Source organism: Brienomyrus brachyistius, chromosome 3, assembly GCF_023856365.1.
Source record: "Brienomyrus brachyistius isolate T26 chromosome 3, BBRACH_0.4, whole genome shotgun sequence".
NCBI classification, from domain to species: domain Eukaryota; kingdom Metazoa; phylum Chordata; class Actinopteri; order Osteoglossiformes; family Mormyridae; genus Brienomyrus; species Brienomyrus brachyistius.
Window position 1 is genome coordinate 4753939 of NC_064535.1, and position 103338 is coordinate 4857276.

The 103338-nt window shown below is 47.7% G+C and overlaps 1 protein-coding gene and 1 long non-coding RNA gene across 4 annotated transcripts; one reads left to right on the forward strand and one right to left on the reverse strand.

The window, feature by feature from the left end:
• Positions 1-306: 306 nt before the first annotated feature.
• LOC125738829 (uncharacterized) lies at positions 307-3445 on the reverse strand. The gene is made up of 2 exons (XR_007396921.1): positions 3309-3445; positions 307-1181 (listed from the first exon to the last, which is right to left on the reverse strand). It is a non-coding gene; the product is annotated as an uncharacterized LOC125738829 (long non-coding RNA).
• A 114-nt stretch (positions 3446-3559) lies between these two features.
• slc8a1b (solute carrier family 8 member 1b) lies at positions 3560-97109 on the forward strand. Of its 3 annotated transcripts, none has more exons than XM_049008234.1 (7): positions 3560-3694; positions 5084-6945; positions 72556-72662; positions 79486-79628; positions 80382-80481; positions 91364-91639; positions 95949-97109. In XM_049008234.1, the coding sequence occupies exons 2-7, from the start codon at positions 5123-5125 to the stop codon at positions 96323-96325; spliced, it is 2826 nt and encodes a 941-aa protein (XP_048864191.1). In that variant the 5' UTR covers positions 3560-3694; positions 5084-5122; the 3' UTR covers positions 96326-97109. The 3 variants fall into 3 exon arrangements, with proteins under 3 accessions (XP_048864191.1, XP_048864193.1, XP_048864192.1); XM_049008236.1 differs by lacking the exon at positions 72556-72662 and adding an exon at positions 73162-73265; XM_049008235.1 differs by lacking the exon at positions 3560-3694 and adding an exon at positions 3842-4477.
• Positions 97110-103338: the final 6229 nt, after the last annotated feature.

A 103338-nucleotide genomic window follows, 5' to 3' on the forward strand; every position in this document is an offset into this window, starting at 1 on the left:
TACGAACAAATGTCTATTCCATTTTATGCATGATTTGTTATAGGTTGCTCAATTTGCTCTTCACTTGCTCCTCCCCCCGACATCCAAATCCTCCCATCTATCACTTTCCTGTGCAAAAATAAGAAAGGTATTGGAAAATTTTCAGGCTATTTGTAATCGTACCACATATCTACGTAGGGTCAGCAGATGGAATGTAGGTTATAGGTAATTCTGGGATAGGTGGCAATGTGTTTATTGTTTCTGATAAATGAAAATATGTCATTTGTCTTGCGCTCATGGTCTGCATTTTATAAATTGCAGCGAGGAGGAAGTAAATTTGACTTTATTTTTGAGTTTTGGGTTATGAATGCTGAACATTAATGAGATAAACACCAGCACTTCCTCATTGTCCTGCACAGGGTTGCAGAAGGTCACTTTCCTCAGAGCAAGTTGCGTGACAACGGTTTCTCACCATGGCTGCTGAGAAAAATCCAGAGTCATCGTTTCCATTGGAAACTCATTCCATGGCCAGTTCCACGCTGAATGGGCACATTCTGGCACAGCTAGGAGAGACTGCAGACAGCCTTTCCCAGACACAGCGTAGGTGCACAGCGGCAGGGTGAACATCCAAAGCAATTTATTTAGCTCCCTGATGTTCTTTTTTTTCTCAAGGCAACTTACATTTATCTTGTGAAATATTCAGACATGTATTTTCCTGGGGAAAGTCAGCTTCAGTGCATTTCTTAAGATGACGGCAGGGGGATCTAAGGGTCTTGATCCTCCTGTTTCCAGGTTACAAACTGGTGTCCTCCTGCTTTCTGGACCAAAACAATACTGGACCAGGCCGACTAATCCAAACAAATTACTTGTAGCACAGTGACGCGATTCCAGTTTGCAGAAGTCACAGCGTCAGTCCTGAATACTGTAATTTAACCAGCTACCATGAGAATTTTGCACTGGAGCAAAAGCCGAACGCAAAAGAACCGGCCGAAACCTGGTCTAAGTGTCCGTCGAAGTTCCAGCTGGGATCTTCAGTCTCATGGAGTTTCGTCATTAATGTATTGCAGGAAAGATGGAGTAAGAAAATGATTTTGTATCTTGGGCAAAAGACTTCACAGAGCTCCTTCTTATCATTTTTATAAAGTCATTCCTGCCGTTGCTTTGCCTGTAGTAGGGCTATTGATCAAATTCCCATTTCATAGCTGTAAAACAGAACAAATGTACTTGCTGTGAGACAAATATCAGTACTTCATCTGTACAGCTCAATCTGCTAGCAGTTCATACGATGTACGGTGGATATTATACCATTATGCCACCTGGGAATATTGCACTTCAGTGGTGGGGCAGGTTTTCCCAAAAGACATGTTAATGAAGGTCAATCACAGTGCCCCTACTGGTGATGTCTCATTACTGCATGCAAAACAGTCACGTTTCCTACACCGTTTGGCCAACGCAAGGTTGATCAGGTCAAGGCAGGGAAAGGTCTTTGAGAGTCTAATGTTTATAAATGTGAGTAATTTTTTTATCACTTCATCTGTTTTTGCCAAGTATGCTTACATTTTTTCCCCACAATGTAGCTGAACGCTCAATGCCCACATGATGCACAGCACACTGTAACTTAAGTATTTCTGAAGTTTTCCATTTAAGAGACTTCTCATGATGCAGTGTAATACAAAGCCACGATAACCTCCACCTCCTCACTCCGCTTGCTGCGCTGTTGATCTTCCTGATATATAACCTGATTTAGTTGGCCAGGTTCTCGCTTTGTTTTGTTTTGTTGTCAGGGCTGATTTAGTCACCGAAGATTGTAGGCTGCGGTCACGCTGAATGCAAATATGTTAGTTAAGTTTGAATTTGAGAGTGATCTGTGTTTTCAGCAGTACCTGTCGCATAGCATTTATATGAATTATTGTGACGATTCCTTATTGCTTCGCAGAGACTTCGCATTATTTTATGAGTCGTCGTAATTTAAGTGACAGGAATATAGTACATCTTACAGCATACTGCATGCCTAAGATTTAATTTTGCTAATACGAAAGTTAGATTATGCAACTAAACACGGGTGCTTAGATTAGGTACTTTAGTCAGACGCAGTTAAATCATACAACCACGACAAACAGTTTATAAATTGCCATCAAAAAGTAGTTTCTAGGCGGCATAGGAAACTACTCTGTAGTATTGTGTAGCCAATATTAAGAGAGTCAATTAAGTGGACGTAGTAATGCTGTAAAGTTTACAAGCATATTTTCAAAATCTGTCAACTGATGTTCTTTAAATCGACAAATTGTGTATTTCGCCGTCGATGTTAATCATACTGTGCATGTTAAAGCAGTTTCATTGTCCTTAGCATCGCAATATCTGTACGCACTGCGTCCTCCTGTGTGTACGTTATCAACGTGTATTTGTGCAACTTACGTTGAAACCATGTGAATTATGTAAATATTTGGAAGAAGTCTAATGAGTTCAGTGCTTCTGTGCAGTTTAATGCAGTTTCTACGTGCAGTAGGACTGCAGCCTTCTGTGCTGGATCGTGCTCTTTTAGAAATATTACAAAAACGAAACCGATTCTGTACTGATACGAAAGACTATATGCCGAGTATTTATCCTAAACCATCCGCATTACGAGATACATCAAATCACATGGTTAAAGCAAAAAAAAATAAAAAATCGATTGCCGAAGCTTGTCTAAACTACAAGTATTGTGCGTTACCATGTCAATGCATGTTTTTCCACATTCAGAATAATCAGTGCGTCACCATTCATAAAAACACTACGTATCAGGTGAAGACTGCAAATATTAAAACTGGCTTGGCGCAATCGGAAGCCTGCATTTGTGTCATTTAGGAAAACATTTACCTAACACAGGAACGTGTTCACTTTTTAAACTGAGACAAACCCCGCACGATCTTGGTGTCACCCCTGTTCCATCTAAACATCAATGGTAAATGGGCGCGCGCACACACACCTGCATGTAAAGAAGTTGCTTCAAGGGACATTTTTTTAAACTTTCCCAGCAATTGCTGCATCTTATCCCAGCAAATCCACACACGTGGGGCTACACATGCGAGTGTGTAAATGCTTTACATGCAACATCTTAGCACGATGAAGCGCTGGAAACCATTGTCAAAGAGAAGAACGCGGAACGGCAATGTGGGAGGGTCTGGAAACCAATAAGAAGGCCAGCAAATGGCCGTGATACTCAGCAAGCGTGGTCTTTCTCCCCGTTCTCAGTGAGGCTACGAAACCGGCGGAAATCGGAAAATATTCGAGCAGTCGACAGCTGGGTGGGGGGTGGGGGGAGAGAGGGAAGGAGAGAGCGAGTTGCTCACAACTCCGCTTGACGGGCAGCGCCGCGCAGCCCGGCGCCTCAGTCTCTCCTCTGCCTCCGACCAGCTCAGCAGCCTGCTCCCTCTGGCCGCTCGGAAAATAAAGAATGAGGAAGAGTTGCCAGTGCACCCTTTTGTACTCGGAACTGCAGATCCGCTGATAACATCACTTATCTGATTATTCCGACCATACCGGTAAAAAAAAGCGCGTGTGCATGGGAATCTCAGAGGCTTCCACAGCTCTTCCTGCTTTCGTATAAAAACCAAAACGAATGCAAGCGGTGGTGCCACTTACGCCTGCCACCACCTTACTACTGCCACCGCTACCAGTGCGACGGCTGCATCCACCGCTGACACTGTCCTCTGCTGTTTGTAATTTCGGAGGGAAGGTACGGTGCTGCATTGATTTTTTTTCCCATGGAGTGATTAGTAATTCATAAACATCAAACCGAGCTGAATGGCACGCAGAATAAGTTGTATTAACGTACTATAAAAGGTATTGTTTGTACACAGTTTGTAGCAGAATTGTGATTACATAGCTTAATTGTATTTGTATTATGTGCATTTGGAAATTTCTGTGGAGATCTATAAGTGTTGTAGCTCCGGACAGTTGTTTTGAGGGTAACTGGAAAGCCAGTGTTATATTCCGTAATTATTTGCTGTTTTCTATTGAATGATAGGCAGTCGAGCCACATCTCCTTGCTAACGGAGATGTTATAACGGTATCTGTGCGTGCCTATATTAACATTTTCATTTATTCACGCGTAGCAAAACGTCAGTTATTTCCGTTATTCCCTAACGCAGTTTTGGGCCAGGATAAGTTGCGATTTATTTTTTCCATCTAAACACTTCATATTTTTACACCCAAAGTCGTTTAAGAAGAAATTAAGTTAATGTGTAGGAGGTTACGCACTGTTATTTCGGACGATCTGTTTCTGCGCGCCTTTGAAAACTGGCTTCACTTTACCGTTGATGCGCAATTGTTACTTTGCAAAGTATGCTATTAGATTTAACAGTACTTTGTTAAAACAAAACCCCTAGATGACAGCGGGTGTTTGACTTAAAGGAGTATGTGCATTTAGATGGAAGGCGGTTATCCGAACAGCCAGAATTCCAGGCTATGCCGATATATCAATTCGTAATATTTTTAGTGCCGTGAGAGAATATGAAAGGTAGGCTATTAGCAAGAGCTGTGCTTAAAAACGCATAACACTGCACACAGATGATTGCTGTATACATAAAACACGATTTAGCGTTAATGTGGGAAAACAGTGTATCTCTGCAAGCACTTCGATCGCCAGGGCTGAATGCGCATGGTTTGCGCTGTAGTACCAGATGCCTGTATTCGTGCATTGTGTCTGTCTGGTGCCCCTGGAACCTCGAGGAGTTTTGGCCCATCATAGCAATTTGTCGTCTTGTAATCGCCCTTTCTGTTTGCTCCAATACCAGAATTAATGTATTTTATTATTCATCATCAGCTCTAGCGGGAATACTTTCAGGTCGCCGTCGGATCACCGCAGGTCGTTTGAAATTAACAGCAATGCTTCTAAATTTAATGCACATGCATTACAGAGCTGCGTTTGTTTTGGTTGTTTTATGCAGTGTCCCAGAAATACGTGTTTTTATTCACTTTGCTTCTTATCTCCATGCTTTAAGCTGGCTAGAGGTAACTTACTACTGGCTCTTAATGCTCAGACATTTACGGGTAAAATTAAGCTTTTAAATATCGTATTGTAGATAACCATCTCACAGTGACCCATTCCTTTCTTTTTTCACAGGCGTGGGAATAACTGGCCAGTAGAATTCTTGTTGGCATCATGGAACGGTCACAGATGTCATTTTTTCTGTCCTTTGGTTTTAAGCTTGCCATTGTACTGGCAGTCTTGTTCTTAAAACTTCCACATGCCGCTTCAGAGAACCCAGAACAGATCCCGGATCCGGAAATGCATCCAACTATGAACAGCTCCTCCAGCTGCACTGGAACCTATGAGTGCGCACCTGGCGTGCTGCTGCCGGTGTGGGAGCCCCAGAATCCATCTTTTGGGGACAAAGTGGCGAGGGCTACGGTCTATTTTGTGGCCTTGGTTTACATGTTCCTGGGAGTTTCAATCATCGCTGACCGCTTCATGGCATCCATTGAGGTCATCACATCACAGGAGAAGGAGATAACCATCAAGAAGCCCAATGGCGAGACGACAACAACCACCGTGCGGATATGGAATGAGACTGTGTCCAATCTCACTCTCATGGCCCTCGGTTCCTCAGCCCCCGAAATCCTCTTGTCTGTCATTGAAGTGTGTGGACACAACTTCAACGCCGGAGACCTTGGCCCCAGCACTATCGTAGGCAGTGCTGCTTTCAACATGTTTGTCATCATTGGCCTCTGCGTCTATGTCGTCCCCGAAGGAGAACACCGGAAGGTCAAGCATCTCAGGGTCTTCTTCATGACAGCCTCCTGGAGCATCTTTGCCTACATCTGGCTGTACTTGATTTTGGCCGTCATCTCTCCAGGCGTGGTTCAGGTCTGGGAGGGGTTGTTAACTCTGTTTTTCTTCCCCCTGTGTGTCATGTTTGCGTGGATTGCAGACCGCCGCCTTCTCTTCTACAAGTACGTGTACAAACGCTACAGGGCTGGGAAGCAACGTGGGATGATCATAGAGACCGAAGGTGACCGGCCGCTTCCATCAAAGGTCGATATCGAGATGGACGGCAAGATGCTGAACTCTCACGCCGTGGACTTTTTGGATGGAACTCTGGGCCTGGACTTGGATGACAAAGACCTGGATGAGGAGGAAACCAGGAGAGATATGGCTAAAATTCTCAAGGAGCTGAAGCAGAAGCACCCTGATAAGGAAGTAGAGCAACTCATTGAGCTGGCTAACTACCAGGTCCTGAGCCAACAGCAGAAAAGCAGAGCCTTCTATCGCTGTCAGGCTACCAGGCTCATGACCGGAGCGGGAAACATTCTGAAGAAGCATGCTGCTGACCAGGCTAGGAAGGCTGTCAGCATGCACGAGGTGCGCACCGAAGTGGCGGACAATGACCCAGTCTCCAAAATCTTCTTCGATCCAGGCTCGTACCAGTGCTTGGAGAACTGTGGTACCGTGGCTGTGAATGTCCTGAGGCGTGGAGGTGACTTAGGCAAGACGATTTCGGTGGACTTCAGGACTGAGGACGGCACCGCAAATGCTGGATCCGATTACGAGTTCACAGAGGGCGTCGTGGTCTTCAAGCCTGGAGAGACACAGAAGGAGATCCGGGTGGGCATCATTGATGACGACATTTTTGAGGAGGACGAAAACTTCTTGATCCACCTGAGCAATGTGAAGGTGGTGTTGGAGGGCAACGAGGAAGAGAACCAGGAAGCCAATCACGTGGAGACCGTGGCCTGCTTGGGGATGCCGTCCACTGCCACTGTGACCATCTTTGATGACGACCACGCCGGCATCTTCACCTTTGAAGATCCAGTGACACATGTGAGCGAAAGCGTTGGCATTATGGAAGTGAAGGTCCTTCGCACCTCAGGGGCGAGGGGCGTGGTTGTTGTCCCATACAAGACCGTCGAAGGTACAGCAAAAGGGGGAGGGGAGGACTTTGAAGATTGCCATGGAGTTCTGGAGTTCCAGAACGATGAAATATTGTAAGTTCTCCGTTTTCGATTCTGCCCTTGACCATTGTTTGTCTGTATTGTTTTTCAGTCATTTCGTGTTTAATCCACACTGACTGCACACTGGCTTATGGCAACTTCTGTTTTTGTCCTGTAAGTTGGAGTAATGCAGACATTAGAAATGCGACAAACATGCAAAAAACAGTCTTGCTCCCTAGCCATTCAGTGTGCCATCATTTATCATCTTGGATGTCCCCTGTTTGCATTTGTTTATTTTATGAATGCTTCTGACACAATATAACGACAGCGGACATGTGAGCCACGACGAGCTGTCATCAGCTTCATCTTCCTCTCCTCGACTTTCCTCTCTCCTTCCTCTCCTGATTCATTGCCGCTATCCTCTGGGCTTTGCTTTTACCATAGAGGTGTCCATCGCATCTTTGTGGAAGTGTGACTTGCCTCGTTGCACACTGTAGCCTCCTCAGTTGGGCAGCAATGCTCGTGTGTGTTAAGAAAAAGCCCAAAAGGCTGATGGAGATGGGATGTAAAGTGGAGGAGTCCGATAAGGGAAGTTAATCTCTGCGTAAGGCCGTGATTCTGATCGTAGGGTGAGAAACGTGAAAGTTCTGTCTGAGGTATCACAACGTCTGTGTATATGCATCTGAATCTTTTCAGCCTACCGCAGGGTGTCTTGCCTATGGTTATTCGATTTAGTCTCTCAGTCCACAATGTCGTAATTTTTGATCTTAGCTAGAACGTGACCCGCCCCCCCCACCTCAGTCCGGGTCAATTATGGCATGAGCAGCATTTCCATCCACCTGACGACTTTTTTGAGGTAATTATTCCACCAAATGAGCCCATATAGTATTGCGAGCAATCAGGTGTTTGGGGGCTGCCGCAAAGCCAGCCCAGGACGTGGTGTTGAGAAGGCCGCCGTGTGAGGTTCTGCAGTCTGAATGGATTTGTGGTTAAGTCACGGTGAGTGTCCTGCCTCAGCACACTCCTCTGGCAGCATCCTGCTTCTGCGGCAATGGGGGCTGCGGCTGCCAGGTTCGACCCCCGTCTCAGGTGCGGACTAACTGGCACGGTCCTACGGATGTGCTGTCAGAAATGAAGAAAGGAGGCAGCAGGTTTTAATAGCCATTAAGCGCCGGGGGGTGGGGTGAGTTGCAGTGATGCATTGAGCTGGGGAGCATCGGGTCTATGCAGTGGGAGGCTTTTCTCCCACCCAGAGAGTGGTGGAGATGTTCCAGCACTGCCAAAGCACCACCGCGCCTTTCTATGATTTAGCCAGGCCTCGACTGCTCGGGGGGGTCGGCTTGCTCAGTACCTTGGCTCTTTCTCTCTCAATACGATCAGGAAGAATTACATCCTGTCACCTCAAGACAGCTTTCCAGCCACCTAACCTCTCCATCCACAAGCCCTCCTCAAACAGACGTTACCCGTCATGCAGTTCTGTGGACCAAAAGTAGCTTTCCGGGATATTTGTCCTACTTAATGATTCCCAAGCAAAAGCTTATTGTTTATCGTAGCCTAGAAAGTGACTGCCGATGCTTAATGATGTCTCTAGAAGCAGAGAGATTAGAAAAACTTTCTTTCCTCACTATCCAGTGGAAAGTGCGTTTTAAAACCCTTGACTGGAAAGCACTGGCAGAAAATGAGAGCAGGAGCTTAGAAGGAAGGGAAAAAAGTGCGGAGATTTTATGAGAATGGAGTAGAATTAGAATATGGATGTCAGATATCACAACGCCGACGGCTACTTACACCCTAATTTTTCATCAAGTTAACTTTGTGAAAGTGAGATGGGATGTTACATTTTCCTCCAATAGGGGATGGAGGAGTCTTTTTTCTTTTTTTACACTGTAAAGGCGGATTCCGCCCCTTGATCGGCATTAATTTGAGGGCGGCTGTCTTGCTAGGGATTCCCCCAGGAGGCATTTGCGAGGGACTTGGTCCAAATTGAAGAGGGCTTGGGAAATGGAGGCTTCCAACAGCATTATCGGACGACCATTTATTTTACCGAGGGCGGATTGTATGCAGGTGTGTGCCTGTTTAAATAAGGAAAGGACTCGTGTGATGGACTGGCCCGGCTGTATTCATAAGGAGTGTTATTGTGGCTGGACATCGTTTTCAGCAACTTGAGTGCTGGACCCACAGCAGGTGTAAAGTCAGGGCAGTGAAGTGTAAAGGGTGTGCGCTTAGGGCATTGACAAGCTGGGTGCTTAATTCACGATGCAGTTCTGTTTCAGTGCTATTGTCCAGCATTCAGCTCCAACCAAAACTGAGTATTTCCACTGTTCCATTGTATGTGTGGGGAGTGGGGGGGGGGGGTGATTGGGAGATTAAAATATGATATCTGCATATGTTCCCCTCACTCCATGGCATGTGTTTAAATGACCTGACGTACAACATAACCTGCATAAACAATTCGTTGAGGTTTCAAACTTTGTGTGAGACTCCCAGAGAATTCTCCCCAACCCCATCTATCAGTACATGTCAGATACTAATAATGCCAGTGTCGGTTTGTAGGGTTTCCCATCCAGGGTGTCCCGTTCAGGATGTCCCATCCAGGATGTCCTTCTGGTTGTCCCATTCAGGGTGTCCTCCTGACTGTCCCATTCATGGTGTCCCATCCAGGCTGCCCCATCCAGGCTGCCCCATCCAGGGTGTCTTCCTTGTTGGGCTCCATACTCAGCTCGGTACTATATAAGCACGGAAATTGGAAAGAATAAACAAAACAAAACGTACCCAGAACTGCAAGAACCGTTTTGCTGCGGGGTTTTTTTTATCCTTCTTCCATTATTATTATGATCATATTTAGATTTAAAAGCAGGTCAGGATGTGCACTTGTGAGCTGTGGTAAATGCTGACTGTTGCATATTATCAGGAACACACTTCAGAAGGCTTCAGATGAAAAAAAACTTCTGAAGACTTCCAAAAAAAACACCCTTTAGTCGCTTCAGATGAAAGGGCTGCCTTGTTCACCTATAAGCAGAAACCGAGTGGATCTTCTTGGAACCCTGGTCCTCAGTGTGAGCTATCTGAAGGCACCAGCTGAGTCCCCTTTGTGTCCAGTTTTGACTTTGACGAGGTCCATGCATGGCCTTGGTAACGACCATGATGGGGGGCGGGGGGTCTCGACAGCACGGTCTCCACGGTGACCAATTGTCCTTCCATAAATGCAGCGCCGACTGCTGGTGATCCATTCGGATTCTGGAGCACGAGCCTGGTGACATGTCTCAGCTCTCCGTTGGTGAACGTAAACTAAAACGCGGAGGCCGCGTGGCACGACAGACGATCCATAGTGGCCGAAGGGCTGTTCATTAGAGGGCGATATTTCAATTTGCAAAGCGCCAACTTCGATTAAGTTAACAAAGTGGCATTTGCTGCCTCCCAGGTCAGGATCACACCCAGTATGAGGCTTCAACACCATATCCGAGATGATGAGTAGCAGACAGCCTCTGCTCCTTAGCACCGGTGCTCGGTACGAGGTGGATTGGCTGGTCCGCGGGATGTGAGAATGACCATCGAGGGTGCTGTCAGCATTACAGGTCTGATGCCCATCACTTCCTACATGGCCAGTCAGGGACTTGGGCAGGGACATCATTTGACACAAGCTTCAGAATGTTAAGCTAAGTGGCGTCATTCCAGGAGACTTTTCTTGACATTTAGGGGGACATATTTAGCCGCGTTAAGGCTGGATATGCAGTTCAGTGTGCTGCTTCCTCGCTGATATCTTGGTGCGGAGAAATATTAAAAACCGCCCGTTTTAATCCACGTTAAAAGCACACCAACATGTTTGGCCTTGAATGAGGGGTCTGCCTTCCCTCGGCGTTTTATTAAAACAAATTTGACGATTTGCTGCAGATGGAGTGTTAGGTAAGAACAAAGACAATGTTTCCCTTCTTTTTATTTCAGTTTTTAGCCGTCTGACATCGTCCTTTCTTCCGAATATTTTTGGTTATAAATGCAGCAGCAGGTGTGAGTAGGTGTCCCAAAAAGGCCTGAGCAAACAGAAGATATTTGCCCTTTCCTCCCGTGACAACTAGCGCACCACGGCGTCCAGCATCGGTGGGACACCCTGAGCTTTTCTGTCTCCCAGTGGGACTGTGCCGACCTGCCATCGGTGCTCCGCTTTAAGGAAACGGGACGGCTTAGCCGAAGAAGCCGAGGACGCCCGGGATTTGGGATGTCTGCGTTGGGCCGGAAGCCTGTGTGAGTCAAAGCTGGTCCAAGTTTCCGGGCTCCGCTCAAAACAGCGAACCGAGCCTCCGCCGGGCTGAAGCTCCCAGGAAACCTTCCCTGAAAGGCTCTGATTCACGGCGAAGGTCTTAGGTTGCGTTACTTAGGGGAGCCACAAAAGCAGTCCCGTTTATTTTTGAACATTTCGCTTCTCTTTGCTCGGCTGTTCAAAAATAAAGAGCGTTTACATAACAAGCCACATTACCTTCTTAGCATAGGGAGAATGATTTATTGATGAGTTATGTAAGACTTCGAAAGACAGGAAACCAGAGAAGTTTAGGGGAGCCGCTCATTGACAAGTTGTGGTCCTGGGAAGGGATGGACAGAGTTGGCGAGGGATCCCGGGAGTTTAAACGTGGAGTCGGTATGGATGGACCCAGCTTTTCAGTCCTACCTAGGAAGTCCTTGGTGATGGGATCCAGGGCGGAGTGGGTAAATCCCTTTCACCTTGGGGATTGGGCAGGGGAAGAGCTGCGAACGCCCCTCCCATTCCACCGATGGATTCGCATCCTTAGAGGGGCATAACAGAATACAGGACCGATGCTACCGGCAGAACCCAGTGATGGAGTTTCAGGCACTGGAAACTATATTCAGTGGCATTCTGAAGGAGCCTGTTCATGTTCTCCAGGGAGAACTTTCCTCTTCCTCTCTCTCGGTCACTCTCCACGGTGACTCTGACTCTCCTCGAGGCGTCCGGTCGACATGGTCTCCCCTCCCCTGTGTGCCTGGCTGTGAGAGCAAGCCTCCGCCCTTGGTGGCCTGTGGGGGTTCCTCTTCCCGTTCCCCGAATGCCTGGCCTTATAAAGTCCAGTGTATGTCCTTCACACACAGCGTAGTGTGAGGGGAGCTTAATGGGCTCCCTGTTCAATTTCAGAACTTGCCTCTGTATTAAGAAGCGTTTCAGCCTTATTTATGTGATGGCACAAATCACACAGAAACATTAGCATAAATAGAGATACAAGCCACTTTAGCACCGTCAATAAGGCCATAATCAGTAGACTTGCACACACTCACTGTAAATGTGTTATATTGGAAATCTCTAGTAGGTCACAATTTTAAATAATCTTAGTAGCTTTTTATGTAAATCTATTTTAATGGCTATTTTAAAATTAGGACATTTTTTGTAAGGTTATTTGACTTATTTTGGATGTTAATTTGCAGATATGCCTGTAGGCTAAACGGAAGCATTAAGGAGTGCTGGGGTAGCGGCTGGGATTGAGGGTGTAAATGTACAGCGATGGTGCGGCTCACAGACTAAAGTAAGTGCAGTAAGATTAAGCTAATTGTTGGTTTTCCTTGCACTTCTGCAGACTCCTGTGTCCCGGTGCGAAGCAGAACTCATCATACTTACAGTATGCTAATCTGCCCTGTTTCAGAGCCTTGCATGGGCAGTTAAATTCAATTTAATATGTAAGTATATATAGTTTTATAAAGTACAGTTTTTACAGGTCCACACACCGCTAGCCGTTCGCTATCTCTGCTGGGAGTCAACAGTGGTGTTTATATTCAGTAGCACAGTTTGATTGACGTATCCGTTTGAGGACCAGAACTCTAAGGACGTTACCTGTCTTGCTCTGGGCTGCCTTGGTGAGGCTTCAGAAGGGCCTCGTTTCCTGGGGTCCAGCGAGGGCATTCTCAGGCTGTAGGCCACTGCTGCTTTGCATCCATCCTCGCTGGGCCGTGGGGAAGGGTGACTTCAGACTGAGCCCCCGGAGGTCTCTATGTGCGCTCTGATTCCTGACAGAGATGTTAGAGGGTGGGTTAAGGTTGTGTTTCATCATTCGAGGTGGGGGGGGGTGGTCTCTTTATTTATTTATTCTGGTGTCCTGGGGATAAACCGATGTAGATCAAGTGCAGCCATGACTGCCCCATAAGCATATCAACGAAAGGCATGCTGTGAGAACGACATGATGCGGCAGGCGGGGCACCGGCCCGCAGCTCGGAATTTGAGGCTCATGCCTCGCAACAGCGCGGGCTGCGGCGAGACGGTCCAGAAAGACAGAGGCTTCACTCCGCCAACTGGAGCCCTGGCAGATGTTCCAGACAGCGTTGGCCATTGGGTGCGTGCATCTGTGTGTGTGTCTTTGGGGGTGGGTGGCGGGGGGTGGGGGGGATTTGTCAGAAAAAAGGGAAAGCCTTATCCGTTCTCTTGTTGGCCATTTTTATTGCTAAGTTTTATTCCCTTTGGTTAATCAAAAGAATTTTAATCAGCTTGTTCAGGTTGACGTTGCATTGTGTGTGTGTGTGTGTGTGTGTGTGTGTGTGTGTGTGAGAGAGAGAAAGAGAGAGACATTGTACCAGGCTGTTTTCAAAGATTTTTGTCCACTGTTTTCATCCTCGCCTGTTTTTGCTTCTAATGCATATTCATATTTATGCATAACTAGTGTGTAATATGTGTTAAGGTTTATATGTTTTAATGTCAGGACTCTGAAATGCAAAATATTACAGGGGAACATTTTGGTCTTTAATCAGGGGTTTTGTCATGAAGCTATCGGCTTAAAACGGGCCTTTAGACCAAGCACTTCGCCACAATCCCCTCCGTCATGCATCCAGAGGGACTGCGCTTTTGCCATCCCTAACTGTTGTGTTCTGGAAGCGCAGTTTCCTCACAGTATTCCCGGGAGCTGACAGTGCTGTGCTGTGCCCCACGACGCTACAGCCGCGGGTTCGAACGCTCACATCCACCATCTGTTACGCTGAGGCAGAAACTGAAACGTGAGACCAGCTGAAATGAGTGACTCGGGTCTCTGTGAGCATCCGGTTGGGTCTTTTTAATGAAATGCGAGTTTTGGCGCGCAGCCCTGTTCCACCATCGCTCGTCAGGGTAGCCAGGGGAAAGATATTCATTTGTTTATTTGCTTGTTTGTTTATTCAGCTACGATTCAGCATGATCTGTATCCTGGAAGCCGGGGGCAGGGGCCAGTAGTGGACGTGAGTCTGGTCTCCCATATGCACGACCAATCGAGCGTTTTTCCGTTATCCATGGATCGAGGGACGCTTATTGTCCAAAGTAATAGGAACCCATTACATATGGGGGGAAAAACATTTTATTGCGCACTGACTACTGAAATAATCTTTATGCTTTGGCTTGATTGTCCTCATGCTTTGTCCTCATATTCAGTGCTCTTGCATTTGTACTTTTAAATGTGGCCACACGTCAACTAAGGACATCATCTGATGTGCTGATTCTCCTCCCCTAAAAGGGGCTTTTCTCGCCTGCTTTCCAGGACCTTGAATGTCAGATGATGTGAAATAAATCAAACACAGCTCCGCCTTCATGTCAAGAGGGTTTCCCTTAGGAGTAGCCAATCAATACCTGTCCTGTGTTCTTACAGGGCGACCGGCACCGTTCGCTTTGATAAACCCCATAGCTGGGATTTTCTCCACGCTTTGCTGTTCCCTCAAATCGGATCAGAGAGTGTGGCTTTTGCGGCCGCATCGCCCAGACCCTGTAGGGTGAGGAATTCCATCGGGGGCTTGCCATGGTTACCGCGCGAGACTCGAAAGCGCATGCTGCCCTCTCTGTTTTAAGGGCCACCCTGTGGCTTCTCGGTAGCGTTTAAACGAGGGGTCCTGTGAAATGAATGTTTAAAGCCCAGGACAGAACAATGATTCTGTTTGTGGTTTGTGTTTTTATTTCTTTGGCATGCCATCCGTTCCACCCTATAACTTGGACCTTACCAACAGTGGTGTTTTTCTGTTCGCTAATCACTTTCTCCCTCCCAGCTCCCAGCCAATCCAGAACACAGAATATCTGGTACTGGTGTATTGGGAGCTGGGAGGTAAAAAAAAATGTGGACTGTCTGGGGGTCCCCGGGGACTGGATTGACAAACGCAGGTATAGATAATGAACTGCGGCAAACAAAGTTGAATGTCCATACAAGGACATACACAAATGCAATTCTCATAGTGTTATCATAGTGGACCATCAGTTATGGTTGATTTTAGCGATGGCTTCAGGACAAAATGGACAGGGGTTGCTGTCACCATCTTCTTCCACAGAAGAAAATGTTGCTTCAGATATTGTGTAGTGGGGAAAGACCCACCTAAGAGGCTGTCAGCGTCCAGCAGCACCAGTTACAGTCTGCAGGACCTCCCCACGTACGGTAAAACACCACTGAGCTGTGTTACACGGCTGCCACGAACCTCCGGGAAGCTCCAGATCTTCTCGCTAAGCGGCCTGTTTTAAATGTGGGCCGCACCGCTGGTGATTTTGGTGTCCCTCACCCAGCAAGGATTAACAAACGACCCGCTTCAATCCGCACCTCAGAGCCTCGTAATGGAAACATTTTCCATCCTTCCTTATATATCCCAGCGGCTCCTTGGGGACGTGTAGCTTTAATAGCCTTGTGGCAGTACTGTGGCAGCGCAGAAGGGCCGCTGTAAGTGGTGCGTTATAGAGACCAGGAACCTAATGGCAATATAGTAGCGGTAGATGTGGGGGAGGGACGTTTGAGACTAGGCTCTTAATAAGGCCTGTGTGAATTGACATGAACAGGCGCCCAAGCGTAGTGTAGGTCCGCTGAGTTAATTTGGCAGGCACGACGCCACCCTAAAACAAAGACCACGTTGCGATTCCCGCTAACATCTCCCTCAACAACACTGTCACCCAGCATCCAGACAGCACTGTCAGTCCACACGTCTGCGGATCCAGAGCTCAGTTCTGTGTTTACAGTGCAGCTACTTGCATGCCGTTTGACATAACAGGACTACATGAGGTCAAATACGAGTCTGTTAAAATCGGAATGTCAGTCCTAGACAAACAGAAAGTGTGGAAGGTGTGTGATTTGGCAGTGGTAGGTGGTCAAAAAACACCCAGGAAATGCTTTGGGGTGAGTTTCCCGAAGCCTTCTTAACGATATGTCACTCGGAAATTCCATCTTTTAACACAGAACTTACGAATGACGTAGCATTAAGAAGACTTCTGGGAACTTGGCTACATCTCTTGTAAGTGGAGAAAGATGACGGCATGTCACAGTCCATCGGGACTTATTAAGGATGTTAAGATGCTTGTTTTTAATGTCATTTCCTCTTATGTGCTGCACTTAACAAGGGCCCTCCGATCATTTCTGAGAAACGCTGCAGTCTCTATACTGTCTGTGGTCCACTCTGTGGAGCGAGACCACAGAACTTTCCATGTTGTCACTGGCTACAGTGGTTGTCTAGTAAAGTACAGGGCCTGTTGTTCGGTGTGTGTTCAGGATCTAAAAAAGACCTCCCCGTGAGCCCGGGACCCTGGCGTCGAATTTGGAGCCAGTGCTGCCGGGGAACTCCAAGCGTCTCAGAGGACCGATGACGATTTCGCTGCAGGAGAGGTGACATTTGCGGAGCTGAGTTACCGAATGCAATTTGCAGTGGCACTGCACCTAGGAACACTCCTTTCAGGGAGCTCGGCCTTTTCACCATTAGCTGTAGTAGTTGGAAAGGAAGAGCGCCACCACTTGGCAAAGCTCTTGTTTATTTAATTAACTGTGAGCCGGCCAGGAACACAGCAGGGTCATGAAACTGGGCTTCGGTGGACGTTGGTCACCAGCCTGTAACCACAGAGTTAATGGAATCCAGCTGGCTTCGATAGACCTAATTGCCTGTTAGGGTTTTGAGTACGGTCACCTGGGTGGTGGGAGTAAAGTGTTAGAGGAAAATGGCAGGCTGGGATGGAGGACAACTCTACCAGACATGGCCAACATTTGGTTTTAAAGTTTTTGTCATTTGTTTTGTTTTATTTTTGCTGTGTAAACAGGTCTTTGTGTTCCTGTGCATTTTCTTGATTTTTCCTACTGTCCAGTGTCAGCTTATCATAGCCATGATGGACCTCCAGCCCACAGGCAGCTGGGTTACTTTCTGCTCGCTCTCTGCTGTTGTGGAGAAACCACGGATATTTTTTCATGCTGCGATGAAGCAAGCAAGGCTTGTGTTTAGCTGAAGATGCACTATAGTGTTGTAAGCACGCAAACTCTCGCCAGGCTTATGACAGCTTCTTCTCCTGACTAAGTGGATTAAACAGTAAGCATGGGGCCTGTCCAGATGCCAGAAGGCAGACCTCCTTTGTAGATACTTTCTCTGTAAGATCACAGGGATGCGTGTCCACCTCCCTAATGAAATGTCTGCAAAATGTTAATGGATGGTGCCGTAATTTCATTATTCATTCATTCCACCACTTAAGATCCTTCCTCTAGTGTCAGCGGAAGGTTCTTAGGGGGCTGTGAAATATGATGGTCTGAAGCGAAGAGGACAGTTTCATTCCAGACAACCATTAAAATCGTCATATTGACCCGGCTGAACCGTAACGGACTCCGGACTCCGTGCCATGTGCAGGGGGACCTGCAAGTTATCTTGGAATGAAGGAAAGGCGTTTGTTTTGTTTCTTTTCCCCACCAGATAATCTTTGGAGTGGGTCTAAGGTGGAGGAAGGAAACTCAAAGCTAAGCTGACCATAACAGATGGTGGTTTTCCTTGATCTGCTGACGGAATTGGTCATTAGAAAAGGCCATAACTTTTGTGAGCGGACAGTATTTGTGTGCTGTCTTTTGGGGATAATGAGGTTCAGTCTTCTTCGGTGTTCTTTTGAAAGGTCAGTCTGTTGACACAGTCTCAATGTGGTGCCCCCTTGGTTCATGGCTTTAAGAAGCCCTCAAAGAAGACACGCTCTCATACAATGTCAGAAAAAATGTTGGCAACTAAGTTGTTTCTTTGACAGTACAATTACTGGGTTTGTACCATCAAGGCTCAGCTAATTGCACCCTTAGCTGAAAGTAAAAGCACTTGTTAAAGTACAGAAATGGACTCTGAGGAACATTTTTGCACCATTGAGTTGAGCGTGCATTGTTGTTGTTGAGTACCTTGGGAAACAAAACTGTTGCAGATTTGGTTATAAAATTGTATTTCATATAGTATTTTGTACCACAGTGCATCAGTTACGGGTCAGGTTACGTTTTGCGTGCCAGTATCAGTCAGGCCTGCCTCTCAAGACTTGCTCTAGGGTTTGATTTTTCATGTGTTGTGACAGAATGCTTACATGAAGTTAAGTTATCCGGCTCTGTGGCCCAATCCACAGCTCTTTCCTGCGAGATGGTTACAAAGCCTGACTGTCCGCTGTTACAGCTCACTGCATTCTTAGTTCTTTCCGAACTTATCCGTCTCCCTGTTTGTCTTTCACTCCTGTTGGCCGTTTCTGGTGCAGCCTTCGCTCTATATGCCTCTTTTCGGTGTTTAGGCTCATTAGCTGAGAGGTGTCAATGACCCAGACCAGGCAGGGGATACTAGTCTGTGCTCATGCCCTCGTTCAGGCTTTGTTGACTGTTACTCAGTTGTCCTTAATAACACAGTCCTGAGAAGGAAGTTTCCGGTGCTCCAGGAAAGCCCTGGGTGCAGGAGAGCCAGCCCAATGTTGGACCCTTGGAGTCGTCCTGCTATGTTGCAAGAAAAAAAAATCTTGAACGAGTGCTTTCGGCCATGACGGCGATAAAACCTTATTGGTGGTTCTTTCCCCAGCTCAAACCCACAGCTGTGCCGCTTACTCCGGAAGGACTTTCCACAGTCCTCCAACACGAGTCGCCTATGTTTCATTTATCTTGGTGCCAAGTAGCCCAGCTGATCCTGTGCCAATGCAGGTGAATCGACATGCCAGAGATCCCCACTGGTGTTGGTCGAGGGCCGGAGGGCACAAGACAGCATAAGTACTGTGCGAACCCAGAGTTCTCGTACGGCTCTTGAACCAAAGGGACTTCCTGAAAGATGGGTGTGTCACTTTAAAGCTCTGAGCGTAAAAAAATTAGAGAAAGCTGGGAAATGGAGCGGCTCACCTTACATCACAGATACTCCACGGCTCTGAAGAACAGGAGGTGTGTAAATGAGGGCAACGGTCCCACATTAACAGGGGCGATACCGCGAATCCCTCCGGGGGACGTCCCGCTTTATCCGGCTGCGCAACAAAAACCCATTTTCCGCGTCCTGGTTTATTTCCTTATTTTTAGCGGGGTACCACCAGGAGTGCTGGGTTCGGTAGTCTGCAGGAGCTACAGCGATAACGTATCGCAGACTGGGAGACATTGCCTGGATCCACAGGAGCAGAAGCACTTCTTTGACCCAAGCAACAGGAAGCTGTCCTGGGTAAACTTTCCTGGGAAATAACAGGCAAGGAGCTAAAACAAGATAAGGGACAAATTACTACCTGGTTGACAGGCTTGCCCAGGAAAACAGTGACAATTACTGGGAGAGCCTTTTGAGCACTGATTTCTTAAGCGTACAGTTACGTTAATTAGAACGGGTTGGTCGTAATTGGAGGGATTTGAGCAGAAACGATTCAAGTGATCATGAGGTGTTGATAAGTCGTTCTACTGTCTTGCCCTCTTCAGACAGATGCACAGTAGCCGTAAGCTTCTTCTGCTCCAACCTTTTAGTCGTCTAGGTTCTCCAGGAAGCCAGGCGACTTGAGGTATGTGAAAATGCAGCACTGGTACCGATCCAGAGTGACGCTGCTCGGTGGCCCATGTCTGAAGGCACACGGAGCTGGGAGTGTGACGGAGGGGAACGAGGGCCGTGTTCTGCTCGGCTTCACTCAAGCCAGTTTCAGTGGATCTGCACCCCAAGGCTTTTCCTTGACTAAACACCACCAACAGCTACTAATCTTATGGGAACCTTCCCCTCCCTGGCAACGCCAGGCTTATTGGAGGAAACATGTCCCATCTCTCTCAGTCTCTCATTTCACATGCTGAGTATCACCAAGCATCACTGTCACTCATTTTTGACCCTCTATATCTCTATTTCTACCTGGTTTCACATGGTCTGCATTCCTACTCAGACTGCCTTACATGGCCGTCGTAAAAGATGTGATTTGTACGGCATGCAGTCTGGGGAGGTGAGTTTCTGTCAGTCTGCACTGTTCTTGCTAGTCCTGGCTGAGCTCATGGGAGTTTTACTTACACAAAAATCTTCTGAGGGCAGGAGAAATGATTGGTTCAGAGAGACAACCAATCAGATTGTAGTAGAGGTGGGTCCAAGCAACTACAGGACGCGGGACCAATCAATTGGATGTCTTGGTTCCATCTCTTCTAGCTGCTTGGATGCACCTCCTCTACAATCTGATTGGTTATCTCTCTGAACCAATCATTTTCCGTTCTAGCCTCAGAACATTTTTCTGTAAGTAAACCTCCCACAAGCCCTGGGTGACCATCCTGTCTTTGCCATGTTTCAGTCTCCTGCCAGTTCAGATATGGCCAGATGTGAGCTTGCAGAGAATCTCAGCTACGGTGCAGGTTTGTTAGCGTGTGCAGATGGCAGGGGAAGCAATGCTCTCCAGCCTGTCTTAAAGCATGGCGAGATCCAAACTAGCAACTTAGCATGTCGCACAGACTGATTAGGACACTGTAGTAGTTGGAATCGCTCAGTACTGTTCTTTGTTTGAACAGTGGTCGGGTTTGCTGTTTAAGTGAGTCCAGACTTGTATGTCGGTCTCAGTGGGATTGGGTTTAATCTTAATGGGAGTTATGGGCGTGGCTTACAAAATGGGAGATTCCCACAGCACCCAACCCTTACGCTCTATGGCAGACCCAGAGAGCCACTGGGTGTTAATGAGGACATGCCCTACCGAGCCTGAGCTTGTGATGTAGCTCCCACTGGCCGATTTTAGTGAACCAAGAAGGAGGGCGCATCACACAGTTCGCATAGTCACATGACGTTACCTGGGCAGATCTGATTGGTTGTCGGTGAGCGGTTACATCAGTGTATAAGGAGTATGCTGCCCTGTGGGGTGGGTCATTTCTGGCTGTTCCCAGCCGAGCTGCAGCTGTGGCATTATACAGCTAGGCGGTCCTGAGATGATTGCTGTCATTATAAGGCTCCTTTTGTTCCTGTACCACACTGACATTTACATGGAGCCTCATCACTCCTCTGAGCTGCTCTAAAATGAAAGTGCAGCCACTAAAGCCAGCAGGCCTGAGCAGAATGCGGGGCAGGGAACGCGGGAAAGCTTTCACCGGCTCTCAGCCTTATTTTCGCTGAGAACTCCTGCAGATTTGTCTTCGCCGGTATTTCTGTTGCACTCAAATCGCTGAATTTTCTTACCCTGAATGTGATTGCAGTTACATATATGTAGTGCCTGAAAATTAAATTAGAAAATAATTGCAGGTGAATAACAACAACAGCAACAATAATAATAATAATAATAATAATAATAATGATTCCCTGGAGTACTGGGGTGCCCTGGTGATCCTCCACCAGCGTTACCATGGCATCTCCAAAGTTTGCATCACTTATTCACCAGGACTGACTCGACAGCCCACCAATAGTCTGTCTGCTTCTCTGTCCCTCCCCATCTCCATATGCAGGTCTCAGACCCCCCGCCCAGCCATCCCAGGTATGCAGACCTATAACGATCTGGCTAACGCGTACATCTCCAAAGTAGTCAGCATCCCCTTCCTGCTGTGCTGTAACTGACCTGTTGCTTCTGGCTAAATCTAGACCGGCAGAGATGGCCAGAACGTGTCTGCCGCTGTCTGGACACTGCCTCGTCACAGCCATTGCCGTTCCTGTAGTAACCCTTCGGTTGCCTCGCTGCTGCCGCAGTGTCCTGTTTACAAAGTGCTCGTTTACCCGTTGGGCAGACTGTCGTGATTACTCTAGGGGAGCAGCACTTCATGAGACATTGTCCAGATGTTTGCCAGCCATCTGAACAATATCCTCCCACGGAAGAGAGTTATACAGATGTGAGGCTGCAGTGCCAAACATGGATCTGGTGCTTCTGCTCATTTGGCAGACCCGGTGTTGGCAAATGAGGCATGACTCTGCCATGAGGCTGGTATGAAATGAGAACGGAGGTCTTTACAAACCAAACAAGTATCTGCGTGGAGGATGGCAGCAGCTCGGATGTGCTGGGCAGGAGGCCAGGTACCAAAGCACAGGCTTGCTCTGTAGACTGTGCTAATAAAACATTATTTAAGATGTCTTCCCTTCGAGCCAGAATCCATTAATTAAGATGAGAAGATTTGGCACTATAAGTCAGTAATGACCTTCCATAATTGTAGATCTATACAAGCTATTACTCATGACTGAAGAACCATGGTGGTTTTAAATGTTCCTTCGGACATCTCAAGGGCCTTCTCACCCTCAAGATCCAGTCTTGTAGTCGCAAAATGATCGCTCGGTCCGATGGTTGGCTTTTGTGTCTCAAGGTGGGCCATGTCGCACCCACAGCTTCAGTGCTTCGAAGGTGTTGAGGCCAGATCGGTACAAATCTGTTGGCGAGTGCTACATCAGCGGGGCACCAGACATGATTAGACTGCATATGAAATGTCACGAAGGTGGTCCATTATTGAAGGGACTGAACTGATGCTTAACAAGGGACCAAGGGGATAGCCAAATGCAATTCCGCTTCTTATTCTTCAGACCTATGGCCTCCTGCCTTCCAAAGTTTGTAGGGAATAGAATGCTCTGCTCGCCTAGAACTAATCCTTGATTTAATCCAACTTAAATGCATAAGTTTAGCTGCAGAGTTTGCAGTTCCACAGTCCGCTCCCTGTTTTACCTGTGGATGATGTGCAGCTTAGTTCAAAGTCACAGCGAGCCTCAGCCATATTTATTTCTCTCTCTTTTTTTTTTTATCTGAAAATTTTCACAGAGCAGCATTATCCGGAGGGAGTAGATCCTCTAGGAAACAAATCACCAGCTGACAGTTCATTATTAGATGTTCTTCGGCGCGTTTCCCCATCTTAACCTTCATCCAGACCTTCTCTGATTGCTCTAGGAGGCAAATGCCCAAGGCCCTCAGTAGGTGCGGGGGCAGTCAATGCACTGTGTGGAAAGCCTGGCAGAATAACAGCATTTTATATGGGTGACAGATGAAGTTGAAAGGCTAACAGGGTAGATAGGTGTTGGACCGGTGACCACTGCAGCACTGAGTGGCAATGCTCTACATTCAGGTCACATGGTCAGGTTCACACAAAAAAAAAAATGATTGCTGTATGAATTGGGAAGCTCAGTCTGCCAATCATCTTAAGACTGTACATTCCTACCACCCGGACTGTTTTTCTTGAGAAAGGCTAATTTCATTGCACTAATCAGTGTGTGACTGATGCCTTATGAGGCATTCTCTGGATAGCAAGCCAAGATTACCAGAACCAAGTCACTCATTTTAATCCCTTCTAAGTTGTGACATGCATCTGAATAAGTCCATTTTTACTCTCATTCAATTCCTTCATGCACGTAAACCCTATTCTCCAGCAAAGCTTGGGTAATTCATTCATCTGCTTTTGGTTCCTGTCTTTTTCCCCGCTGCCCTGGGCAGGTTGTCCGCCCCAGCATTGAGGCCCGCTGTACATATGGGGCCTGTCACCGCTTCCACTTCTTCTCTATGTTCTTCCGCTCTTGTCAAGCTGTTGCTCCTCTGCAGATCGGAAGATACGGTTCTGTGGACATCAGGGCAGTTGGGACTATCCCACTTTCCCCCTGTTCACAGGCGTCTGACTGTGGTATCCTCTCAGCGTACTGTTTTATACAACTGGGCAAGAAATCAATGTCCATCTGCGCTGCAGAACAGCAGCTTACAGCTAGTCTCAAAGGAGGCGAGGGAGACAAGACGGGCGTCCACTGGAGGCGAGCAGGGCAGAATAGGCAAGCTGAGCAAGATGGACGTCTGTGGCAGGCGAACAGGGCGGGATGGTTCTTCAACCTGTTATTGTGCAGTAAGGTGACATAATTAGACATAAGGAAGAAGTGGCTGGTGTTTTTGTGTGTGTGTATGTGTGTGCGTGGGTCATGTATATATTACGTCGTGGGAGCCAGATATCCCCACAGTGTGATAAAAATCTGTTATTTTGACGTTGTGGGGACTATTTTTTTTTCTCTCTGCAAAGGGAAACTCAAAAATCTGTGACGGCAATCAAAAAGCTAAAGAAGGCAAAAGTCTTGTGTTTTGTTTGGTTATTTATGGTTAAGGTTAAGTCTGGGTAGGGGTTTAGGTTGTCATTGTTGGGATTAGGGTTTTGTGCATAGCAATGAGTGGACGGTCCCCACAAAGAAATGAATACAAACATGCGTTTGTGTATGTGTGTTTGTGGGAAGTACTTCGTTGTTAATGCAGAAATGCTGTGAGTTGTCTATCACGTTGCACTGGAGACTTTCCAAAGCTCCTAGTTGCCTGGATAGCAAGCATGGATGGCGGGCCTGTTTTCGCAGAAGATCCCCGCTGGGAAGAGGGGGTGCCTCCCGGCGTCCCCGGCCAGCTCCGGCCAGCTCGCCTGCCCTTTCCCAGGATGCCCTTGGAGGCTGTTTTTAAAGTCTTTTTTTAAGTTTATTTTTAAAGGACAGCTGTCAGAAGCTCAGAGAAAGCACATGGAACCATAGCGATCACTCACATACACACATATTATATTAATTTTTTGTGTACTTAATGATCTCCAAACCCATGCCACCAGTAGCGAGAGCTGCCAAGTAAAAAAAAAATAAAAAATTTAAAAGCAAATGAAGTTGTGAAGAAGAGGACAGACAGGAGACCACGTCCCACAGGATAAGCAAACAAGCATACTTTTACAAATACATGCCCATCAGCACATGCAAGCACATACGCACCAGATAGCTTCAGGTGCACACATACAGTTACATGCTAGCATATACGTATCTACACACTCTCAGAATATCATTTCATCAACTTCTGCCCTCCTCTTCTTTCTCCTGTTCCCATCATCCCATCTGCCCCCTCAGTCTCTGACAATCCTTTTTTACCCCCCCCTCCCCCATGACCGATTCTTTCAGTCTACTTCTCCTAATCTCTGCAGGCACTCTGTTTTCCCACCCTCCTTCCCTCCCTCTACAACATTTTTCCTGCAAGTGCACCCTGCTGAATTTGCTCGACACGGCCCATCCCATCCTGGGCTCTGCAGTCTGATGAGCATTTTAGATAACATTGAATATATTGCCCTGAAACGAACGCAATCCAATCCCCATTTAAGGCTCTGCCCGAAGACCGCAGCCGCCCCCCCCCCAAACCTTATACCCCATCCCCAGCATCTTTGCAGACCTGCTACCGCTCACACTGCCCCCCCCCCCCCCAGTCTTCTTGTGTGTCTCTTTATCTGTCAAAATCAAATTGATAAGCACTCCTTCATTATGAGAAGCAGCAGCTAAAGCTGTCGCTAAGGCAATTAGCACATACACACAACAGCGAATATGATTTAGGTAAATATACACAGAAAACAGCGTTTAAAAAGAAATAAACAAAAATGAAAAAACAAAACAAAAAAGCAAACAGAAATCCAATGACAACAGTGAGTAAAGGCAGAATACTCATTATAATTCTGTATATTACATTTGCATTATTGTCTCTATTGGACAGACCAGCTGCTGGTGGACTGGTTCTCCATAAGGGAGGCTTCTTCAGGGACGTCAGCATCTGCTGCACCAGTCAGCCATGGGGTCGCACCCCCCCCCACAAAGATGCAGTTTGCTTGCTTCACATAGGCTCTCAGAGGCTGACGCTTATAGCATAGGCTCGGGTCTGGGGTCCGGCCAATCATGTCGGCCTCCCTCATCCTAAGACCACAGCTGCGACGTGTCTGGAATTGAGCCATTTCGGGCAGGGGGGCAGGTGGAGTCTTTTTATTCCGCTGCAGCTGGGGAAACAAATGCCCCCCCCCCCCATTAAATATTAAGGCTACCCACTCTGTGGAGTCGTGAAGTCTAATGTTTGCTGTTGTTTGCTCGATGAAGGAGGAGGTGCATCAATGTGACACCCCCCCCCCCCCCCCCCCGGCCTCATGTGTAGACGGGCATGACGGGCCCATCTGCTTTGCCCCCTCTGGTGCGGAGGGTGCAGGTGCATACAGCCCCCACCTGTGACAGGGGTACTTTTCTGGGGCAACTTTACTCACACATGTGTCTTTCTGTCTGGGTCGCTGTGATTCACACACACACAGATAGACACATAGAGTAAAACACATAGAGTCACACACACACACATAGACAGAGTCACACACACACATAGACAGAGTCACACACAGAGATAAACACACACACATAGACAGAGTCGCACACACATATAGACAGAGTCACACACACACATAGACAGAGTCACACACAGAGATAAACACACATACAGTCACACACACACATAGACAGAGTCACACACACATATAGACAGAGTCACACACACACATAGACAGTCACACACACACATAGACAGAGTCACACACATATAGACAGAGTCACACACACACATAGACAGAGTCACACACACACATAGACAGAGTCACACACAGAGATAAACACACATAGACAGAGTCACACACACACATAGACAGAGTCACACACATATAGACAGAGTCACACACACACATAGACAGAGTCACACACAGAGATAAACACACACACACATAGACAGAGTCACACACACACACATAGACAGAGTCACACACACACATAGACAGAGTCACACACAGAGATAAACACACACACACATAGACAGAGTCACACACACACATAGACAGAGTCACACACATATAGACAGAGTCACACACACACATAGACAGAGTCACACACAAGGGATAAACACACATAGAGTCACACACACACATAGACAGAGTCACACACATAGACAGAGTCACACACAAGGGATAAACACAGACACAGAGTCACACAGACACACAAAGCTGCTGGCTGTCTGCTATGTGACTCTTCTCTGACTTGTCCATGTGTTGGACTTTCCCCTCTCATGTAGCAGCAGTATATTATGCCGCTATTCCCCCCGCCCGCCGCCCGACCCCCCTCTGGTCAGACAGATGCTCAGCTTGAGGAGCTCTGATTCCAGACAGGAACGTCGGAGTCACCGTCTCGTTCGCCTCAGGTACCCCGCAGCCAGTCACGCCCTAGGACAGCGGTCACGGGAAGGACTGTGCTGGGGAGGGCAGTCTGAGATTCCCCCCCCTTATCAATGAGAAAGGTGGTACCTGAAATGCAACAATGTATTTCCAAACGAGGACAGTAGCATAACCTGAACATTTTTTTTATTCCCAGTCCAGTTTCCCCCCCCCCCCCCCCCCCCCCATCACACCACTATCGTCCAACCTTGAGCTTCATAAACTCAATGGAAGTCAGGACTCTGGTCATGTGACCCAGAGCTAGCCAATTGGAGTCCCATGGGGGGGCGTGTCAAGCTGCAGGCACCGCATCCGTAAGAACCGGCCACTTGTATAATCTGACAAACTGCACATGGGCCCAAGTGGGCCTGAGTAGAAGCTTCTGCCAAGAAAATGAAATGAACGGATGCGGCGCATCATGGGATGGCAGATGAGGACAGGTATCAGGTATCCCATCAGACTTTGCTGCTGTACAGAGCCGAATGTTAGACTGGGCGGAGGGGGCAGATGTAATTTTCAGCTGAAGCCGAAACCGTGACTACCGGGGGGGGGGCAGTGTCCCAACTTTCCAATTTTAAAGTTACCTAATTATCTTTTGCACGCTGTTTTGTTTTTCTTGTTGTAAGTATGAATTTTAATCTTGCTATTAAGCAACTAAACCTGATGACTTATAAACACACGACAATAGTCATTTAAAGTCTTTAAGAAGGTGATTGTTCTGTTCTTGCCCATAATGTGTTATTTTTATCCGCACTGCAGTGACCTACTAATTAAATTTGTAGATTCCCCCCCCCCCCCCCCCCCCCAGCTCACAATGACCAGGAGGCATGACGCTAAGCGCTCCCTCTAACGTCTGCATGTATGCGTGTGAGCTGTCAGCCTCTCAGTTTATCTTGCTCTACACGCAGCTCCTTACCTCGGGCCACCTGACATACTCAAGCCTCCAGGACGCGTCGCTGTTGAGCGATGGGGGTAGAGGAATCTAGGCAATTTACTCCAGACAAAACGGCCTAAATATATACCTGCATCGGTGGTAACACTGTGACAGAGTAGTTTGCGGAGTGTAGCTTTCAGTGTTTTTGCTTCTGGTCCCTTAAGTCTGCTCCTAACTCCTACCTGTTCATTGTGCATCGCTGCCACTCCTTTTAAAAGTTCACTCCTTAAACTTATTCTTTAAGCCCTGGATGCCCCGGTTAACTCCCCCCCCCAAATTGATTAATAGCTTTGGAATATCTTATGAATTCTGCTAATCTGTGGCTTCGGGGAATTCATTAAACGAACATTTGTACAAATCGATGAAGTAAAACCAATTAAATGTGAAACGTCGGCATCACTAAAGGGGCCTGAGAAGTGTGGTTTCTGTTATCGTGGGAAGTCTTCGATTTTCGGATTTGAGACCCCGACCCCTGTAGCATCCTAAGTGGGGGGATTGAATGGTGCCAGGTCATGAACGACGCAGTTCTCTCAGCCCAAATACCTTATGTGTGGCACGTCAGCGACAGGCAGCCCATCTTGGCAGGTGCTTTAGGACGGGCGCCTTTCAGGCAAAATTCCTTCTCTCCAGGGATACCAGCCGTAGCCTCACACAACAGACCCCCATGAAAGAACGTCCTTGTTCATTGGTGAGCCCCCCCACACTCATGAAATCAGGGTTTTCTTCAATGGTCAATGTTGGGACATCACGCTGAGAAAGCCCAGGACGGGTTTTCTCGTAGATGTTATTCCGTTGCCTACGGTTACTTTCACGTGATGGTCGAAATGGCTGGAGCAGCCATCGCTGCTTCTCCGCTCCCGAATCCCATTCATTTATCTTTAGTTAGAATGGATCCCGGGATTACGAGTGTGTCATATTGATCCCTCTGCAGCCTGTCTGATAGGATTATCTGGGAAGCTCGGAGGCCCAGAGGGATGGACCCTAACGTTCAGGCGGGACTTCGGAGGATGCCAAGCTGGCCAGTGGATGCCTTATTGCTTAGACACAATCTATCAACGTGGCTGATGAAACAAAATTGAGCGCTGCGTGTTTCAGGGGACATGATCAACAGCAGATATTATTCTTGTTTGTGAGAAGGGGGTGTGGCAATCACAAGAGAGTCAAGTGACCACAGTCTTCCTCTTCATTGGTTCCATCACTCTATCCAATTATTGAGCAAACTTACATGCCCTGGCGTTGGTCTCCAGTGTCCCCAGCTATGAAGTCCAAGCCTGTGCCCCTGACCATCTAGTATGACTGCTGGGTTTCAGCTTATGGGTTTCCTTTGAATTGCATTTGCTGAAGGCGTCACAATGATCCATGACAGCAGGTTGGGCCTAATCATTTTAAAGCCCTGACATAGCAGTACTTTGTACTTTTACTTTTAAAGCAAGTAGATACATTAGAGGGTTTTAATGATTCAGCTGATTGGACCGTTACAGTCCAGTATCCACACTCCGGTGGTTAAAGTAGATCCCCAATCATTAATACAGAAGTAACATTTCCCTGTTAAACCCCCCCCCCCCAGCCCTCACTTGGTTTCTGATACAGCTGTGTGGTTCTGAGCTGCTGTGCCTATCAGCAGACACATCCCTCTACAGCAGCCTGTAGAACCTGCAGCTCTACAGTCAGGAGGCTGGAGACTTTGCGGTATCAGGCTGTTAAGATATGCTAACAAGACGGTGGAAGCAGATGGATTTTTCTTTCCACAAGAAGTGCGTGGATCTGTGGTGTCGCACATCCTTTTCAGATGGGCACCAGTCATCTGTGATTGTTGGACCTAGAACAAAACCCTCTTGTTTTTCATTTATGCACCGTCTGCCTCTTGACGGCAGGCCTCGCAATTGGTCCACAGGACACAGGTGGGCGGGGCATCATCACAGCAACCATGTTTGATTGACACCGTCTGTCGAGGCCCAGTGACTTCATTCAGCCTGAGCTGAAGTGGGAAGCTGAGGAACCCTGAGGAGATGTTCTGCTTTCCCGCCTGTTTCTTGAGAACCTGTGGGGGAAAAGTTTTCCAAAGTCATTGTGAGGGGGTGTGGACTTCAGTGTGCAGTTTTTCTTTGTCTTATAATGAAGTTGTTCTTCTGACACACAAAAGCAAGGAACTAATTGAAGGTGTTATCTCTGTACGTGTCTTGGCCTGCTGTTGAGGATTAGTAAGGGAGGAGTTTGTTTGCAAACTCATCAGGGAAAACACCGAGTGGAACTGATTAGCGTGTTAATTAGAATATGAAATCCTGTGTACAGTATTTAAGTGAACGAGGGCTGACTTGGTGAATGCAAATGCAGTCCTTGGATAACCCCCACACACACCAGGCACCCCAGGAACATAATGACCTGGAGGTAAAATTTCTTGCAATGGGTTGAAAGCCATGTTGACAAAATATTTAAAGAAATATAATTTCACATTGAGAATATTGTGCAATGCTAATATAAAATTGCATACTAATCAGTATCATATAAAATCATATAAAACACAATTATACAACTAACATGTTTTCGTCAGACTGAACAAACCGGAAGATGAAGTCTGTTTGCATGGTGTGTGTTTTGCTCAAGTATTGATTTTTGCATGGATCACACATCATGCAAAATTTTACATCTTTCACTAATGTAATCCATCCATCTTATCTCAGATGCTTATCCTGGAAAGGCTCTTTGGGGGTTTGGGAACCTGTCACTCACCAGGAATACAGGAGAATCCTCTTCAACTGAGAGGATTTCTACCTTCTTATGAAATCCAGACATTTCAATGTTTTCAATGAGTGACAGGTCTGTACTGCAGGCAGGCCAGTCTAACCTGTGAACAGTGACTGTGAGAGACTAGACTGTGACTGTGAAGGACTGGACTGTGACTATATGGAACTGTTCCCATGGTTGTGAGAGACTAGACTGTGACTGTGAAGGACTGGTCTGTTACTGTGAAGGACTGGACTGTGACTATGAGGGACAGGACTGTGACTGTAAGGGACCATGCCGTGACTGTGACCGTGAGGGACTGGACCATAGCTATGACCTTATCCTTGTATCTCTGAAGCTTCTGTAGACAGGCCTGGGAATATAACAAAATACATGAGACTCTGGGAGGCGAGTTACGTAAAATCCAAAAAAGGCAACTCTTTATTCTGTTGTTTTGCTTTTGCCATTATCCACATAAGCTTTGCTTTCCTTTCATAGATGAAAACGGCTGAGGGGAGAACAATGGAATTAACTCTGCTTTAAGGAGCTGTAGTAAAATAAACAGAAACTGTATAGGGCTCAGTAGACATCAAAGGGAAAAGGCAAGAAATCGCCTTACTCACGTCCTTATTCAGGCCTGTTCCTCCCTGAACACTGAAATTGACACTGATTTCCAGGTAATTAGGCTTGTTTGCATTGCGTCTCCTTTATTCACTCGAGGTAAAGTTGATAATACATAATAGTACATTTTAAAGGGACGCTTAAATAATGAGTCATTACCGAGGAAACTGCAGATCAATAATTTTATTTTTTTTGTCTTTCTTAGGGGCATTTTTTTGGGACATATTTTGTAGTTTTTTTTCTAAGAAGTTGATATCCCCCCGTGGTAGCTTCAGCATCAGTCCGTCTTTGCTTGTATACTTAGGAATGCGAAACATTTTTGATTATTTTAGATTTATTTTAGGCGGCAGCCGTCAAACCCATGGCCTCAAGGCCAAGGAATGAAAACAGGAACAAAAAAAAAAAAAAAAACGTTTTTTCCATGATTTTTGATCCAACCCTCTTTTTTTCACAGCGCACGCTCCCAACCAGACCGCTATCTTTACACACTGCAGGTGACACGGTAGAGAGGCAGGAAACAGTAAAAAACCTACAGGAGACTTTCTCTAAATAAGCATAACCATGAAGCTGCAGGAGAAATGGGCAAAACGGTTAGAACAAGATGGCACACGCTGCGTGGAAATACACAGCGGTTAATTTCTCCACTCATAATTACAAGCCTGTGGAAGAGGGAAATAGGAACTACATTCATGAATTATACACAGAGTCAAGCGCAGCAAACTAGGAACAGTTATCAGATAAAAATACAGCAGGAGACTAAAATATGCAGGATGACCAGTGTGTGTTTTCTCTCCTGGGGGGAGGAGAAAACTGGGGAGGAAAGTCATTACCTCCCCCCACGCTTGGGTAGCAGTTAGATGTCATACCTCACCACACTCAAAACAGCATCACTTACTACGGGAATCACGACCTTAACCACTGTGACGCGCCCTCATCCTATTGGGGGGTGTCATCGCTTCAACCACCCCACACCCCCACTCATGACCCCCTTGCTATGCTTGTCATAATCATCAAGTCAAGCTGGTGGTTCATGCTTCAGAAGCCGGGCCGTGACAGGCATCTCCACGGCAATGTTGACGTTCCCTACTGTGGCACGCGGTACCAGTACCAGAGCCAAAAGCTGCCTGACCTGGTGAGCCAGTCAGAGAACAGTAGTTGAATCGGCTTTGCCAAGAGTGAGTTTTGCTTTAAAAGTAAAGTCGATAAACAATTAAATCCTTGCTGTTAGTTTGACGTCTTTTTTAAACAAACCTGTAGCAATTAGTTCAGGTTATTGCCTGGCGGGTGATCTAAAGAGGTTTGAATTTTTAATGTTCTAAACTTTGATTCATTCTAAATTGTACGAGTTCCACTAGAATAATAAGGAAAACCGGCTGGGAAATTGCAGAGCGATGAGACTTCCGGATCCATGGCGATTAGGAGGATCTGCCCGCGTTGATTAATCGAGACGGCCGGTTCACGGGCTTGATCGATAGCGATGCCCCCGCCGCCGTGGTCCGGGACTCTGGGCCACATCGATATGTGAGGGAGATGCCAGAAGACGTCACGCCGGGCGCACGAACCGCAGCTTTCCCGTCTTTTCACTTTCTGTCAGGCGTCTCTCAGGAGAACCTCGGGCAAGCCCTCTGCCGTTTGGGATGCTTTCTGTCATTGTCTTCAGTGTGGATTCTCATGAGAAGAGGGCCGGTGGTGCTTCACCCTGTTTTCCATGGGGTGGGTGACGACGGAGGCGTGAGGATGAGGGGGGTGGCCACAGTACAGAGGAAGTTCTTCTTGCTGCTTTTTCGTTGAATGTTGAGATTTAGGCTCCGATTCAGGCTGAAGATGTGTGTTATTTATTTATTTATTTTTATTACAATAATTAGTACTAGTACTTGTGCAGGTATATTGGAATTCTTTTTTGCATGTGCCGTCTTGTTCTCCTTTGACACAAACACACACACGGACACACACAGACACGCAGAGACACACACAGTCGAGCGAGAAGCCTGAGGCCATTTCTCCCACGTGCTGCCGCATTTCGGTGGGTTGCTCAAGGGCCCAATGCAGATGTGACCTTTACAGGGTCAGATGATATCGATCATATTGAGGCTTCCAGGTGACAGAATTTAGTCTTTTTTGGTGCATTTTTTTTTACGTCTTCACAAACATTGCCTTGTCATGATGCTACGCTGTCAGTGCTGTGGTTGCATTTAAAAATTCTCTCCCCCTCTCTCTCTCTCTCTCCCCCCTCTCTCTCTCTCTCCCTCTCTCTCTCTTTCTCTCCCCCATTTGGCACCACGCCTTGTTTTGAAAGGCAGCATAAACTCCAACATATTTTCCATGACTTCAGTCTGTAACAAACCAGTTCACTGCTCTGCTTAGTGACCGCTAGTCCTTTAGTCCAGGATGAGAAACATCCTCTGTAGGGCATGGAAAATAGGAGGGGGGGGGGGGGCAGGAGGGCACAGGGGGGGGGGCGTGTGGGGGGGGGAGGGGGTACTCTGTAACTGGGCAACCCCGGAACATTTTTCAAAGTGATGTGTTTGTGTAAAGTGTCATCGGCATCCAAGGCAAGTTGCTAATACAACATCCGTGGTTTGTGAAGCGAAGGCACCGCATCCGAATAATAAGCACAGGCTAATTTATTCTCTTCAAGCTCTCATCTGCCTCCTTTACTTATTTGGGATGGTTATTCACTTTAGTCAGGAGGCGTTTGCAGAGCCTGGGAAGTCTTCCTTAAAAGGAAACTCATGAATATTCAACATCTCGACTTTGGCTTTTTTTCTTTTGCTCTCTTACTCTGCTCCTTTCCTTTTTCCTCCTCCTAGACGCCTAAAAATTCATGCCTCCTGTTATTACACACCAGACAAGGATAGAGAGGCTGTATTATGCGCTGGACCCTGACGTCCCTCTCTAACCCTATATTTTTCAAGAGCCGCCCCTGTTATGCCAACCAGACCCGTGAAGGTCCGCTGGTGCCAACGCCTATATCCTCCGCTCAGCTTACAGTGCAGACCTGCCGACCGCAGTGCATTCTAAACATCTACAGTCCAGGGGAAACACAAATATACTGTATGGATAGAATTAAATTGCATTTATTATACTGTGAGGAACACCCAGGCACTCAGCGCTTGGCCAGCGTTTCTAGAACGTTCCTTTCCGTCTGCCAGCATATCCAAATGACTGTAGTCTAAAACTTTCACACACTTCCTCAAGGGCTTTATTTTTGTATCGATCTCTGCAGCGTCTTCTTTTTGAAAGGCCAGTGATGTTTTGAATCAGAGCCGAAGCCTGCAAATTTATTTATTTTTATATTTTCGATTGGCGGGTAACACAGCTCCCACATTGCCTGAATTCCTGCGCTTTCTGTGGAGCGCGCGCCGTTCACGGGCCCCCGGCTCCCGTCCGCTAGCCGTGATACCTGCCAGCGGCTGGCGGAGGAGCAGACAGGCCCAGCACGCAGACGGCCGCGCTATTTTCAGAAACGCGTTTGACACAGTAAGAGAGGGAGGGAGAAAAGAAAGCTACGCCTCACACCGGAGACATCACACACGGCACGAAGAGAGCTCTGACTGCGGCGAGTCCCCGTGGTTTTGGAGAACGAGAGAGGGATGTGGGACAGAGAGGGGATGGGAAGGGAAGGGGGGGGGTACAGCCAGCACAGATGCATGCTCTGGCGTGCCCTGTGATGTGTAGCAAACCGCCGCTTGAGCAGAAGGCCTCTGCATGCCTTGGGTGAAGGGCACCTGGTCACATGGTCGCCTGCCCGTCGTCGCCGAGCTCCCCCTCGCAATCCGCCCACTTTCAGCGTCTGAAGGGAGGACGTCTTACTACACAGCGGCTCATTTAACCCCCGCAGCTTTGGAAATTTCATCTGCCTCAGGGGGTGGGGGTTAGGGGCCCGTAAGAATGAACTGATTGGCCTTGATATGTTGTTTTAAGGGGCGCGGGAGGCGGTGACTATGCCCCACTCCACATTCCTGGAACTTGCCTTACCAGTCTTCACCCTTCAATGAGGCCCTGCCAATCGGAAAGCCCCATGGGAGCGTATCTGCTAATCCGAAAGTCACATGGGACCCGCGTCAGCCAATCCGAAAGCCTGTGGGAGTGTGTCAGCCTCAGCAAGAGACCTAAAGGGGAACAGGGACTCTCCCCATGATTAATTGGCAGGGGCCCCCGTAATGGCCGTCCGTGGCATCCGAGCGGCCTGACAGACAGTCGACGGATCGGTGTCTGACATCTCCTCCCCTCTGACAGGCCCCCACCATCCCGTTCTCCAGGCAGCGGCATCTCCGATTCTCAATTACACTCATCAGCTTTCAGCGAACAGGGGCACGAAAGAAAAAAAAAAAAAAAAAAGGCTAGCTTGAAGGCTGATTTCCCCTGGGGGGTGCTCCCCTAATTTATGAGTTCTGTGTTCGTTTGATCGCAATTAACCTCCGTAAGAAGGGCAGGGCTACAACAAGCTTGCTGCACATCTGAATGTTGCGCGGACTAAAATGGCGAGACCTGTCAGGTCCGTGCCGCGACCACACAGCGCTCCGGCGCACATGTTAATCTCCCCGATCGGTCAACTGAGAAGGACGGTCATTGGCTGGCTAATTATTTAAGGAGAATTGACGGCAAGGTGACAGCTGCTGCTGTTCAGCTCTTGCTAAGATTTAGTAACTGTATCTAATTATGGACGTGGACACCAATCTGCAGAGCAGGTTATTTACGTCTTTTTTATTTGTTGTTTTCTTCTCCCTTGTGACACAGTGGCTCCCTGGGTAGTGATGTTACCTCACACCTGCAGAGTTGGGGGCTTGAATCCCTCTCCAGCTCTGTGTCTGAGGGCTTTGCATGCCCTTCCCGTGTTGCACCGGTTTCCAACTGGCTGCTGTGATTTTCTCTCACAGTCCAAACACATGCAGTTAATTGGTTAATTGACATCTCTAAATTGGCCGTAGTGTGTGAGAGCGTGTGCCCTGTGATGGACTGGCATCCCATCCAGGGTGTACTTTTGCCTTGTGTCATATGCTGCCTGAATTGTCCCCCCCTCTAATATCCAGTATAAAAGGATGTATGGATTTTCGCTCTTGCAGAATTTCAAGGAAAACAAATAATGTCATCCGCTAGGTGGCGCTAACTGTACCTCGTATCAAACCGTGGGGGGTTTGAAAGCCAGCCGCTGGTCCCGTGTTGTGGGTAGCCCTGCAATGTGTGCCTGTACAAGGGGTGCCTGCTCCCCCCCCCCCCACATCATTTATTATCTACCGCTGTGGAGTCGAAGCGGAGCCTGACAGATGAGTGAAGGGTGGGTTACAGATCTAGGTATTTGGCACGTCAGGGCCGCCTGCCAATCAGGCCTCATGGAACATCAGCATCACTGCTCTTGAACTTCCTTTAGTTTCATTTAAGCTCCCACATCACATCTCGATCTGAGCTGGGTAGGCAGGGTATATTCTAAGCCAGGCAGTGGGCATGTCTTGTGCGCAGTTTTTGAATAATTTCTTATAAATTTTTCTGCTATATTCTTCGCTTGGGCCAAAAGCGACCCATTGAAGTGCGACACGCTGAACATAACCGATCGATTAGAGAGGCAGCCACCGGTGTAGAACGGCTCCATTCTGGGAGCATCGCAGCTTTTCTAAGGTGAAACAAACACCGTTACGCTCTTTGTTTGCCCGAGAGAGCAGTACTGTTACATACATTCATTGCAGATATTAAACTCCAAACCCTCACGTTCAGGTCTGAAGGTGACCTGCAGCTTGGCGTGAGCTCGCCCGCCCTTCGGGGAGGCGGGGTGTATTGATTTGGCCAGGGCTCACTTTTAGTAACCATTTCCAAGATCTGATGTAAGATGGGCGGAGGGTCGCTCTCTCGCTCCTCCTGGCTCCTCGATGCGACGTGAATATAAACTGCTAGCGGAAACGCTTTTCCGTGCATCACAAAAGACGATCGCAGGTCCAGGAAGAGTTTCCTCGGTAGCCTTGCATGGAGCACATTTTATTGTGCAGACAGGCTTAGCTTTGGAAACTGTGATTATAACTATTGATGGCGCTAAAGGGGTTTGTGTTAATGTGGAGCATTAAGCTGTTTGCACCATGTCCTCCTGGTTATATTACAACATAGTCACAAGGGTCATTTCATACACTATTTCAAAAGCATGACTAGAAATATCGCAAATGAATAATTAAGGGATTATTGGTATAAGGGACCCGCAGAACTAACTGAGCAATTCTATCAGCAGATGACGCTAGCCAGCAACTCCTGGCATCAAAAAAGCAGGTTCAAGGTGTTTCTGGTAAGGACGAGTACGCCTACTGGTGACAGCTTGCACACTGGGGGGATCCGGGAGGCCACAAGAGAGACACCAGCACCTGGGGGGTTATTTTATTGACTGGTCTTAATGGACACGGTGACGTGGGGTACTTGGATACTTGATTTCACATGCTACACGGTGGCATGGGGTACTCAGATACTTGATTTCACATGCTACACAGTGGCGTGGGGTACTCAGATACTTGATTTCACATGCTACACGGTGATGTGGAGTACTCGGATATTTGATTTCACATGCTACACGGTGGCGTGGGGTACTCAGATACTTGATTTCACATGCTACATGGTGGCGTGGGGTACTTGGATACTTGATTTCACATGCTACACGGTGGCGTGGGGTACTCAGATACTTGATTTCACATGCTACACGGTGGCGTGGGGTATTTGGATACTTGATTTCACATACTACACGGTGGCATGGGGTATTTGGATACTTGATTTCACATACTACACGGTGGCGTGGAGTACTCGGATACTTGATTTCACATGCTACACGGTGACGTGAGGTACTCGGATATTTGATTTCACATGCTACACGGTGACATGGGGTACTCAGATACTTGATTTCACATGCTATACGGTGGCGTGGGATACTTGGATACTTGATTTCACATGCTACACATGGTTGGCAAACAGCAGCAGGTGAGTGAGTTCATCTCAGATGAGGCCTGGCTGAAGGCACGCTGCTCTTCTGCCTCCATTTTTCACGTGCTGCTCTCTATCCATTGCATCATCACTTTAATCAGCTGTCTTAGTTAGGAGGGATCGCTCTTGACCACTGGATGCCAAGCGAAATTACAGCCCTTACGATTACCAGTGGGGTTGACCGCTGGTATTTTTCCTCTTGCTAAACTCATTGAGTGTTGGAGACCTGAGACAAAAGGTCTTTATTAATCTCCTGTGCATGTTTGGATATTCATTATAAAGGCTTCTTCAGAGCAGGGTTTCCCTCCGCTGCCGGGCTGTCAAGGCTCATAGGCCTGCCGTGAATAATTGAGTAGACGAGCTCTTAATTTAATTAAGAAATAAACATTGAGCGCGTGAGTGTATGAGTGCTGTGATGGATTGGGGTCCCTTCCAGGCTGTATCACGCCGGTGCTCCTTGGACTGCCTAGATGAGGCTCCGCCACCTGGATAGAAGATGGATAGATGGATGGATGGATGGATGGGTGGATGGGTGGATGGGTGGATGGATGGATTCTTTGCCAAGATTTCACAGGCACATTGCAGGTGCTTCTAGCAAAGTCTTCTTCCTACTGGGAGGGGGGTGAGAAATGTCTGAGATAACGCATGGAATTGCACAAAGCCCCAAGCTGAGCAGATGTGGGTGGAGGTGGGGCCTTGCCATACAGCCTAAAGCCCCCTCCTCCCCCCCCCCCCATCGCCTCGGTCTGTGCCCTTCGGGTGGGCACCTGCTATTAGGCCTGTTACTTGTTAGCCGTGTTAATCATCGAGAAATCATGGTTGGACGGAGTGGTGATGTTGACATTAGGTTCCTGACAGAAGATCTCTCATAATTATGCTTTCAGTTGCCTTTGTACACATCAGGGATGAAAACAGGCCTAACTGGCATGATTCTCCGTTTATGCTCTTCCTTTTACTCACAGAAAATGCCTTTTGAATGAAGCGCCCTATCAGACACACATGGTTTGAACTGGAACTGGCCTTCAGTCACCATAGGTAAAGAGTTCAGTGGGGATTTGCTGTTTTTGTTTCACCCTGAATGACGTAGAGACCAGCGTCTCAGTCCAAGTGGCCGGCCTTTCGCATAAAATGATACACCGCTGGGGCTAAATCGTGCTAAATGTTTGTAAATGCCTCTGTATACCGTAAATACCATTGCAGTAAGCATCAGAGATACCGTTGGATCATATTTCTGTCACGCTGGTTTGAAACCAATTGGCGGTAAACACGGGAGACCTAAACAAACGCTGTAAATGTCACCGTGCCCTAACTTGACGTTAGGTCATATTTGTCAGAAGCTTCCTTGGCTGACACTCCTTGGGTTTCCACACTTACAATTACTGAAATGGAAAAGATGGCTGTATACAGCGAAAGTACGATGATTGATTTTGGCTCTTCTATGCTGGCTCTGCACCTCCCCCCTCCCGTCCCTCCATGGTTAATTTGCTTTTATGAAGTCTGCCTGCAGTTTGGAGGGCCGTGGAATACCAGGTTTATGGCAAAGCAGAAAATGGAAAAATAATTGCGGCGAGCTAATCACCTTCGTGAATTTCGAATGTGAGCTGACTGTGGCCTTGGGCTGCCTTTTGGCGGGGAAAGCGGGCAGCACCAATGACTGAATCTATAGGAAACATAAGTATGATATATGAGGCCGGCATGTTAATTTCGGGGAATTAATGCTTCCCATTATGCAGAGTGACGGTGGTATTTGCATGAAGTTAATCACCCATGTGGGGGAGGCCAGCCTGGACCTGCTGTCTTTTGCCCCAAATCCTTGTGGCCGCCTCGCACCCGGAGGCCTCCATGACAGCCCGTTTTTGATTTATTTTGAGTCAAGAAGCTGGCAGACTGTGCTGATGCTGCTGCACCAAGGCATTCTGGGATGGCGGAGACGCTTGGGAAGTTTCAGATGATGGGGAAACCGGGGCTTCCTCGGCCTGGGGGTACGTTTCATGGTGGGGGGGGGGCTTAGTGCCTAATCCACTTCCTGTGAGTATGACACCTGTGTCACAAATCCCACTAGACCTGGTTACCTTCCTGCCAGCTCTGAAGGACCTTGAGATGTAGCCCGAACTTGTCTTTGATGCCCCGTACATAAACCACATTGACCGCGAGAGGATATATATCAGGGCATGTAGTTTAGTGGGTAGTTTAGTGGGTAACTGTGCCTGTAGTTAGAAAGTCACTGGTTCAAACCTTGTGGTTGGCAGAGTGATGTCACCGTTGGTCTCTGGAGCAAAACCTTTAACTCCCAGTTGCTCTACAGACTGGTTTTGCCGACTGCATTATTTTATTAAATATGAGGGCGTTATGAAACACAAGTCCGTTAAAGAAGTGTTTGTGTTAACAAAAATGTGAAAAACGTTTACGCTTCCACGTCACGCTTTATGGTTGCTTATGCTGCTCGGATTTCTAGAGATTAGCATTAAATCTATTAAACAATCATTCAATTAGTTCATTGTTTGAGGGGCTAGAAAGCATTAATCATATCGGTAGTTTATGAGTTCGCTTAGCATAATTATGTTTAACGATGCAGCATCGGACGGGTCCAAATACTGAGCGCACCATCCAAACATCTGCTGGGGCGGTAAACCACGATCAGAACTTCATCCCAATTGCGGGTAATTAATGGAGGCTCTGGCAGGTGGTGTGGCGAGTGTAGCGGCCGCAGACCAGGAAGGCACCGCCCTCCACCCGCCGGGGGGACTCCCCTGAGCCGCCGTTTATTAGTTAATTATTAACTGCGGCTAATTGCAGGCTGATTCGAGTGCCCTTCCGCAGAGAGGCATGATGTGCCTTTGATTGCTGCAAGTGGACCGTATCATAGGGCTGGCCAGATAATAGAATTTTAATTTCAGTTGCGTTTTGTTTTCCAATGATTATCGAAACAAAATAATCGAGATAAAACAATTATTGTGGCACTTTTCTTTTCACAGTAATACTCCCGTTTTATCTATTTTTTTTTTTAGTTTTTCATAAATGCATGACAAGTCAATGAGTAATTGTGATTAAAGACGGTGATATTGACTGGAATAATTGTGATTATGATTTTTGCTGTAATTGAGAAGCCCTTTGAAAACACGCCTGCCAGGTCCAGCCCGTTGCGGCGCCGCTCCACAACAAAACGCGGATCGCCAGGGCTCTGACAGTCGACAACCCAGCACAGGAACACTCCGAAACGGACTCTAGAGAGAGCGCAGATCTGCAGTCCATTAAGTGATGCCCCAAGCAGGCACCGTGGACAGGCGGCGGATCCCCTTCCAGCCCAAGGCACTGGAGGAGACCCCCGCTTTCTTTTTAGCCAGGAATCGGACAGAAGCCTTTGGGGTTCTCTGTCTCAGCCGGCCTGTGTTTCTAAACCCTCCCAGAAAGGCCTGAATTGCCTAACAAGGAGAGACTAATGGTTTTCTGGGGATGGGATTTCTCCTGAAAATAATGGTAAATGGACTGCATTTATATAGCGCTTTTCTACTCCTACGAGTACTCAAAGCGCTTTACATTTCATGCCTCACATTCACCCATCCATACCACACATTCATACACCGGTGGCAGAGGCTAACATGCAAGGCGTCAACCTGCACACTGGATCAGTATCTTGTTCAAGGACACTTTAATAGGGTCAGGAGGAACCAGGGCTCGAACCTGCAACCCTCTGGTCGCCGAAGGATACCACTACCTCCTGCACCACCATCTTCCCCAGGCGTCTTCATTTTTGGTAAAATCACCTTCAGCCTTTATTCACCACTGAATTTAATAAGATACAACAGAAGCATGGATGAGTATATCCACAGAACCATGCGACGCAGAATTACGCAGTTATATCTGGGGATTCCCTTTTCAGGAGTGGGAGAGGGCAGGAAGGAAGCAGGACACCCTATTCCCTTCTGAATAAACCAGTGTGGAATCATTGTTTTGACAGGCTGTGGTCTGGGGTTCCTAGTGCAGGGCATTTTAACGTACAGGGACACCAGAATGAGAAGCAGCTCGGATGAATCAGCACGATCAACGCCGGTCACCTGACTCCCTCTCCTGAGACAGATGGACCCCCCCCCCCCGCCCCCCTTTAAACCACCACTAACACTATTGCTCATACTTACGCTAGTGATCTAGCCACGGCGGTGCGTTTAAAAGCAAACACAGCAAGAGCACCAGTCACGTTCCACCTCTGGATCTTTTTAAAGACACAAATGTTTGCTTTCAGTAACTTTGGAAATGTTTAACGAGGCACAGCTGCAGCTCGGACACACGTGAGATTTCGTTTGCTATGACGGTGACATGCTACACTTTCTTAGCCCATCAAAACTGCCCCCCCTCCTATCCCACCTCCTGAGACATAAATAAGCAAACAGAAATAACAAGTTTCCTGGTATTAGCGATCCTTAAGCTGCTACAGGCATAGCTGACGTCGTTCTTGGAAGCCATGAGAGTAACATGGATTAAGAGGGCACCCCGGACACAGGCAAAAGCCATCTGTCGTCCCTTAGCTGTTCGTCCCAGGATGACGGCCAGCCACCAGCTCCACCTGGGTCATTACGTCCTGGGCTGTCAGGGACTCTCGATTTAGCCTTCCTTTTTCTGAGGGGATTCTGGGTGACAGAGCTGATTGGCCCCTGGATGGGCGCTATCTTGCTGAGCTTCCGTGGCGCACGAACAATAAGCGAGTCGTGGAATCCTGCTCCGAGAACTCAGCTCTGTTTGCTCCCTGTGGAAACGCGCACTGGTTCCTGGCTCTGGGTTCTTGATCTCTGCGGTCGTCAGTCAGAGTGACGGATGGAACTGGCTGTACCGTATCCATCACTTATCGTTAGTCTTATTTATTCAGCTCCGGCGGTTCCTGTCTGACCACAAGAGTTGAATAAGAAGTTCAGTAAGAGGAACCTGCTTGGAATGGGGAGACTGTGCTGTCGTGCCTGGACCACAGGTCTTCATAACTGGGTCTGCAGCTAAACCAGATTAGGTGGAGCTCCAATGGTGGAAACACCTCTTCTGACCTTTTCGGTCTCAGCTTTCCTGTTTCCTTAGCAGTGCTCTGGCTTAACTGTCAATGGCATTGATACAGAGGAAAGTTCTGGAAGCTGGGCTGTCCAAAGATGGAGCAGATGCTTGTCCTGGAGATCCCTTCTCTCCTATAGCAGTTCAGTGGAAACCAGCTATCCAGCCCGCCTTTGTTTCATTGACTGATCCGTAGAGGTCTTCACTCCAGACCAGTTGTAGATGAAGTTGCCAGGATCCGGTCCTGTCGTCAGCCTGTGTTATGGTGTCATTACCAAGATTAGTGATTAAACGATGACTCAGGCATCCAGAAGACAGACAGAGAACCTGAAGCTGTTCTCTCGTTGGTTGGTGGTGTCGGTTATCAGCCTGGGCTTTTAACTGCTTGTTTTTTTTCCATGTTTATATATAAACACAGTAGAACACCATCCGTCTGGCCTATTAGCCCTTTCTGTTCGCAGCAGCGAAGGCTAAGGGTGTTACATTAGGTCATTAGAGATATTCAGCCCAGCCGGAGTGTTAAGTGGCCACATAAAAGTCTCTATGCTAGCATCCCTGGCGGGCCTTGGCGCGCCTCTATGTCCGTAAGCAGCTGAGAAGAAGCTTCATTTGGGCCGGTCCTACCTCTGGACATCAGCTCAGCTGGATCAGAAGTAGATCAGTCACAGCCTGCATGGAGGCAAGGATGGGGGTCCGGGGCGACTGGCAGAAGACGTACACGGACTTTTCCCAATTGAAAATGGGCCGTTCTGCATATTCACCCCCTGTCTCGATTAGCCTTTGCTGGGTCGGTATCCTGCCCGCCATCTTGGAGTCACAGCCCAGCCAACACCGTGGATGTTGCCTGGTTACGCCCGCTGGCCCGCCGGTACCCAGGCCCGATCCCCACGGGCCATGGAAACGTGGAGCCACAAGCCGTGCCTCATAATATACCCAGGACTCCTGGCCGGGGGAGGAGGAGGGCTGATGGATCGACCCCGAACTGGGAGTAGCGGAGCGGTCCACACCGGTCCAGCGGTCCTCTTCAGCTTTGTAACTGTTAATGTGAAACGGTGACCTTTGCCTAGATTGTTTCTTATTGTTCTCGCTGTAGGGGGGAGAAGGCGAGGCTACATTGGTGAGCTAATGGCAGGCGACTGATGAAATGTGAAGCCGGGGGCTCTGAAGCGCTTCAGTTGTGCATCTCTCTTCCGCCCCCCCCCCCCCCCCCCCCCCGCAAGGCACGGCAGTTTGCGAAGGCGTCGGGAGTCACCATAAATGTGCTCGTGAAACCACGCATATTGGTGGGTTGCTTTAAGCTAAAGCCTTGTCTGTGGAAGCTGTCGGTTATTTGCAGACATGGGGCGACCCTTCGGGGTGGGCTGGGGGAGGGGGGTGTATCCTCACAGAGCAAAATGGCACAGCAGCGCTCACCGCCATCTGCGGCAGATGGTCATTCGGCAGCGGCCAGGGTGTAAAAGCGGTGCGGTCTTTGAAGATCAGACCCATCCGCAGGGAGACCCGTCTGGGCTAAGGAGCTGCCCAAATGTTTAATGGCTGCTGTGTGTGGACTTCAACTCCCAATGGAGAAGCAGTGTAGCCGTTTATTACTGTCTAAATTAACCAGGTACTCGTATGCGAGGCGACTTTTTATTTAATTTTTTGCACAGAGTCGCTTTGGAGATCTTGGCTTGGTGTTTTATTTTTATTAGAGACTCTCTGACACCTCGAACCGCAGGAAGGGGAACTAGCAACGCAAATAATAGCTTCAGTGAGGCAATTAGGATGTTCAAACCCCAGCCCTGTCCCCGCATTTGCTTGGATGACGTGGTTATCTTGGGGGGGGGGGGTTTACTGCGATTCAGAGCCCCCCCGGGAGCTGCGACAGGGCCGGGACTAGCGGACCGCTCTTTAGCATCACGCTCCTGACGGATGGGCGTCCTAACGGAGTCTTCATTCCATTTACGGGATTGAGAACGTGACTTTTTTTGCCGACGCAGAGAAATCAGGACTGATGCCCCCCCCCCCCCCCCCCCCCCCCAAGCTCGCATTGTTGTCGGGGGGGAGTTTTTTGTCTTCGGGACTGGTGATCTATGGGAGCGACACGTTTCGGATTCTAATTGCTTTAATGGAGACTTGTCGGTCCCGCCGGGCTCCTTGATTTAATTGCTCTAGTCAGAATAACGGACCGGGTTCCGCTTCAGACCCCCCATCGCTCTTCGGGGTTTTGTTTCCCACAGACGGGGGCGCCGCCGGTACGTCAGCGCTCTAATTAATTAACGCTACCGCAAGACTGAGCGATAATTTGCCGCATTTGTGCCCACTGTTTGCTTTCGTCTTTCGCCCCGAGTTATTTCCGCCCGGCTGAGGTCTGCATATGAGGCGACCAAACATCGGGTAACAGGATCCGCAGGACGTGTCCGGTGGCAGTACAAGACGCAGGGATTCGGAGGCGGTTGATCACAAAGGGCCACATGACTGCGAGCGGGGGCATCCATCAACACGCAGGGGGCCGTGATCATCGCAGGGGCTGGTTCCATTCTGGGTATGGATACAACCATAACAAAGGCACAGGAGTCTCAGCTGACTGGGGGGACTGGCAGGGGGGGGGGTCTGGCCTTTGCTGTTATTCACTATCCCACTCTGCTTCCAACAGGTGAATTTTTAGAGGTGGGGAATGTGTGGCAAAATATGAAAAACAATCTTTCTCCCAGTCCTGGCTTCATGGTCAAACAGATGAACCCCCCTCACAGCTCTACACCTGCACCCAGGGCCCCCAGAAAGGCCCTGGAAGTCCCAAAGAAAAGGCACACAGCCTGGCCTGCATGGGGAGCCTCCTCCCCTTCAGGTAACACGGGTGCCTCGGCTTGCATCAGAGCCTGCGCCACTAAACCCGGAGCCTGCGAGTCGCTATTATTAGCGTTTCTCACTAGCTCTTTGTAAATCGTTAGCAGCCCCGCAGAACATCCCGCTATCGGGGCCAGCATTCCTGTCAGATGTTTCCGGGGGTGCAGGAGCGAGTGCTTTTCTGCGACGCGCCAACCAGCACTTCGGGGTCCGAGAATGGTGCAGCCCGGATCAGGAAGGGGACAGACGACCGTTTTCGGCAAACTGTGCCATAATGGATTTGCGTGTGTGTTATTATTACATAGGTGTCGGGGTCGGGTAAGAATTAAATGCGATGAGGTCGCCGGCTGTGTTAAACTCGATAATCTCACATCGTGTCTGCTTAAGTCCTCTCACGTAATCTACATTTTCACACCGAGTGATAAACATGGAACCTGCATGTGTCAGTGGGGGGTGGGGTGGGGGGGGGCTTCGCTGTCAAGTAATAATATTCCATCCACACTCTCCAGACTACGCAGACTCAGCCAGCCCATCTGGTCCTCCTACACGCAACTGTTCATGCTGAAACAGAATCTCCGATGTAAAGATCTACTCTCCCGGAATGACTGCGGCGTGCGTGTGGATACTGGTGATAATGCAGCCTCAGTACTGTAGGTGTGTGTGTGTGTGTGTGTGTGTGTGTTATTGAAGGAAGGAAGATGCACCAACTGAAAGTGCCTTTTGATTAAATTACGAGGAGTTAGGGGCAGATGCAGCTTGCCGCACTGTCAGCCTCGCTGGGAGGGGTGTTAAAACCACACTGCGTAGTCCCGCCCCCCCGGTCCATCAGGAGGAAGCGGCTTCCTGCTCTCAGCAGCAGACGTCCTCCACGCTCACACTCTGTCCCCCAGAATGTCCAGAATTTACTAGAAAGATCACTTAATGCTAGATATGTCTGTGTTTCTAGCTGAAGTCTTTTGTTGACTAAGAGCAAAATGGCCGCCCATCAGCCTAGTGGTTAGTACATATTACCGAGTTCGTTCACCCATCCTCTTGCACTCGCTCAAATTAAATAGACGTTCCCTCGGGGGACTGAATCCCTCCCATAAGAATAAGGCAGACAAGGCGTTCCTGACGTACGCAGACCGTTGTTGGTTCCCGGCACAGACGTCAGGTGATGTGAGGTCACGGTTTCCATGACGCCAGGCAACATAATGGACCAGCACATGTGTGCGCCGTTAATCAGAGGAAAATTCTTTATTCAGTTCATCTGCAGATTTGTTCAATCAGTTTGTTCAATTAAACGTGTCGACTGCCCAATTAGATGCCCTTTGTCACTAGTCATTCTGATCGTCACTTACTGCAGCCTCGGAGCTCCAGAGCATTTAAGGGGCTGAACTGTGACTAGTAACGTTGATGGCAATGACAGGACGTGGATACGCCCCCTAGTGGATCGTGGTCCATGTGTAGCTGGAAGGAGTGGCGTGGTGCCTCATGCCATCAGCCCTATCCATTTTCCACACACGTGTGGTTTTTTTCTGCTTGGGGAGGGGAACCAGTGGCTTTTGCAACAACAAGGCCTGTCCGGAGACCTGCTGGCAGCGTACCTGTGGAAGGGTCTCGCTTGAGTAGCAGCATCCAGGCCGTTGGCACCGTAGACGGCAGCCGCCTCTGATAGTTTGTCCCGGTGTCACGTGTAGCTTCTGAGCACACAGATAGAAGGTCCTGCACCAAAGAACCGGCAAATGCCCCAAACAAGCGTCAGGCTGCCAAAAACACAAAGAACTGGCCATTTTTGTACCCAACCAGAAACACTTTATCATGGTCGTCCACATTGTTCCTCAAAGAACAGAAACTCTTTCCCTCACAAATCCTACCCCTTACATCGAACCTGCTTTACGTCGCGCTATTAAGATATCCTGTCTAGTCATCGTTAAGGAGCATGATGGATGTCTTTGGAAACAATGATTTATTATTCCTTTTCAGCCTAGCCGTTGTGAGATAGTATAACTGTCTCAACGAAGCTTTAAACTTGGCAAAGATTTGAGTTAATCAGCTCGGTTATTATGTATGCATTATGTATGCGATGGAAGCTTTTAAAAGCCAGCTGCTTAAAGGGGAAGAGCAAATTTATGTCCTGTTGTGGTATTGTGGTCTTTAGTATATGATGTACACTATCATGTCCTGCTGTTGGGCATAGTCAGTGATGAAATGTTAGCTTATGCGCTAAAATGGCCCAAAAGGTCATTGCCAGCCTTGGTTATTTTGATTAGCCTGCCGTTAGCCTCCCTCTCCTTCATTAGCGCCACCTTGCCCTTTCTTCCCGCTCTGCTTGTTTCGCCTCGCTCGATGGAAGTATCGTTTGATCAAAAGTTCCCTTATGCATGGTCACACAGCCTGCAGGTCCCAGTGACGGACCCCCCCCCCCCCCCCATCTTGTTAGCAGGTCGTTGTGAAGCAGCTCGTTATTCCACGCCGAGCGCTTGCTCGTGCTCCTCCTTGCCTTTATCTACCTCACCGGCGAGGTGGACACCCAGGGAGGCACGGGCTGCTAATTTGCTGGAGCTCAGAAAGGCCCATTCCGTATGCTTGACGTTCATCATTATTTTGACTACATGTCGAATTACCGAATGAGTAACACTGTGATTTTTCTCCCAAGCTAGCTGGTGAGAAGCATGGCATTGGACAGGGAAGGGACTGGTAACTGGGCATTCCAGGTCAGGAGTAACATAGCCGGGGCTTGAGGAAGGGATCGATACAGCACAGAGCGTATCAGCAAAAAACATAAGGGCTGCAGATGCAGGAATGGAAGAAGTTAAATTTAGCAGTCATCTGGACCATCTAGACAATACACATAAAGTGGCCCATGGGGCAGAACCAATCATTTCAACAAACCGTGATCATCTGACTCACTTACTCATAAGCCACACCCTGTCATTGATGATATACAGAGTACACCCATCCTATGTCAGCTGATCGCTTCTCCAGTGCCTTCTGTCGATTCATGTAGCAAAATGGTCGGCTTACCTGAGATCTAGGGGTCGGGGGGAGCCTGAGGGACTGGCAGAGCATAAACATGCAATTGGAGAGCTAAGAGAAAGGTCAAAAGGCATAGCGCGTGAGGTTCATTGCCCAGGAATTCATCCAGATGTGTATGTGACACCTTGTCACAGTGAGGGAGCCCCCTGGTGACCTGGAGGTTCGGTGCACAGCGTTTCCCAGCAGCAGGAAAGCAGCATACGATGGATCATGTACGCGCTCGTCGCAGTGAGGGAGCCCCCTGGTGACCTGGAGGTTCGGTGCACAGCGTTTCCCAGCAGCAGGAAAGCAGCATACGATGGATCATGTACGCGCTCGTCGCAGTGAGGGAGCCCCCTGGTGACCTGGAGGTTCGGTGCACAGCGTTTCCCAGCAGCAGGAAAGCAGCATACGATGGATCATGTACGAGCTCGTCGCAGTGAGGGAGCCCCCATCCAGGCACTCGGATTTCAGACACGTTAGGTCGACAGCCCAATTATCTGTATGGAAACTCTGCCCCTCCTGTGTTTGGAGTGCGCTAAGCGTACCCTAGCAAAACAGCTCTGATTCCCTCATCTGTTTATTTATGCAATCCAGCAAAATACTTTTGTTGACTTTTCTAAATGGAATCCATTTTTTTTAATGGCTAGCATACTTAATTAATTACCCACAGGCTTTTTCGTCACGTGGATGAAAGGGATTCAAAATTTAATTTGGTTTATACTAATATATACAAATAATACAAATAAAAATTAATGTCAAGTGTTCTTCTTCGTGGCGATGTTTTGAGCCTGCAGCCTAATTAGAGTCCAGCGTCGTTAAGCAATTATAATCAAAGCCCAGTCAAGCGTCTGGCCTCTTCAGTTTGTTAGGAAATTCTAGGCGGCCACAGGACTCGCATCTAATGCCGTGTGTAAATAATGACCCCCCCCCCCCGACTCTGAAGAGGACCCTCATGACAGGAGAAGCATCATCAGGCCCTGGGTCACCGTACACATGTCACAGCATGTTAGCGACCGAGCCAGTACGTTAAAAAAAAGAGGTGGGGTCTGAGAGGGTGGGGGCTCTTAGAGACAGAGAAGTGGCCCCCACCAGGCATACGTGTTGCACCGCATGGGTCTTGGTATGAAGTTCTGATTCCTTGTGTAGAAGATCTTCTGTACTGTCTCTGAAGCATTTCGCCCAATCACTGCCGTCCTTTCAGTCTGCATTCGGCTGTGAATCACCAGCTAAGGATTCCAACTGAGACGTGGCGGGGAGACGTTAAATGTGCGTTTTCTGAACAGATGGGAGCATCGGGGACGGCACCAGCAAGCTAAATGATACCAACATGTCCCTGTCCACAATCACTTTGTGAGGGAGCAACAGGGGGGTAGATAAGGGTGGGGGGACCAGAGAGACACTGGTCCCAGCGGAAAGCTGATTGGCCCTCAGAGTGGGCAATCCCCTGTCTCTCACTAATTCGAACTATATCATTGACTAATGATAAGGTTGATCTCTCTATAAGAATTATGGCCTCTCTTAAGCCCCCCCCACCTTAAAAAGACCTAAAATAGTCCCTCGGGAATATTGATATTCACAGACATTGTCCTGCTTAAGAGCTGATTGCAATGCTAATACACCTAGATTTTGTGCTTGTTTTTTTTTTTTTTTTTTTTTTTCATTTTGTTAAATTCTGTTAAGCCGTTTTACATGGGGGGGGGCTGTCTCAAAGATGGGAGGTCCCCTGCTTGAAGATGCTCCTGATGGGGCGTTGCTGGTGCGTAGCGCCGTAAAGCTGAACAGCACTCGAAGGAGATTCGGCGATTTCTTGGCTGTTATTATGTCCTGGGTGTAACTGATGGAGGCATCAATGTAAAGGAGGTGTATGGATTTCCCAGTACATCTCAATCTTTCAAAAAGGCAATTTCATGCAAATAATAGGCAGTGCGGCGTGTGCTGAGATGAGCCGTGTGCTCCGTCCGGGCTGCTTGCTTTGGCACGCTTTATGTATGGGGAAGTAATCTTTTCCCTTTCGGGCATCTTTGTGTCACTTGGCAAATGTTTACGCGCTGCGCTTCACGTGGAATCGCGCCCGCAGCTTTACCTCCAGACGCCAAGTGGCAAAAGACGGCAGCAAATAAAGATCCGGCCACAGAAGGCGTGGAAAGCAAGATACAGATGCGGAAAGCGAGCGTACTGACGTCAGGGCCGCACCTCCCTCTGGGACGGCACGTTTAATCAGGATGGATTAGTCTGCAGAGCATCTTCATCATAGATTGTTAGGAAATACGCGTGTGTGATGATTCCTTTCGGTTTCCGCTGATTGCCGGAGGAGGCGACTGATTTAGTTTTGAAGTGCAGGCCTGTCGTGATGCATTTTAATCAATATCGTCAGCAGTCCAGCTGTGGTTATCAAAATATAAGAGAGCGAGAACTGCCTGACAGATGCCGGGACGCGGGATGTGGGAAGTGTGTATTTTTCCTGTTAAACCCCCAGCTATGGGTGTGGCCAAATGTAGGATTTTCACGTTTAGGGGCCTTTGGTCCTGGGCAGGCTGGGCTGTTCCATCAGGCCTTTGACATCGTCTTCATTAATCCTCTCGGCAGAGGCTTGACATTAGCTCTACTTTCAGGCCTGTACTGAAACCTTTGGAACAGGCTGGGAAAAAAAAAACTGCTCTTAAGTGGTTCTCCATGTAACGCAGAGACCAGCCAGCGTGCTCGAGTCGCGCTCTGTTCCATGCCGTGTTGTTTTGGCCTGTGTGTACCGTTTCTATGGCGATGACGTACCCACTGTAAAGAGCCTGTCGTCCTGATGTCCTTCTGGTAGCAGGTTTGGACAGGGCACTTCAAGCGGCAGCAAATTCGTTTCATTCTCCATTTCCAGTTTATTAATATTCGCCGTGTGTGTGTGTGTGTGTGTGTGTGTGTGTGTGTTTGTGTGTTTTTCCCCTTCGCCATTGAATTCCTCTTGCTCGTGAAGAGTCTCGCTCTCAGAAGACTTTTGAAACGTACAGATAGGGATCCGGCTTTGGTAAATAAACCAAAATGAAAAGTGAGATAAGAGCCAGCACACAGGCTCCTGGTTGTGTGGTTTCCAGGGCCTGAGATATTTAATCTCTCTTCAGCCCCTCTGGAAACCCTGACTAATGGCGCGTTCCATTACCGGGCCGCTGGATTTCCAGAAATCGTCTGGCCCGGCCTGAGTTCTCCTTTCCTCGCTTTGGCGGGATTGGAGTTCATTTATTATTTGCATGTTTTAATTAGGAGTAGTCAGGTCTCCTTTGTTTGATGCTCTTAGAGCATTTACAGAGACACTCCATCGATCTACATCTCTGCAGTATTCTGAAACTCTACAGAGACTCTGCTCAGGTATTTCATAATTCTCTCATTTTCTGAACATCTGAGTCTTTTATCGTAAATGAGGCATTGAGACCCCGGCCACTTCTACAGGTGGATATTTTGCAGAAGTTCAGCCCAGCCCTCAGCCTGGTGCTTCCCCCGTCTGGATGGCTGTTAAATTCTCTCCAGCTGGCCCTCCTCCTTGTCTGACCATCCAGCCCAGCTGGTCAGTACTGCTTCTTTGGTTTTCAAATCGCCCCCCCCCCCCCCCCAGCCACTTTACAGAAAAGCACACGATCGCCCCTCCCCAAATCCCACCGCTCCACAGTCACCCCCCTCAATCGGCTACAGTGTGCGGCTCATCTCAGATCCAATTTTGCTGTCGAGGCCTAAAGCATCTCGTAGTTCGGAATTGCTGTATCTTCAGGCCCTACGGTCCTGCCTCCCTGCCCCCGACAGCATGTCCCGCTCCATCCCGCCACTTGATGCTGAAACGCACCTCTGACATGTGTATGCACTGACCCCCACACACTGCACCCGTGCCCCCCACAGTGACTCTAGAGTGCTGGACAGCCTGCCCTTGGGGACTAAGATGTCTTCATTTCTAGAATATTCCGTCCTCTTCCTCCGCTGAGGGTACGCCTTGCATATTAACTGGTTGCTTGTGCTTACTGTGCAGTATTTTGACATAACAGCCGCATTTGTTTCTCGAGATTTGACCGACCGCTTAATTAGCTACATAACCGTCAGTGCTTTCAACTGATTTCCTTCATCCTTACCACCGACACGTTGTTGCTGTTCTGGTATCGGGGTTGATTTTGACAGCCATTATTCCGGAATCTCCTCCACGCTCGGGTCCTGTTTTCCCGCAGGGTGAGGTGGGGGTGATTTGATGGCCATTGACGTTTAAGGTTAATTGCCAGGTGACCCACCTCAGTTTCTGTTTGCCCATTTCTGTCTGTCCGTTCTGTTTGTTTGTCCCCCTGATTGACGCTCACTGAAGGTCTCGTGTAGATTAACACTCACCTCACATCCCCGAATTTGCAGAAAGAGTTCCTAATCGAGCTCTGCTTTGTGAGAGCTGTTTCATTGTACTATTTTCGAAATGATTCCCCTTTTGTCTCCTGGCTTCATATAATGGTCTGTATCCCTTTGTGATGCAGGAACGAACATAAGCGTTTTCATCCTTCCTTGTTTCTCGTATGTGTCAGCTGCCTCCTGTTAGCTTCTACGTGCTCGGAATTCCTCTACGCTGTACACTCCCTGCATGGCTAACTTCCAAACCAAAGCTATACATCAATGTATGTCCGCTAGGTAGATATTCTCTGCACGTACTGGTTAAAGAAGGCAAGCTCTCACACTTGTGCCGTCTGTGAAACCTCTGTCTTTGAATACATCAGACAAATAGCATAACGTGACCTCAGTTTTCCGCTATGGGCTTATGAAGTCGGGATTCTGGCATCGGCGGTTGACGTGCAGCATGCGAGTTAGCCTGCAGGCGGGCTGGTTGCAGAATGTAACAGGAAGTGTGTCCTCCGCAGATAGTGGGAAGCTGACGTTAGCCTTGATTGAACTGCTGGCTGTGGCACGTGAGTCAGACGCACCAGGGGCACAGATCCAGGCGAAATCCAGGGGGGGGGGATGACAGCACGAGGCGTGACCTGCCTTTCCTAAGTGTCCCACAATGCTTCTTGGGGGAGCTGGTGAAGCCCTTTTTCCTTGACCTCAAACGGCTTGAATGTTGGCGTGCCACTCCGGCACTTCAGAGTCCGTACGGGGGCGTTTTTCAGCGCTAAGCGTTAGCCGCAGTGTCTGTCTGCAGGCCAGCGACTTTCCGCTGTGCTCGGCCTCGCGGTACGAGCCAATCGCAGCCGTCGGCCCGCAGCCCAGGAGAGCCACTTTCAGAGATATGGGCCACTGCGCGGTGCCACACAGGTGGGTGTTCTCCGAGGGCCAGTGGACAGGGAGCGTCTCAAGCTCCGCGTGTGACCTGCCGCTTGCCGGAGGCGACGCTGAGGTCTGGGCTCCTTCACTGGGGAGTAGCCAAATCATCTTCACGCATCCCCTCCCTTAATGAACATTAACGACGGAAAATGTTTCCTTTCACTGCTCGTTTAAATTTATTTTTACGTGGTCCTGCTTCCCTTCCAAAGAGAGGTGGGGGGGTTAGGATATAAAATGAGAAAAATGGAAATAACAGAATTGAAAACAGAGCGAATGTGAGATTTGTGGTCCGGCAACGGCGCAGAGGCAGTGATGTGGCAGGAGGGGAGGCTTGCCTTTGGGGGGGGGGGCATAATTCCCTGATGGGGTACAGACTCCTCCTGCTGGCTATCAGTGAATTATTTACATTGATTAACTTTTGCTTTATTTAGCCCCCAGATTATCCATGGGATCTGAACCAACGACCTTCTGATCACATGCACTGCATCTTAACATACTGAGCCAGAGATGAGTCTGATTTATTAGCATTAATGTTGATTAATTAATTGCCACACACACCTTGTCTATTTATAAGCAGAAAGAAATAGGGTGATAAACGTCTCTGTGTGTTTTTTTGTCCCTGAAACGAATGAGCAGAACAAAAGCCCTGCTCCGACACGTTTAACACTGTGCTGAGCAGACTGATTCCTGCGGGGTGATCCCTGTTCCGGAGAAGAAGCTTTTTAGTCCAGGGACAGGATTTGTGGGGATAGCTCGGTCCAGGCACGCTGGATGATTTAGCTGGAACCCCCCCGGTCCTGGAAATTTCACTGTTTATTTAGGTTAAATCACTGCAAAACAGCCGTAAGCTTCTGCAGCAGAAACAAAAGCCTTGGAAATGATCTGTGGCAGTAGATTTCCAACTATTAAATATTCCCTCATCTCCCACCTTTGGAGCTCTTTGATCGCTGTTGGCAAGCAGCACCTAGGAGCAGTGAGCAGTCATATTACATCATCGGTGACAGAGCCATGGTGATTAACGCGTGCAGAAAGAGTTCGTGTAATTAAGAAGGTGGGTCACCATTGTTAATGTGCATGTTACGGAAATGAAGTCTCTGGGTATTAGCCCTGTGTTTTTATTGGTGGTCTTCACCGTCACTGCGCGTGTGCTGTGGAGGCCCCTAGGTGCACAGCGCACTACCTGTAGCGAGCATCTTTCAACGTCGGTTGATCCTCTAATTGAAAACAGCCACCGGACATCGGATCGAATGGGGCAGGTCCCAGCTGCGGAATCTTACGAGTTGGTAAACCTGCCAGTAGTGCCAAGGGAATAGGAAGGGACAGGATTTTACTCACAAAGTTTAGAGATGAGATCTTTAAAATGCTAACCATTGGTCAGATGTGGTCATTACAAATAGGAAATACAATCCAAGACTAAGGCGTGCTGGTTATATACAAAGCCGAAAGTAACCGCAGCTCCCAAGCGACCATGTGACCTCCTGGGATCAATACAAGGTCATAGGTAGAGAGTCCCTCTGCTACTGGGTCCAAGTAGGGACTGGTGCCCCCTGCTGTTGGGGGAGGTCATAGCATTGAGAATATAAAGCATATGTGCACAGTGGCATAGGAGAGATTTTCAAATTGGTGGGGACACGACTTAATAATTAAAATACAAATGTCTCTTTTTTATTTTTGAATAAAGTAATGAAGCCAAAATGAATGGAGCCAAATTAAATTAAAGTATATGTCCCCCCTAGTTCCTGCACGTCTGTGTGTGTGTGTGTTTGTGTGTCGGTGTGTATGTGTGCATGCATTTGTGACTGCAAAATATTCTTGATTATCGTTTATCATGGCGGATCAATGAACTTGCTGCCGTTTCTGCCAACTTGCGAGTCTTTGATTGAGTTTCTAATGGTCCTTTGTTCTTTCTCCATCCCTTCACCCTCTATCGACCGTTTCCTTTCAGCCAGAATTAAATTTTAATCGACAATGTGCCCGTCACAGTCTCTCGAGAGCCGCTGCTATTTTCCCTGCTGTGCGGGAGAATGGTCACCTCTTCCCCCACTTCTAAGCTGAGTCATTTGGCCTGGGCATGTTCCCTGGCTTCAATGCTTTTAGGGGTAACATCCCATGCCTCCTTCTTGGGGAGAGCCAAGGGTTGTGAGGTCATGTGTGGAGAGGTGTGCCCTTATATGGAGCCGGAGTGTCCATGGCAGAGAGGCCGGCCGCCGGCGGTGGTCCACGTTCCGGTTTCCCAGCGGGCCGATTAAATTCCGACTGGCGACCAGCTGGGTGACAACGTAGCTCTGCGATGGAGGGGCTGGGACAGGAAGATCAAGCATCCTGTCTTCCCGGCAACCCTATATTTAGCGAAGTCATCCGTCAAAGCGAAGCGTTTATGAAGCCCGGCAGGGATGAGCTGCAGCCAGCATATTTAGCTGTTTGCCACATGAAGGCTCCTTGCCAAGCATTGGTGCCCCCCCCCGCCCCACCCACTACCCCTAGGTCCTCCCACCCCCATCTGTCTCATCACTTCTGACTCAGCTTCTGGACGAACGTGTGGCAGTGCCCCCTCCCCCCCCCCCCGGCAGATCACAGACACACTCAGAGGTCATGCCACCCCCCCTACACCTCACCTGCTAACGCAGGATGGTAATAACGCACCCCTGGCTTCGAGTGCCGTGCATCATTTGTGAAGCATCATTTGTTTATATACTGGATGCTGTGACACCCAATCAGGACAAGAGGCTGCAGAGAAAGGTGTCCATTTTTATTTGCCAGGTGTAGGTGACCAGACAGCGTCTGATTCCTGTATGGCATAACGTTAAAAGGAAAACACGTCTCGAGTAGCCTCACTTCGGTAGACCTTGCTCGTCACCAGGAAGTCACTTCCATTCACGCCTGCTTGCGGTTCTGCCCACCTTGTGTGTCGCCAGAGAGGGATTCGAGTGCTGAAATCATGAGCTTAGCGCTAGCTTAATTTTAATTCCGAATGCAAAGCTGTGGGGATTTCGCCCGCGGCCGTAGTTCCGTGTTTCTGTTTTGTGAGTCAGCTGAGCTGCTAAACGTCTTGATGCAGGAAGGAGTACCACACTTTTGTCCCTGAGCCCTCTGGGAGCGATTCTGAATATCAGTCAAGACGTATTGGGGGAGGACGGAGATGCTGAAAGAAGAGGCAATTTCGGGACTGAAGGAATTCAGTTTTTTCTTGTGTCTCTGTTTTATTATTTGAAGCTCCGGTCCGTAGACATGAAGCGGACGCTGCCAACGGGCTGTTCGGTTTGATGCGGCCACAGCGGTCCTGTTGCTGAATTTGTCACACGTGGGTCAGTTGGGTTCTTAGCCACAGAGCAACGCTGTAAGCACCCCACTGCAAGAAAGCAAAATCATTTTTGCATGGTTAGCGGAGGGCACTACCAGCGCCCGCTAGGTTAAACTCCACAGCCGGGAAAGGGTGACATCGTCTTTGGAAAGACGTGGGCCATGACATAGATGCAGTGGAATCCGGCAGGCTGGACCCTTGCTGGCTGACCCAGGCCCAGACCTGTTGAGAAACCGTGGGCAGGGACCTGAGATGCCCCCTGCACAGCCCCTGGACCTCTACGCTTTGCAGTTGGACCTGTGGTCTTGGCTTGCTGTGTGACTTTTGGCTGTCCTCTGTAAACGGACAGCATCTCAAAGCGGATGGAGCTGAATGATCCAGTGTTTCTACTTGTTTTTTTTCTTGTTTCTTTTTTTTTTACTGTGATTTCAGATTTTTCCATGTCAGGAGGGGGGCAGCCTGATGAGGAAACAAGCCACTTCAAGGCATGACAATCCGAGTCCATAAATCATCCTTTTATAATGCTGCAGGCCCGTGTCCAGGTGCCGATTACCAGCAATACAGCATTTTTATATTTTTTTTTTCCTGTGGTGCACAGAGTCATTTAATGGAGCCCTGGCATTCCCAGACAGCACAAAGAGAGAATGCAAAGCCGATTCATGCTTTGCGTTTTAGCACTGACCCCTTGAACTGGCTATTGCGTATTGTATTCCCGTCATCTGGGACGGGTGGGGGCCATCATTACGGGATGGGAATTAATCCTGTCATCCAACTCAGCCACCACGCCACAGATGCTCATCACATCTCCGCCTCGGAGTTTTGATTAACTGCTGTTTGTCGTAACGCTAATTAAAAGCGAGAAAACTAACAAGACCAATATGAGATTATAATCGAGTCAAGGAAAATTATGGTTATAGCTACAGATGCTGCATTGGATGTCCTGCCACATTACCTGCACAGGCTGATCGGTAGCTCTGCTGTCAAACATCCTGACTGAGTAGGTACTAAATCACAGCATGGACCCAATCAAAGAGAGAGCCAGCTGGAAAGGTACGAAAATATGAATTGTTATGCGGCTGGGTTAACCGCTGGTATTGCCCTTCAGTGGAAAAATGTGTCCTTAGCAGGAAGAACATTAAAGTCTGCGTTTCTACATCTGTATTCTCTTGGAGATTTTAGAGCTAAAATAATATTGTGCCGTGGTGGAGACATTTAGATTTGGTTTTTGCTTTTTGCCGGCTGTTTTTTTGCAACAATCGGTTGTCTCACACCTCCAGGGTTGGGGGTCCCAATCCCACCTCTGTATGTGGAGTTTGCATGTTCTTCTTATGACGCGTGGGTCATAAGGGGTGTTTTCTCGAAACCAGCTCAAAGATCGTACTTGTGGTCTTGGTATGACCGGCCTTGCTAATTTGCCTCCCAAGAATGATCTTGGGCTGCAATGAATCATGGGATTGGTCTCATTTAGCAAGGATACTGCAAATGCATCCTTGATATTTGGGGCGGAGCAAGACCAGGTATCCAGGGATTTTTTACAGTCCTCGTTTACTTGTGTTCTTAGTATTGGAAATGGTCTTCAGCAATGGAAGATGACGTTAAACCAGTATCCAAGAACACAAGTACGCATACTGAGAAACACCCAAGCGGTTGGAAGATGGACAGATGGAAGACATGAGCCAAAAAGTAGCGTGTGGAGGTTACACTTGTCTACCAAGGAGGTCTTTTCTGCCAAACATCTCCTCTGTTGACGCAGGGAACTCAGTTAGCATCGGGGACACATGCCGCGTATGTCAAAATGCAACGGGCGATCGGGGGGAGGCGGAAGGCTGTCAAAATAGACAAGTGGTGTGTTTATAAGGCGCAGTGCGATGTTTTTGCATTGACACTTGAATGGCAGTGCAGTGGCACATTTGCAGACCCTGCGTGTCTTGCAGGGCTCTCCCCCAGGGGGTTTGGTGGGGAGGGGGGGGGTGGTTATCGCAGGCAGAAGCCATTGTGGTGCTTCTGTTCAAAGGCAAAACGTAGGATGACAGCGATCAGAGGAAGAAACACCCTCTCTTACCCCGAAATGACGGGGCAGGGGCACCGCTGCCCTGCTGTCTGACATGCAAACAGCGACGGGCCTGTCGCAGAGCGCCGGCGTGGTCATTATGGGATGTCAGAAATGAAAAGCTGCCCCATCACCCTTTGGGCTTGTTAATGTCGACCTTACGGACTGTGCAGAGATTCCTGCTTCGGCACGCTGTACCTGCAGCCCCGGTCCCATCCCGCCACCTCTCTTTTGACTCCGTGCCACATTTCCCTCTCTTTTTCCTTTTGAAAAGGACATTATCTTTCTATTTTTTTTCCATCCTTTCACCTCCCCGCTGCCATGCACTAAAATACCTTCCCCGCTCTCTCGGTTTCCTTTAGAAACAAAAAACACGTGACGTTGATCATCCCACTTGTTATTTTTTTTTCCTCAGCCTCCGTTTCTCCTTGCCCCCACCCCCCAGCCCCCCCCTTGCAAGCTTGCGGCAAACAGGCAGCCGCCGTATCTGAGGGAGTGTGTCCTCACATGGGCGGCGTGTTTTGGATGTACGTCGCTGAGTGCCGGGTCATCATGCAAACTTGGAGGTGGGGGAGGGGTCTTTCCAGGCTGGCCTTGTGCTCCCACAAGCCTGTGCTCATGTTCCACCTGCCACAAAATGCCCTGAGCTGCTCGTCTTGCCTCCTCGCATCGTCGAGCTCCTTCCCCACCCAGCCACCCGCTCTCTCCCCCCACGACGAAAGCCAGTCACCGGTCTGCTTTACTTTTAGCGGTTTTTTCTTGGCATGATTAACATAATGACACAGTATTCTGCTTGCCTGGGACACACTTTTCCAGTACTCTACTTAAATAATTAGTCATAATTGCATTATGGGATGTATTACTCATTCTACAGACAAAACATTATTTAAATCCCTAAATTTGCCTGTAGGGTGGCGCCTGTGAGTAAATATGTGTATGTGCCATTTTGATAGGCTGGCATCCCGCCCAGGATCTGCCCTGCCTTGTGCTCTATACTGGGATAGGCTCCAACTCATTCCTGGATAACTTGTTATAAGGCACCAGTATATACTGTACAGGACCAGGTTTTGGAGATGCTGGTTGACCTGACACTGACTATTGTGATTGTGGTTTAATGTAGTTATGGATATTGTTGTAGCCATGATTTGGGAGGGTATAAAATAGTTTGGTTACGCACTGGATTAATTCCTGTCCTGACTTTTGCCTTCCGCGTTTTCCCCCCCAGTCTCCCCAGACTCTGTCCCCTTGTCATTTCTGCATGATTAATGCCTGTGCGGCAGGACATCCAGAGCCCCCTGTCGTCTCAGAGCCAGGGCCTAATCGCTGATTTATCGGACAAGCTGCCCCTGGCCCTTAATGGCTCGTTATTCTGCTGTGACAGGAATCACTTTTAATGATTTTAACGACTCTCTCTCTCGTGCCCCTTGTATCGAAACCTGTAGGAATTTTCTTTTTTCTCTGTTTTAGCTCAACATTGAACATTTTGGATCATGTTTTTCTTTCATTTATATAGCTGAAGCTGCAGTTAAAAGAAAACAAAAAGTTATGAAGACTTTTTGCTGCTATTTACATGTGTATATTGAACCAGAGCAGTGTGGGTTAAGCGCTCTGGTGATACTCAGACCCTTTCTGGGACGTAACACTGCAACCTCCAGGCCCCTGTTATAATCTACTGCTATTGACGTTCCGACTGAACCATCGATTGTCTTGATCTATTTTCCTTGGTTGCTCATCACTTGTTCTGTCTTCGTTTTGCGGGGAACTTTTCAGGTTCATCGATGAAAACGCGATGTTTTTTCCCCCCAAACACGCAGTTCAGGCTAACCCTGTCCACCCTCATCTCCGGCGATGTGGTACTGGCCGTACTTCTGGACAACCAGCTCCACTGCATACTGTAAACGGCCCCATTTTATCAGCAGCAGTCATAGAGCCGGAACTGCTCTTAATTAAGTCAGTTATGTAAGAGCTGTTGTTCAAGGCCCGTGGCATCCCCTGGGATAAGTGGTGTATTGGCAATGTGCAGTAGGGGGCGCTGTTTTTCAGTCATGTGGTGTCATGGCAATGTGCAGTAGGAGGGCGCTGTTTTTCAGTCATGTGGTGTCATGGCAATGTGCAGTAGGAGGCGCTGTTTTTCAGTCATGTGGTGTCATGGCAATTGTGCAGTAGGAGGCGCTGTTTTTCAGTCATGTGGTGTCATGGCAATGTGCAGTAGGAGGCGCTGTTTTTCAGTCACTGTGGTGTCATGGCAATGTGCAGTAGGAGGCGCTGGTTTTTCAGTCATGTGGGTGTCATGGCAATGTGCAGTAGGAGGCGCTGTTTGGTCAGTCATGTGGTGTCATGGCAATGTGCAGTAGGGGGCGCTGTTTTTCAGTCATGTGGTGTCTTGGGCAATGTGCAGTAGGAGGCGCTGTTTTTCAGTCACGTGACACAGTGTTTCATATGAGTCCAGTCAAAGGTTTGGGTGGTCCTGTAGGATGTTTCCCTGAAAGAGATAAATCTTATAAAGGTCATTATTCACCACAGGTCTTTGACCTGGAGGAATGACAGTTAAAACCAAAAGCGATCATGTTCATTTGTGGGCCTGCTGAACATAAGAGCAACCCCTCTGACCATCCTTATCCTGAACATCAGCAGCCACCGATTTGACATCTCTAGCTGAAAGCTCATTATTTCAAAGGGGGATACTGTAGCAACTGGATCACCATGGAAACCACCACCTCCTTTGCCCCCCTCCCCAGTTTGATAACTGTCTAACAGATTTGACATTATTATATTTGACATTTCAGAATCTTTATAAAGTCAGTTTTTTTTAGACAGAAATTTAACTCTCGTTAAATCAGCATCTTTAACCTGATTAATGCCTACATCCTGAGTATTTTTTTAACGTCACTCTAAGGTATCTAACATAATGTTATATGTAATTTCACAAGAGACACAATGTGTATTTTTGTGTCTTTAATTATGAATTTATAACCGTGGAATTATATGTTTACTAGGATTCCTTTTACATTTTTACTGTGTTGAATGTATCCAGTTACCTTAGTTACAGACCAAAACCTGAACTTTTGGCCCAAACCCTGTTCATTGGTCAACTGACCTTCACAGATGTACGCAGTCCAGTCCAACTTGGTCCGGTTTGCCGCTGCACAGTGACCAGCTGAGCATGCTGTTGCATTTTAGCATTTCGGTGCACCGACAGGAGTTGGGGGGCCTTGTACAGTCAGCCACTAGATGCCATCATTCCTCATGCCTCTGAGGAATTTACGACCCCTGGTCTTGTGCACTTTGGGGGGGGGGGGGGATGAATAATCATGGGGGGGAGCCAGGCTTATGAGGTTGATTTTGGGCCCGAAAAACAAGCTGATTCTTCAATCAGATGGCAACGCGGCATGCTGGTGGAGTCGGGCAGATGGCCGCCGTGCCGCAGGGCGAGCTGGCTGCCTCTGCCACCTTAATTGCCCCCTATCCTGTCCATTGTACAGGTTCGACTGGTAATAACTGCCTCACTTATCATACCCAGTGCCAGATGCAGCCCAGCCTTATAATGCCTCTGCACTGCAGATGCAATGCAGTGCGGGTACTGCCCGTGCGGGATTGGTGCTGCTCCGGTGGTCATGTGACATGCGTCAGAATTGCATTTAGAGTTTATATCATGCTGTTCATCTCTGTAGCCCTCTGTCCTAGAAGGGGGGGGAGTCATTCATGGTTCAGGGTTTTAGGGACACAGGTGGAGAGGCACCATAAGCTCCCACAGAGATCAGATCTGCATTATCGGTCCCAAGAATCAGTATATTCGAGGCATTGCTGCTGCAAAATGACAAGAAAATCATCAGGCTTGAATCCTACCCACAATTCCCAGTGCTAAGCTCTCCGCAGGCACATCAGGATCAAAATCTGCTTTAAGGAAGTCAAAGCTTTCGAGAAACGGGGGTTACAGTATGGTGCATGTGACCCGCTGGCTTCTGTTCCCTGTTCACAGTTCCTGCCTTTCACTCAGGGATTCTGCACAAACCAAGCCAATCAGTCCACCTGCTGTTCCGCTACATTCCGCAGCTGCCCTCTCCCGCACAGAAAAGTATTGTCTCCGCTGCGTGACTCCTCTCCGACTGGGTATCTAAGTCGGGTTCGCCCGGGGGAGCAAGATCGATGCCCGCGGCCCTGTAGGAACACCGGCATCGATTCGTTACCGTTTTCTCCGCAGGCGTCCCCGCCGCAGGCCGGCGGCATGCCGTGCCCCTCCCGGCTCGTCCCCTCGGGGCCTATCGCTGTGACCAGCTCCTTCCCCCTCCATACATCTTGCTCCAGGCCTTGGTCACTCTAGCCAGTTTAGAATTATAATAATAATCTTTACTGTCTGCATAAAGTACCAGTCAAAAATTTGGACACATCAAGCCACCTACAAAGGAGAGTGATTGTGTCGGGTCACATGGACGTGGCCACCTGACCTAATCAGAGTAGAGAGGGTTTTGGAGGAGTGTAACGAGAGAGTGAAGGAAAAACGGCGGCCAGTGAGAGCTACTTCAGAACCTCCTTCAGGACAGCTGGAGAAGCATCCCAGGGGGCCACCTCATGGAACTGGCGTAGAGGACGACAGGAGGGTCAGCCAGTCCATGGGGCGACTGGGGTTAAGGGCCTTGCTCCAGGGCCCAATGGTGGGATCATTCTGCCAACCCAGGGACTCGAACCAGCAACCTTCTGAATCCCAATCTGCACAGCCTATCCCTCCAGCAAGTTATTTATGTTTTATTAATACTTAAATACTCTTTTGATCAGTGCATAATTCCGTATATGTTATACTTCTGATGTCTTTAATTATTCTAAAATGTAGAGAATAGTACAAATAAACCTTTCCATGGGTAGATGTGTCCAAACTTTTGACTGGCACTGTATGTGTAAATCTGCAAATCTTTCACATGAGGGTTAAAAAACGTAACCTTACGATAAACGACATTGCAAATTTACACATATGATCAACAGCCTAAACGAGACCAAGCCGCCCCCTCCTCACTGCGGACTTCTTTATCGTACCTCAGGATGGCAAGATGGACGTCTGTACAGATGTAAATAAACGTAAGGAGGGCAGCCACTGAACGCCCTTCCAGCCCTAAGATCAGGAGTGACTTCAGTTCAGATGATCTTTAATCTCTGATTTCATAGATTGAATCTATGAAAGATTATAATGTTTTGGCAGCTGCCCTGACAGTTGCAACTGAGAACGAGAATCAGTTTTTAAGAAGCTCACAATTCCCACACACATCACAGGGCCGGCCGAGGTCTGCCTGGGAACGGAGAACTCCTGTTTTGGTTGGGAAATTAGAATTGGCTGCTAAATTGCAGATTATTACACCCAAAGGAAAACCTCCTCGGAAAGCTGAGGAGCATCAGCGTCCAGAACATTCCTTCAAAATCCGTCACCCGGATTACTCCACGGCTGAAGTCGTCGCCTTTCTTCTCCGTGCGATGTGAGAATCGTCTCCTGCTCTCGACCCAGATGCCGGTGGAGCCCCCCTGAGCGGTTCAGCTCTCTCCGCTGAAGCTGCTGGGAATCCCAGGCAGGCTGCTGCTTGTTTGCCACTCGCACAGATCAAGTCGAGCCTCCATTTTGGCTTTTTGTTCAGAGACTCGTACACTAAGAAAGGGTCCTCTGAAATGTATTGTGGTGACCTCCTTTACACATGAAACCCCCAAAGACGACTCTAAGGGCTACCCAACTGTGATGGGGCCAGGGGTCCCCTAAGGGCTCCTAGGAAGGTCATCATTTTTTGGGTCAATATTCATCCATGGCAGAGCTGCTCTCTGACTGGGCACTCAGGTGGGTACGCGGGCATTTATTTTTGTATGTGTGCATGTGTGGGTTTATACAAGACCGACAATTTTCATAATGCTGGGATGTGCATCACCTGGACACGGGCAGCATTTGCTGAGTCTGATTTCTCCCATAATTCCTCACGGCAGTCAGTTAAAGGTCACTTACAAGGTCACTTGCAAAAGTGTGGCTCAGCTGCAGTGTGACAGACAGATGGGTTGTTGGATTGGACAGGGGGGGGCATGTGATTTCTGTCTGAGCTGTTCTTATACCTCTGTCATATTGTTTCTTATACCTCTGTCATATTGCCACAGAGGCGCCACCTTCTGGGCAGTTTCGAGTGCCACAGCTGGCTAGTGGGAAAAAGAGGCTTCCGAAAAGCTACTACATGGTTTTAGTGCGTATTTGTTTCATTGGCTCCCGTTGGGTTAACTGAGGATGTATCGACACCTCACAGCAGTCCTGCTCGTCACGCCTCGCTCCCATTGGCCCCTTGTTACCAGGGGAATCGTGGAAATGTTTTAGAGGGACACGGCATAGGGATGCCCCACTTGGGATTCATGCATTAGCAGAACCGCTAGTCAGCAAGTATCCAGGTGCAGAAATAGATGCAGAGAGAGGAAATTAGGTCGAGAGGCCAGTAGTCCCGGGGTTCTGGGTATCTCTTCCGAGCTGTGCTGCCGGTAAACATGGTGAACTGTTGTTTTGTTCTTCTCCTAGCTACTCAGAGAGGGTGGTCAGATGTCTGACCCAGGGATCATCCTGAAGAGGCAGCAAAAGTTTGGTGGGCGGCGTTTGCAGTCTTGTTATTCCGAGAAGTTTAACCCCCAGACTGAGGTGCATGAGAAGCCTTTTCCCGCCATAGAGCGAGGTTTCCTGCTATTATTCATGGCTTACTGAGGAAAAGGCTGGGGTTTCCTCGGAATAATACAGGCTGCATTGTTTTACGAGGAGAGAAGCCGCCGGCTTCCCATCTCGCTCGGGCCCCGTCCGTGGTCTTGACGAAGCGTACAGCTCACAATAGCTGGATCAGACTGCTTGTTTATATGTACATTTGCATTTATTTGTTTAGTCAACTCTGTCCAAAACAACTTCCAGTTTAGGTGCAGTTTGTCATTTATTTATTCCCTTTGTTTATTTATCGTATTCATCCACCGTTGGAAGCAAAGCAGTGAGCGTTTACGTAATTAGCTAATTAAGAGGACCCATGAGGCCGTTACAGTCAGGGAAGCGCTCAGCTATTACTGTTAAACTTTTTCAAAATGGGCAAGCTGAAATCTCTGACTTGTGTTGGAAAATCCGCCATTTGGAGCCACCTTAACACCGAGAGACTTTTCTGGAAGGGAACGGCGTGCGTACGCAAAGCAGCCGAACCTTCACCGGTAAAAATAGATAATCATAACTAAATGCTGATGAAGAATTCCCCACCCAGTCCTCAGGGATGCCCAGACGGTCCACATTTTTGCTTCCTCCCAGCTCCCAACATACCTGTACGCAGTATTCAGCATTCCTGATTGACTGAAGTGCGCTGGGAGCCGGGAGTGAGCAAAAATGTGGACTGTCTGGGGTTCTCCAAGGACTGGGTTGAGAAACACTGATTTAACCGCATCTGTATCTACTTTGGTTGTTTAGTTGTATCTGCTCCAGGTGATACAGGGTGAAACTCCCTGCGCAAACCTGATCTGTCTTAGATGAGCCCTCAGGCGCCCAGGCCTCAGGCGTACTGTATATGCGGTGCAGTGTAACATAGGCTCCATCCGACTGGCTTAGGGGCCACGCAGACAAAAGCAGCGAAGTCACTGCGGTGGAGCTCCATGCCTCTCAAGGCTTCTGATTTGGAAGCAGGTCGGGAAACAGGCCCAGCAGGCAGAGTAACCCAGTGATTAAGGAGCTGAGCCCACGACCAGAAATTAACTATCCATGTCCCTGGGGTGGGGGGGGGGGGGGACTCAGCAATTGTACCCTTGAGCAAGGTCCTCCCCCTGAACTGCCAGTTAAGTTAAATACACCCCACAGTGTAAAGGCGGTGGACATAAAATGGGTCGTCTGGATGCCGTTCCGATGATGTCAAGGAAGCCGGGTCCCCAGATCCTTGGAATATGCAGAATTCGCCCCGCTTATTGGGGAGTCTTCCAGGGGCCATTCCCGGGCACGGACTGGAGGAGGAAGCAATGTTATGGGCGCCACGGCGACAGCGCGTCGTCTGATTAAGATTGATTCGCTGTCGCCACCTTGACAAATTATCAGCCACGAGTCCGAACCAGGAGCACCAACCAATGAAACCATTCTCTTTAAAGCTATTTCGTTACGCGTGTGGCACAGAACTGATTTCCTCTCGGTTTGTTCACCTCATGATTTATTATTTCCCTTTTTCACTGCCCCCACCTTACCCCCCACTCCCCCTCCACCCGGGGGTGAGGCGGGACGGAATGTACGCGAGCGATAAAGGCACTTTCTGACAGTGAGAGGCAGGGGGATGATGGCAGACCCATCCCAGATTGATGGACGGCAGAGAATGAGGGACGGGGGCTATGTCAGAAGGAGCCCCTGATAAGGGCCGGGGGCTGGGGTGGGGGTGGGGGGGGGGAGGAAATGGTTTGGGCCTTGTAAAAATGCAGTGCAAGCCATTAAACCGGGGGTGTGGATGTGAAAAGCCCATCACGTGACGCCTTAAATCAGTGCCCTGGAAGTTGAAACACAGGCACCTCAGCCAGCACCTAATCAATAAACTGCTCACTCACTTGTTTATTAGTATTAAGGGCAAACCATCCAGATACAAAAAAACAAACATTAAATGGCCCCTCGGAAGGAAGAGGAGGCGATGAACGCGCCCTTCCCTGCATGCCCCGTGTCTGACTGCTGATGTCATAAACGCCGTCGATATGCTCTGCATTCTGAAGTCTGGAGCTGGCGGCTTCCCGCCAGCCCGGCCTGGTTCCTCGCTCCCATGATGCTCTGACCCAGATTCCCCATCTTGAGGTGTGCATGAACAAAAGTGCAGAAGGCTGACGATCCCGACGCTGCTTCCAACGCCTAGTTACCGCGCACAGACAGCAGTTGCAGATGGGAAAGGAACATGTTTATTATCAGAAGTAGCTCGCTTCGGAATGGACAGTTGGGCGGCTCGCTTGTAGATGCATCATGGCCCGATGGCTGGAAATGTCTCGCTAAAAAGCAGTTCGAATACCACAGTCGGGTTTCAGCCATTTCCCCTTCAATTTGCACTCGACAGGCTACTGGTCAGGAAATCGAAATGACAGACACACTGGCCTCCAAAATGCCACATGGCAAATGGATTTCCTGCCTATTAAAATCATTTATAATTATTGTTACACAATGCCAGTGCCAAATACTTACAGATATTTCCATTATGCATAGAAACGGGGCACCGTCACCCCTCCATCTGTGACCCTCTCCATGTGGCTCTTCAGTAGGTTCATGTTCTGCTCTTTTGATCACATGTGAATTGCCTTGACAAAGGGGAGCCATTGCCACGGCCAGCCTCTCAGAGTGGCGCCCCCTGGAGTTCTCATGGAATTCCCCGTTGCTGACATGTTTGTAGTGAGACATTAGACTGCCACAGTGAATGGGGCTCATATGGTGCATCAATATATTGATAGTTGTTATAATTGTTGGCAACTAACGGCCATTCCGAATAGAACCTAGGGGACCTTGGGTATATGACACGTTACATCTCTGCCCAGAAATGCGAATGAGATGATCCATTTTCAGCCTTAAATTTTAAGAACTTATTGTTGAGATTTTTCCAGGTATGACAACAAGGCGTGATCACTAAAAGACCTCATTTTCACAAAACTGCACGTTTGATGCAAAGCAGACCTTATTTGCATTAGAAATTTCTGATGTTGGTTTCTTTGTAATATTCCTGGCTTACAGGGACCTTTGTGTTGAGTGGGCGCAGGGTTCCGGTGCTGAAATGCCAGCGGTGGAGTGTCTTCGAATTGATGGAGGTGTAAAGCACTATGAAATGCAAGGGAAGTCCTTTAGCAGAGTGCTAGCTATCTTAGCCTCACACGAAGCTGAAACCAGCAATGATATTCAGTCTTGCGTCGTGAAAGAAAGGGATCGTTATGCTCTTATGTGGACCTCAAGGAAGCCAGGATAGTTGTACTTCCGTCCCTTCGTCTCTGCAAATTGCTTATGATATTCTCATATTTTATGACCATACAGTCGTTCGTACTTTAGCCATGATTACGTCTTTAATTTGTTTAAGAATCTGTTTCTTTAGAATCAGCTTAAGAGATCAACCGGAGGGTCAGAACATGGAGAGAAACTCCAACAGGGTTGAAATTCAAGGCTGGTCCTTCTGCTGATCGTCAGCTAGTGTCATGTGGGTGACAGCGGCAGGAACTGACAAGCAAGGGATCCAGGCCTTTATGTAGGTCACCAACTGGTCCCAATGTGTCCATCTTCCCCCAACCTTCTAGATCATCAAGACTAGTGAAAGTGCAGGCATTAAATATGGCGGCCCCCATTAGTGACGGGGGGAGACTCGAGAGTGAGGCTGAAAGTGTGGGAAAGGGGTGTAATTAAAGCGTGTAATCCCTGTCCTTCAGGGAGGAGGTCTGCACAGAAAGTGGGGCAGCCACACCTGCATAGACAAACACATGCACTCCCCCAGAAGAATATACACCCACACATGTACAAACACGCAAACAGAAACACACACAGGCATATATACATGGCATTCATGAAAGTAATGAGCATTTAATACAGTTTGAACATAATTCTTGAGCGTTTAATACAAAAGCAGAAAGCGATAAGGGTGTCTGTGAAAATGGAAATTCGTAACATCGGGATGCTCCCTTTGATGTTTCCATGCTGCTAATTCCTGGATTTTACCGTTTCTCCACAGCATGATTGAATTGGCAACCTGCAAAATCCACCTCGTTCCTTAATTATAATCCACTTCTAGCGACAGATTGAAAATCATTAAGTAGTCCAAAGTTATGCCTGAGCCAAAAAACAAAAAAAGAATTGAAATGGGCCAACTCAGGACCCACTGCGTGCTCCTGCAGAAGGGAGAGGTTCCGGACTGAGAAAGTACGGTTTTTTAACATCGTTCTGTTTGGGGTCGTCACCTCAATAAATGTAATATTGTGCTTCTGGTTTGTATCTAATGTTTAGAAGAATCGTTAATGGAGTTTGTGTGGCCGTTTTGGAGTCTGCCCTGTAAGCAGGCATATCTGTGGGCGGCCGTAATCACATTACACTTGTACGGTGATTCCCCAATGATGCGTGCCGTCATCCAATAAGACCCCGTGAGGCTGACCCATCCTCCCCATGGCCATGTGGCCCAGCCAATCTGATGATAGCAGGGCAATTTCTGCATGCCGTCCCCGTCACATGTCACATGTTGGTTGTCCTTGGTTTAAGGGAAGAACAGCAAATGGCCAGGTCTGCTCGAGGGTCCCTGTGACCCCACTGCACGGTCTGTTTATGCGCTGAGGATACAGCAAGAATAAGAGTGAGAGAGAACGAGAAATCCTGATTTGTTCCTTTCTTGGCACATGTGGAAGCTTACGGGGCGAGCCCTGCATATTAACATATTGCGAGGTGGGGAGGGGGGCTGTCAGCTATGTAACTAAGGACCTGTCTTTCAGGTTTAGCCCTACAAGGAGGTCAGCTTCCTCCCAGGAGACTCCCTGTCTGCCTACCCAACCCTTTAATACTACAGTACACCCTTTAATGCAGTGAAAGTGGAACAAGAATTGTTTGCAGAAAGCGCTTTATTGACTTCTTAGACTTGTTGTGTGTGTGTCCGTGTGTGTGTCTGTCTGTGTGTGTGTGTGCAGGAATGTGTTTGTGTGTGCGTGAGTGTGTGTGTCTGTCTGTGGTTGTGTGCGTGCGTGAGTGTGTGTGCGGGAATGTGTATGTGTGTGCATGAGTGTGTGTGTCTGTGGTTGCGTGTCTGTGTGTGTGTGTGTGTCTGTCTGTGGTTGTGTGTGTGTGTATGTGTGTGTGCATGAGTCTGATTGTGTGTGCGTATGTGTGTGTGTGTGTGTGTGTGTGTGTGTGTGTGTGTGTGTGTGTGTGTGTGTGTTGTCATTCAGTGAAACCCCATGACACCCTCCCATGTGTCCTGATGATGTCAGGCCATTTCCTGTCGGCCCCTGACCAGACCTGACCCTTTGCTGTTCTTCCCTCATACCACGGAGAAACAAAGTGATGAATACCCACTTTTTTACCTTATGGGGGGACCAGTTTCCTAAAAAATCCATGCCTGCAATCAAAAAACTAAAAATGCAAAAACTCTTGTATTTTGTTTGGTTACTTACAGTATGGTTATGGTTAGGGTAGAGGTTAAGGCTGCATTAGCATTTTTCGCATAGAAATGAATGAGTGGTCCCCACAAAGATATGACTACAGATTTGTGCGTGTGTGTGTGTATGTGTGTGCCATTAGCTTTTCCTGGCAGGATTTTGAGGTTGTTTTATATATCTAGTTGCCGGGTCTTTGATCCGGGGGACAGTCCATCGTATTCTAGTTCTCCACGTTTTATGCGTATGTTGTTCCCCTTCAGTATTATAGAGCAATATCTCCCGTAGGCAGCAGTGCAGCTCTGCTCATCCACCATCCGGGGATGGGTGTTTCCCGTGGTCACTGCTGTGTGACAGCCAGCAGGGGGAGACTGTTCAGAGAGGAGACCCTGCAGCCGTCTTGCTTGTGGGTCCTCGGTAGCTCAGTGTGCAGTGTCACACTGCAGTGTGACGATGCAGGATGTACCCAACAGTAGACAGGGTCACGTTCTGACTACAGAACTGGCCTGTACTCCTGCACTTGTTTTCTTTTCATTTTGGTGGTGACATCCTTCCATCCGCCGACATCCCCGTCCCTTTCTGCTTACACTTGTGTGAACATGGTCGCAGCATGCTTACTTATATTCCACTTCCTGTCCCACTTTCTGTCTCACTTCCTGTCTCACTTGCTGTTCCTCTTGGTTTTCACGCCTGACTCTTCCTTATGCTCATTTCCTGTAAAACTCTTCTTCTTCCTCTTCTTCTTCTTCTTCTCTTTCTGTTTCAGCAAAACTATAAAGGTCAAAATTATTGATGACGAGGAGTATGAGAAAAACAAGGCCTTCTTCATTGAAATCAGCGAGCCCCGGCTGTTGGAGATGAGTGAGCAGAAAGGTGGGGGTATCAGCCCTGAGGCCTAGGCCCTACTGCCTGCCCTGTCTGCCCCCCCACCCCTCCCCCTGGCTACACCGTTGTGCATTCACATCACCAAGGGGCATCACGCACAAGGAATGGGCCATAAAGACAGAACCACATGGAGACACACCCCTGTGTAACAAACATCATGGCCTCATTGTAGCCATACATGCAGAAGGCCCAAAAATGGCCACCTGCATGCTGAGCTCCAAATTCCATTGTACATTTAGAGAAGCTGATTTGCCTGCCTCTTTTCATGCACCGACAGCCGACAGCAATTGGCCGACATGCCGGCCCTTATTTGGCGTGTGCCCAAGCCTGGTCTGAATGCACTGCGGACATCACCCCCCCCCCCCAGCCAAGCCAGGCTCCGGCATGTCGTGTGCCATGCCTGGGCGGTGCAGGTGTGGGGTGCGCATGAGTGTTCTACGTGCATGACTCCAACCCCTGCCCCCATTGTTGTCTTGTGTCCCCGCAGGAAGACCATAACCATTAAAATACTTGACCGAGAGGAGTATGGTAAGCAGTCCTACTTCTTCGTAGAGCTGCAGGATCCCGAGTGGAAGCAGCGAGGATGGACAGGTGTGCGAGTTCAAAAGCGTAGATGGACCTGAGCTCAGACAGCTCGGGCCTCTTCCTCTTCACTCCTCTGTTCTCTTTCGCTCTCCCTCTCTCTCCCCCCCCCTCCCCCACCACCTCCTCCTTTTTGACTCCCACACTCGCTCTGCCTTCCTTGCCTCGCTGCATTTCTGACTCCGCTGGATTAGGCCACTAAGGGTAGTAGAGGAACCCGCCACTTCCATTTTGACGGTAGGACTCGCAAAGATGCCCTCGATAAAGAGGCGGAGGGTCGAACCTCTAGTGGGCCGTCCATAGCCTCTAGGATCTCGAGCTCTTGTGAAACCCCTGGAAGGACACGTCCGCAGCAGCAGATTAAAAACACTGGTTCCTCTCCACACTCGCCATTGCCTGGCGACAAACATCAGAGGCATGGGGAGGGCCGCTGAGCATTACGCGCTGCCTCGCTTGTAATTAGCGGGAGCTGTTTACAAAACCAATGTAGCCTCACAATGGATAGTCAGAAATTTTATTCGTCGGGACGCAACGGAAACAAGAAATCAAAGCCCAGCGTAAAGAAACAAACTCACTTTTTTGCATCAGACAGCATCGGCTATTCACAGCATGGCCCAGACCGCTGGACTTCAGGGTCTTAAAAAGATTCATATTTAGTCCACCTTCAGCCTGCAGTTCTGAAGCTTTATTTATGTTATTTATGAATTTTTTTTTATAATTTTTTTTACCCCTAAAATGGCCGCCTTCCAACCACATCCGTAATTAATCTGCCTGCAAACAGCAAGAAAACAATCATTTAGCATCACGGTTCAGTTAGCAGCCTTCTGCAGGCCGGATGTTGGGAAAACAAAGCTTGCCTGCTTGACAGTAATTATCACACATTCGCTGGACTAATTATTTACGTTATTGCATTATCTTTTAAAGAGGACAGTTGTGGGCAAAGCAGTTGAATTCAAGTTAAACCATCACAGAATACTGGATTCAGTTTCAGGCCTAGTCTGACTTTATTCGTGACTGTATTTACACACTTCAGTCACCCTGAGCCGGAGCGTCCCAGTCGGCCGGCTTGTACCCCGGTAAATAACTGCAGGCCTCCGGAGGGGGACAGGGATCACAAAGAATCAGCGATGACTGACTGAATCAAACAACAAAAGACTAATACAAACTTTTCTCTTTTGAACTTTCAGACAACGATCTCCAGACATCAGAAAAAAATTACTTTAAGGTGGTTTACTAGGGGTTGGGAACACTGTAAACAGATGCAATCTGTAAAGTAGCTCCCCTACAAGAAGCATTTTGACTAATTACTTAAATGTAAACTAATCCGAAACGAAAACAAAATCACACGTTATATTTGTTTGCCATGCACAACATGTGTCTGTGCTCGTCAGCTGGGAAGCGGCTCGCTTCACTAGTAACATGTTTATTCAGCTGTAAAATAAATCGCTTTCCTGATAAATCTCTTGTCTTCATCATAGCTTTAAATATCCATTTATAGCAGCAAGACAATAAACTCCTCAAATAAATAGCCAAACCGTTTTATGGGATACAAGCCATAGACAAACATATCTTGTTTAAACATGAAAAGTGACATAGGCCTATATAAAACATATTAATTCCCATGTCATATTTTATTTTGCTGTGTGAAATATTGATTATTACATGAAAGAATTCACACATATACTTTGGAATTTCTCATCTTTAATAAAAAAATTACCGTCAGCTTTATTCTTATCAGTCATCCGGCAATAAATATGTGCAGCTAGTCCTACGTATTTATCTTTGAATGCTGTTGATCACTCAGGGTAAAAATTCTTATGCGTTTGGACAGCATACCCCGGTCTCAGACACAGCCAATGAGGGCCCACTGACCTTTGGTCACATGACAGGAAGTGCAGGACGTCATGTGTAGATGCAATGGGAAGATATGGCTAAAATATGTGGAAAGTGCCCACTCCAGCCCCTTCCTTCTTGCATGCCTTTCCTTCCCTGTTTGGTTATCGTTTTCCGAGACAACCTGTGTCCTCACGTGCTAAAATTGCTTTTTGTTTCTTTTCGCTCCTTGCTTTTCCTTGGTCCCCTTCCCTGCCCTAGTTTCTGTCCGTGTTTCTGCATGATGACTATAAGCCTCCCGCTCTTCCACGTTTGGTTTGGATTTACCTCGGCAGCTGAAATGCTTGCAGTGTCTTTTTTAAAGGCTGACGTTTCTGGTGCACGCAAATGCAAGTTGCTCTTGTTTTCCTGCAAGATTATAATGTTATTTTAATCTCCCACATATATTATTTTATTGTAATCTAAATGTCTTTTATGTTTGGATTTGTTATTGTAATCCATTACAAAAAAAAAACAATATAATGTAAGATGTTTACCTTGTACCGTTGAGTTACTGATAATCATCCATTTTTGGTTCTACAAATGGAAACATTTCCCATAAAAAGCCAATTCTTCTACTCAGAAAATCTTGTGTTGATATGCAGCCCCACGACAGACATCTCCATTTGAACCCCTGTGCCCAGATGAGGAAGCGTCTAAACACCAAGAATCACTCTGTCCCCAATCAAATGTGCTTGCTGACCCCTCTTAATCCCCTCCCATCAGACCTGGGGATTGCCTATTGATTGCAGTGTCGCGCCCCCCGACATCACCAACGGCATCACTGGGGTTTTCTTTTGCACCGGTTTTTGATTGGGGGAGTTTGGCGCGTCAGTTTTCATCGTGCCTTGAATGGTCGTCTTCTGCTGCTGATTCAATTTGCCCATGCTGAGGAGTCACTTTGATTTCATTTTTGCAAAACGGATTCGTTTGTCACAGATTCCCCTCCCCTCCCTCACACACACACGCTTGTTTCCCTGGTGGGTCTCTCAGCAAGTAGCAAACCCTCCATCGTAGGCGTCCAGCAGAGGACGGGCGTCCTGTCCAAGGTGCCCTCACCCCGGGTGGTGAGCTTCCTGGAGCGGGCTGTAGACTGGCCACAGCAACACATTGGTTAAGCGGTTATGGAAAATTAATATGTCCTTCTCTACTAAGTAGAAAAGATGGATGGAAAGTTAATCCATTGCTGCATGGCTCCGTGTTCTCCTGGTATATCTGCGCTGGACCCTTCCAGTTTCATGGCAGATGTTTACATAGAAGAGATCTTGACAGGAAATTCAGTGGGATTGAAACGTTTTTAAAAGAACGAATGGTTTAAACTGTAGCTATTATTGTGTCGGGTTTAAAAATGTGCTGGGAAAGATGTATTTTTTTCTTCTAATTTCCCAGTGCTCTAGTGTTTAATGTTATTCCAACTACTACCAAAATTGGTTTAGTGACAGCATCCTTAATGTGGTACCATTCTGCCTTTAAAGTAGCATGTGACCTGATCACCAGCGGTAGCAGTGTTTAATGTCATTATAAGCGATTTTGAATTAACCTTGAGTGGACCACAGAAGCGCAGGAATGAACACATTTACATTTATTTAGCGGATGCTTTATTCCAAAGCGGCAGACATTTTTATCAAGAAGGCAGGATCTTTCAGTGCCTGGGGTAATTGGGGATTAAGGGCCTCGCTCAAGGGCCCAGCAGTGACATCACACTGTCGACCCTTGTATTTGAGCCACTGACCTCCCAGTTACGAGCACAGCACCCTACTCCACTGAGCCACACGCTGTCTTACTGAGATGGACGTCATACGGCTCAGCCCTGCAGCTGTGAATGTCTCACTGGCCTCTAAGGTGGCTTCGAGCTGAAGTTCAGTCACTGCACCAGCTCAGCTGCAGCTCCTCTGTACTGGACTCACCTCAGAATCTCCTTCACCGCACGCCATCCCCGACATACAGAACAACCCTCAAAGCGAACCCCCCCCCCCCCCCTTCATCATCATCCCGTCTGGCTGTCATTCCGATGTTCGCAGAAGGCTTAGGCACGATGTCCTGTAAGATCCGGCGCTATTTTAACGGCATTTTCCCATTTTTTTCTTTCCTCACGCTTCAGTGACTGTTGAACTGCTATCGCAGAGCGAGTCAGCAAGGGCAGCAAGTAGGACATGGGCTCCCGACCTGGGTCGAGTCCCAAGAGCAGTGCCGCTGTTAATGCCCTTGACCGAGAACTTGAAACACTCCAATATAATATCCAGCAAAAAGGAGACAGGCGGATGAATGAGTGAACGATGAAGTGAAATACGGCCAGCAGATCATGTCCACGCTGTGACACGTTAGACTCGAATTAGTCAGGAAGTACGCAGTGTTTTCGGAAGGTCTGACATAATGGGACTGTCACACATGTCATTTTAGGGATAATGTGCCCTGTGGCAGTAGCCAAGCCACCAAAACTATCCCCTTTTCTCCTAGAAGGTCCTAAATAGTCCCCCTTGTTTGATAATAAGCTGTTCCTTCCCCCCCCCCCACCATCCAGAGAGAGAGGTGGGTCATGGGGGGAGTGGGAGCTTGTCCCAGCTGGTCGGTGATCCTCAGGTGGCACGAGGGGGCAGGACCCAGTGACGACAGCAGAATGCCCAGCGGTAGCAAGTGGTTGGGGGGGGGCAGCGCCATACCAGTGAGTGCGAATCACAGTGCGTCAAATAAAGGGGGGCGATCCTCTGTCTTTTGATTGATCTGCTGGAACTGGGTCTGGTCAGCAGACCTACCGGGGGACAGATGTGCCTCAGGAAATGGCCGCCTGAAATTCTGCACTCCGCTGACTGGAGCGGGCTCCCTGTTGCCAAGCTGGACAAGTCCAAAAGAAAAGACGGACTGGAAATGCCTCAGAATCCGGACCTCCGTTTGGAACTCCACCAGCCCACATTTACCGTGTTATTTTGCGAAATGTTCTCATTTTACGTTTCTTCATTTTGATTTTCCCAGGTCTGCTTTCTTTAATATATATTTTCCTGGCCAGCTTCTGCAGGTCTGTACTGGTTTTCACATCTCTTGCCAAACTCTAACAGTGGATGGAGAGTGATGTCACATACCGCTGAGCCAGCGTGCCCGCCATGTCGCTGGAGAAGGGCGTCACGGCTCCATCATCTCTCCTCCCTCATTTATAAGAGCAGCAGATGTTCGCTTCTTGAGATGTAGCTGCCCTAACACCCCCAGCCATAAAATAGTGACTTTCCCAGTTTCATTTCTGACCTGCCTTCTCCTTCTCTAGCATCAGCTTGTCTGTCCCACTAATTGTATTTCCCCCTTATTCCGGTTTTTTTTTCTTTGGTTGGGCTGCTGCTCTCTTAAGGGTCTCAATTATATTTGACAGTCACTAAAACAATCTTCCAAAACCTCCAATTGAAGCAGACTTAGGCTCGACTGGCATTTTGCGATAGTTTCATCTGTATGAAGACAGGCAAAAATTAAGCTTTGGAACCGTCGGGAACAATGGAGGCGGTTGGCTCAGCGAAATGCAGAGTTTCTGGTAATAAACACTGTGGTTTCTGTGGCTCTGAGGCCCAGCGTATGTTTATTAGGATCTAGTGTCTGCCAGAACCCAAGAGGGTCGACAGAACAAGTTTCCCTTTAAAGGGATTTTGAGTGGGTTTATCCAGTGGACGACCTGCTGGGATTCACCACAAGTCCATTTTGCTTCGGCAAGGTGAACCAGTACCACGCTTCTGAATCGAGACCCTCCCTGTCCCGTCAGCTTTTGATCGGACCGAAGGCCACCGAGTATTTGTGGGTCTGTATTCCTGGGGTTAGATGTTTAGAAGGCCTTGGCATGGTATCTCATGCCCTCCCATTTCTCACCTGCTGCAGAGGCTCGGCTCCAGCACCACGAGACCTGCTGTTTCCACCCTTTATAGCTGCAGAACTTTCCACGGCGCGTGTGACTCAGCGTATCCCGACGAGTCCACTGCCTCCCACACACCAGCCGTCTCATGGACGCTCTACCTGAGTTGTATTCATCGTAGGCTCCGCAGTTTGGTTTGGCTCAGCTGCCTGCCGTCTTCCCACTGCCACTTAGGAGTCCAATCCTCCCAGTTTTTTGTTATGCGTCTGAACGACATATGAAAAGGCTTTGTAGCATTTCACATCAAAAGGGCAAAGCATTGCACGCTACAGCCAGTGTAGCCTCTATGGGTTTTGTGGGAATTAGCAACCTGTACTTCAGATCTTTCACTACTCTTTTGGTTTGTTTGACATTTGCACCAGCTTCTTCTGGAAGCCCCTTTTTGTCGTGCACGATAAGTGGCACATGGCGATGACCTCACTCGCCTCAGGGCCCTGCTAACATTCCGAGCGGTTCTGTGTCCTGTTACAGAGGAGGAAGGGGAGCCGATCGGTGAGGAGGAGCCCCTCACCGGGAAGGACGAGGAGGAACGCCGCATCGCCGAGATGGGCCGGCCCATGCTGGGTGACCACCCTAAACTGGAAGTGATCATCGAGGAGTCCTATGAGTTTAAGGTATCTCATGGAGTCCATGCTCTTAGAACTCTCTTCATGTCCCCCCCAACCCCAACTTCTTCGAAAGTCAATAAGGCTTGACCTTAGCGGAGGGTCGCGACCAACTTTAACTCAGAAGACTTTCTAAAGCATGGCTGTTGGTCGAGGTTCTAAAGTTTCAATGGTCCCATCCAAATGTCAGAATATGAACTGGCTGTTGCTCAGGTTTCTGCTGACACTTGTGATACTTATTTTTGCTGATACAGTATAGTACGTTCCTGTCATTTGGGAAGCTTTAACAAAACATATTCACTGATTTATTTATATGAACCATTCTTTTTATTATTAATTTAAGGCTCACAGATGATAATCACTGAGTAATTGAAATGTAATTATGAACACAGATTTGTTCACGCTATAGGGCCAAATTGTTGTATTTCGTTTGTCTTTCTACAGTTGGATAATGAATGTAAGACCTTGGCTAATGCATTCGATTTAGCGTGATGAAATGAAAATCTATGGAAATAAAACTGCTTTGTCCAATCAACAACTCCGTCAGGCCTAATTAATGAAGAGTTCGGCTAGGCCTGCACCCAGGAGGAGGTCCAGGGTTGGGAAAATCAGCATGTTTTCGTATCTGCCTTGCGATTTCACCCAGATGACTCACATGCCAGCAAACAATGGTCGTGATGTATAAATGGATCAGACACTGCTGGAAGGGTTCTGGGTAAAGGAGCTTCATCCAAGGCAGTAAATGGTGCTTTTCCGTTGCAGAATACTGTGGATAAGCTGATCAAGAAGACGAACCTGGCCTTGCTAGTGGGAACAAACAGCTGGAGGGACCAGTTCATCGAGGCCATCACTGTCAGTGCTGGTGAGTATTCTTTCCTGGGGCCAATGGACAGCCAGTGGACTGATACATCTGTAGCCATCTTGTATCATTTGCTGAAACTGCACCTGCAGTACCACTCTATTGTATTAAGCGCCCTCTAGTGGTACCGCGTGGATTGCGAATTCCCAGGTGCAAATATCCTTTTGTTCGGAGGTCTGCATGACAACTACGGTGAGTCTGTGACCTACAATGTGTCATGTCCTATGATCTACAAGACCTCTAATGGCCTGAGGAATTTCATCTGGTGAGTGTTGATAGCTGATACGTTTTTGTCCTGTATTTTGTGTTTCTCTGGCACGCCTAATGTGGCCTTAGTAAAAGCCTTGTTTACGAGTTTGTTTCCCCCTTACCATGTCCGTGCCCTAAATTGCTGTTCTTTACCGACGTGGAGAGAAAGCTTAGACCCTCATTCTGAAATCCACAGGCACATAGGGGAGTCACGGGGTTTCCTTGCGACAGACTCTCCGCGTGTGTGACAGGCACTCTAAGGTGGCATGTGCACTAACCTCGACTTCATTCATTTCCCTCAAAGGCTCCAAAGACTCATTTCGACATGCCATTGCACGAGCCGTCCTTTGGTTCCACTTGAGCTGGGCCAACGGTGTTAACAAAGAGGGACGGGATATGAGAGTGTGTGCCGAGTCACACAGGGAAGGGATGCCCACCATGACCTCGAGAATCTGTAAATTTGGGAGTATTTCAGTCATCAGGGAAAAAATAAGTACTTCTGGCTCAATGTGCCATGAAATACCTTTGATTATTTCTAGCGAAACGCCTCCAGCGCCGCTCCCCACCTCCAGTTTGCATCAACAAAGCCGAATAACGAGCCTCACTCCCAATGGGCAGGCTGAACCCTTCCTGACCTCCGGCTCCCCCCCGGCCGGCCAATAAAGCAGCAGGACCGTAATCAGTTGGACGTTCCTTCTCAGATGATGGATGTTCTTATTGGGTCAATGGAAAAAGGAAGAGTCATTAACTGTGATGATGGTTCTCCCAATGTTTAATTCTAACATGGGCAAATACGAGTTATGAGTGACTCCCTTCGGCCTTTAGGGAGCCCCGATATTTTTTTTTGACCAGGTTTGGTTGACCAGGACCTGTAATATTTTCTGACGAAGCCCAGATTCTGAAGTGGTCTTGTACACATGTGACTGTAAAAAGCGACCAGCGGACAGAAGTACATTTCATTCATCCCAGGAAAACGCTGCCACTTCTTACAGCCACATTCCCGGCTCCTGGATGTGTGGTTGCTTAAAATTCACACTGAGTCATGAATAATTGACTCTGGCTTCTCCACCATCCCAGCATCTCTGCTTTCCTTATATATTTTTTTTCTCTCCAGATGGTAAAATTATTGTTTTTTTTTGAAGCATAGGGAGTAAATGAAAAGCTGCAGTAAGTGGGGAGGGGGGGGGGGGTTGGGGTGACAGGTGTGCTTAAAAATGAAAGAGTTTTGAAAATAATGAACGGTGATCATTAAGCACATTAGCACCCTAGAGAAGGCTGGGATGAATCAGATGCACTGGATCCGGTGACCGTTCCTACCCTCGGCTTAGTGGGCAGTGAAGTTCATTTGCGTTTGTTTGCCTCTTATAGGGGCCGATGACTCACATGCTTGTCCGCGATCTCTAAATATGGCTTTTTCAGTGCAGTTAGGTGACTCAGAACGTTGCACCTGATAAACTTCACTGCCCATGTATTGTACTGAGAGATGCAATCCTGCGTGGTCCTCAACACTTTCTCTAAGTGTAAACAGAGATAACCTGCTTTGTTCCGTGGATGTCAAATCAGCATGCAGCGTGTGTCTGCCTTATCGTTTGCAATTGAGTCTTGATTATGCAGATAATCAGTTCCCAGAAACCTTGCTGGACAGTTTATCGAGGAAAGGTGATGATATTCAACAAAATGATCTTCATTGGGGAACAGCAGAGTTTACTGATGGCAGAAATGAAGCTGTAGACACGAAGTGGGTGGGATTTACTGGATACGCTCAATCACTGTAATTTAACCCAATGGGAACCCGTTGAACTAACCATTGAGTGGCAGGTGAAGTATTCATTGACAGTCCACAATAATCCCACCCTGTGAAATTTGAAGCTTCTATCTTCCTGATGAAACACAGCTAAAGAAACAGCACTATAGTGTTACTTTCTCAGTGTTACTGAGTGACAGCTCAGCCAATCAGATTTCAGTGAATTTTTATCTGCACGCAAAGCAGGGTAGAGGGAGGAGAAAAAAAACAAGGATGGTCTAGGGATGGTCTTGTCCACCTGAACATGCCTAGTTTGAAGGAGGTCCTGCCTTTGTCTTTGGTTAAATTCCGGACTCTGCGCGAGACGCTGTCGCCTTCGGAAATCGCAGTCTTCATAGACGCTTTTTTCTTAGCCCAGAGCTGGACGCTGCCCTTGATCTTCCTTTGGCAAGGCGGCCTGGAGATGTGAGAATTGTGGGAGAGACAGCTAACGGCTCAGGGCTGCGGACTCAGCCGAGAAGCCTGCTGCTCTCTCTCCAATTAACACAGACGGCAGGAGCCCAGCCAGCCTTACTGCTCTGACTGCACTGCACTCTGTGGTCAGGGTTGGCAGGACGGCGCAGGATTGGCCGTGGTCACCTAGGAACTGGCTACCGGAAGCTTTACACAGGTCCGTTTGTGGGCAGGTGGGGGCTGGGCGACATAAGAGGAACATGGCCTGTTTGAGGTTCCCTCTGATGCTGTCAGGTTTTGGCAGGGGGGGGGGGGGGAATATTTCTTTACAGAATCTATAAGAGGTGCATGGAAAGCGGCAAAGGAAAAAGGGTTTAAATTAAAACTGGATAAGGGAAGAGGTTATATTAGAGAATGTGTATTCAAGTATACATGGATAGGTCTGAGTGTGTTTCTGCATGTGCGTGTTAGGGGGTATCTGTCTGTGCATGCTTTTTAATATTTCAAAGGCTTGATACACTAATTTAGCCTAGTGAAGTGTTTGGGTCACACAGAGACTAGAGGATTCTGGGAAGGTTGCAGGTATTTAAATATAATTCATTATGTTCATGTGCTCCTACAATGAAAGGGCCAACATAAATATGCCCTTAACATACAACAGCTGCTTCACGTAATGTACGTAATGTACAGCTAGCGCGTCCCACAGGAGCGTAGTGATTTCAGTCCCGCTGATGTGTGACTGAAGTAATTCACATTTTAATTCATGTTTTCTGATGTTCAGGGATCCCCCAGGTGACTGCACTACCCCCTCCCTCCCCCGGTGAGAGATGAGCCCCCCCCCGCCCCTAACGGTGGAGTACTGCTCGGGGTACACAGTGATCCGTGAAGAAGGGTGCCGGGAATGTTCATGAGGCCTCCAGGCCCCAATCTTATTTTTGCTCTTCAGACCCTGCTGACTGCAGCGATAACACAGGATCTCCACAACAGGGACAGCAGACCAACATTTTTCACAGTCCGTTTTTTTAGGTTACGGTTGTTGTGAGCTGCTACATAGCCGCCCCCCCGCCCCCCCCCCCCCCCTTCTCGCCAATGTGCCGTGAACACGATGAGAATGAATAAGATTTATATCAGCATGTATGGAATTCTGGCCATGTACTGATGGCGGGGAGCAGATCTAATTTGTCCCCCCCCGGGTGGACGTAGGGGGCAGGGTAGTGCCTCAAACACACCTTCCCTCCTCGGCGGGTCGGTGAGTTTAATGACATAACGGTATGCCCAGTGTTGCCAATCGCTGTGAGGTGGCCTCATGGTGGGCAGACCCAGTGAGAACCTGGGGTTTTACCCAGAGGGGGTGGGAGCAATTCTCACTGTGCTGGACATCAGGAGGTCCGGCGTGCCGGGATTTTTGCCAAACAACAGAATCAAAGACCTCTGGGCACTCACTGACCGACAGGCATGTGAGGAGGCACCTCTGTTTGTCCGAGCTGTGGCGTTATCTTACTGGCTGCCCTGTTGTGACTTTGAATTTTTAAAATATATTTAAAGGAGATGTGTCCCTGTCTCCCAGCGTTTACACACCGTTGACTGTGTTCTGACTCGGCCTGGCGTGTTCCCCGCGTCGCCCACTCCTTGCTGTTCGATTTATTGCGGTCGACGGGTGAACGGGAGATGAGAGCGATTACCCAGGTGTCACCCTTTTCCACGGCTTCACTCTCCCGAGTTTTTGTTCGGGTGCCAGTAGGTTTCCTCAGGGACGTGACGGTTCTCGCACACGCAGGCATCAGCTGTGCAGCCGCTGCTGACTCCTGAGTCATGGTAACGTATGCATCAGGCAGAGAGGTAACCACCATCAGCCATCCGGGCCAACAACACAGAAAAGCATTTGTTTCATTATATTAAAAGGTTCAATCAAATCACTGAATGTAATTCATGTTTTTACCATTTCATTTTTCTAATTTGTTCTTCATTTCTCGCTCTGATATGGGATTTGGCTTTGTACACCTGTGAACACATAAACCAGCAAGTAAAATTTTCTTTAACTTTTTCTTTTCTAAAATGTTTTTGTTTTGTTTGTGCTTGTCCATTCTTTATTTTTCTTTCCTTTTGTTATTTTGTGTAAGTCAGTGCTTTGTGAAATTCCGTGTGATTTCAGAAACACAGCTTAAATTTGCAAAGAAGCGACCTTCAGTTGCCCTTGACTAATTTACGCCGTGAGTCACTTACACCTTGTCTGTTTGTGCAGCAGAGCTTGTGTCAGGGTTTAAGAAGTGTGACCAACTCATTTTGGAAACGTACAGCTTTCTGGAATGCGCAGCGTGTCCGTAAGCCCCTGAAATCACAGCGTGACGCTTGTTTGCATTTCAAACGACTGCAATCCTGGAGTCTCCCTGGCCTGACAGTTACAGTTTTCCTCTGATTAAACACAATTAAACTGCTGAGAAGCCGTGTTCAGGGTTATTTTTATTATGGAAAAACAGATAAGCTTCCCTATAATTAATTCATTATGATAATATTGTCTGACAAAATATCACTGATGTGTTTGTTTTACTTCCTGCCTGCTTAGCATAGTCTGTCAACTGGAATTTAGCTGTAGGATTGACCTTTAGCCCGAGACAACATTGCACATTTTATGACCATGTGACCGGCCCTGAAAGATGACTTATGTACGAACCAAAGGGCTGTGTGTAAAACAGGAGACACACTGAGACTGAATAGTCTCCTCCAATTTATGTTGTTGGTAGTTCATATACCAGCCATTGTTATGCACACAAGAAAGGGATTTTGAAGGCTCATGCTGCCTTCAGAGAAAGGAACTGGGTTATTCAGGGTATTAAATGTGAGTAAACAGTAGATACGTTTATGACGAAACACACAGGATTCTGAGATCTGAGGTAAAATGTAGCATATGGGTAATTCTGGGATTGGGTCATTCGTGTCATCAGGCCATGACCTGGCTGTGTGTGTGTGTGTGTGTGTTCCTTTGGTGTGTGTGTCTGCCCCGTTGACAGATGGCGGTCTCCCATCTCCTGCCTCATACCCTGTGCTTCCTGGGATACGTAGCAACCTATTCATTCTACCTGTCAAAAAATGTGTGTATATACAGTACAAAGCGTGCAGAGGCTCTGTCTCTCTGCTGCAAAGGCCTCGCTCCCCTGGCGCCCAAACTCATTTAAAAATAACCTTCTTCTATCTGTGCCGGAGGTCCTCATAGCGTCCCTCTGCCGCTTCAGACAGCGGACAGTCACAATGCACTTCGCTCTCGGAAAAGCAGGCAGCGACCGCAGCCCCGGTCTGCCGGTCCTTCCAGCAGCATCCCGCCCGCTTTTTTCGCTCCGTGGAGAGATAAACGATGTATGGGAATCAGCAGGCTGCCTTTCTGAGCTCCTTGGATGAGATAATGAGCTATAGCGTGCCTCTTGTCAGATAGTATTACTATAAAATATCACAGTAACAATGGTGTCACCCTGCAACTGGAATTATAATTTCCTCTGGGGGGGGGCTGTACTATAAAGATGATACTGAAAAGATGATAATAATGAGGATTTTGACCTGGTTCCTTCATGTGTTTCAATCGTGTCCCAGATTTCAGCACTTTACTATAAGATATTGTCTTTTTAGGGTAACTTGTCTCTGTTTTAACAATCATTTAATTTTAGGATATTCGATTGAGGTCAAGGTCTTTTGCCGTCGTCTTTAGCTGGAGAAGAGGTGGGGAGTCTTAGATGGAATATTCTGGCAGAACATTGCAAGTGCAGGGGGAAATGGCCACTGCCCTGCAGGGACTCTGTCCCCCAGAATTCCACTCACACCCACACAGCTGTGAAGTTTAAAGAGCCGGAACTACCTGCTATTCAGCATTGTGGTCAAGCGAGCAGGAAGAGAACTCTCTCTCCTGTCACAGCGTTACCAGCCTGTTAGTCATTTCTCGTAGTTCAGTTTAATTTTCCGTAGGCCTGATGAACTGTCACGCCCCCAGAACTGCTCCTTGTGTTGCCCAGTGAATTTGCTGCAATCCTCTGCATTGTCAGTGACAGCCACAAAATTTTACAGTTACTCGCTGCCGCCCTTGAGGCTAATGGCTTGAGGCGCACAGACTGAATTTATTTACTCATTTTTCAATCGGTCCCATAGTCAAGGTGACTTTTTTTTCTGTTTAAAAAAAAAAAACGTTTACGCAGCTACAGTAGCACTCTGAGCAGCGATGCAGCAACGCAGTACGCGGTTGCGCGTCCCGTTCCTTCATTAGCACTGCATTCCGCATGTGCGTCTGACCCTAATGGAGATGCAGGTGTAGAATTCTGATAGGAATAAAGGCAGAGAGCAGCTATAATTACAGAGAGAGTCGTGGTGCGAAGCTACCTGGGGTTGTGGGGGCCAGATTCTGGCAGGTAAGAACCATCTAGCAGTTAGTATAAACCATCCTTCTCATATTCAGCCTCACCTACAAAGGAGGAATTTATATTCTCTCGTGGGCATATAAAATATGTTTGGAAAAACCTTAAAGTTCTGGATTTGTTTTTTTGTTTCTCTGTTTTTGTGACACTTCATTTCTGGTACCATCTTTTTAAACTGAGGAAGAGTTTTTGGAAACTGGAGATCTTCCTTCTAGGAGGCCTACCAAAGCCTCCAGGTGGGAGATCCTGGGGTCACTACCTCGGATTATTAATCAGGCCGACTCAGTGCCATAACCCGCATAGCTGGCTAGACAGACGCCATGAGAAATAGCCAGTACCTTCCACCGGATGCTTAATTGTTTTTATTTTTCCGACCACAGCAGATTTGCCTAGAGGGCCATCAAAGAATCTGAGGTTTGAGCAATAAACAAGTGGCAGAGCTGAATCGATCGGCTTCATTATCGCCTTTTCGGTAGGAGGTTCTCCTTAGCTGACCTCTGAGGACCAGAGGAGGTCTTCGGCAGGAGGTAGCATGAGGAAATGAACGGACAAGAAGCAGGACAGGGCCAGCCTCCTACTCGCCTCATGGGAAGCTCAGTTGCTTGGCTGTCGGATATAGTTTTTACTTGCTGCCCCTCCCCACACACAAAGCACCTTTACACAGGCCGTTGTCTCAATGCTCATTTGATGAGAATGGAGGGATAAAATGATACAGGTTTCCCTTGTTCTGCTGTCTTCCTCACCTGGCCTGTGCATTCCTGGGCCCCGAGGCAGACCTTAAGGCAGGCCCATATGTATTCCGGAATGTATTAGCATTGTCTTTGGGCTCAGCGGGCTCTTGCTGGGGGAGGTAAGATGATTGTAATATTGTTCTCATTACGCAGGGTAATAGGCTGCTCTGGTATCTAGCTCCGGTACCTGGGTTTCTCTTTTTGCCAGCCAGTAGTCTGTGAGTAACACCTCAGTGAGCTCGACTGGCAAGCCAGGGAGATGTGTGCTTGACCCGACCGCATTCGGGCCTGTGCGTTCTCAGCACCGCGGTGCCATTTCAGTGCAGCGACTTTCTTGCAACCTCCACGCAGGCCTGAGCTCGAAGCTTTTCTCCAGCTATCAAGTGGTTCTGTAATGAGGAGAGACTTTCCATACATGTAAGCTTTGTCATAGCTCATTAGTCTGTGAGCTTATGACTGGCTGGTTGGCAAACATTCTAGCTGTTTGTGTTTTTATGCCCCTAAGCAAGGCTGATTGAGTTGTCCAGGTTGTATTCGCTATTTGTGACTGCTTTTGTAAATGAAACACCTGGTGTGTTCGCTCATTGTCTAAATGACGCCGTCAATTAACTTTTCCTTGTGTTCCTCTTTCTAGTCATCATAACCCTATTGTGATAAATGACTGTGAGGTTAGTTCTGGAGGAGTCAGTGCTGCTTGCGAGTGGAACTAAATTTCTACTAGCTGTATCCACTAATGTATGGACACCTGGAATATACATGAGGTCACTTCCTGTGTTTGATGATGCTAGATGATTGGAGGAGGGAGAACAAGCAGCACACCCTATTTAGCTTTTGGTCAGCGCCAATATCTGAGAGCTATAATTCAGCCCCAATATCTGAGAAACATAATTTCTTCATATTCTGTCATAATAATGTGTGAAGTAGTTTCCGTAAACCTTTTGATTATCTTTAAAACTTCTAGACATTGTTCTTTGCAAATTCTTTAGCTATACAGTCTTTAGTTTGGAGATGGTGACAGTGGAGCCTGCTGTAGTGTTGTTGTCATCACTGATGCATTTGTTGTAGTTCTGTTGACTTGAATGTGCTGGAAGATTTTCACTGTAGATAAGCCAGAAGTCCTGATGGATAACTAACCTGTTTTGGAATTAAATCAGCATCTGTGAGGGAAAGTCTGTGTGCTTCAGAAGACAGGGAGCCTCCTTCAGCTTGGACAAACAACAACCACTCTGTAAGGCGAACGAAGGCTTCTTCACCATTTTATTCCACTTCAAACTAGCCAGATACCTCTATCCCTGATTCATCATTGGAGCCACCCGCCGATGTAGCTGATCTGGACCGACCATGACCCTGAACCGGAGAAGAAAGTAAGAAGGTTTTTTTGGATATCTCACTTCTATCGAACGAATGTCCCGTTAACTTCCAGCTGCCAGACAGACTTTGAGAACCGTTTTACTCTCCCGGGGAATTTCCTCCTCTCGTTCTCCCCGGGATGTGTGCTCCCCCTCACACAGCAGCAGTGGGCCAATCGATGTCAACAGCTGGAAAATAATCCGGTGCGGCTTTTATTCGTTTGCCGTGTTCTCATCCTGCAGCCAGATCTGTGCTTCATTACTGCGGCCTGCTCCTGTCTCATCCCCCCTTGTTCAGTTTCATTCCTTTTTGGCAGGTCAGTATGGAAAAAAAACAACAACACTCACCAGCCCTATTTTCCACAGATATATTGAATTAATCTCTGGACCAATGTGGTGCCTTCGCCTGCTTCCAATCAACCACCATTGTTCTGGTTTCAAGGACAAAAATTCCCATCCCAATGACTGCAGACCAATTGCATTTGAATCCTTCACTCTCTGTCTGCTATCCAACCTGTCAGGGATCCTCTCCTGTCTTAGCATAGAGTACTAACAGTTTGGTTATCAGCACCATTGTCCTTGAACTCTTACACACAATGCTGTGCCAATGGAATCCATATATTATGGTATCTGTGACCTCCTCACTAGTAGGAGGCAGTAATCACTTTTGGAAAAGCATACTACCATAAAATTATTATGCCTTCTGTGCTTTGCTAGCTTCCCCCCCAATATTTATGCCTTCCTGTCGGCACTGTATTTATTGTTACCTGAATACAGTTTGACTTCATTTTCATTGAGCAGTTGAGTATATAAAGTCACAGTCACAGAGTACTCAGCTGGTCTGGACCTGAACTACCCACCTCTGCCTGTTGCATGCAACAGCTTGATGTTGCTACCGGCTGCATGAAGTCCACAGCACCAGTATCATCAAGGAACCACTATCAAAGAATTTCACAGAATTAGTTTCATTATGCCCTCAGTGTTGATCTCTCATCAAGCACATCGAGATCGGCTGAGTGCATTTGGGCATCAACTGAAAGACAGGATCTGAGCAGTGGACACAAGCCCGTGACACGGGGATGGAGGAAAGAGCAGGGATGAGAGGAGAAATGCTTTTAACGAAGTGGTGCAGCAAAACGTGAACGAAAGGTTACATTTTTGGTTTTCCCCAAAGAAAGACAAAACGGCAGGGTGTGGGCATCGGGCTCGAGGTAAGAGAAGAAGCAGCACCCTTATGATCACTGGTAATCCAAACACGAAGGGATGTGTCCTCATCCCCTGTCACCCCCACGCCCTCCCCGCCTTGCAGCTGTTTGCTTCGCTCTCATCCCAACCACTGCACTCTTTGTGTCTCGCCTGGTTATGGTCAGAGCTTCAGAAAGCAGCATCACCCAAAAATAAAAAACAAAGGAAGCAGTCATGTTTGTTCATTCTTTGCCTGTCGCACTCGATCACAAACTCAACCTTATGCAGCTGACAATTAGCGAATTGGAAGGAGACAGCAGTACAAGAAGGATGTGGCCATTGTTTGCACAGAAATGGCCCCTTTGGTAAATCCGCTGGACCCTTTTGGTTCGCATCTTCTGTCTTTGGATCTCCGATGCTTCTGTGTGCTTAGTGTGTGCCTCTCGAGTGTCACGTTGCCCTCAAAAGAGATTGAAGAACATACAGGGAGACGGTAATGGAATTTCAAGGATGTGTAACCTTTTCCGAAGTAACACTGCTGCCTGTTATGGAACCGTCATGACATTCAGGAGAGAAAAGGCTTCAAAAAAATGTGTGACAGGAACTGGCATTAATTTCTAGGTTGTGCTTTTATCTGCCTCACAGGGAAGGAAATTCAGTGTTACAGGGGGTTGGGGGTCAGCAAATAACCACTGAAAGCTGGTGAGAGCGTTGGTGTGTTTTAGTACAAGGTGTTATTATGGACCTCAGTGATGGTCTCCTCTCATCTCCGCCTTTCAGGGGAGGACGACGACGACGAAGACTGCGGCGAAGAAAAGCTGCCCTCCTGCTTTGACTACGTCATGCACTTCCTGACAGTGTTCTGGAAGGTTCTGTTTGCCTTCGTGCCACCCACAGAGTACTGGAATGGCTGGGCGTGCTTTGTGGTCTCCATCATCATGATCGGCGTGCTGACGGCCGTCATCGGCGACCTGGCCTCCCACTTTGGCTGCACCATTGGCCTGAAGGACTCGGTCACCGCTGTGGTGTTTGTGGCCCTCGGCACCTCCGTACCTGGTAAGACTCCCTAACTGCCTCCCATGACATCACACCAGCCACACTGTCGTTAATAAGTTCCATTTTTAATAAAACTTAAAAAAATCCATTATGGGTTAAAGTCCCGTCATAGAGTGTCATAGAGTGTCATAGAGTGTCATACCATCTCTTTTAGATGTCCCATAATCCCACTGTGTAATCATAGCTCTCTGTGTGAGACAATTCTCATAAACCCATTAACTCATTTCCTTTCTACAGATGCTCCTCTGTGAACTAACAATATTTCAACTTTATGATGCGATAGCGATGCACATCAATTAGCCATCAGACTAAACGATGCTGTCTACCGATGCCGGGCGATGGCAGCGTCCACGCAGCCACGCTTCCAGTCTCTGTAGAAGCCATCGCTGTAAATATCTCTTACAATGTTTAGCAACATATCGTGCTTGTTTTTTCTGTAACCAGATTTTCCCAAGCCCGTTGTGTCTTCTGAACGCCCAAATACGCCATATCACACCACATTCAAATTAGACTTGGCATATTTTCAATTTAGGTTGAGTTCTTTGGAACGTAACCCCATCGTAAGTCAAGGAGCATCAGTAGTTCTTTTCAGATATTTTTTAGCATTATTTAATATACTTCAAGAGCCGCTGCTGTCCTATGACACTCAACGTTTTTCTGTTGCAAAACGCAATGTTTACTTAAAAACCGATGGCAGCTCAATTTGAGACGCAGGGCAGAGAAGTTGTACATGGAGCCAAACCTGAATTTCATGTTCTTGTATCCCCTCGCAGTGCCGCCATAACATGTCACCCCACACCTACTCAATCCATGTATAATTTGGGCGTGAATCCATTAGCGATGCCTTGTTCCCCAACGCAGTTCCATGAGTGTGATCAATTGCTCGGTACATAGATGCGGCAGCCTTCATCACGCAGCTGTGGAAAATGAATTTGGTCTGCGTGGGCGGCGGATTCTGTTTGAGTGGCTGCGCCTCCTGGTCGGGGGTGATTACTCAGGGGTGAATATGAGTCCAGCCATTCGCCAAGCCTCAGATTTAGCATCATTTGTTATGGTTAGCGAAGTGAGCGTCGGCTGTTACTCCCACAGCCCCCACCCCCACTTTGCCCCTCAAAAAAAAAAATAATAATAATTACCCAAGTGTAATCCTGTGCTGGAATTTTCTAACAATTGCAAGGGTTCTCGGTTTTAAGGAGTTTTTTGAAGTTTAAAAAAAGATTTTTACAAACACGCTGCATTTTTTTTCCATTTTGCACACGAAAAGGTTAATTAACAGGTCAGTTAGCTTGTTGGGACGCGATAATGTTGTAATTAAATTAGGGGGGGGTACTCTTGTCTGGCCATATCACGTGTAAAAGTGAAAAAAATACAAAATAAATGCATGAAATGGCAGGACTGACCCAGACCTCTGCTGTTAGCTTCTGGGTGCAGAACAGCTGCCTTCCCCAGCTATCCCAGTTAGACCAGTTGGTACCGTGTCTCACATAAAATTATGGTTTGAATCTCAGTTTACTTTGTGTTGGCAAGCCATCGGAAGCCCTGAACAATATAATAATAAATATAAATATATATAAATATAATAAATATGGTTATTAAAGGTCTTATTTCCACTTTCTCTGTTTCAAAAGCACAGAAGGAACTGATTAGAAGCTCCAAGGTCCAAAACCACAATGGAAGAGACTGAGGAATCTATCCACCGGCCTGTCTCCTTCAAGTCTGGCATACCATATAGCCATAGTAACAAATATCTGCTTTAATAATCATAATAATAATAAATTAGCTTGATATTTCACTAAAGCTGTAGACCAGAACTACTCATTTTGAAAAGCATAATTACAATAGTAGAATTTCTTCTATAATATAAACATGCAATCTTTGGGTCACAAGTTGGGATCCCTAACCGACACACATCCCCCTGGCCCAGAAGAAGGTGCTAATTATGTTCTGGCGCTCAGCCTCTTAGGGGGTGAGACCGCAGGTGGGGGAAGGAGACAGTCAGAGGTGAATTACAGGATCAATCAGACGGTCAGCAGGCGATGCAGCAGCTGGAGAAGGAGCCCGGGAACAGGAGGTGGAGGAACGAGGTGCTGTTAAGCGCTCCTGACAAACCCTCCGTGTTCCTCGGCTTATGCAGACATGACAGAAGCAGCCTTTGGATCACCGATGCAGACCAGCACTGTCATGATAGAACAGCTGCAGGTGGATGTTGATGGAACTCCATTCCTGCTTTAGAGTATGTCTAGGTGCGTTAACTTCCTGAAATTCCTGCAAGGGTCCTCAGCCGGCCCCAGTAGCTCAGTGCAAACCTCTGAAGACTCAGCTGGAGGAGCTGAATAGCTGTGAATCCTGGAGGCTGAGCAGCAGCACAGGGCAGAGGGGGTGTGGTGCAGCGATGCCGAACAGCACACGAGGAGGGATGCTCTCGCCTCTTCTGGTTTTAGTGATGGACTGTGGAGAGGAAAACCTCGAACAGAGACAGAAGGAGTCGTCTTCTGTGACTGGCCAAAGGGCACCATGGGAATTTGAGTAAGATCCTCAAGTAACAGGCCAGCACCATTCGGGGTACTCTGGGAGGACGCCAGCACGCCCCGCCTGCCCAGAGGGGTGGATGGCAGGCCGTTACATGAAGCAGGGTGGACTGCTTTTAAAGGGGAATTTTAGCTGTGGGTAAGAGAGCAGTGTGGACTGAATTTAAAGGGGAAGTTTGGCAGCAGGCGAAGGGAGGCAGTGTGGACTGAATTTAAAGGGGAAGTTTAGCTGTGGGTAAAGGAACAGTGTGGACTGAATGTAAAGGGGAAGTTTGGCAGCAGGCGAGGGGAGTGGCAGCACAGTACGAAGATGGATTGCGGCTTCTACAAAAAAACGGAATGTGTGTGTCTCTGTCATTGCGGTTTGATGGCAGGACTTCACAAGCAAGGTGGTTGACTTGCACTGACTGACTTCAGAAGAAGAAGTGATACTGCTGACACTTGGACGGCCAGCAGGGGGTGCTGGCGTCCCGTAAGGTCCTGCTGCTGGGCGTGGGCTTTATTGCATTGTATTTATTTTTTGCTCCATCATTCTGGCCTCTGTTTGGATTGGATGCGCCAGAACTCGCCTGAAACTCGATAGCAGTTCGGACGCCTCGGCAAGCGGCAGCCCTTCCTGGGGTCACTGCACCCTGGCACAGTGCCGAGCAGCACAGAGCTGGGAAATTTAAACTCCTTCCTCATGTGACCAAATTAGAAGCGACTGCCCGCTGTCTCCCAGATCCCGGGTCTCACAAGTCCTCGGTGCTGCATCTGAAACGTCCAAGAATTCCTCCCAGCTAATTTCCTACGTAAAATTGCATCTACACAGTAATCTCCAATCAGTGGCCAGTCTTTGAACAGGCTAATCACGGTTTTATTTTTATTGTGCTTGAACATGCAGGCAGGCAGCAGTATTTGTACACGGTACATATTTACATATTGAGCAGACAGTGGAGCATGGCAGCTCGGCCATTTTATAGACCTCCTGCTTCCTGCCACTTAGGTGACCTCGGGGGCAACAAGTACTATAGCTGTGGGCCCCTACAGTGAGGACATCCTGTTTAAGTCCCTAGAAGGGCCATGCTGTCGTAGCCTTTACCTTGTGTGGCTCTACTGAAAACATCCCTGTTTTAAAAGTGCCTGTCAGTCTGAAGTTTGTTGAAGTGGCACACTGAGGTGCCGGTCTGACTCAGCATTTCAGTGGTTCATTCTCAGCTCCGGCCAGCAGGGGGGCGCGTAGCAGGGCCCCTGTCAGGAATTACAGTCACGGCCCCTCTTTCCCATCAGGGCTTGGCTGCACCACAAAGACCCACACAAAACCGTCTGTTGTGTGTTTCACCCCCGCGCCCCCCTAGTCCTCCGCACCACCACATTCCACTGACACGTCCAGGTCTTTCCCCTGGTAACCCCCCCCCCCCCAACAGAAACACTGGAGTTGCCTAGAAAGTCATGGAATTAAAGTGACACCCCATCATCGCGGCACACTCTGTTGTTCAGATTCACACTCACATACTCACTTAAAACCTTTTTCTTGACACTTTTCTCTTTTTAAAATCAATCATTTTAATAAGCAATTTTTTCCCCACTAGCCCATATTAATGAAACCCTCAAGATGGTTATAATGGCATCTTTAAAAAGTCTGGGTCAATATGTGGTTCTACTGAGCCACTAATGACACTCAGAGCGTCTGATGACAGTGACAGGTGTCCGGATCAGCATTCCACTGTCGCCCTGAGATGTCATTGGTCGATGTCTGTCATGTTATCTGCATGTCCTCTCATCTATCCCGCCCCCCCCAGATACTTTCGCCAGTAAAGTGGCCGCCATCCAAGACCAATACGCTGACGCCTCCATCGGCAACGTCACCGGCAGCAACGCAGTCAACGTGTTCCTGGGTATCGGCGTGGCCTGGTCCATCGCCGCCATCTACCACGGCAGCCACGGCCGGAGCTTCATGGTGGACCCGGGCAGCCTGGCCTTCTCCGTCACCCTCTTCACCATCTTCGCGTTCATCTGCGTCGGTGTGCTCATGTACCGCCGGCGGCCCGAGATCGGCGGCGAGCTGGGCGGCCCGCGGACTCCCAAAGTGCTCACCACCCTCCTCTTTGTCAGTCTCTGGCTCCTGTACATTCTCTTCTCATCCCTGGAGGCTTACTGCCACGTCAAGGGCTTCTAAACAGACCCCCGCGGGGGCGAGAAATTCAATCAAATCAAAGAAATCGACAAGAAAGCAACAGCAAAAAAAAAAAAAGTTTTCACAAATTTTTTGATCTTCTCCAAGCTCCGCCCCCCACCCCCAGCCCGCCCCTCAACTTCTGTCCCAGCAAAGGGATGAACTATCCGTTTAGGACAATAAAGGGAGCAGCCCAGAAACGCCTTTTCAAAGAGATGCCCCTGATAACAATTCAAAGAGGGGAAAGTATCCTTTAAATGCGAAGGGGAACAGCCATTATGTAACACAAGAAGAATGGTCTCATAATGTTGCTTGAAAGGTGTCAATACTGGTTCATGTATAACCACACGTTTAGATAAATGATTAATGTATAGCATGTCTTTTTCATAGCAGTTCCATGGAAACATTAACATATTTACACATTTTTCAAAACATATGAGGGGGTAAAGAAAAAAAATAATAATTTAATGCCCAAGTTTAAAAATAATTTTAAAATGCATGGATATGAAACAAACTGCAGTTGTGCTGAACAGCACTGGCAATGTCCTGATTAGCATCAAACCCCCCCCCCAAGGATAACATTTGCTGCTAATAGCCCTTAAACCAGCAGTTGGAGATTCACTATAAAGGTCATTTGTGTCTCTGGGACCCTCTACACTTTGCTGGTTATAGACTTGAAGCTTTATTTATTTATTTATTAAGTAACACAAAAAAAAACATTAATTTTAATTATGTGGTTACTCCGGTGATCTTTGAGCGAAATACCGTGAAATATCTGCAGCCGTCACTCGTGACAGGATTGAGCGTCAGACAAAACAGCAAACCTGAAGCCCCCCCCCCCCCCCCCCCCGACACACACAGACACCCACATGCACTTGCTGAACATTTGAGGATGGCAAGTGGAAAAGAATTGACCGGAAGAAAAAAATACTTGTCTAGAGCATTTTTAGGAGCAGCATCGTAGAAAATCCTCCTCTGATGTAGCCACGGGATAATTTGGTCAAAGTCATTTTGTGTCTCTTTGTCAAACACCAACAGCATTGATTACTGATCTTGTCCAAATTGATGTGACCTCTGTTTTAGCCAAACGCAGTGCGACTGCAGCTTCCGCCCCTCTCAGCACATCTACCTGGTGACTGTCCACTGCCATCTAGCCCCATCGCACTGGAAGGCCATGCAGACCGAATGGCACGGTGCAATACCTACACAAGCCATGAGGGGCGCTGCTGTTACTAAACTTACCATGGCGACTGTTGTTAACTGTTAATCGCACTCCTCTCCAGTTATATATGAAATGGCATTACGGTTTTTTATGTAAAGCGATAAGATTAATATTAAAATTTAAAAAAAAAAAAGTTTATACTGATTCCCGTTATTCTCTGAAGAAAGGTGACGGTCTAGAAGATTTAAGTCATGGAATACATCTGAGTATTGATATATGTTGTACAAAAAGATTGCTACGTGGTCTTTTTAAACTGCCAGTGATTCATAAGAAGTTCTTGTCTCAAAGTAAAACATAGTTCAATATTACAGCTATAGGACTAGCAATGGATGGGGCATCCAGACAATGCAGATGGTAACTGTATATTTATACATTAGTTAAGCTCTTTTTTTTAGATGTTAAGGCATAAAAACCCAGATTTCTTACTAATTTTGTTTTATAATCAATACTTTCTTTAACAGTGGTGTGAAATCTATAGCTTACAATGGCTGTATGTAAGTGATCTAACTTTGGCTTACGAACCGTTGCAAGATTTTATTTTGCCCTTACAGGATATATATATATTTCACACTGCTATATATATATATATATATATATATATATATATATATAAATAGCAGCATGAAATTGTCTCTGATCCTTTCATCTAACTGCAACCTTATCCACGGGTTGCCAGAGGGAAACATTCATATAGGAAATGGCCAGCAGAGAATGGGGATTCCTCTGAGGGGAGTGGTAGCTTTTCTGAGCGTCGTGTCTCACGGCAGCTGAGAGAGATTCCCCGCAGCGCTTTCAAAAGCCTCAAAGCTGTTTCACCCATGTAGAGATTTTTTAAAGCATAGTTCGTAAGAAACCACAAACTTCCCTGAGCAGGGGGCACCCTGTGCCTCTTACTCGTCTCACTTTTGAAGAATTTGCAGCTCTTGTAACAGTTTCTAGGGTGATTTTGGACTCTGGGGGGTTTGTAGTAGTCTAGTACAGTGTTTGCTAATCCAGGTCAGTAAGGAGTTGGGAGGGAGCAAAAATGTGGACTGACTGGGGGGTCCCCAAGAACCGGATTGGGAAACACTGGTCTGGTTTGAATACAAAGGAAAAAAAAAGACTAAGCATTGAAATCAGATTGTATCACACTGATCCCTTTTAATACAAGTTTGTGGCAGTTCATTTATATATGAGCTGATTTTGTTTTTCTTGTTGCAGTATAATGGAAAAGATCGCACTTGTAACTGCTGGCAGAAATCGAAAAATGGTGGCATAAAGAGTTTGCTGAGAACTGTGCCACCGGGGGGGGGGGGTGATGCAGACAATGAAGACAATGGGAGAGAGAGAAGGACTTGACCTTGACTTGATCTCTGCCCTTGTATTGGAGAAAGCGGACACACAAAAAAAACACACATTCTGCAGCCCTGCGCTGTGTCCTGTCGCATCAGAGCTATCAGAGAACTTCTGCTCAGCCTCACATTCTCGGTGGTGTGTCTGCGTGCCACTAACACGGCATCCGTCCATCCGTCCCACCCCTGTTTCTCGCCATGTCCATATTTGGGAATGTTAATGTGCTACTTGTAAACACTGTGCATGGATGAAAACATGTCTGTATATAGTACGCAGTATCCCAGTCCTCAATGTCAGGGCAGTTTGGATGTTGTATAGATTCAGTAGGTGTTTATTTTTTATTTCTATTCATTTTTGTTCCCGCAAACCGCTGTTTGTTTCCCTTGATGGGGGGTATTTTCTTTTGCACATTAGACTTTTTAAAAAGGCAGTATCTGCTGTTCTTGTACGTGAGGGTAAAAAAGTGTAAAGAATGTATGACCAGGAAAGCAGAGGTATTTGTAGAAATGGTACCAGAAAGGTGATTGTATAACTATTTTACAGCTGAATAGGACTGTAAATCAAAGGATATTTTGTCACTGAAGAGTTCATATGTATATACTGTACAGCATTGCCAGTTTGACACTATACACAGCATTACAAATAGAGATTTCAAAGTATTTATTTTGAATCCCTTGGTAAAGAATGACAAATATTGCCTTTTAAAAGGGGGGGTTTTGCAAGGTTGGTTATCTTGTGTTTCTTTTTGCGCTGGGCAGTGTGTTTCTAATATTTACATTTCTTGTGGGTGGATTTTTTTCCTTTTGTATATGGCTGGATTTGTTGGGAATATTAAGCGTCCTGCCAGAGCAGAACTCGAGCGAGTGGTTGCCGGCGGAGGCCCAGAGCCACGCCCACCCTTTGCTCCCAGCCTGTATAAACCTAGAGGACACCCACTGTCACTCGTGGTCTTCACAGTGTGTTTAGAGTTGTTCACTGGGGATGCTGCCATTTCAATTTATCTATCAGTGTGGTGTTGCTAGACATAATATAAGATTCTTGGGGGGGGGGGGGAGGGTTTATTGTGCTCTTGCAAATGCAAAGCCTCTTCAAACAAAAATGGCGTCAGACTTCAACGGCCCAGTGCCGTCAGTCCGGTCACACCTGGACAGAGACATGACCCACACCTCTTTTTTAGCGATGAATTGAGGCGTTCGGCTTCCCCCGTGACAGCAGTGCGGGTGTTTCCTGCTCTGCATGCTGTTTTGGCCCCAAACGTGAGCAGCCCTGTCCGCAAGGACGGCTGCTGCATTTCGGCCCTGTTGGTCAGCGTTCTGCTCTCTTATTGTTTTTATGAGCTGCCATTTTTGTTGCTGTGCTTTTCTTTGATAGGGTTTGGCTTGGGGTCTCTTTCTGGCGGTTTTCCCTTTTTTATGTTTACAGGTATCTGAATATCGTTTATTTTGTTCTGTTGTCTATTTCGTTTTTTGTGTTGCACACGAAAAGGACGGAAGTACACTAACTGTGATTGCTATACATGGTACACTTCTTGACACAGAAAAATAAAGTTTGGGATACCCTGTTTCAACAATTGCAGAGTATGATGGTATTTATGTGAGCGTGACACTCGGTTGCCTTCGGCTTTGATGTCAGTCGATGGTCTGTATCCTAAAATCATGTCAAATTCTTTTGGACCAAATGCTATGGTGGGTGGGGTTTTCCTCTAGAGTTCATTGCTGATTGGTTGAACCCAGTGGAAGCCAACGCCAGAACCAATGGGATGGTTCTAATTTAGCATACACAAGACTGCACCAGCAGTTCACACGTTCTGGATTTTGCAACTGACAAATTACAATTCATGAGCTGCGACATGAATTTGCATCTGTGCGCTGTTCAGTGTCCTCCCAAAACTGCGGGGAAATATTCTCTTCTGAAGTGTTTTTCACTTCACCATCACTGAACGTTGGTATGCATATTAGTTCAAATTATCTTATTTTTTCAGTTAGCTTGATATATATTAAATGTTGAATACGCTTTGGGAGAACTAACTAATTTAAGGTTTCAGTGATTACGATTTTTTAATGATAGTGTACCTTTAATTTCATTAACCTAATGCCTCCATTGCTGATTCCCTCAAGTGAATGATAGGATGAATACAGGCCAGTCCTCTCTCACACACACACAGCTCTTAATGCCAATTATCTGAACTTGAAAATGTTCCTTTTTAGCGTGCCGATATTTAAGCAACTCCTAAAAACACCTTAATTCATTTCACTGAACTTAACTAATGACTTCTTCCTTCATAATTCCTCGTGCCCCTTATTTTAAAGAGTAGAAGGTTTTCGTGAGTGAAGGTGAAGCAGTTCACTGGGCCATAAAATCCCACGCAGGGCTGTTCGAGAGGACGACCAGCAGTTCTCACAGTACGAAGCCATCATTCTGTGTGTGACTGAAACATGCACTCATAAGTGGATGAGAAGAATTAATAAATTAATATATATGTGACAATTTGAATCTCTTATGGATATAAGGTTCCAGAATAACATTTAGAATTGAGGGAAGGTATTAAGTGTGGAAAAACAATTTAGTTTGTGATCAAGTGGACTTGAGGTGACACTGCAGATGAACAGCAAACCTGAAAGTCATAGAATGGGAAAAGTGAAATGGACCAATTAGGGTCCTTGGGGAACCCCTTGAAAGTTGGCGGGAACTATGCAAATAGGGCATCAACTTTGACTTGTGCACAGATACAGACGATGCCCAGGTACTACGCAAAAACTTAGTAACAAAGTACAAGTTCCAGAAAGCAGGCAGAGTTTGTCTGAAAGAAGCTGCTAGCAGAGAACAGAAAAAGTTTAACCGGACGAAAAGAGGATGTTGAAAATTCCATCAATCTCACACCAGTCGTTAGCTTTTGCCTGTGTGCTGTGGCCACCAGTATATTTGGGAATGATATGTCATTTGTAGATGGGTCACTTTAAAAGGCACCAGCCGATACAGGTGTCCAATTCTGCTATTCTCCCACGTCTTGTCTCCAACATTCTCAGTTAAATTCAGTCACTTTCATGGACAGATTTAGACGGAATAGTGACTTCTCTCTCCGTTCTTATATTGCCCAGCGTCACTATTTTCAGTGTCATGGTCAGCACGTCTCCTGCAGTATCTCAAAGGGGTTCCGCCGTCTTTCCAAACTCAGTGTCAAACTGTCGCTCAGGATCCGCATCCCTCCTCGCAGCAGCTGCCACCGTATGCAAAGGCTTCGCTATAAATCTGTGCTCCGCTCCTAAGAAAACACAACACAACCAGAGCGCAGACCAGGCCAGGATTAGGATTAATCTTGTTTATTTTGGCATCCATTGCCAAGCACTGAGCAATGTCCTCTGTTTGGATTTTAGGTTATTTTGCTCTCGCCGAGTCCTCTTAGGGTGGGGAGATGGTTTTGGGGTTAGTTATTGTGTGAGATAAAACCAGGGGCTAATAACCAAGCCAGAAGTGAAATGGGGACTCGCTTACTACTTCCTGGAAAAGTCACTTATGCCTACAGTAACCCTTTTATGACTGTGTTTACCATATGTAATATTTCATTCCCATAAAAAGAAATATTGCGTTTGGTGTCAAATTATGTTACGCTGCTTATTTCTATGTAGAGTTTATGGGTATCGACAGACTGATGCATGTCTCCAGATCTAGGAAATCTTAAGGATTCTTTCAATCTTTTTATGTTTTGACGCCACATAACTTTGGTTTCCTCGTCGTATATTCTGTGCTGGCATTATTATTTATTAACAGTTTTACAAGCTAATTAACCGCTAGGAATTGCGGTCTGAAGATGGATGGAGGAATAGATGAGGAGGTGAATTATCTGAAGAGGCTGCATTTAGCAAATCAGTCAAGCCGTAACATTAATGACGGACTCAGGCAGCGATGAAGCGAAGCTACTTTAGCGTTTTTAGCTGCCTGGTCTTCCTGTTACACAAGATACAATCTGGATATTTCATCATGTGGAGGAAATTGGCAAGTGGGAGCTGCCTGGGATTATTGACTGCTTGTTCCTCACCATCCTGGCATCCGTGAATGTGGGGACCGGCTGTTGGCAGCCTTTGACAAGGGGGGGGGGGGGGGGCATCTGTAAGGGATTTGGAGCAGGGAGCAGGACAAAGGGGAGGGTTAGGGACTTTAAAAACCCATAAATCAGATTATTAGTGTCCCTTTAAGATGGCCTGCAATGTGAGTTAGAGTAGTGTGGAGCTTGACAAATGAGAGGCTCCTGATTGGCCGTCGTCAGCCTGCCACAGTTTAACTCCACGATGCTCTAAGTTTACAGTACAGTCGCCTGTGTCCACTTTACTGAGGCAATAATGCATTCAAATTTCACATCTGATGGACGTATTTCAAAAAGTAATGTGTCCCATTAGCTGATTACTTTGCTTCTCTGTTGAAAGTCTCCCCGCCGTGGGTGAAAATGTAAAAACACGGCCAACAT

What these genes read in the sequence shown, in the direction of transcription:
- slc8a1b (XM_049008234.1), top strand. Translation starts at nt 5,123, where the DNA reads ATGGAACGGTCACAGATGTCATTTTTTCTGTCCTTTGGTTTTAAGCTT. An exon ending in GGAGATGAGTGAGCAGAAAG is followed by an intron (nt 72,663 to 79,485) that starts GTGGGGGTATCA and finishes GTCCTGTTACAG; the next exon opens with AGGAGGAAGGGGAGCCGATC. An exon ending in GGCCATCACTGTCAGTGCTG is followed by an intron (nt 80,482 to 91,363) that starts GTGAGTATTCTT and finishes TCCGCCTTTCAG; the next exon opens with GGGAGGACGACGACGACGAA.